At 45.2% G+C, this 121,896-nt stretch overlaps 1 protein-coding gene and 2 long non-coding RNA genes across 8 annotated transcripts; 2 read left to right on the top strand and 1 right to left on the bottom strand.

Annotated features, from left to right (window-relative positions):
- Window positions 1–2,317: 2,317 nt before the first annotated feature.
- Window positions 2,318–34,196, bottom strand: LOC132383230 (uncharacterized). 5 transcript variants are annotated; one of them, XR_009508573.1, is made up of 3 exons: window positions 5,723–7,458; window positions 5,287–5,502; window positions 2,318–3,336 (listed from the first exon to the last, which is right to left on the bottom strand). XR_009508573.1 is itself a non-coding variant. In XM_059954137.1 (3 exons), exons 1-3 carry the CDS (start codon window positions 33,874–33,876, stop codon window positions 2,879–2,881), a joined length of 1,020 nt encoding a protein of 339 aa, XP_059810120.1. In that variant the 5' UTR covers window positions 33,877–34,196; the 3' UTR covers window positions 2,318–2,878. The 5 variants fall into 5 exon arrangements, 4 of the variants coding, with proteins under 4 accessions (XP_059810120.1, XP_059810121.1, XP_059810122.1 ...); XM_059954137.1 differs by lacking the exon at window positions 5,723–7,458 and adding an exon at window positions 33,531–34,196; XM_059954138.1 differs by lacking the exon at window positions 5,723–7,458 and adding an exon at window positions 23,174–24,258.
- A 2,417-nt stretch (window positions 34,197–36,613) lies between these two features.
- On the top strand, window positions 36,614–62,175 carry LOC132383232 (uncharacterized). 2 transcript variants are annotated; one of them, XR_009508575.1, is made up of 4 exons: window positions 36,614–37,024; window positions 44,168–44,493; window positions 57,346–57,445; window positions 61,880–62,175. It is a non-coding gene; the product is annotated as an uncharacterized LOC132383232 (long non-coding RNA). The 2 variants fall into 2 exon arrangements; XR_009508576.1 differs by lacking the exon at window positions 57,346–57,445.
- Window positions 62,176–93,226: 31,051 nt separating this feature from the next.
- LOC132383231 (uncharacterized) lies at window positions 93,227–105,543 on the top strand. The gene is made up of 4 exons (XR_009508574.1): window positions 93,227–93,279; window positions 96,159–96,232; window positions 100,810–101,019; window positions 102,082–105,543. It is a non-coding gene; the product is annotated as an uncharacterized LOC132383231 (long non-coding RNA).
- Window positions 105,544–121,896: the final 16,353 nt, after the last annotated feature.

Genomic DNA, 121,896 nt, shown 5'->3' with positions numbered 1-121,896 from the left:
TCATCCGGTACACCAGCCGGACAATCTGCCTGCAGCCTCAGTTGACCTCACTTTGTAGATCCATGGAGATGGAAACCCTCGACCTCACCAAACTCCCATAGGAGTATCATGACTTAGCCAACTCTTTTAGTAAAAGAGAGGCCAGCTCTTAGACCACATGACTGCACAATCAACCTCCTCCTGGACATCAGCCCTCTCTGAGGTCATCTCTCCTCCCTCTCCCCCCAAGACCCAAGCCATGAATAACTACATCACCAAAGCGTTACTGTACGGTTTCATTCATCCATCCCAGTCTCCAGCCAATGCAGGATTCTTCTTTGTCAAAAAGAAAGATGGGGATCTTTGGCCCTGCATCAACTACTGTGGACTCAACAAAATCACTATTAAGAATCATTACCTTCTCCTTTTATGGAGAGCATGTTCAAAACACTCTGCAGGGCCCAGTCCTTCACCAAACTAGATCTAAGGAACGCATACAACATGATCCACATCTGCCAGGGGGATGAGTGGAAGATACAGTTCATAACTCCCTCTGGCGAATACAAATTCTTGGAGATGCTTTCCGGACTTTCCAACAATCCAACCACTTTCCAAGCCCTCATTTGTGAGATCCTCCAAAACATGGTGCCTAAGTATGTGTTTATCAACCTCAACAACATCTTCATCTTCTCTAGGGACCCCCAAGACCACATCTGTCACATCCGCTCAGTCCTGCAGCATCTGTTTGATAATCAACTATACTGCAAGTTAGAAAAATGCCAGTTCCACACCCCAGTCATTTCCCTCCTGGGTTATGGTCCATTCACTCCAAGGCATAACCATAGACCCAGAGAAAGTCATTGAATGGACCTGACCACACTCCCCCAAACAGCACTATTATGGACGAGGAGACAGGGAGCTACTCACCATTAAATGGGCCTTGAAGGAAAGGAGATATTGGCTGGTGGGGAACACTGAACCTTTCTGATCTGAACTGACCAGCAGACCTCATATCCATTCAGCAGAGCCGCCAACTCAATTCACACCAGGCTTGCTGAGCCCTCTTCTTCAAGACCACTAGGCCAGACACCCTGTCATGACAGTTCATCACCCCTGAAATGGAGGTCTTTCCCTCAGCCCATCACTACATCCTCAAAGATCCTGGCCCTGATTGTCTGTAGTCTTAAGAACCAGAACCAGAGCATGAGCTTGCTCTGTCCAACGCGCCTGATGACCACGCAGTGGTCATGACAACGCAGTGTGTTCCAAGGCAGTCCTGTAGGCCCACCCCTCACTTCTCTCCAGACATCCAGGTGCACAACAGACTCTAGATCTGGTGGCACACCATGGTCACAGGTATATGTCAGATTGCTGCTTTCAATGTGCCCAGCGCCAGTTCCTGTGGTCCTTACCAGTCTCTCAATGCCCCTGGTCCCACCACAAACTGGATTTCAACATGGCTTTCTCTCTTTCCATGAGGCCATGGTGATCATGATGCAGGTGGACCAGTTCTCCAAGGAAGCCCACCTCACTGCCCTCGCCGAACTTCCCCTGAGACATCAGATTCTCCAACACGTAATTCACGTCCACAGTTTTGAGCCGGACATAATTAGGACTAGGGCCCATAATTCATCTCTCGTTTCTGGAAAGCCTCCTGCTCCCTCTTCCCCACCAGAGTAAGTTTGTTCTCTGGCTATCATCGGATGACGTGGTCAGTCAGAAAAGCCAATCACAAATGGAGGATTTTCTGCGATGCTTCTAACCCTTCCACATGGAAGAAGTATCTCCTCTGTGCTGAACTGTCCTACAACATTCACACACCTCCTCATCCATGGGTATGTTACTCTTTAAAGTTTTCATTGCTGCCAGTCCCCATTATTTCCCACCGAGGAGCCAACAATGGAGGTCTTTCCTGCCAGGACCTTGGTTCACCACTGCCGGAATGCTTGAAAGAGGGCATCAAGTGTCATCCCATCTGCCAACTGCACCCGCCGCTGTCAGGCCATCTGTCACAGAGCCCAGCCAGACCTCCAACCTGGAGATTATGTCTGGCTCTCCACCCCAGATTTACCCCTGCCACCAGCTCCTAGAGAGACAAGGAGAGAGATGGAGTGAGAAACAGCAACAGAGAGACAGAGAGAGAGGGAAGGAAAGAGAGCCAAGCATCTATGGAAAGATAATAACAGGTAACTTTACACATAAATGGCCTGGAATCAGAACCAGCCAACACAAATTAGAAAGGCTAGTTTTCCAATGTTGTTGAATTCAAACTGGCCTGTTCAAATATAAAAAATAGATAAGTAAATAAATAATACTAAGAACATGAGTACAAGTCAAGTCAAGTCAAGTCACTTTTATTGTCATTTCAACCATAACCGCTGGTACAGTACATAATAAAAATGAGACAACGTTTTTCAGGACCATGGTGTTACATGACACAGTACAAAAACTAGACTGAACTATGTAAAAAAAAACACAAAGAAAGCTACACTAGACTACAGACCTACACAGGACTGCGTAAAGTGCACAAAACAGTGCAGGCATTACAATGAATAATAAACAGGACAATAGGGCAGTAAGGTGTCAGTCCAGGCTCTGGGTATTGAGGAGTCTGATAGCTTGGGGGAAGAAACTGTTACATAGTCTGGTCGTGAGAGGTTGAATGCTTCAGTGTCTTTTCCCAGATGGCAGGAGGGAGAAGAGATTGTATGAGGGGTGCATGGGGTCCTTCATAATGCTGTTTCCTTTGCGAATGCAGCGTGTAGTGTACATGTCCGTGATGGCGGGAAGAGAGACCCCGATGATCTTCTCAGCTGACCTCACTATCCGCTGCAGGGTCTTGCGATCCAAGATGGTGCAATTTCCGAACCAGACAGTGATGCAGCTGCTCAGGATGCTCTCAATACAACCCCTGTAGAATGTGGTGAGGATGGGGGCTGGGAGATGGACTTTCCTCAGCCTTCACAGAAAGTAGAGACGCTGCTGGGCTTTCTTTGCTATGGAGCTGGTGTTGAGGGACCAGGTGAGATTCTCTGCCAGGTGAACACCAAAAAATTTGGTGCTCTTTACGATCTCTACCGAGGTTCACCGGGGAGTGGTCACTGGGAGTAGGGACACCCGTTATTACAGCTTGAACTTTGAACTCTGGAGTTCGAAGTTCAATTTCAGCGGTGTCTGTAAAGAGTTTTAAGTTCTCATCACGTGTATCTGGGGAGGGGGGGGGGTTCCCTCCAGGTGCTCCAGTTTTCTTCCACAGTCCAAAGACGATTATTAGGTGAACACTGTAAATTGTCTTGCGTTTAGGTTGCTGGTTGGAGTGACTCGTTGGGCCAGAAGGGCCTATTCCATCCTGAATCTCTAAATAAAAAATAAATAAAGAAGACAATCTGTTCAGATATGAAAAAATAAAGTAGTAAGTAAATAATATGGAGAACATGAGTTGAAGAATTCTTCAAAGTCAGTCCATTGGTTGAGGAATCAATGCAGATCTTCAGTCAAGGGAAACCATATAACCATATAACAATCACAGCACGGAAACAGGCCATCTTGGCCCTCCTAGTCCGTGCCGAACCCTTAATCTCACCTACCCGCACTCAGCCCATAACCCTCCACTCCTTTCCTGTCCATATACCTATCCAATTTTACCTTAAATGACACAACTGAACTGGCCTCTACTACTTCTACAGGAAGCTCATTCCACACAGCTATCACTCTTTGAGTAAAGAAATACCCCCTCGTGTTTCCCTTAAACTTCTGCCCCCTAACTCTCAAATCATGTCCTCTCGTTTGAATCTCCCCTACTCTCAATGGAAACAGCCTATTCACGTCAACTCTATCTATCCCGCTCAAAATTTTAAATACCTCGATCAAATCCCTCCTCAACCTTCTACGCTCCAATGAATAGAGACCTAACTTGTTCAACCTTTCTCTGTAACTCAAATGATGAAACCCAGGTAACATCCTAGTAAATCGTCTCTGCACTCTCTCTAATTTATTGATATCTTTCCTATAATTCGGTGACCAGAACTGCACACAATATTCCAAATTTGGCCTTACCAATGCCTTGTACAACTTTAGCATTACATCCCAACTTCTGTACTCAATGCTTTGATTTATAAAGGCCAGTGTTCCAAAAGCACTCTTCACCACCCTATCTACATGAGACTCCACTTTCAGGGAACTATGCACAGTTATTCCTAGATCTCTCTGTTCCTCTGCATTCCTCAATGCCCTACCATTTACTCTGTATGTTCTATTTGGATTATTCCTGCCAAAATGTAGAACCTCACACTTCTCAGCGTTAAACTCCATCCGCCAACGTTCAGCCCATTCTTCTAACCAGCATAAATCTCCCTGCAAGCTTTGAAAATCCATCTCATTATCCACAACACCTCCTACCTGAGTATCATCGGCATACTTACTAATCCAATTTACCACCCCATCATCCAGATCATTTAGGTATATTACAAACAACATTGGGCCCAAAACAGATCCCTGAGGCACCCCGCTAGTCACCGGCCTCCATCCCGATAAACAATTATCCACCACTACTCTCTGGCATCTCCCATCTAGCTCCTCGTTGCATTTAATCTGTCAAACCTATGAAGATTTTTTGTAGATTTTAACAACATTTCCTGTTCCAGAAAATACTAATTCAGTTTACTCAATCTTTCCCTAAACAACTAACCCAACCTAGTGATCTTCTAACCTCTAATCTGAGAAGAGGATGTGGTAGTGTTATTATTGAAAACAGTCTTCGTCATCACTCCAGACTACGGAGAAGGGCAGGGGTGAGGAAGAGGCCACAGTGAAGAAGGGTTCAGATTGAGGAGGAAGGTGGAGTTAGTACATCAAATGACACATTTCACTCATGTTTTGATCTACAGGTAATCAATAAATCTGAATCTGAATAAACCTGAATGTGAGTCTGGGTAATGGAAAGTTTGCAGGTGAAATAGGGGTCTGACATGTGGAATGGTTCTTGTGAAAGGGCTGACTTTGTGAAAAGATTTGGGAGTAGGGGATTGAGAGAGTTGAGAGTACGGTCTGTTTGAGGTAAGATCGAGGTTGAGGAATGGGATGCAATTAAGTTTCAGGCAAAGAAGGAAGAAATCGGGTAAATTTACTGTCTACTTGTGCTGTGCTCTAGATGCATTTTGAATTATTTTTTATTAGCATATTTGTCATGATATTTTATTTTAAGTGCTGTGTGTGAGATATGTTTTCTGGGTACACCATGGTTTGGAAGGATATTGTTCCATTTGTTTGTAGATATGTACAGTCAGATGACAATAAACTTGAACTTACCTTGAAGGAAAGGACTGGGTCCAGGACTGGGGCAGAAATGGCTCTGGCTTGCACTCTGGGTGTGTAAAGCCCCAGTGCATCTCCTACAGGGCACAGGAAGTCCTGAATGAGCTTTGAACGACTGCCTGGCTCTGTTGTGAGGTTCCACGAGGGCTGTGTTGAGGGGGCCGAAACTAGCCTCTGCAAATAGGTTGATCCTTCCCTGCTGTTCTCTTCCTAATGCCGAAACAAACAAGTGACTTGTTTTAAAGTGCCAAGTGCTAATCCGCTTATAACTGCACTAAAGTTCTTTTGCAACTGGACAAAAGGGTGGTTATGTGGTGATCGGCATGCTCAATTACTCGTCAGCCCCAAAGTTTTTCCAGCCAGAGGTCCCGGTGATTAGCCAATGATTGCAATGTGTGAAGATGGTTGGCTTGTCAATGAGTGGACTAACCAGCCCAGAAGGGGACTTCTTGTTCTCTGATGGGAGCCAGGATCTGTAGCTCAAATCTCAAAGGGAGGGAAATCCCCTATTGGTGACCAGTATTGTTTGCAAGTTGTTATCTTCGGAACATCAGTGGCTGAGGAGAGACATGATAAAAGTTTATAAAATTATGCGAGAGATAACAGATGCAGCAGACTGTCAGCTCTGGAGCTGTACTCGCTGGAATTAAGAAGAATGAGGGGGGATCTCGTGTCGAAAGACCTCGATAGTGTGCTTGTGGAGAGGGTGCTTCCAGTCAAAGACTAAAGAACACAGCCTCAAAATAGAGGAATGCCCATTTAGAATGGAGATGCGGAGGAATTTCTTTAGCCAGACGGTGGTGAATCTGTGGAATTCAATGCCGCAGTCAGCTGTGGAGGCCAAGTCATTGGGTATATTTAAGGCAGAGATTGATAGATTCTTGATTAGTCAGGGCATGAGTGGATACAGGGTGAAGGCAGGAGATTGGGGCTGAGAGGGAAATGGATCAGTCATGGTGAAATGGCAGAACAGATTCGAAGAGACGAATGGCCTAATTCTGCTGCGATATCTGTTGGCCTAATGGTCTTGTAGAATCCTTATCCCAGGGTAGAAACGTCGTATGCTAGAGGGCATGTTTAAGGTGGGAGGAGGAATGCTTGAGCTTGTTGGCATAGGTTTTTTCACACAGTGAGTGTGGGGGTCTGGAACAAGATGTCAGGTGTAGTGGTGAAGTAGATGTGACAGTGGCATTGACAAGGCTTATAGAAGATGTGAATATACAGGCATATGGATCGTGTGCAGACAGAAGAGATTTAGTTGAGTTTGACATTGTGTTCAGTTCTATTCTATGTTGTATCTGACATTAGGTGGACTCAAATCCACAACAGAGATAACTCTTTTCTTACTGAACACAGAGATGAATTCCTCCACTGCACTTTGAGAGTGTTTAATAATTTCTTAGCTTCGATGGATGGGGTCACAGATTATCCATGTGAATGTTTATGGTCAGGCCAGCGTTTCTTAGTTGCCTTGGGAAGGTGATGGTGAACTGCCTTACCGAACTGCTGCTTTGTTCTCGGATTCCAAACCAAAGACTGCAAAGGTTTGTTATCAGCACACTGTGAGGTTTGAAGGTGCTGGTGTTCCCAAACCTCTGTTGCTCTGGCTATTCGTGCTGATCAACCTTAAAAGAGTTTTTGTCAAGGTGGTGGTCAGTTACAACAGAGCACTAGGGATCGGTACACTACCAGTGGAGGGCATGCACCTCAAGCTGAGAACGTTGGTGCCCACCTTTTTTATATACAGCGGGTTCCACTAAATTGGGCCATTGGTTAATTGGAGCAGCTGTTTACTTGGAACAACACTTAAAGAGCAAAAACTAATTAAGAAAATTACCAGGATTCCTTTCATTTATTTGGGAGATTATGCAGCTTAACTGGGGGCAGGAGACTTGCTGAACAAGTTCTAACTAGCATCATTCGCACGTACTGTGTGGCCATTGGATCTACACCCTGCTTCGAGTGAACAGATTGTGTCAATTGCGTGTGTTTGCATTCAAGAAACAGATTTTTCTTGCTGATAGTTGGTTCAGAAATGAGCAGTAAGACAATTCCAAACGGCTTTGTTTACTGCAGTTTCAAGCTTTCAGGCTTGGAGATGTCAGAAACAGCCCGGGGGTGAAAATGAAATGGTTTCACTACTTCAACAAATTAGGAACCACAATGAATTTGAAGGTATCAACGATCATTGTGAATGGTGCAATAAAAATTAAGATCTGGAGGACTCATTCATTGATAGCATTGTATGAAGACAGTCTATCATCTGTATGAGGTGTCTGTGATGATTTTCTTCATTCTGTACTCTGAATGAACTCCTCCATTAATACTATAAGAATTAATACACAGTTTTATAGTGCTCTAGAACTATTAGTAGTATTCTAATTTATTCTGTATTTTATTTACATACATAATTTGTTGTTCAGTTTCTGTTTAAACCATTTTCATGGAACTTCAGCTAATTGGAGCAGCCATTTAATTGGGCCAAAATGTACTGCTCCTGATGTGTCCCAATTAACCAGAATCCACCATATTTCTTATTGTAACTTTTAGCATTTTTTATGTATTGCACTTTGCTGCTGTCACAGATCAACAAATTTCATGATATATGTCAGTAATAAAAAACCTGATTACTGAGTGCTTCCAGGAGACTGGTAACTGTTCCAATTGCGTCCTGTTTGTAAATGATGGAAAGAGTTGAGAGATCAAAAGCTGGGCTACTGGATTCTACCTGCACTAATACCCCTTGATCTCGGCATCTACCATAATGTCCGCCATTGTCCTGGATAACTACGTCCTCCTTCAACTTGTGAGAAACATCAACAGCTTCAAGCATTAAACTCGTTACAGGAAGAACTCAATGGATCAAGCAACAACAGCAACAACACCAGGGAGCTGAATATTGGCTTCAGGAGAAGGAAACCAGGGGTCCATGAGGCAGTCCTCATCAGAGGATCAAAGGTGGAGAGAGTCAACAACTATAAATACTTCATTGTTATTATTTCAGAGGACATGTCCCAGGCCCAGCACACATGTGCAATTATGAAGAAAGCATGGCGGCACCTCTACTTCCCTAGGAAGCTGAGAAGATTCGGCATGGCATCTGAAACTTCAACAAATTCTATAAATGTGGAGTGGAGAATATATTGACTGGCTGTATCACAGACTGCTAGGGAAACATCAATGCCCTTGAAAGGAAAATCCTGCAAAAAAGTTGTGGATATGGCCCAATCCATCACAGGTAAAGCCCTCCCCACCTTTGAGCAGATTTAGAACAAAATTGTTACACAAAAGCAGCGTCCATCATCGGGGATCCTCACCATCCGGGTCATGCTCTCGTATTGTTGCTGCCATCAGGAAGAAGATACAGGAGCCTCAGGTCTCACACCACCAGGTTCAGGAATAGTTGTTACCCCTCAACAATCAGCGGCTTGAACCAAAAAGCATAACTTCACTCAACTTACTTTATCATTGATTATGGACTCAATTTCAAGGACTCTTCACCTAATTTTCACTTATTTATTACTTATTTATTTATTTTTCTCTTTGTGTCTTTTGCGCTCTGGTTGAACATCCAAGTTGGTGTGGTCTTTTATTGATTCTTTTATAGTTATTATTTTATTATGGATTTGTTGAGTATACCCACAAGAAAATGAATCTCAGAGTTGTATGTGGTGATATATAAGTTCTTTGAGAGTAAAATTGCTTTGAACTTTGAACATTGTACATCTGTGAAGGGAAATGTCTGCTCGAAACTGAAGTTTAAACATTGCAGGGTTGAAATCGGGGACAGGGGTGAAGAGCTGAAATAGTCAGTTCTGATTCAGGGAGAGTAAATTATCTGAAATTATTGAGTTTGGTATTGTCTCAAAGGCTGCTACATATCCAGGCAGAAGAAAAGTGCTGGCTGTCATTTTCAACAATGAGGCTTCTTTATTGGAGGACACAGACAAGTCCATCTGCTCCCTGTGCCTTTCAACCATGCTGGAGGACGCAGGTGTGACAAGTTAAAGGATAAGACACTAAAGATCTGTTAAGTTCAAAAATTGTTTTAAAACAGTGAAAACACATGTTAAAAAGGGCTAAAATACTAAAAGGTACTAAATTCATTTCATTGTTTCTTTCATTCTTTATTGTGTAAAGTTAAGCCCTAATAGTATTATCAGTGATCTACAGAGTAGCCTTGGTCTGCTAGCCAGAGGTCAATTGCTGCTGTCTCCACCCACATACCCTGGGGACATCGTGGTACTTGCTTCACTTGAGTAAATTCTCAAGGAGGAAACCACCTCACGTCCTTGTCGTGACTATTTCTCCCCATTTTTCAGGGGCGTAACACAGGCAGCTGATGTGGGAACGGGATGGTCACTTCAACTGTCCGTCCGAGTCCTGCCCTGTCGTGTCTGTCTGCGCTCTCTTACATGGTTCTAATCTTTCTGGGCTCATTGCAGTCCCCAATATCTAATGCAACAATCTGAAGGCCATGGATTTGTTCAATGGCTCATCATTATCATGTTGTGCCTTGTCAGATGACATGGGGCAATGACAGAAGTGCAAAGGCTGGCTCGCTGGCTAAGCAGGGGCAATTGATGTGGTGGGAAAGCACTGAGAGGAGGGAAATCATCTGGAAGGACATATAGGAGATAGAAGCAGACAGACTTAGCTTTCTCATCAGAGCTACGTATGACTTGTTTCCCTCACAAAAAAAAACCCACCACCAGTGGCTCGGTGAAGACACAACTTGTGCCCTGTGCCCGATTCCAACAACCCTCAGGCAAGCTGCAAAACCAGCTTCACACAAGGCAGATGCACGTGGTGCCACAACCAGGCCTTGAAGTGTTTGGCAGCGGCAATTGAGAACAACTCCTTGCCCCCTAGAACGACTAATGCTCTGACACCAACAGCATTAATCCAGGAAAGAGGGAAAAAACTAATTAATCCCCCTCCTAAACCAGAAACAGGACAAATAAACATGGCCCATGACTAGAAAAAGCTGGTAGTTGTCAATAATTAACTCACCTTTCCACCGAATTACTGCCACCAACCTTAGGGCAGACTTGGTTCTCTGGTCCAATTCACAACATGGCGTCTACGTGGTGGAACTCACAGTACAGTGGGAGGTTTCAGTGGCTGAAGCATATGAGCACAAGAGGCTACGCTTTGTAGATCTAGCAGCTGAAGCTCAATGATGGGGCTGGAAAACCAAAGTTTATCCTATGGAAGTGGGTTGTAGGGGATTTATAGCCACATCCACCATTGATTTGCTGAAGGAACCAGGGATCCAAAGTCAGACTGTACCTCAAACCATCAGAGCCACAGCAGCGACAGTGGAATAAACAGTCACTGTCTCGGGATCAAGCAAAAAGACCTCTTCTAGGCTCCAAGATTGCATCAAGATGTTGGAAAGACAGGACGGGGGGGGGGCAACTAGAGGGGATTGCTAGAGGGAATGTTGGCCTTCATGGCTAGAGGGATTGAGGGATTGCTAAAGGGAATGTTGGCCTTCATGGCTAGAGGGATTGCTAGAGGGAACGTTGGCTTTCATTGCTAGAGGGATTGAGGGATTGCTAGAGGAAATGTTGGCCTTCATGGCTAGAGGGATTGTTAGAGGGAACGTTGGCCTTCATTGCTAGAGGGATTGAGGGATTGCTAAAGGGAATATGTTGGCCTTCATGGCTAGAGCAGAGAGGTTATGGTGCAACTGTACAGGTACTGGTGAGACCAGTACTTGGGGAAGGATATACCAGAGGGGGTTCACCAGGTTGATTTCAGAGATGAGGGGGTTAGACTATGAGGAGACATTGAGTCACCTGGAACTGTGCTCACAGAAATTCAAAAGAATGAGAGGAGATCTTAGAGAAATATACAAAATTATAAAAAGGATAGATAAGATAGAGGCAGGAAAGTTGTTTCAACTTGTAGGTAGGACTAGAACTAGGGGGCATAACCTCAAGATTCGGGGGAGTAGATTTAGGACGGAGATGAGGAGGAACTGCTTTTCCCAGACAGTGGTGAATCTGTGGACTTCTCTGCCCAATGAGGCAGTGGTAGCTACTTCTGTAAATATATTTAAGACAAGGTTTTTGCATACAGTAGTAGGAGAAAAGGCAGGTAGGTGGAGGTGAGACCATGGCCAGATCAGCCATGATCTTATTGAATGCAGAGAAGGCTCGATGGGCCAGATGGCCTATTCCTGTCTTATTTCTTATGTTCTTATTGTCAAGACCTTCAGAGATGTAATGTGCTAATCAATGAATCATTTAGGAAGGAGGGTGCCCACTTGAAAACCCCTGCCTGTCAACCCTGTGCCATTCCCAACACCAAGGCAGTCTCGAACAAATGCTTTGGCATGAGGGATATTAACGTCTAATCCTGTGCTTTTTTAATTTTATTTTTCAGTCCTCATAGATGAATCAGAAGTGGAGAAAGTGAGCAATTTCAAGTTCCTGGGTGTCAGTATCTCTGAGAATCTAACCAGGTCCCAACATATTGATGCGCCTGTAAAGAAGGCAAGACAGCGGCTATATTTCACAAGGAGTTTGAAGAGATTTAGTTTGTCACACTCGAAAACACTCGAAAGCTTCTATAGACATACCATGGACCCCCATCGCCCAGAACATAGCCTCTTCTCATAGCTACCATCAGGAAGGAGGTGCAGAAGCCTGAAAGAACACACTCAGCAATTCAGGAACAGCTTCTTCTCCTCTGTCATGCAAATTCTGTATGGACATTGAACACTCCCTCACTACATTCATATTTCTATTTTTTCCACTATTTATTTAACTATTTAATAATATAGATATTTACTATAATTTACAGGGTTTTTTTCTCTCTATTGTTATGTATTTCATTGTCCTGCTCTGCAAAGTTAATGAATTACACAACATATGCCGGTGGTGTTAAACCCAATTCTGATTCGGATCCTGACTCTGAACGTGTTGAAAGCTAGGTCTTCCTTTCCTGTCTCTAAGTAACTTGTAAGATACGTGGGAGATTCTGGCTGGAGATTTAATCTGTATTTTGTGAGGTTTCAGCCTGCGTACTGTTTATGGGAATGTTGATTATTCTGAACCACTGGGAGAACTGCTGGTGCCAAGAGGGTCAAAGAGAATCCGTGGGTGGGGATTGGTGATGTCTCCTGGGAATCCTTAAATGTTTACATTAAAGGGGCCAGAACCAAACCAGGAACAGGAGTAGACCACTGGAAGGGGCACAGGATGTGTGGCCCATGATGTTACCGACTCCCTGGTGCCCATGGAACCATGCAGACGTAACCAGAGGAAGGAAGAGGCACAGCCCTTGGATGTTTGGAGATGTCAAGACAAAACCAGATTGCCCATCTGCTGATGTGCAACACAGGCAGAGGGAGACCGTCACTTTGGCCGTATGACATGACAGGAAAACAGTGTGGTGGAAAAATGAGTGGGATACAGTGAAGATACGTTCTTGTTTCCAAACTATGATCCCAGCCCACAAGCATGGGAAGTTAGTTCTCAGCCACAGAAGAGGCCTACCATATTGTTAGATCGGTAGGCTTGATGACATCTTGCATTACAGAAGTGGCCATGACCGAATGGTGGAGCAGACTGGACAGACCGAATTGCCTTATTAGACCATGAGACCATAAGACATAGGAGCAGAATTGGGCCTTCTGGCTCATCGAGTCTGTTCCGCCATTGAGTCATGGCTGATCCTTTTTTTCTCCTCCTCAACCCCAGTTCCCGGCCTTCTCCCCGTAACCTTTGATGCTGTGTCCAATCAAGAACCTGGCAATCTCTGCCCAGCCACCTGGCCTCCACAGCTGCATGTGGCAACAAATTCCACAAATTCACCACCCTTTGGCTAAAGAAATTTCTCTGCATCTCAGTTTTGAAAGGACGACCCTCTATCCTAATTCTGCTCCTGTGTCATACGGTCTTATGGCTCTCCGTTAACTCATCATCAAAATCAGCAAGAGTTTCATCAATATCACCCTAAGCTTCCTTATGATCTTTCAGCACCGTCTATAACGAGTTATGGCTTCATCATCACCATCATCTTCGATATCATCATCAGCCACATGAATATCATCAATATAATCAACATAATCATCAGTCCCCATTATTCATACTTGACAACGTTATCATCGCTATCATCATTAATTTTGTCAATATGATCATCAGTATCTCCCAGTGACCGCATGGGTCTCCTCCAGGTGCTCCACTTTAGGGTTAGTAAGACCCAAGCAGTATCTCCCCACCTCTAAAACTTTACAACAAATAATCAAAATGTTTTCAAAAGTAAATACAAAGGAAAGCGCTTCCATTGTTTTACTCATTCTGCATGGAATTGCTTGTGTCTATGTCCAATCTTTTGTCCCTGGTTCACCTGGTGAGTCAGCAACAGTGTAAGGTTTGTGTAGAAACAGGAGGAAAGGTAAGGAGAGGGGACGGTCTCCACTCTGGAAGTGACTGTACACTTTTCTATGAAATACTCTGGAGGAATCCACAGCCTGGGATTGTCAGTTCCTGATAAACAGCCCAGGACGCTCAATGGGACAACACACTTGTTCTAGTTCCCTTCCTGCATTCCCAGCTGTTGTTTTGTTAGGAGCTAAATCACAAACACAATCACAACAATGAACAAAACAACAACAACATCAAACAGGGAGATGTTTAAAGATTTGGGGTATTACGTCAGTGTGTAGCTTTGGCTGAGCCAATGGTAGCTAGCAATAAAATTACACACCATTGAAAAAGACCATTTGGCCCATTGTGTGTTTCCAGGCTCTTTCTGTGCAAGCTAATCAAGTGCATTATCCTTTAATGCATTAGGGGCTTTATGGACAGTCACATTTACTCCAACCTGGCAGTGACAAATTTATGCTCCAAATAACCTTTTCCCACCATCCCCATTTAATCCCATTGGCATGCTCTTCCATTCCTTTCTCCCACATATTTACCCAGCTTCCACTTAATAAACTAAAAGTCATTAAATGCCTTTGTTTGGAGAAACTTTACTGACACATTTATCATTCATGATCACATTCATAAAATACGGCCACGTAAGTGAATCGCACAGTGTCATTGCTTCACTCGCATGACGCAATTGATAATTAATGATTTCCATATAGGCCAACTCTCCAATCCCTCCCTGCCCATTTTATTGCTGGTTTGCTTTTATTACACTTCTTTAATAACTGATGCTTAGTGACACATTGAAGGAGTAGGCTACTGTCTTTCAAATAAGCCAACTAAACCATGAACCCATCTATTCTCTTAGCTTATTCTTATAACAATGCACAAAAAGGACAATCTGCCCATCAGGACTGTGCTGTCTCTTTGCAGAGCAATCACACCAGTTCCATTTCCCTGTGTCTCTGCAATTCATTCTCACACTCCCATCAGTTCCCATTGTATCTCTGCGCCATTAAGTAGAATCAACAGCTTATGTTGTGAAATCTGTTAACTTAGTGGCTGTGGTACAATGCAATACATGATGATATAGGGAAAAAGTAAGTAAATCAATTGTAGTAAGTACAATAATGTATATATTGAATAGTTAAATTAAAATTAGTACAGGAACAGAAGTAATAAAAAAGTGAGTTAGTGTTCATGGGTTCAACGTCCATTTAGAAATTAGATGGCGGAAGGGAAGAAGCTGTTTCTAAATCGCTGAGGGTGTTAAGACCATAAGACCACACGTGGGAGCAGGATTGGGCCATTCAGCCCATAGAGTCTGCTTTGCCACTTGATCATGGCTGACTTATTTTGGTCTCAACCCCATTCTTCTGCCTTCCCGTAACTTTTGACACCCTTATTAATCAAGACGCAGCAGGGTGGAGATGCGTCCCTACCAAAGGAGGTGTGAGGCTCTCCTGCCCTCCGCTAGCCTGCAGGTCACCCTTGGGCAAGGAGAAGCAGCTGCTTAGCCCCCCGATCGGGGTCACGGGAAGCCATGGGAGCAGGTGGTGGATGGTCGTATGAGCAGCCGGTGCAGATCACATGTCCTGGTTATGACGCCAGGCAGACAATCTCCAAAGAGTATTGATAATGGCTATGGTCACCCGTCTTATAAAGACACTGCTCAGAAAAAGACAATAGCAAACTACTTCTGTAGAAATATTTTCCAAAAACAATCATGACCACGAGTGTCCACATCATAGGATGCAGCACATAACAAACGATTAACCTACACTTTAAATATACCAAATGACTTGAACTCCACAGCCGTCTGAGGCAATGCATTCCATAGATTCACTGCCCTCTGGCTAAAGAAATTCATCCTCATCTCTGCCTCAAGGGACATCCTTACAGTCTGAGGCTGTGCCCTCTGGTCCTAGACTCACCCACCATGAAAAAATCCTCTCAACAATGACTGTCTCTAGGCTTTTCAATATTTGATAAGTTTCAATGTGCTCCTCCCTTACTCTTCGAAAGCCCAGAGCCACCAATCGGTCCTCGTACATTAACCCTTTCATTTCCAGAATCATTTTCGTAAACCTCCTCTGAACCCTCCCCAATGCTACCACATCATTTCTTAAATTGGGGCCCAAGACTGCCCACAAAGCTCCACATGTGCTCTGATTGATGTTTGCCTCAGCATTACATCCTTGCCTTTATATTCTAGTCCTCTCAAAACGAAGGCTAAGGTTAAGCTATGCCAATGGGTAATTAACCTCTCAGCTCATTCTTGGAACGTGTGAGCACCAAGAACATGCAGGGAAGCAGGTGCAGTCACAGGGAGAAAGTACAATCTCCACACAGGCAACAGGCCAAGTTGGGATTGAACCCAGGACGCCAGAGCTGTACGCACACCCTGGCACTCACCCTCTCATGTGGATGCAATGGAGCCCTTGGTACGGCTTCGAAGGACAGAGGAAACTCACTACAGAGAACGAGACCTACTTCAGAAGGGTACCGAAAGACTGGAAATCTGCAAATGCGGCTCTCATTCAGGGAGAGAGGAAGGCAGAAGGAGGGAACTATGCTTGACATTTCACAACAGCAAGGTGTTATAGTCAATAATCGAAGCAAAAATAACTAATCGTTCAGCTGTATGTACTCAGACCAAGTCAACAGCTTTTCTGAACGGTAATTGCGTTCAACAAATTTGTTTGAGTTCTTTCTGGATGTCATAATGAGTGTTGATAGAGGGGATCCTGTAGATGTAGTGTATTTAGATTTGTGAAAGGTACTTGACAAGGTGCGTCAGAGGTTGGGGGAAGTGTGTTAGCACAGAATAAAATCTGCCTGTCACATAGAAAACTGAAGCACAAGAAAGTCTGCAGATGCTGGAAATCCAAAGCAACACACACAAAATTCAGGAGGAACTCAGCAGGTCATCCAGCTTCTATGGAAAAGGGTAAACAGTCCTTGTTTTGGGCCGAGACTCTTCTTCAGGTCTGAGAAGGAAGGGGGAAGATGCCAGAATAAAAAGGTGTGTGGTGGGAGAGAGGCTGGCTGGAAAGTGATAGGTGAAGCCAGGTGGGTAGGAGAGATCAAGGCTGGAGAAGAAAGAATCTGATAGGAGAGGAGAAAGGGAAGGAGAAGTTACAGGCAGATGAGAAGAAGTAAAAGATCAGAGTGAGGAATAAAGGTGGGGGGAGATGAAATTTGCTTACTGGAAGGAGAAATCAATATTCGTGCCATCAGGTTGTAGGGTGCCCAGACGGAATATAAGGTGTTGCTCCTCCACCCTGAGGGTGGCCTCGTCTTGGTACAAGTGTAGGCCACGGACTGACATGTCGGAAGGGGAATGGGAATTGGAATTAAAACGTGGGGCCATCAGGAAGTCCGGCTTGTGGCAGATGGAGCAGAGGTGCTCAACAAAGTGTTCCTCCAATTTACGATGGTCTTACTAGTGTAGAGGAGGACACACATGGAGCACCGGACACAATAGACAACCCCAGCAGGTCTGCAGGTGAAGTGTTGCCTCACCTAGAAGGACAGTTTGGGGCCCTGAATAGAGGTGAGGGAGGAGGTGCAGGGGCAGCTGTAGCATTAGGCTGCTCACGGGGATAAGTGCCAGGAGGGAGATGAGTGGGGAGGGAGGAATGGACAAGGGAATCGCAGAGGAGGCGATCCCTGTGGAAAACGAAGAGAGGAGGAAGGTAACAGTTCGATTAGTGGTAGGGTCCCTTTGGAGATGGCAGAAGCTGCGAAGGATAACGTGTTGGATGCGCGAGTTATTGAGGTGGTAGGTAAAGAGAAGAGGAACTATATCAGTATTAGGGAGGTGGGAAGATGGGGCGAGTGCAGATGAGCAGAAAATGGAGGAGTTGCTGGTGAGGGCAGCATCAATATTGGAGGGAAGGAGGTCCTGTTATTTAAAGAGGAAGGACATCTCCAGTGCCCTGGAATGGAAGCTGTGCCCTGGGAACAAATGCAGCAGAGGTGCAGGAAATGAAAAAAATAAATAGCATTTTTACAGGAGACGGGAGGGGAAGAGGTAACTGCGGCAATCAGTGGGTTTATAAAAGACGTTTGTCTCCAGAGATGGATATAGAGAGAGCGAAAAAGGGGAGAGAGGTGTTAGAGATAACATTGACGAGCTCAGCATGGGTACATGAAGCAGCGCCAGTGCAGTTGTCAATGTAATGCAGGAAGAGTTGGTGAGTATAACCAGGGAAGGCTTGGGACATAGACTGCTCTACGTAACCAGTGAAGAGGCAGGCGTGGCTGGGGCCCATCGGTAACCTCTCGAGTTTGGAGAGAGTGGAAAGGGCCAAAGGAAAAACTGTTGAGGGTGAGGACCAGTTCTGCCAGATGGAGGAGGGTGGTGTGCCCGGGGATTGGTTGGTTATTTTATTTTAAGAACGATGCAAAGTGCTTTGAGGCCTTCTTGATGGGGGATAGTAACATAAAGGCACTGAACAAACACAGTTAGAATACGTGGGTCCTTTTCAGGCTTGTGAGATGAAGCTAATGGAGTACCGTAGAGACTGGTTCTTCGTCCTCACTTGTTTACTATTTACATTAACGATCTCCAAGAGAGAACAAACTGTAAGTTTTAAGTTTGCCAATGATATTGAAAAAGATGGACAGGCAGTTTATGAAGAGGATAGTGATTCTCCAATGGGATATAGATCAATTAAGTCATTGGGCAGAATTCCGGCAAATGGAGATTAACTTGGGGAAGTGTGAAAGGTGGATTATTATCTGAGAACATGCGGTGGCATGGTAACACCTAGCATTTTACTTTACAGCGCCAGCAATTGGGGTTTAATTCCCACCGCTGTCTGTAGGGAGTTGGTGTGACAGCATGGATTTCTTCCAGCTGCTCCAGTTTCTTCCCACATTCCAGAAACATACCAGTTAGTAAGGGTAAACTTTTGGACATGCTCGGTTGGCACTGGAAACATGGAAACACTTGTGGGCTGCCCTCAGCACATCCTCAGGCTGTGTTGGCCATTGACACAGATGATGCATTTCACTGTATGTTTCAACACATCTGTGACAGGTAAAAATCATCTTCAATCTTTAAATGGAGAGAGACTGCAAATGGGTGGTATAGACAGATCTGCGGGTATTCTGTACACAAGTCTTAAAAGGTTAGAAGAATCACAATCCTCATAAAGAGGTTAAGAAGGCAATGTCGAAGTTAAAGAGAGGAAGTTTTCTTCCAGATGTAGACTGCTGACGCTGGTACATCTGGAATACTGTGCACACTTTTGATCCCCTCACCTAAGCGAGACAGCAGCACTTGAGACATTGCAGAGGATATTCCTGGGATGAGAATGTTGCTCTGTCAAGAAAGGCTAGACAGTTTGGGTTTGTATTCTTTGGAGTTTAGCAGAATGAGGAATAACCTCATCCAAGCAAATAGATTCCAAAGGAGTTCAACTGAACTCGACAAGAGGGAGAGTCACAAACGAGGATAGAGGCACAGTGGAAGGGTCTAATAATTTAATATGCAGGTGAATAGAAGCTTCCTAGCTCAGTCAGTAGTGAATCTCATGAATTCTCTGCCCCTGAGAGTGATGGAGTCCAGATTATTTGAGATATTTAATTCAGAATGAGATAAGTATTTGAAAGATTGAGGAATTTTTAAGCCAGATTGGGAAATGGTGCGGAGACGAAGTTGAGGCTGTCATATTGAACGGTGGGGCTGACTTGAGGAGCCAGGAGGCCATCTTTGCTCCTGTTTCCTTGTTCTTGAAAGGCGCTATGATTGACTTTCTATTCTATACAGGTTCCATATCACTGTTTGATGTCAGTCAGAGTCCCTTTAAAGATTATCCTGAGGTCACAAAGCATTTTAGGATCAATCTCAAAGCTTTTTGGGCAGGTTCAACCTACAATTTTTTTCGTGAATGTGTACATTAGAGTAGTGGTTATGGTGCAGGGCCAGAGGCCAGTGGTTCAAATCCCTCTGTGCCAAGTTGTGCATGTGAACAGCAACTTGTGGTTGGTATGAGAAAAAAAATATTCAGGGAAGCTGCTGGAGTGTGAGAAAAACCAAACTAGTTTACTTACATCTTTCAGGGAAAGGAAACTACCCTGCGTATGATGTCCGATTCCACAGACACCAAGCACCCAAAAAATATTTGAGTGAATGTTTGGTTGTCAGGGCAATAACTATATCCAAAAAATTAAGTCCCTCAGACATTTGCCCCAGTTGTTTTGGGGGATTAGGACCTATGGCAATTATACTGCCCAGAATTACTGAGAATTGTGGATTGTATGCAGCCACCTCTCCATTCACTCTGTCTCCACTTCCTGCTGCCACAGGAAAGGAGCCGAGGTCATCAAGGGTCTCACACCCTGGTCGTTTGCCCCACCAGAAGGTGCTAAAGCTTGAGAAAAAGAATGAGCTAAAAAATGGCAGATGGGATTTAATGGGGACAAGTGTGCTTTGGGAGAACCATCTAGGGCAGGTCTGATACAGAGAGGAGTGTGGTAGAACAAAGGTATATGGGAATACCGGTCCATAATTCATTGAAAGTGGCATCACAGTAGATAGGGACGGAAAGAACGCTTTTGACACATTGCCCTTCATAGACCAAAGTACTGAGTACAGAAGATGGTATGTATAAGACATTTTGGTCCCCTGTCTACAGGAAAGATGTAATTAAGATTGAAAGAGTACAGAGAAAATTGACAAGGATGTTGCCGGGACTGGAGGACCTGAGTTATAAGATAAAATTGAATAGGTTAGTGCTTTATTTTCTAGAATATAGAAGATTTACGTGAGGTGTACTAAAATTATGAGGGGAATAGGTAGGGTAAATGCAAGCAAGCTTTTTCTATTGAGGTTCAAGGAGACTCCAAGTAGAGATCATAGATTAAGGGTGAAAGGTGAAAAGTTGAAGGAGAACATGAGGGTTCCTTCAGAGAGTAGTGAGAGTGTGGAATGAGCTGCCAGTGCAAGTGATGGATGCAATTTCAATTCCAACATTCTGAGTGGTCTGGACTGGTACATGGATGGCAGGGATATGGAGGGCAACGGCCTATGTGCAGGTCGATGGGACTAGGCAGCTTAAATGGCTTGGCATGGACCAGATGTGCCAACGAGCTTGTTTCTGCGCTGTAGTGTTCTGTGTCTCTATGACTCTAACATGTACTGCCACACTCTAGGACAGCTTCTGTCCCATTCTTTATCAGCCTCGGCATGGCTCTTACTGCTCTGGTCTTCCCCTGGGTTGTAATTACTTTTCCTTTTCTGCTACCTCAATGTGCTTACATTTGGAATGATCTGCCTGGATGGCAAGTGTTGTGTTCGATATGAGGAACAGTGCAGGCTGCCAGCCTCCAGGACCCTGCTTGTACAGAATGTGAACTCCTCCCATGTGGGCGTGACTAACTGAGAGGCACAGGAATAACACTATTAACTACCACTACAGCAAGCATGTATCTTGCTGTATGAATAACCAATTACAAATTACCCTGCCCCGATATCTACCCAGCTTCTCAATCACTATTTTTCAAGAAAGATTGCAGTTACTTCTTGGTGGCCTCCACCTGCGACTCCATTTCAAAGCCAAAAAGTTGTTTCACTGCAGAGACGTGAGCACAAGAATCCAGCAGAAGTCTGAACAGGACAGGCCATTCAACCCATCAGAAAGCATTCCTTCCTTGGGTCATTTGTCGTATATCCTTCATGCATAGAAGGATTCCCATAGGGAGCAGTTAATAGGTATTGGGAGCTTATCCCCATCACTTCCTCTTCTTCATTCTAAAGTGATGCCCCTCTACTCTGAGGCTGTGCCCTCTGGTCCAGTCTAACCTCATCATACGAACCATCCTCTCCACATCCACTCTATTGAGGCCTTTCAACATCTGACAGGTTTCAATGAGGTCACCCCTCATTCTTCTGAATTCCAGTGAGCAGAGACCCGGAGCCGTCAAACGCTCCTCATATGACAAGCCTTTCAATGCCAGAATAATTCCCGAGCCTCGTTTGAACTCTCTCCATCCTTCCTTAGATGAGGTCACGATACTTACCAGTGTTTTATAAAGCCTCAACATTACATCCTTGCCTTTATTTTCTAGTTCTCTTGAAATGAAGGCTAATTTCGTATTTGATTTCCTTCCCATCAACTCAAACTGCAAGTTAACCTTTGGGGAATCCAGCACGAGGACTCCCAAGTCCCTTTGCTCCTCTGATTTTTGAATTTTCTCTCTAATTAGAAAATAATCTGCCCTTTTATTTCTTCCACCTAAGTGCATGACCATATACTTCCTGACAATGTAATCCACCTGCTACTTTTTTTGCCCATTCTCCTAGTCTGTCTGAGACCTTCTATAACTTCTGTACATCCTCAAAACTACCTGCTCCTCCACCTAATTTTGTACTGTCCGCAAACTTGACCACAAAGTCGTCAATGCTATCGCTCAAATCAATGACATGCAGTCCCACACAGACTTCCGGAGAACACTACCAGTCACCAGCAGCCAACCAGAAAATCTCCCTTTATTCCCACTCTTTGCCTCCTGCCAATCAGCCAATGCTTTATCCCTGCTAATACCTTTCCTGTAATACCATGGGCTCTTAACAGCGTCATGTGTGGCACCTTGTCAAAAGCCTTCTGAAAATCCAAGTATACAAGATCCACTGATTCTCATTTGTCTATCCTGCTTGCTATTTCTCCAAAGAATTCGAACAGATTTGTAAGGGAAGATTTTCCCTTAAGGAAACCATGCTGACTACTGCCTTTTTTATCATGTGTATCCAAGCACCCTGAAACCACATCCTTAACAATCGACTGCAACAGCTTCCCAACTGCTGGTCAGACTAAATGGCCTATAATTTTCTTTCCTCTTCCTCTCTCACTCCTTGAAGTGTGGAGTGACATTCGCAATGTTCCATTCCTGCAGAAACATGCTGGAATCACGATCATTACTAATGCCTCCACGATCTCTTTAGCCACCTCTTTCAGAACCCTGGGGTCTATACTATCCAGTCCAGGTGACTTATCTATGTTCAGACATTTCAGTTTCCTAAGCAATGGCTAGGAAATCACTGACTTCTGTCCACTGACACTCTCAAATTTTCGGCATACTGCTAGTATCTTCCACAATAAATGACGATGATGATGACATCGGCTCAGGCCTGAGAGGCCAGCGCCGGGCATTTTCATGCCTTACAAGGTGCGGAACAAAAGACTGTGTGGCGCACCACTCCTCACACAGACATCTCGCAGTCCTTTTTCTTTATTTTACGAAGTCAAGTTGCAACTCAACACTCAACCCGGCACAGATGGAAAGTGTACTCTGGACTGGATTCGAACCCGGGAACCTCCGTCCACAATAAAGACTGATGCAAAATACTTAATCAGTTTGTCTGCATTTTCTTGTCCCCCATTACTACCTCTCCAAGCACTCCGATATCTACTCTCCCCTCTCTTTTATACTTCATGTATCTGAAGAAACTTTTGGTATCCTCTTTAATATCTTGGTCAGCTTACCTTCGTATTCCATCTTTTCCTTCTTTATGAGTTTTTTAGTTGCCTTCTGTTGGTTTATAAAAGCGTCCCAATTCTCCAACTGCTGGTTTTGACTTCTCGTGTTAGCCATGTTTGTGTTATCCTGTCTTTGAAATAATTCTGTCTCTATGGGATGTACGTATCCTGCTGAATTGCTCCCAGAAATCCCAGCCATTGCTACTCTGCCATCATCCCTGCCAGTGTTCTTTTCCAATCAATTCTGGCCAGCTCCATAATAAAAGTTCTGCATTTATCTAGTCCAAAGATCACGTTTGTATCATTAGAAAATAGTTCTACTATTTGAATCAATTGCTTTACCTTTACTGATGAAGGAGCACATAATTCAAATCATCCATGTATAGATTGGTCAACGTATAATTCGTTTGGGTGTCTCTGATTTGATCCCCTATTTTTGTCTGATTCAGTAAATTAGAGAGTGGTTTAAAGCTAGACAAAACCACAATGGGCTTAGAGAATCGCACTGGAAAATGCCTCGGTTTATTTTGATATCATAGTTGTTCTTTTTTGGTTGTTAATAGAGAGGGTGATTATAGTGCGCCAATGTTTCATCACCTTCAGACAAAAGGAGTAGCCACGGGTACTCGCATGGGTCACAGCTATGCCTGCTTTTTGTCAGCTACGTGAAACAGTCTATGTTCCAAGCCTAAACTGCTGTCACCCCCAACATTTCCAACCCCACATCAATAACGGCATTGGTGCTGCTTCCTGCACCCATGCTGAGCTCGTTGACTTCATCAACTTTGCCTCAAACTTCCACCCTGGTCCATTTCCAACACCTCCCTCCTCTTCCTTGATCTCACTGTCTCTTTCCCTGGAGACAGCTTATCCAAAGATGTCCATTATAAACCCACAGATTTTCACAGCTACCTGGACTACACCTCTTCCCACTTGGATACTTGTAAAAACACCATCCCCTTCTCTCAATTTCTCCGTCTCCACGGCATTGCTCTCAAATGAAGCTTTCCACAATGAAGAAGATGTCTTCCCTTCCTCCACCATCAATGCTGACCTTGGCCCCATCTCTTCCATTTCACACAGGTCTGCTCTTACCCCATCCTCCCACCACCCCACCAGGGATAGGATTCCTCTTGTCCTCACCTACCACCCCACCAGCCCCCACATTCTCAGTAACCTCCACCATCTCCAACAGAAACCCGCCACTGAGCACATCTTCCCCTTCCCACAGAGATTGCTCGCTACGTGATTCTCTTGTCCATTTGTCCCTCCCCACTGATCTTCCTCCTGCAAACAGAACAGGTGCTACACCTGCCCGTACACCTCCTCCCTCACTACCATTCAGAGCACCAAACAGTCCTTCCAGATGAGGCAACACTTCACCTGTGAGTCTGTTGGGGTCATCTATTGTGTCCTGTGCTCCCAGTGCCTCCTGCATATCGGTGAGATCTGACGTAGATTGGAAGACTGTTTTGCCAAGCACCTACACACCATCTGCCAGAAAAAGCAGGATCTCCTGGTGACCACCTATGTTAATTCCACTTCCCATTTCCATTCTGTCATATCAGTCCAGAGCCTCCTTTACTGTCCTGATGAAGTCAGGCTAAAGTTGGAGGAACAACATCTTAATTTCCGTCTGGGTAACCTCCAACCTGATGGCATGAACATCAAACTTCTGGTACTTGCCCTCCCCTCCCCGCTTCCCCTCACCATTCCCCATTCCCTTTTCCCTCTCTCTCTCCTTATCTCCTTACCTGCCAATCACCTCCCCCTGGTGCTCCTCCCCTTTTTTTTCCATGGCCTTCTGTCCTCTCCTATCAGATTCCCCCTTCTCCAGCCCAGTATCTCTTTCACCAATCAACTTCCCAGCTTTGTACTTCACACTGCAGCCCCCCCACCCCACCCAGGCTCACCTATCACCTGGTGTTTCTTCCTCCCCTCCCCCACCTTCTAACTCAGACTCCTCATCTTTTTGTCTCCAATTCGGATGAAGGCCTTTGGCCCAAAATGGCGACTGTACTCTTATCCACAGAAGCCGGCCAGCCAGCTGAGTTCCTCCAGCATTTCGTAAGTGTTGCTCAGATTTCCAGCATCTGCAGATCTTCTCTTGTCTTTCATCAAATGTTGTGGGAATTTCACAAGTATTGGGTGTGGTTTATGAATAATAAGAACTTCTATTAACTATGAGTGTGGGACAGAATCAAATTCTTTTTGGTAGTCAATATAACAATATGAAAGATTTCTGCTTCTCTGCCGGGCTTGATTTAGAATTACGGAATCTTTTATCAGTTGTGCTATACATCCTTTCATACCCTTACACATCCTTTCTGCTCTTCTGCAAGTATATTGTTGTTGTCTAAGTGAATGGTGATTACTTTTCTTATTTCCTCCTTCTCCACCACACCTGCTCTCAGGATGAGGCTTTTCGTTCTAAAGTGAAGGAGATGTCCTCCTTTTTCAAAGAAAGGGGCTTTCCTTCCTCCACCATCAATGCTGCCCTCAACCACACCTCTTCCATTTCACACACGTCTGCTCTTACCCCATCTTCCTGCCACCCTACCAGGGATAGGGTTCCTCTTGTCCACACCTACCACCCCACCAGCCTCTGCGTGCACCACATAATACTCAGTAACTTCCACCATTCCTAACGGGATCCCACCACTAAACACATTTTTCCCTCCACCCCCCCCCCCCCAGCCACCACACCTTCTGCTCCCTAGGTGACTCCCTCATCCATTCGTCCCTCCCCAGTGATCTCCCTCCTGACACTTATCCTTTCAAGTGGAACAATTGCTACACCTGCACCTATACCTCCTCCGTCACTACCATTCAGGGCTCTGAACAGTCCTTCCAGGTGAGACGACACTTCACCTGTGAGTCCGTTGGGGTCATCTGCTGTGTCCAGTGCTCCCGATGTGGCCTCCTGTATATCGGTGAGACCTGATGTAGACTGGGAGACCGCTTCACCGAGCACCTATCAGAAAAAGCGGGATCTCCCGGAGGCCACCCATTTTAATTCCACTACCCTTTCCTTCCAAAATGTCAGTCCATGGCCTCCTCTATTGTCGCAATGAGGCCACACTCAGGTTGGAGGAGAAACACCTTATATTTCGTCTGGGTAACCTCCAACCTGATGGCCTGAACATCGATTTCTCCATCTTCAGGCAATGGCTCCCCTCCCCAGTCCTTCACCATTCCTCACCCTCTTTTCCCACTCTCACCTCATCTCCTTGCCAGCCCATTGCCTCCCTCTGATACTCCTCTCCCCTTTTCTTTTTTTCATGGCCTTCTGTGTTCTCCTGTCAGATTCCCCCTTCTCCAGCCCTGTATCTCTTTCACCAATCAACTTTCCAGCTCTTTACTTCATCCCTCCCCTCCTGGTTTCACCGATCGCCTTGTGTTTCTCTCTCCCCTCCTCCACCTTTGAAATCTACTCCTCAGCTTTTTTTCTCCCGTCCTGCCAAAGGGTCTCAGCCCGAAACATCGACTGTACTCTTTTCCATAGATGCTGCCTGGCCTGCTGAGTTCCTCCAGCATTTTGTGTGAATAACCAAAGAGCTTCAGGAAGATGGTAGAACCATCCGGAAGGGGTGGTGAGAGACATGGTTAATACAGAATTCCGACAGTAGTTTGGAAGGAGTCTGGTCACCCAGGCTTTCAAGCTCCTGTATCACCTCCATGAAGGTAGAAGGAAGAAAAGGGAATGGCCAGAGTGGCAGGCATCCTCGATGATATCATCAGCCTTCCTGAAGCAACGCACCATGAAGGTGGACTGGATGGAAAGGTGTGACGAGCCTGTGATAGATGGACTGTCTTTACCACACTCTGTAAGTTCCCTCATCCAGAGCACATGTGAATTTGTGTGATTAAGGGGAGATCATATGATATTGAAATGTTTTAAGTGTATGAGAGATCACAATAAATGTGTAACCTAAACCATTACCAGAACACCATTACTAAACCATTACCAGACCACCATTATTAAACCATTACCAGAGCATCATTACCGGAACACCATTACTGACCATTAGCAGAACACCATTACCAGAACACCGTTACTGACAATTACCAGAACACTATTGCTAAACCATTACCAGAACACCATTACTGAACCATTACCAGACCACCATTATTAAACCATTACCAGAGCATCATTACCGGAACACCATTACTGACCATTAGCAGAACACCATTACTGACCATTAGCAGAAAACCATTACTGAACCATTAGCAGAACACCATTACTGACCATTAGCAGAACACCATTACTGAACCATTAGCAGAACACCATTACTGAACCATTACCAGAACACCATTACTGACCATTAGCAGAACACAATTACTAAACCATTACCAGAACACCATTACTGACCATTAGCAGAACACCATTACTAAACCATTACCAGAACACCATTACTGACCATTACCAGAACACTATTGCTAAACCATTAGCAGAACACCATTACTGAACCATTAGCAGAACACCATTACTGAACCATTAGCAGAACACCATTACTGACCATTAGCAGAACACCATTACTGAACCATTACCAGAACACCATTACTGACCATTAGCAGAACACCATTACTAAACCATTACCAGAACACCATTACTGACCATTAGCAGAACACCATTACTAAACCATTACCAGAACACCATTACTGACCATTACCAGAACACTATTGCTAAACCATTACCAGAACACCATTACTGAACCATTACCAGAACACTATTACTAAACCATTAGCGGAACACCATTACTGACCATTACCAGAGCACCATTACTGATCCATTGCCAGAACACCATTACTGACCATTAGCAGAACACCATTACTGAACCAGTGCCAGAACACCATTACTGAACCATTGCCAGAACACCATTACTGAACCATTACCAGAACACCATTACTGACCATTAGCAGAACACCATTACTGAACCATTGCCAGAACACCATTACTGAACCATTGCCAGAACACCATTACTGACCATTGGCAGAACACCATTACTGAACCATTAGCAGAACACCATTACTGACCATTAGCAGAACACCATTACTGAACCATTAGCAGAACACCATTACTGAACCATTAGCAGAACACCATTACTGACCATTAGCAGAACACCATTACTGAACCATTAGCAGAACACCATTACTGAACCATTGCCAGAACACCATTACTGACCATTAGCAGAACACCATTACTGAACCATTGCCAGAACACCATTACTGAACCATTGCCAGAACACCATTACCAGAATACCATTACTTACCATTAGCAGAACACCATTACTGAACCATTGCCAGAACACCATTACTGAACCATTAGCATAACACTATTACTAAACCATTACCAGAACACCATTACTGCACCATTAGCAGAACACCATTACTGAACCATTACCAGAACACCATTACTGACCATTTGCAGAACACCATTACTGAACCATTACCAGAATACCATTACTGACCATTAGCAGAACACCATTACTGAACCATTGCCAGAACACCATTACTGACCATTAGCAGAACACCATTACTGAACCATTGCCAGAACACCATTACTGAACCATTGCCAGAACACCATTACTGACCATTGGCAGAACACCATTATGAACCATTAGCAGAACACCATTACTGACCATTAGCAGAACACCATTACTGAACCATTGCCAGAACACCATTACTGAACCATTGCCAGAACACCATTACTGAACCATTACCAGAACACCATTACTGACCATTAGCAGAACACCATTACTGAACCATTGCCAGAACACCATTACTGAACCATTACCAGAACACCATTACTGACCATTAGCAGAACACCATTACTGAACCATTAGCAGAACACCATTACTGACCATTAGCAGAACACCATTACTGAACCATTAGCAGAACACCATTACTGAACCATTACCAGAACACCATTACTGACCATTACCAGATCACCATTATTGACCATTAGCAGAACACCATTACTGAACCATTAGCAGAACACCATTACTGACCATTAGCAGAACACCATTACTGAACCATTGCCAGAATACCATTACTGACCATTAGCAGAACACCATTACTGAACCATTGCCAGAACACCATTACTGAACCATTGCCAGAACACCATTACTGACCATTAGCAGAACACCATTACTGAACCATTAGCAGAACACCATTACTGAACCATTGCCAGAACACCATTACTGATCATTGGCAGAACACCATTACTGAACCATTAGCGGAACACCATTACTAACCATTAGCAGAACACCATTACTGAACCATTAGCAGAACACCATTACTGAACCATTTGCAGAACACCATTACTGACCATTAGCAGAACACTATTACTGAACCATTAGCAGAACACCATTACTGACCATTAGCAGAACACCATTACTGAACCATTGCCAGAACACCATTACTGAGCATTAGCAGAACACCATTACTGAACCATTGCCAGAACACCATTACTGAACCATTGCCAGAACACCATTACTGACCATTAGCAGAACACCATTACTGAACCATTAGCAGAACACCATTACTGAACCATTGCCAGAACACCATTACTGACCATTAGCAGAACACCATTACTGAACCATTGCCAGAACACCATTACTGAACCATTGCCAGAACACCATTACCAGAATACCATTACTTACCATTAGCAGAACACCATTACTGAACCATTGCCAGAACACCATTACTGCACCATTAGCAGAACACCATTACTGAACCATTACCAGAACACCATTACTGACCATTTGCAGAACACCATTACTGAACCATTACCAGAACACCATTACTGACCATTAGCAGAACACCATTACTGAACCATTACCAGAACACCATTACTGACCATTAGCAGAACACCATTACTGAACCATTGCCAGAACACCATTACTGACCATTAGCAGAACACCATTACTGAACCATTGCCAGAACACCATTACTGAACCATTGCCGGAACACCATTACTGACCATTGGCAGAACACCATTATGAACCATTAGCAGAACACCATTACTGAACCATTAGCAGAACACCATTACTGACCATTAGCAGAACACCATTACTGAACCATTAGCAGAACACCATTACTGAACCATTGCCAGAACACCATTACTGAACCATTACCAGAACACCATTACTGACCATTACCAGAACACCATTACTGAACCATTGCCAGAACACCATTACTGAACCATTAGCAGAACACCATTACTGAACCATTGCCAGAATACCATTACTGAACCATTGCCAGAACACCATTACTGACCATTGGCTGAACACCATTATGAACCATAAGCAGAACACCATTACTGAACCATTGCCAGAACACCATTACTGACCATTAGCAGAACACCATTACTGAACCATTGCCAGAACACCATTACTGAACCATTGCCAGAACACCATTACTGACCATTGGCAGAACACCATTATGAACCATTAGCAGAACACCATTACTGAACCATTGCCAGAACACCATTACTGACCATTAGCAGAACACCATTACTGAACCATTGCCAGAACACCATTACTGAACCATTGCCAGAACACCATTACTGAACCATTGCCAGAACACCATTACTGACCATTAGCAGAACACCATTACTGAACCATTGCCAGAACACCATTACTGAACCATTAGCAGAACACTATTACTAAACCATTACCAGAACACCATTACTGAACTATTAGCAGAACACCATTACTGAACCATTACCAGAACACCATTACTGACCATTAGCAGAACACCATTACTGAACCATTAGCAGAACACCATTACTGACCATTAGCAGAACACCATTACTGAACCATTAGCAGAACACCATTACTGACCATTAGCAGAACACCATTACTGAACCATTAGCAGAACACCATTACTGAACCATTACCAGAACACCATTACTGACCATTACCAGAACACCATTACTGACCTTTAGCAGAACACCATTACTGAACCATTACCAGAACACCATTACTGACCATTAGCAGAACACCATTACTGATCCATTACCAGAACACCATTACTGACCATTAGCAGAACACCATTACTGAACCATTGCCAGAACACCATTACTGAACCATTAGCAGAACACTATTACTAAACCATTACCAGAATACCATTACTGACCATTAGCAGAACACCATTACTGAACCATTGCCAGAACACCATTACTGAACCATTACCAGAACACCATTACTGACCATTAGCAGAACACCATTACTGAACCATTCGCAGAACACCATTACTGACCATTAGCAGAACACCATTACTGAACCATTAGCAGAATACCATTACTGAACCATTACCAGAACACCATTACCGACCATTAGCAGAACACCATTACTGAACCATTAGCAGAACACCATTACTGAACCATTACCAGAACACCATTACTGACCATTAGCAGAACACCATTACTGAACCATTAGCAGAACACCATTACTGATCATTAGCAGAACACCATTACTGAACCATTAGCGGAACACCATTACTGAACCATTACCAGAACACCATTACTGACCATTAGCAGAACACCATTACTGAACCATTAGCAGAACACCATTACTGAACCATTACCAGAACACCATTACTGACCATTAGCAGAACACCATTACTGAACCATTAGCAGAACACCATTACTGACCATTAGCAGAACACCATTACTGAACCATTGCCAGAACACCATTACTGACCATTGCCAGAACACCATTACTGACCATTGCCAGAACATCATTACTGACCATTAGCAGAACACTAGTGAAGAGTTTTTGGAGCCAGTATCTTTATGCCTCAGAGCTCAGCAATGCTGTGAGTCATCACTGCCTCGAGGTGAACTCATGACACTCTGCATGTTATTAAGGGTTAGAAACCCTCCCTGAATCTTGAAATACTTGAATGGACATGTGAAGATTGTTGGATTTCAGTTAATATGAGAATTCTCCTTATCACGCATTTGCCTTCTCGTCATCTGACATCCCACCTGTTCAGGGAAAGATTGGCTGAGACAATATGTGACCAGTGTAACGTTCCCACCAAGCTGAGCAGTCATAGCTAGAGGAAACTAATAAGTTAAGGACTTGGAGTTAAAAATTAAGGTTTTTTTTCAAAGATTAGCTTCATTTGTTACATGTACATTGAAGCATCAAAGCATATGTGTTGTTACTGTCAATGACCATGCTTCCAGAGCCAAAATAGCATGGTCACAATTTATTAACCCTTTCTAAACCATCTCATCTTTGGAATATGGGAGGAAATCAGAGCACTCAGAGGAAACCCACAGACACATTGAGAATGTACAAGTTCCTTGCAGACAGTGGCAGAACTGAAGCTGTAAAGTGTTACTCTAACCGCTACACCATCGTGCCACTTTCTCCAGACGTCGGTCATTTGAAAGATCTCGGCCTTAGATCCTGACTGTTCGCTTCTGTCCGTGAATGTTGCTTACCCTGCTGAGTTCCTCCAGCACGTTCTGTGTGCTGCTCCAGCTAAAAGAAATGTTCCCTCGGGAAACTGCTGAACTGCCTGAGTTTAATGATATTGATATAACTGCAGGTCACTTGGCCCCTGAAGAGATGACCTCTCTCAGAGGTCAGTGGTAAAGCAGGGAAAACGTTCTTTGCTTGTAAGGCTCATGGTGTATCAACAGAGCCAAGTGATCATGCATACAGTGACGTGATAAAAGAGTTTATTGAATGGTTCAAGCAGAAAGCTTCCTTACAATATTGCTTAATTTTTTTGTTGTCTTTCCCTCACTGTGTACTAATCTCCTTTCACCAGGAGCCCGTCAGACCTTGCTTCATCAATCCTCACCCGCCCCAAAGTGTTTTCACAGGAACTTCACTGTTTCTCAGGGGTAAAAAGTTTAATTGCAATTCTTAGGGGAGTGGAAAGTTCACTCTGTCTCCAGATCATGAGTCATAGGAGCAGCATGAGGCCATTCAGCCCATCAAGTCTGCTCCATTGTTCAATCATGGCTGATTTATTTTCCCTCTTAACCCCATAACTCCTCATAACTTTTGACACCTTTACTAATCAAGGGCCTGTTAACTTCCACTTTAAGTATACTCAATGACTTGGCCTCCACAGCCATCTGTAGCAATGAATCAGACTTTAATCGCCAAGTACCTGTGCACATACAAGGAATTTACTTCCGGCAGATGTTGTCTCTCTGCTCATAACAGATGATAAATATAAATGAAAATATAGATTATACATACAGGTAGTGCAATCCAAGTAATAGTTAGCCGACAGTTAACCAGCAGTTAACTGTTCAGCAAAGTGACCGCAGTAGGGAAAAAACTTCTCCAGTGCCTATTAGTCTTAGTCTGGAGGGATCTGAAGCGCCTACCAGACAGAAGCAGTTCAAACAGTCCGTGCGCAGGATGGGAGGAGTCCTTTATGACGTTCCCCACCCTCTTCTTCAACCTGGAAGAGTATAGGTCCACAATAGAGGGCAGGGAGGCTCCAATGATGCGCTCGGCAGTCCTCACTGTGCGCTGTAGTCTGGTTCTATCCTGCTTGGTGGCGGCTCCAAACCACACAGTGATGGAGGTGCACAAGACAGACTCAATGACTGCAGTGTAGAACTGCAGCAGCAATTCCTGAGGCAGACCATATTTCCTCAAGAGCCGCAGGAAGTACATCCGCGAATCCCACAGATTCACCACCCTCTGGCTAAAGAAATTCTTCCTCATCTCTGCTCTAAAGGGACATCCTTCTTGTTACAGGTATCAACCCTCAGCAATACTGATCAGTCAGGCACAGAGAGAATCTGCATTAACTGGCAAATATCTTCATTGGCTCAGTTCACAATGAATTTACCAAACCGATGCACCCCCACTCAGTTTCATGGACCCTCTCCGAACAGTCAAAGAATACGAAAGGAATCAGTGCTGGCTATGTGAGGAAACTTAAACACTCCCACTAACATCTTGACTACATTCTACAGAGGCGTGGTTGAGAGTGTGCTGACCTTTTGCATCATAACCTGGTGACAAGAAGGCCTTGCAGAGGGTGGTTAGGGGAGCAGAGAAGGCTATTGGGGTCTCCCTATCATCTGTCCAAGACTTTCAGAGTCGATGCCTCCAGAAGACACCGTACATCATTAAAGACCCCTCACACCCTCTCCATGAACTGTTTGTTCTTCTGCCATCAGGCAAACGTTACAGGAGCATCAAAACTAAAACCACAAGGCTACTAAACAGCTTCCTCCCACAGGCAGTCAGACTGCTAAATAGCTGCTCTACCTGACTCTGCTTTGGACACTTTTAACTTGCACTGGACACTTATAACTTGTTTTTAACTGACATGTGGCTGTTGTGTTTTACAATTTATTGTTGTGTTTACTATTTATTGTTGCATTAGTTATGTTATGATTGCACTTGTCCCTGGGAAACGCTGTCTCATTCTGCCCTGCAGAGCTGATGTACGGTTGGAATGACAATGGAGTTTTTAAATCTCTTGAATCTCTTCTTGATCGCAGTGTCATTTCCATGTTTCTGATGTGGGTTCATTTACTTCTGCAATGCTTGATCTCAGGAGAAGGTTGTGAGTTCAGTCGGAGACTTGAGCATACAAAGGTTGGCAAATCTTCCAGTCTTAACCCTAACCCACAAGAAAAGCAAGCCGGTGTCCTGTGCAGCAAGGCTTCAGAGGGCATTGGTCAGACTGCACTTGTACTGTGGTGACACACACAAAATGTCAGTGGAACGCAGCAGGCCAGGCAGCATCTATAGGGAGAAGCACTGTCGACGTTTCGGGCTGAGACCCTTCGTCAGGACAGACAACACACACAAAATGCTGGTGGAACACAGCAGGCCAGCCAGCATCTATAGGGAGAAGCACTGTCGACGTTTCGGGCTGAGACCCTTCGTCAGGACAGACAACACACACAAAATGCTGGTGGAACACAGCAGGCCAGGCAGCATCTATAGGGAGAAGCGCTGTCGACGTTTCGGGCCGAGACCCTTCTTGAATTTCCAGTATCTGCAGATTTCCTCGTGTTTGTAATATGGTGAGCAGTTTTGGGTCACTTATCTAAGAAAGGATATGCTGACGTTGGAGAGGATCTGGAGAAGATTCATGAGACTGATCACAGGAACTAAAGCATTAACATAGAGCATGAGCAGTGTTTGATGGCTCTGGGCCTATACTCACTGGAATTTAGAAGAACGAGGGGAGGAATCTAATGGAAACCTATCAAACATTGATAGGCCTAAACAGAGTAGATGTGGAGAGGACATTTCCACTAGTGGTCTCCCAGTCTAGGACTAGAGAGCACAGCCTGAGAATACTAGGACGTCCCTTTAGAACAGAGATGAGGCAGAATATCTTTGGCCAGACGGTGGTGAATCTACGGAATTCATTGCCACAGATGGCTGTGGAGGCCAAGACAATGGACATATTTAAAGCAGAGATTGGCAGATTCTTGATTTGTAACAACATTAGAGGGGATTTGTAACAACTACAGGGAGAGGGATAATAAATCAGCCATGAATGAATGGTAGTGCATAATCAATGGGCCAAATTGCCTAAGTCTGCTCTTACTTCAAATTGTCTTATTTCCAATGATCCAACAGGAACTGCACAGCACTACTTCAAGTCAAGTCAAGTCAAGTCACATTTACTGTCATTTCACCATAACTGCTGGTACAGTGCATAGTGAAAATGAGACAATGGTTTACATGACACAGTACAAAAACTAAACTGAACTACGTAATTAAAAAAAACACAGAGAAAGCTATACTAGACTACAGACCTACACAGGACTGCATAAAGTGCACAAAAAACAGTGCAGGCATCACAATAAATAATAAACAGGACAGTAGGGCAAATTAGCCGCTGTTTCTCCAAGATTATGAAGGTGGCCTCAATGCAGAAAGCATTCTGTTAGTTTGGGAGGTAACTTGGGGCGTCCAGAGCTTGTAAAGGGCTCTCGGAGTATCATGTGTAGTTCTGATCACCCCAGTACAGGGAAGTTGTGGAGACGTTGGAGTGTGTGCAGACCAGGCTGGCCAGGATGCGACCCAGATCAGAGGGTATGTGCAACAAGGGGAGGTCGGACAAACTTGGGTCGCTTGGATCAGAGGCTGAGGGGGGACCTAAGAGAGGTGTAGTTATGGCAGGCAGACAGAATCAGCTCCCAGGGCAGCAATGTAAAATCCCGGAGCGCGTGCATTTAGAGTGAGGGGGGGGGAGTTTAAAGGAGATTAGCAGGTTCTGGAAAAGGTTGCCAAAGATAGTGGAGAAAGCAGCTATACTGGCGGCATTTAAGAAGGCTTCAGACACATAAACACACGGAGAATGAAGGGATTTGGATTACGTGCAGTCAGAAAAGATTTAGTTTAATTTGGCATCATGTTCAGTATTAATACTGTGAGCCCAAGGACCTTTATCTGTGTTGTACTGTTCTATGTTCTAGTGATACAAATCTCTTGTACTTTCTACCAAAGTTTTAATCTACTGTCCAGCAACAGCGATTCAGCAGTCTGGATTACCTTCTCCCAAACCTGGAGGTACAAAGAGCCGAAATGCAGTGACCTGATGAAACCAGCTCACGCAAGACAGATTGCATTATGCAGCCCTGTGCTTTCTGGACCACAGTGACATCACTTCGATAGAGCGGGGAACAGTGGGAATGCGTGAGGATTCACAGTCTCAGGGTGGGATGCAGAAAGCAGTACTGGGAGTTTATACGAGGAAATCTGCAGATGCTGGAAATTCAAACAACAACACACACAAAATGCTGGTGGAACGCGGCAGGCCCGGCAGCACCTATAGGGAGAAGCGCTGTCGACGTTTCAGACCAAGACCCTTCGTCAGGACTAACCGAAAGGAAAGATAGTAAGAAATTTGAAAGTAGTGGGGGGAGGAGGAAATGCGAAATGATAGGAGAAGACCGGAGGGGGTGGGATGAAGCTAAGAGCTGGAAAGGTGATTGACGAAAGTGATACAGAGCTGGAGAAGGGAAAGGATCATGGGACGGGAGGCCTCAGGAGAAAGAAAGGAGGTGGGGGGCGAAACACCAGAGGGAGATGGAGAACAGGCAAACAACTAAATATGTCAGGGATGGGGTAAGAAGGGGAGGAGGGACATTAACGGAAGTTAGAGAAATCAATGTTCATGCCATCAGGTTGGAGGCTACCCAGCCAGTATATAAGGTGTTGTTCCTCCAACCTGAGTTTGGATTAATTTTGACAATAGAGGAGGCCGTGGATAGTTTATCTCTGCTTTATTCCGTTTAATTCCAGGGGCATGCTTGTTAGTGAACAGGCTGGTATTCTCTGGCTGAACTAGGAATTATGGGAAAGGCTGATCCCATGTTTGCCAATAATTTGACTCAGCAAGTACCTGAGTGTTCATTGAATCATGCCGATTAAGCCCTCAGCCCTCATTAATGTACTCCGGCATTCCAGGAGTGCGGTCGACAGCTCACCCCAGCATTCCTAGTGTCAGTGCAACTTACTGCTCTTGTTTTAAAATACCTCTGTGGTGTGTGTGTTTGGTAGAGTTATGATGAGATGTTCCAGTTCATTTGTTGTTACAACTTAGCTCAGGTTGTACAGTGGTTTGCCTGGGTGTTTGTGGGCCACCCTGTCTGAATGAACACCTCCCCCATCGGTCTGTGACTGAGGGGGTTCTCACCGAACGATGGCGCTGTCTGTTATTGTGCCTGCTGCAATAAAAACAGTAGTTGTGCTAAACGAGCTTCTTGCCTCTGTCATTATGGACCGAGTGCTCACCACATCGGTGTCAGGGGTGCGATTAGAAGTTGATGCTGAAAGTAAAGAACTATGACATCAGATAGAGTGCCTTAAAACCTGGGGGATAAGTCAAGGGTCTGAGTAGTCCATGAAACACCCTGGTTTCCTTGTCTGGGTAAGTCTAGGAAAGACACTCTCAAGTCCCGTCAGACTCGTGAGATTAAGGCGGCTCATCCCCGGTTTGTGTGGATGATGTGTGATATGCTAACCTGTTACAAATTAGTGACATGAATTAACAGACAGTACACTGCTTGCGATTAAAGGAATTATATTTATGAATCTTAACTAAAAGAGTTATTAAAGAATAGCAAAAAGAAAAGGGCCCATTCTATTGAAACAGTCAAATGTCCACAAGTTGGAGCTCATCTTGAACTTCCCTGTCACTCACTCACTGGGCCCTCAGTCAACATGAACACCTACACCACCTTCCTAACGTCACTCGAACCACGGGTCTCCCACCGGATCGTATGCTACAACCGGTTCTCCCCGGTGTCTCCTCTCTTCATCTCCCGACGAACAGAAAAAAAACCAAGACCAAGCTTATTGTCCCTCAGCAAGAAAACCTCCAGCTAACTGGACGTCACACACTCCACATCATCTCTCATCTTCAACAGGCCGAAAGCAGAACATTGCTGTTAAATGAAATACCTACAGCATAACAGTAGAGATGTGAACAAGCGCATTACATAGGCATCCGCCGTGCCCCAGGCCGGGCTCCTGATAAAGAGATGCCAACCTGGAGGAAGAATCTGGGAACTGAACATTGCGTCTTCACCAGGGAACCCCGATGGGGTGTGAACACCCGGGCTCCCCAGCCTAGGGCACCCGTCTCCATTGTGGACCACGCCAGGAACACAAGCTGCCACGGCCGTGGGAGGACAGACCGCGGCAGACACCACCAACACCGCTGGAGAAAGAGGAGAGCTGCTGGGACCCACAAGGTTCAGCCTGAAGTTCCCCAGATACAACTTACCTGGCACAAGTCAAGGTTGCTGTGTGGCACAATGGGTGGAGCCCGACCGAAATGCCAGTGCACCTTCCCCGGGTGCAGGAAGGAGGCCTAACGCCAGCTGAGCAGCGTGATTACAGGCCCTCGTAGCAGCTCTGGAGTGGCGTTTCGAGGAAGCAGAGGCCATTGGAGGAAGCAGCGAGGGGAGGACTGGACAACAGGTGGCGCCGTGCAGGAGGAAGCAGATTTCCACCATAGCGCTTGGCATGGCTAACCTGTCCCCTCCACACCCCCGTGGCCTAGGAAGAGTTTGCCCACCTTTGTGCAGGCACTGATGCCAGAGCACCTTCAGCAGCATGCTCGCCTGTCATCACCAGCATCGCTAGCTGAGGCGGAGAGGGCAGGGGGAACTTCAGCCTCCCGAGGTTCCAGCATGCTGTGAGCTTGGGCTTGTGGCACCGAGGTGGAGGAGCCCGTGAGACAGGTCCAGTCACTCCCATTCCGGCCTCACTGCGTGCCGTGGAGTGATCTCCGCTACCAGTGTGGTGAGGCAGGCCATGGGACCTGGGGCTGCCCCGCACCAGCACCACACCACAGCACGTCAAGCCATCGGGAAACACCGGGCAGGCAGCTCTGCCTGAGACCCTCGAAGAGCGGAGCCGGGGCAACTGGCAGTGGCGGCCCTTCAGGTGGCAGTCGGCAGTGAGGCGGACCTCCTGCTGGGCAGCAAGCAGGAAAGTGACACCCGGGGGAGGGGGCGGCTGAGCAGAGTTCCCTGCCCTATACAGGTTGGATGATTTGGCAGATAAATGCATGGCTGAGAAGCTGGTGCAGGGGGCAGGGCTTCAGGCTCTTGAATCATTGGGATCTTTTCTGGGGGAGGTATGACCTCTTCAAAAGTGATGTGCTGCACCTGGTCCCACTGGGGACCAATATTCTTGCGGGCAGGTTTGTTAGAGCTGTTGGGGAAGGGTTAAACTAGTTTGGCAGCAGGAAGTCAAAGCTAAAGTAAAAGCAAAAGAGAGGGCATACAACAAAGCAAAAAAAAATTATTAGGAGGGAAAAGATGAAATATGAAAGCAAGCTAGCAAATAACATCAAAGTGGATAGTAAAAGCTTTTTCAAATATGTAAAAAGTAAGAGAGAAGACAGTGGATATAGGACCGCTAGAAGATGAGGCCGGAGAAATAATAATGGGGGACAAGCAGACAGCAGATGAACTAAGTGAGTGATTTGCAACAGTCTTCACTGTGGAAGACACAAGCAATGTGCCAGATGTTGAGGGGTGTGAGGGAAGAGAATTAAGTGCAGTTACTATAACAAAGGAGAAAGGCCTAGACAGAGTAAATGTGGAAAGGATATTTCCCATGTTGGGGGAGTCTAGGACCAGAGGACACAGCCTCAGGATAGAGAGGCATCCATTGCGGAGAAATTTCTTCAGCCAGAGGGTGATGAATCTGTATTACCACAGGCAGCTGTGGAGGCCGGGTCATTGGGTGTATTTAAGGCTGAGATTGCCAGGTTCTAGAGTAGACACAATGTCAAAGGTTATGGGGTGAAGGCCAGGGAGTGGGCTGAGGAGGGGATAAAACCGATCAGCCATGATTGAATGGTGAGGCAGACTTGATGGGCCAAATGGCCCAATTCTGCTCTGTCTTATGGTCTTAGATGCAAGAACAAAAGCCTTTACTCTCAGTGAAGCAGGCTGGAGGTGAGTGACGGGTTGCTGTTCCAGCGATGGCGACAGACATCTCCAGCAGCTGGGGACCCCCGGGTACTCCATGCCATGATGGTGCACGGGCTGGGGGGGGGGGTAGGTTGGTCCATTCAGGGTTGAAAAGACGTTGGGCAAGCTGCACCAAGGTTTCTGTTGGTCTGGGTGCAGGCGGGACGTGGAACTGTCCGTGCGCTGTTGTGATTTTTACACGGGCCGCCAGTGCAGCAGTACCCGGTGGGGGCTCCAGCGGAGGTGGACATCCTGGGCCTCTTGCTGGGAACCGTTACACTCTCGTGACCGTGGTCTACTTCTCAGAGTGGCCAGACCAGAGCGCTCCCTCCACCGCTGAGAGAGTCGAGGAGTCCGTCTGCTGTTTCAGTGCCCCTGAGGAACTCTGCAGAGACCAGAGTGCAAGTCTGAGGCGCAGGTGTTTGGTGAGGTCTGCAGACGGCTGGGAATCACCAAAACACGACCCCCCCCCCCCCTCAGCCGCAAAGCGAAGGGCTGGCAGAGCGTTTTAACCCACAGCTCATCCTCGTCAGCCTGTACCAGTGTGATGGGGATCACCACCTACCTATACCTAGTATCGGGGCAGTTCAGGACAGCACCGGGGTATGCTCATGTTTGGGCAGGAACGCGCAGGCGGGGTGGGTCTGGTGTTCCCCCCGCCCCCACACCCTGAGCCAGAGCTGCCCGGGTAGGACGGGTTGGGGTACCTGCGGGCTGTTCATGATGAGGCTTGGCAGAAGCTAAGCACAACTGGCAGCTGCCAAAAATGCGCTCAGGATGCCCGCAGGATGTTACTGTGGGGTCTGAATGTGGGTGTACCGGCCCACCCAGATGAAGGGACTATCGCCTCAGCTTGGAAGCCGCTGGAAGGGGCCGGGGAGGTGCCCGGCCACATCTCTGCCGCGGGGTACCAGCAGCCGCTGCCTGAGGAGCGAAAGGCAGTCGTGCTGCTCCGGGACCTGCCGGCACCCTATCGGACCTTGGCCGAGGCTGAGGGAAGAAAGTAAACCTCCAGGTGCCCTGCCTCTCCTGGAGTGGCTACAGACACCCCTGCGTGCCCCGGGGGATGGCATCAACCTCCACTGGGACTGCTGGACTTTGTCGTGGACTCTGGGGTTGCCAGAGACCTCTGACCCCTCAGCATGGTGGACAGCTCGCCCCAGTATTCCCAGTGGCCAGCGCTACTTATTGTTCTTGTTGTAATAAGATGGTCAAGTTCATTTATTGCTACATTTTAGCTGGGTTATACAGCCTGAGTGTCTGTAGGCCATTCCGAGTGTAATTGAGGTGTGTAATAATTGCCCCCCCTGTGACTGAGTTTGTTTTCTCTGAGCTTCTGTGTTGTTGAGCTTGTTACAATAAAATGATCAGCTGAGATAAGTCTTTCTCGTCTATCATCATGGACCAAATGCTGGCCGCAATATCCTTCAGTGTATTACACTGATAAACACCCTGAGGTGTGAGATGTAGATTATTTCAGAGGGATAAATAGGATGGGGATTGAAAATCTGACTGAGTGGTGCCATAACCACAACCTCTTACCCAATGTCAGCTGATTATTGATTTCAGGAGGAAACCAGAGGTCCACGAGCCAGTCCTCATTGGATGATCGGATTTAAATTCCTTGGTGATATTATTTAGGGGACCTGTTCTGGGCCCAGTTATTTAGGGGACCTGTTCTGGGCCCAGTACATCAGTGCAATTACGAGGAAATCATGGCAGTGCCTCTACTTCCTTAGGAGTTTGTGAAGATTCTGTTTGACATCTAAACTGACAAACTTCTATAGACGTGGGGTGGAGAGTATATTGACTGGCTGCATCACAGCCTGGTATGGAAACACCAATGCCCTACAAAAAGTAGTGTGCACAGCCCAGTCCATCACAGGAAAAGCCCTCCCAACTACGGGGCACATCTACATGAAACTTTAGCACAAGAAAGCAGCATCCATCACCAGGGAACCCCTCCACCCAGGCCATGCTCTCTTCTCGTTGCTGGCATCAGGAAGCAGGTACAGGAGCCTCAGGACCCACACACCAGGTTCAGGAACCATTACTATTCCTCGACCATCAGGCTCCTGAACCAAAGAGGATAGCTTCACTCAACTTCACCTGCTCAATCATTGAAATGTTCCAACAACAAATGGACTCACTTTCAAGGACTCTTCATCTCATGTTCTCAATATTTATTCCTTATTTATGTATTATTACACTGGACAGAAAATTTTTCTGAAAGTCTTCACTCAGAGGGTTGTTAGAGTGTTGAGCGAGCTGCTGGCAGAAGTGGTGCATGCAGGTTCGATTTCAACATTTAAAAGAAGTTTGGATAGGTACATGGATGGGAGGGTGTATGGAGGGCTATATAGGTCGATGGAAGGTTAAATGGTTTGTCATAGACCAGATGGGCTGAATGGACTGATTCTGTGACTTTATATTGCTTCCTCAGAATTATTTTTGTTTATTCTAGACAGCTTGAAGCTGAACACAAATATATGTTCAGACTGCCTGTATCATGTAGGAATTTGGAGAAACAAGAAATTAAGCTTTATTGAATATAATGCACTTAATTATCGAATGGTGCTGATGTAGTTCTACAGAAAATGAATCTTTAGTGACATGCTGAACTTTATGGTTTTGTGTGCATGAAGCATGTTGTCAAACAGTTGCTGGCAGTTTGGTGCTTTGTACTTGCCAATAAAAATTTTCGGCAGTATACGTGAATGCCTTCCATGCAATTTTCTCCTGTCTCACTCGAAGTTCTTCATGTTGCCTGTCATTGATTTGCCTGTTTGATTTGAGAATTTTGGCATCAGTTATTCTGGGAAACATCTGTCTCAAATATCAAAATCCTTCATGGAAAACTGCGCCTGGTGACAGCAAATTCCATCCTTGCAGACTTGAACTCGATAGTTACACTTTTGCATTTGACAAACCCAAGTCTCTGACCAGGTCATTAAACTCAGATTGAGATATCAGATGAGGCTCACTCAACATAAAGCATTAAAAATCTGTGTTAGTATCAGTGTTGTTTTCTGTTCCTGATTCATGCATCATGGCGTCTTCCTCAGTCTCCTCCAGACTCCATGCCTCTGGTAGCTTCAGATAGAAGTAGCAACCTATCTCAAGTTCCTTCTGCTTCACCATATCATTGGGCCAGTGAACTACGTTAACTTCCGATTACCTCTGACCAAGCTCTAACATCGACAGTGCCTAGTGTGTGCAACAAGTGTGAGTAGTCCAGGCTCCGTCTTGGTCACCAGATTTATACCCAAAGTAGAGCTGATGGGTTTTGTTAATAAGAGGAGACAGGCTCTGTCTTTGAGATTTAAGTGTATACTCACCACAAATATAATAGAAAGTATTGTGGCTGTTGCAACATTAGCACGGCATCTTGCTCCTGCAAATACTCTGGAAAATACAATTACTTTATTCAAATAAATTCACACGAAGATCACAATAGGAGAACGATGGCACGTAATGGCGACTCCTGTGCTTGCTTCTTCGGAAACAGCTCTATTTCCATCTTTAATATCTCTATTTTTCCCTTTCAGGGTTCTTTTGAAGACCCTGACCTGGAGGCACACGCTGACTTCGGTTGTTTCTGAGAGTGGGATCCACTCTTGGGATCTCACAACTGGCCACTATTAGATACGACAAGGACGCGGCGTAGAAGACTAGCACGCCTTCAAGGTTCCAGGATTTCGTGGCTCCGGAGGTGGGCGGGCTGGAGGGTGGTGTCTCCGCAGGGAATCCGTGTGTTATGGGAGATGGAAGATCAGAAGCAGTGATCTGGCTGCTGGCCGTGTGCCCAGAGACCCGAGTTCTTCGAGCAGAGCTCGGAAGAAATGACGCAACAGACTTTTAACACCATCAATCAGTGAGTTGTTCTGTTATGTCACCCCTCTCGCTGTGAAACTCGGACACCTCTTTCTCCCTTGACCTGACTTGGTGAGGGATACATCAGTGTCACAATAAATGATGAGGGGTATATCAGGGTCACAGTGAATGGTGAGGGGTATATCAGGGTCACAGTGAATGGTGTGGGGTATATCAGGGTCTCAGTGAATGGTGAGGGGTATATCAGGGTCACAGTGAATGGTGAGGGGTATATCAGGGTCTCAGTGAATGGTGTGGGGTATATCAGGGTCACAGTGAATGGTGAGGGGTATATCAGTGTCACAATAAATGGTGAGGGGTATATCAGGGTCACAGTGAATGGTGAGGGGTATATCAGGGTCACAGTGAATGATGAGGGGTATATCAGGGTCACAGTGAATGGTGAGGGGTATATCAGGGTCACAGTGAATGGTGTGGGGTATATCAGGGTCTCAGTGAATGGTGAGGGGTATATCAGGGTCACAGTGAATGGTGAGGGGTATATCAGGGTCTCAGTGAATGGTGTGGGGTATATCAGGGTCACAGTGAATGGTGAGGGGTATATCAGTGTCACAATAAATGGTGAGGGGTATATCAGGGTCACAGTGAATGGTGAGGGGTATATCAGAGTCACAGTGAATGGTGAGGGGTATATCAGTGTCACAATAAATGGTGAGGGGTATATCAGGGTCACAGTGAATGGTGAGGGGTATATCAGGGTCACAGTGAATGGTGAGGGGTATATCAGTGTCACAATAAATGGAGAGGGGTATATCAGGGTCACAGTGAATGGTGAGGGGTATATCAGGGTCACAGTGAATGGTGAGGGGTATATCAGTGTCACAATAAATGGTGAGGGGTATATCAGGGTCACAGTGAATGGTGAGGGGTATATCAGGGTCACAGTGAATGGTGAGGGGTATATCAGTGTCACAATAAATGGAGAGGGGTATATCAGGGTCACAGTGAATGGTGAGGAGTATATCAGTGTCACAATAAATGGTGAGGGGTATATCAGGGTCACAGTGAATGGTGAGGGGTATATCAGGGTCACAGTGAATGGTGAGGGGTATATCAGGGTCACAGTGAATGGTGTGGGGTATATCAGGGTCACAGTGAATGGTGAGGGGTATATCAGGGTCACAGTGAATGGTGTGGGGTATATCAGGGTCACAGTGAATGGTGAGGGGTATATCAGGGTCACAGTGAATGGTGAGGGGTATATCAGGGTCACAGTGAATGGTGTGGGGTATATCAGGGTCACAGTGAATGGTGAGGGGTATATCAGGGTCACAGTGAATGGTGAGGGGTATATCAGGCTCACAGTGAATGGTGTGGGGTATATCAGGGTCACAGTGAATGGTGTGGGGTATATCAGGGTCACAGTGAATGGTGAGGGGTATATCAGGGTCACAGTGAATGGTGAGGGGTATATCAGGCTCACAGTGAATGGTGTGGGGTATATCAGGGTCACAGTGAATGGTGAGGGGTATATCAGGGTCACAGTGAATGGTGAGGGGTATATCAGGGTCACAGTGAATGGTGTGGGGTATATCAGGGTCACAGTGAATGGTGAGGGGTATATCAGGGTCACAGTGAATGGTGAGGGGTATATCAGGGTCACAGTGAATGGTTTGGTCAAGTCAAGTCAAGTCACTTTTTATTGTCATTTCGACCATAACTGCTGGTACAGTACACAGTGAAAACGAGACGTTTTTCAGGACCATGGTGCTACATGAACAATACAAAAACTACACTGAAGAGGAGACTACACTACACGAGAGGAGTAATAGATTAAAAGTATTATATATGAATGCACGAAGTATAAGAAATAAAGTGGATGAGCTTGAGGCTCAGTTAGAAAATGGCAAGTATGATGTTGTAGGAATAACAGATACATGGCTGCAAGAGGACCAGGGCTGGGAAACGAATATTCAAGGGTATATGTCCTATCGAAAGGACAGACAGGTGGGCAGAGGGGGTGTGGTGGCTCTGCTGGTGAGGAATGAAATTCAGTCCCTTGCGAGGGGTGACATAGAATCAGTATGGATAGAACTGAGAAATTGTAAGGGCAAAAAGACCCTAATGGGAGCTTTCTACTGGCCCCCAAATAGTAGCCAGGATATAGGGTGCAAGTTGAATCAAGAGCTAAAATTAGCATGTCGCAAAGGTAATACTACGGTTGTAATGGGGGATTTCAACATGCAGGTAGACTGGGAGAATCAGAATGGTACTGGACCCCAAGAAAGGGAGTTTGTGGAGTGCCTCCGAGATGGATTCTTAGAAGAGCTTGTACTGGAGCCTACCAGGGAGAAGGCAATTCTGGATCTCGTATTATGTAATGAACCGGAGGGGAACTCAAGGTAAAGGAGCCATTAGGAGGTAGTGACCATAATATGATAAGTTTTAATCTACAATTTGAGAAGGAGAAGGGAAAATCGGATGTGTGAGTATCACAGTTGGACATAGGGGACCATGGAGCCATGAGGGATGAACTAGCCAAAGTTGACTGGAAGGATACTCTCGCAGGGATGACAGTGGAACAACAATGGAAGGTATTTCTGGGAATAATACAGAAGGTGCAGGATCAGTTCATTCCAAAGAGGAAGAAAGATTCTGAGGGGAGTAAGGGGTGACCGTGACTGACAAGGGAAGTCAAGGACAGTATAAAAATAAAAGAGAAGAAGTATAACAGCAAAGATGAGCGGGAAGCCAGAGGATTGGGAAACTTTTAAAGAACAACAGAAGATTACTAAAAAGGCAATACAGGGAGAAAAGATGAGGTACGAAGGTAAGCTAGCCAAGAATATAAAGGAGGATAGTAAAAGCTTCTTTAGGTATGTGAAGAGGAAAAAATTAGTTAAGACCAAAGTTAGGCCCTTGAAGGCAGAAACAGGTGAATTTATTATGGGGAACAAGGAAATGGCAGAGGAGTTGAACAGGTACTTTGGATCTGTCTTCACTAGGGAGGACACAGACAATCTCCCAGATGTAATAGTGGCCAGAGGACCTAGGGTAATGGAGGAACTGAAGGAAATTCACATTAGGCAGAAAATGGTGTGGGGAAGACTGATGGGACTGAAGGCCAATAAATGCCCAGGGCCTGATGGTCTGCATCCCAGGGTACTTGAGGAGGTGGCTCTAGAAATCGTGGAAGAATTGGTAATCATTTTCCAGTGTTCTATAGATTCAGGATCAGTTCCTGAGGATTGGAGGGTAGCTAATGTTATCCTATTCTTTAAGAAAGGAGGGAGAGAGAAAATGGAATTATAGACCAGTTAGCTTGACATCAGTGGTGGGGAAGATGCTGGAGTCAATTATAAAAGATGAAATAACGGCACATTTGGATAACAGTAACAGGATCGGTCCAAGTCAGCATTCATTTACGAAGGGGAAATCATGATTGACCAATCTTCAGGAATTTTTTGAGGATGTAACCATGAAAATGGACAAGGGAGAGCCAGTGGATGTAATGTACCTGGACTTTCAGAATGCATTTGATAAGGTCCCACATAGGAGATTAGTGGGCAAAATTAGAGCACATGGTATTGGGAGTAGGGTACTCACATGGATAGAAAATTGGTTGGCAGACAGGAAACAAAGAGTAGGGATTAACGGGTCCTTTTCGGAATGGCAGGCAGTGATTTGTGGGGTACTGCAAGGCTCGGTGCTGGGACTGCAGCTATTTACAATATACATTAATGAATTAGATGAAGGGATTAAAAGTAACATTAGCAAATTTGCAGATGACACAAAGCTGGGTAGTAGTGTGAAATATGAGGAGGATGTTATGAGAATGCAGGTGACTTGGACAGGTTAGGTGAGTGGGCAAATACATGGCAGATGCAGTTTAATGTGGATGATTGTGAGGTTATCCACTTTGGTGGCAAGAACAGGAAGGCAGATTACTATCTGAATGGTGTCAAGTTAGGAAAAGGGGAAGTACAACGAGATCTAGGTGTCCTTGTTCATCAGTCACTGAAAGTAAGCATGCAGGTACAGCAGGCAGTGAAGAAAGCTAATGGCATGTTGGCCTTCATAACAAGGGGAGTTGAGTATAGGAGCAAAGAAGTCCTTCTGCAGCTGTACAGGGCCCTGGTGAAACCACACCTGTAGTATTGTGTTCAGTTTTGGTCTCCAAATTTGAGGAAGGCCATTCTTGCTATTGAGGGAGTGCAGTGTAGGTTCACAAGGTTAATTCCCAGGATGGCGGAACTGTCATATGTTCAAAGATTGGAGCAACTGGGCTTGTATACACTGGAATTTAGAAGGATCTGATCAGAGGGGATCTGATTGAGACGTATAAGATTATTAAGGGATTGGACACACTAGAGGCAGGAAAAATGTTCCCGATGTTGGGGGAGTCCAGAACCAAAGGCCACAGTTTAAGAATAAGGGGTAGGCCATTTAGAACAGAGTTGAGGAAAAACTTTTTCACCCAGAGAGTTGTGGATCTGTGGAATGCTCTGCCTCAGAAGGCAGTGGAGGCCAATTCTCTGGATGCTTTCAAGAAAGAGTTAGGTAGAGCTCTTAAAGATAGCGGAGTGAAGGGATATGGGGAGAAGGCAGGAAAGGGGTAATGATTGTGGATGATCAGCCATGATCACATTGAATGGCGGTGCTGGCTCGAAGGGCAGAATGGCCTACTCCTGCACCTATTGTCTATTGAACTGCATAAACCGACACAAAAACTACACTAGACTACAGACCTACCCAGAACTGCATAAAGTACACAAAACAGTGCAGGCATTGCAATAAATAATAAACAAGACAATAGGCACCACAGAGGTCAGTAGGTTGGTAGTCTGATGGCTTGGGGGAAAATCTGTTACATAAGTAAACAGCTGAATGGCGTCATCCAGGATTCCAACCATTTCTGTACTCCTGTCAAGTATTTCATGGTGCAATTTAATGTCCATCGGAGAGCAGAATGGACGGGAGAGCCGGCCAGCTAGGACTTGCCTTTTTCCTGGCACGGACTCCTGCCCGCTCGCCCGCGGACTCCTGCCGTTACAGTTACAGGGTGTTACAGTGAATGGTGAGGGGTATATCAGTGTTACAATGAATGGTGAGGGGTATATCAGGGTGGTACTGAATGGTGAGGGGTATATCAGTGTTACAATGAATGGTGAGGGGTATATCAGTGTTACAATGAATGGTGAGGGGTATATCAGGGTGGTACTGAATGGTGAGGGGTATATCTGGGTGTAAACAGTGAATGATGAGGGGTATATCAGGATGTTACAGTGAATGCTGAGGGGTATATCAGTGTAACAGTGAATGATGAGGGTATATCAGTGTTACAGTGATTTGTGATGGTATATCAGGGTGTTACAGTGAATGGTGAGGGGTATATCAGCGTTACAGTGAACGGTGAGGGGTATATCAGTGTTACAGTGAATTTTGAGGGGTATATCAGGTTGTTACAGTGAATGGTGAGGGGGATATCAGGGTGTAAACAGTGATCGGGTATATTTGGGTCATTGTGAATGGTGACGATTAGATTAGGATTGGTCAGAGTTATGGTACTTGCTGAGTCAAAGAATTGGCGAATAGTTTCGTAGTAAGAACATCCCAATACGATCAGCAGTTTCCAAGATTCCTGTGGCTCACCCTGAACACTGGCACTCTTCCACTTGCCTGCTCCTTCTCGGTTTATACTGCTCCAGAATGAATCAAGGTTCACCTGAGGTTCTTCAGCAATGTCGAGAGAAGCTCTGAACTTTGTCTGACTTTGGGTGCTTGATCTGTCCTGGGACCTGCACGTACCTGTCAGTGCCCCCACAACGAAGACACAACAGAGCCTCTGCTTTTAGAAGTTGGTTTCAATTCAGCATTGTGTGGGGAATCCTGACTGGCTGCATCATTCCCTTGCCGTGTCCAGAAACGGGAAAGCCTGCAGAAAGTGCTGGATGCAGCCAGTTCATCACAGGAAAAATCCTCCACGCTCTTCAGTACTGCCACAAGAAAACGGCATCAGTCATCACAGACCCTGTCCCAGCACCCAGGCCACGCTCTCCTCTCACTACTACTATCAAGCAGGAGACACTGAAGCCCTTTGTCTCCCTCCATTTGGGTCAGGAATAGATATTACCCTAAAACCATCGGGCTGCTGTAGATAACCTCACTCACCTCACCTTTGAACTGATTCTGCGACCTATGGACTCAATTTCAAGGACCCTTTGGGCTCGTGCTCCCAGTATATTTTTATTCATACAGCTTTTCTCCTTTTGCACTTTGGTCACTTTTGTCTTTGTCCATGTCCGATATTTTTCATAAATTATATTATATTTTTTCTGTAAATGCCTGCAAGAAAGTTAATCTCAGGATAGTATATGGTGATGTAAATTCACTTTGAACTTTGAACATTTAACGTGAAATAGCTGACCAGCAACTGGGCAGGAAAGCTTCGTTTCTGCTCCTATCTGTTTCATCCATGGCAGTTTTTAACTCCTCGAAGGGTGTCAGGACTATGCCTGCTTTGAGCGGGTTTCGCTCGCTGCCTTGAGAAAGCTTGGGGTTTGTGGGGAAGTTGGGGAGGAGTGGCAGGACAGGTGGGACGCAGCGATTTGAGGTATGGGGTTCTTGGAGTGTCTGACGCTGGTTTAGCAGGAGAGGAGTGCTGTGGGAAGGAGGGGGAGTGGGAGGAGTGAGTGTTCGTTATGACGTGCCACTGAGAAAGTTTTCTGGTGCATCACGAATACAGGTTTTTGTTTGAGTCAGGTCGCATTGGCAATACAGTGAGGTACAGGTACAACGAAAAGCTTGCTTTGCAGTAACATCACGGGCACGTAGATACAGATAGCATGCAGAGCGTAAATCATGCAGAGCAGTGAAGATAGAAGGCATTAGAGTGCATCAAAACAGATCGGGCAAAAACAAACCTATCAGAGACAACTCCATGGCGGTGCGATAGGTGGTCTGTAGTGTTCCGTTGCTGAGGCGGGGTTGTACAGGTCAGTTCAGGAACACGATGGTGGTAGGGCAGTTGCTGTTCCTGAACCTGAAGGTGAGGGATTTCAGGCTTCTGTCCCTCCTGCCCAAAGGCAGCAGCAAGAAGAGGGCATAATGGGGATGCTTGATGCTGCCTTCTTGATACAGCATTGTGTAGGTGTCCTGAATTCAGTGAGAGTGTCATGGAATCGGCTATAGATGCACACACTGATATATATACATACACACAGAGATATTTTATATACACTTTCAATGGCCATTTTATTCTGAACCTCCTGTACCTAATAAAGTTACTGTTACCATCCTGTTGGCTTGAACCAATCTGCCCATTCTCCTCTGACCTCTCTCATTAACAAGCCCTTTTCTCCCACAGAGCTGCCACCCATCGAATCATTAACCAGGACTTGATAGAGAGCTGAAGAAGAGCTAACAGCGTAACAGGCTCTTCGGCCCACTGAGTCCATACTGACCACCCGGCACCCATTAACACTAACCCTACCCTAACCTACTTTATTTACCTCACAGCTCATTAGCTAAGCCCGACCCCCAGATTCACCACCCCCACAGAGATGAGGTTTATTGGTGTTGGATTAATATTGTCACATGTACCAAGATACGGCTTGTATTGTATACTGTTTATGCGCAGAGCTTTGAGCTAGCTAGAATAAAGTGAAACAATAGCAATGGGTTTTCTCTGGGTGCTCCAGTTCCCTCCCACATTGTGTGTTAGTGGGTTAACTGGGCAGCACAGGCTCAATGGGTTCAAAAGCCCTGTTACCTAGCTCAATCTCTAAACAAAGCAAAAAGAAAATCAAACAGTAAAAGCTGGTGAGAAAGTGCGGTGCGGGTAAAAAACAAAGTTCAAAGGTTGAAACAAGGTAGATTATGAGACCAAAGTCCATCTCATCATCAGGACTAACGAGAGCAGGTAGAAGCTGTCCATCAGCCTGGCGGGGCATGATTTTGTATCTTCTGCCTGATGGAAGAGGGGAGAAGAAGGAACGTCCGGGGTGGGTGGGGTGAAATTTACACCTTGTACAGCACAGTCATTGCGGGCCGAAGGGCCCGTTCACGTGCTGTACTGTTCTATGCTCTAAAGCGGTCTAAGACGCAGAACCCAATTGTGTGATTGACAGGAGAAAAGCTAAATATTGCAGAAAGGTATGGATGGTCTGGTCAACTGAATGGAAAAGAGGCAAATGGAATTTGATGCAGAGAAGTGTTTAGAGACACGCCATCAGGGAAGGGAATACATACAGTGATTACATTGGTTAATGAGGGCAAATGTTTATTTCAGACAACTCTTAAAGAACAAAAACCAAATTGAGAAAATAGCCAGGATTCCCTTTGTTAATTTGGGACCCTCTGCCACCTAACTGGGGCAGGAGACTTGCATCAGTCGCGTGCACTTCCTTGGCCGTTAGACACTGCACCATGCTTAGAGGGATCCGTTTTCAAATAGCATCAGTTGTGCATGTTTGTGTTTAAAAAGCAGTGATTTTTGTCACTGATAGTTGGCAAGAAATAAGCAGTAAGACAATTCAGAACTGTTTTGCTCACCAGGGTTTCAAGCATTCAGGCTTGGAGATGCTGGAAACAGCCGGGAGTGAAAATTAGACAATTTCACTACTTCAACAAGTTAGGAGTTACGAAGCTTTTGACAGTCATCTTGAATGCTATAATGAAAATGAAGATTTGGAGGATGCAATCGTCTAAAGCATTGTATGAAGGCAGTCCATTATCTGGACTCGGTGTTTGCGCTGGTTTTGTTCATTTACTGTCAATCAAAAGAACACAGCAGATGAATTCCTCCGTCGTTAACTAGAATGCACAGTTTTATAGGACTGTAGAGGTATTGGTAATGTTCCAATTTATTGAAGTACCATTGAAACCATTGAAATACATGGTTTGTTATTCAGTTAAACATTAGTTTGTCTTTTTTACACCTTTTAACTGTTTCCATGAAACTTCATCTAATTGGAACAGCCACTTAATTGGGCCAAAATAGACTGGTCTTGAATTAACCAGAACCCACTCTATACAATAGCCAGCAGGATATTAAATGGTGTGGTGAAACGGAAGTATCTTTATTTAGTAGTCATTTTATGTCTTTGCACTAACCTGCTGCCACAAAACTGCAAATTTCACACCATAAAGACGGTGATAATACACATGGCTCAGATTTAATGTATCAATAAATTCCTTAAAGGGAACATGGGATGCTATCCTTTGTTATCCAAGAGACACAGAACATTTGAGCAGGGCAGTCAAATGGAAAGGTGGCTGATCTCTTAGTGACTGGTGACTGAGGAGACGAGGATGTCCCCAGGATGGGAGAATTGTAGCCCTGAGGAAAAATTAGACAGGCCTGAGTTATTTTCTTCGGAGCAGAAGAGAAACTTAATTCAGGTGTATAAAATTATGAGGGGCCTGAGACAGTGAATAGGTCGGGTCTTTTTCCCTTAACTGAGCAGCTCAAAAGTAAGTGGTAATGGATTAAAATTAAAGGGGAAGGGATTAGAGAAGAGAAAAAAGATCCACATGGAGGGTGCTGAGGTTCAGTACTCGCTGCCTGAACAGGTGGTGGAAATAGGAACCCTCAACAGTACTCCTTTAAAGATACGATTGAAGAATAGCTTAGATTGTTATATGTACATCAAGACATACAGTGAAGTGTGTTGTTTGCATCAACGACCAGCATGGGGCCCCAGGCTTCCAGTGACAACAGAACATGGCCACAACTCATTAACCTTAACTCGTATAGCTTTGGAATGTGGGAGGAAACCAGAGCACCCAGAGGAAACCCACATGGTCACGGGGAAAGTGCACACCCCTTGCAGACTGCAGCAGGAATTGAAACCCAGTGACTCTGGAAAGCATTACGCTAACTACCTCACCAAGTATACTTGAAGATCCATGACCTACAGGACTAAGAGCCCGGAGCTGGAAGGTGCAATTAGGCTGCTAAGTTCGTTCTCTACTGCTGGGATACACAGAATGCTCCTCTGTATGACTAATTTTCTACGATTCAGGTGCTCTGAACAAACATAAAAGAAAAAAAAATAAACGTGACGCCGAGGGGATTATTGTTTATTTTCCTCTCTTTCATGTTGTTCGAACATCCTCAAGATGTGGAAGTTATTTCTCGTTCCAGTGAGCTGAATTTCCACAGGCCCACAACTCACAAAGCCCACTGAACGCCAGCACGGGTAGTGAGAATCAGGAAAATAAATAAACGCACAGCATAGGATTACACATCATTAGCGGGAGTTCAAAGCCGTAACCCGACTTATGAGTTTCGGTCATTTTGCTGCAACTTGGATTTTGATATTTTTCTTGGCAACTCTCGAGGCTCCCTGTTACATCAGAGGTTCTGAGTCACCTTCTTCGTTGTTAGTCTGGAGTCACGTCCCTGTTGCCTTATAGCTACAGAAACATGATGTTTGGCCGCTTTCCAAATCTGGTGTCCCTGGCCACTCTTCATAGAGAGCGTGCCTGGATATCAAGTAAAACCTGATATAGTGGTGCCTTGGGTAACCTGCCTCGGCTGACCACCGGATGCAAACACAGGGGAGTTCCCCACTGCTGTTAACACCTTACAGAGATTCATAAAGTCATGAGGGGCATAATCAAGATGAATAGCCAAACTAGAGGGCAAGGGTTTAAGTGAGAGGAGCAAATTTAAAAGAGGCTGGAGGGGGAAGCTCTTTCACACAGAGGGTAGTGAGTATATGGGACGAGCTGCCAGAGGGAGTGGTGAAGGTGGGTATAATTATAACTTTTTAAAGGCATTTGGGCAGATACATGGTGAGAAAGTTTCAGAGTGATATGGCCAAATGCAAGAAAACAGGACTAGCTCAGTTCAGCAGCTAGGTCAGCACAGTCAAGTTGGGCTGAACGTCTGGTCGAAGCTGTAGGGCTCTTCGACTCTAATGACGTGCAGACAAATTGGCTCTTACAGCTCCACCCATTTGGTACAGAAGCGTCCCTCACTCCACAGATGTCGCAGTTATGTTTTTATACAGAGAGTGGTGGGCACGGAGCACCCTGGTGGTAGAGGCAGATACATTAGGGACATTTAAGAAACTCTTAGATAGGCACATGGATGATAGAAAGATACAGGGAAGCATTAGTGTATGTTAAAAAGCTGGCACAACATTGTGGTCCAAAGGGACTGTAGTGTTCTATGTTCTATATTCTTCTATTCCTATCCCTCCCTCTTGTATCATTTAGGTTTCTTTTTCACACATCAGTGGTTCCAGAAATAGTGAGATCCTTACATACTTCGTACCTCCAAATCCCACAATTTGTCCATCCCAGTTAGAATCTTATTCGTCCTTCCAAGGATATCCCAGCTCACCTGGGTCTGCATTTCCCACTTGAGCAGATTTATTAATGCCCCCAAACCTTCTTTTGCAGTCATCATCTGTATTAACTACAGTGCACCAATACCCCTACTTGATATCATCAACCTGGTGCCCAATTTTACTTCCAATTCCGAAGTCCATCTTTATTGCAAATAATGACAATGATCATTGCTCCCCATTCAATGAGGACCTGCTCTTTCCAAAAGGGGCCAATGTTTAACCCCCACCAGTGTTTGACTTTTTGTAGATATGTTGTTAACCATTCTGCAACTTACACACTGACTCTTCGTTATGAGTTTGCAAAATGCAGTTGAAGACACTTAAAAATGCTAATAACTACATCTACTAAACTGCCTTTCTCCTCTTATCAGAGTCACTGAAATGCTGTAAAATTTGTAGTTTTGCAGCATCAGTACTGTGCAGACATAGCAAGATGACTATAAGTTCCAAAATAAGAGAAAATAATTCAGCAAAGGTTTCTCAAATGTAACTTTCCCTTTCCCTACTCTCCTTCAAACCTGCAGAACCCAGATACTCTCCTATTACATAATCAAAATGTTACAGCTTAAATGAGACAAAACCATCTCATTCATCTTCAATGTAAAGTCAGTTTTCCTTGTCTTTCCCAAGAAGATTCAGTTTATCTTTTTATATGTAGGAACCACATTAACCCTCTGCATTTCATCTCATTCTCCACAGAATTTATTAGCATGCAGAGATCAGCTACCACCACTGTAACATTTTTTTTATATATCAGTGCATGTAATCGTCCAGGCCCTTGTTATCTTCCTCTGATTAATTGTTTTTAAATCATATCTCACTTTTCAGTCTTAAATGTCTTTATGTTCCTGATGTCATGTCCACTGTTACTTTGGGTGTATCAAACAAATGTAATTATTCATAACGTTTGCTATTCCACCATCATTATGGGATGTTATCCTTAAGCACCTCTTCTAGTTTTTACCTTTTAGATTCATCATGTTTAGTTTTGCATTTTCTGTTTGGCTTGCTATTAATTTCTTTTGGCTTTTTTCCTAATCCATCAGTTTTCCTAAAAGTCAGCCTCCTCCTTTGCTGACTCTTCACTCTGCATTCTGCCTTGTTTAAAATTTCACTCATCCATGTTGTATCCTTCCTTTTCAGTGGGAAGTATTTTCCCTGAACTCTGTGAATAAATGTTTCCCACTGTTAGCATTTCTCTTTGCCAGTGACATTTTCATATTTCACATCTTGGTTTTCCTATTAGCCTAAAATTACAACTAGCCGCATGTATCCAAACAACTCAGTTTGTTTTTTCAACCATCTAAACATCCTTTAATTACTAAACGTCATGCCATCTCTGGGGTTAAATTAGGTTAATACAAAAGGAGCATGAAAAGCTTTATTTGAGATGAATGTGATGACTTTGCTTCACATTGCTGCTGACACTGTCAAGCCGCTTTCAAGTAACAGCCTGAGCTTTGCAATAATTGCCTTTCCCCAAACAGTTCCTTATTCTGTAGTTTGTGAATTTCTTTTCTGCATGGTTTCAGCCTTATCAGACTGTGTCAAGAACAAGAAGTTTGACGAGCGGATCCCTCTTATCACACTGTAAATGAAAACCAACGAGATATCCGATGCTGAAAGTTTGAGGTAATAATTGAGAATGCTAAGAACAGTCAGCAGGTCAGGCAGAATCTGTGGAAAGAGACACAGAATCAATAGACCAAATCCAAAGACCCTTACTTTTCCACACAAAGATATAAATCAGAAACTCTGCTTCCACTGCCTTTTGGGGAAGAAATTTAAAAAAAAAACCATAGCCCTCTTAGATAAAATAAACATTTTGTCTTAAGTGAGTAGCCCTTTATTTTTAAACATTGATTTCTAGATCTAGATAGTCCCACATGAGGAAAAATCTTCACATCCTTCCTCAAGATTTTCTTATCTGTTTCAATCAAGTCCAGACAGGCAGTTCTAAGTCCCAGTGGATAAGTGCCTAGCTTGTCCAATCTTCCCCCATAAGGCACAAAACTATGTCCGTTAATGTTGAAATACAGAGCCAGATGGAGCAGGTTTCTAAGTCACTGCGTGTTGAGTTGTCTGTCTTCAGATGTGCGAGTACAAGTATTGCCTAGTGTTCTTAAACAAGCAAAGGTAGGGAGAAGGGCCATCCAAGCTTGCTTACCAGTCCCTGTATCAGGTGAGTACATGCTGAGACCTAACAGTGAACAACGGTGAATAGCCTTTGTAAAACCATTAGACCAGAAGCCCATAGGTGCAGAATTAGGCATTCGGCCCATTGAGTCTACTATACTATTCCATCATGCCTGAATTACAATCCCTCTCAGCCCCATCCTCCTGCCTTCTCCCATAACCTTGAAGCCCTTTCAAACTTCCAATCTCCACCTTAAATATGACCAATGGCCATGTGTGTGTACTAAGCTCCACAGGTTCACCACTCTCTGACTAAGGAAATCCCTCAATGGCATCCATGGATTCCAAGACTGTGCCCTCTGGTGCTGGACTCCCCCACTATGTAAACCATCCTCTCAGCATCCACTCTGTTTAAGCCTTCCAATATTCAGTAGTTTTCAAAGCGATCCCCCCATACCCCTCATTCTCCTAAGCTCCAGTGAGTAAAGGCCCAGGGCCGTCAACAATCCTTCACAGTATTGTGTAACTCTCTGGCACACACACACATATATATAGCTAAGGTGCCTAAGACCTCCCCACAGAGGTCCTGGAGCGGGCTAGCACCCACGGTGTCTACACCCTCCTACAGAAAGCCCAAGCCAGATGGTCTGGCCATATCGTCAGGATGTCTGACAGTCGACTACCAAAACAGCGGCTGTATGGAGAGCTGAGCCAGGGCAAGTGCTCAGTTGGAGGGCAGAAGAAACATTTCAAAGACTGCCTCAAAGTGTCCCTCAAAGACCTCAACATCAATCCCAGTAGCTGGGAATCGTTTGCTCTGGACCACCCAACCTGGTGGAGCAGGACCACTAAAGGAGCGTATGCAGCAGAAATCAGACGCACCGCAGAGGAAAAGCGTCTTGCGCAAGGCTCGAACTACCTCCACTTCCACTGCAGCACCTACCCTCATGTGTCCCACTTGTGGGCGAGCTTTCAGGTCCCGGATTGGCCTCACCAGTCACCTCCGGACCCACGGTCACAAACCCTCCACCCGACAGAAGTCGTGGTCATCTTCGACTCCGAAGGACGAACAACAGTAATTTTATGTATCGCACTGTACTGCTGCCACAAAAGAAAACAAATTTCACAACAGATGTGACTGACAATAAATATGGGACTCTATCGTGGACTGAGTTTGGGAAAGGGGCAGTGAGAAGGGAATCATGCTTGGGAAAAGGGGAAGGGAGCAGGAGGGACAAGAGAGACATTTTGTAATGATCAATAAACTAGTTGCTTGGAATCAAATGACTTGCCTGGTGTGTCAGGCTGGGTGTACCTGCCATCGCGCCACTCCACCTCTGCCACCTGTTCTACACCCTTCCCACGGCACTGCAGCCTCACCATTCCCAATATTCAATATAGGTTTCAAAGTACATTTAATGTCAGAGAAATGTATACATTATACATGCTGAAATTCTTTTTCTTCGCAAACATCAATGAAAACAGAGGAGTGCCCCAAAGAATGAATGACTGTTAAATGTTAGAACCCCAGCTCCTCCCACCCACACACAAGCAATGATAACCCCCCACCCCCACTAGCAAAAAAGCGTCAGCACCCCCCCCACCAAGCACTCAAGTTGCAGCAAAGCAACAATAAAGACACATATCTGCAGTAACCTAAAGGCTACTCATTCACACAGTAACTCAACATACCACAGGCTCCCTCTCCCCCTAAAAAAGGAAAAAGAGGTGTTCCTGTTTCACAGCGAGAGGGGAGACATAACAAAGCAGCTCGCTGATTTATGGTGTTAAAAGTCTGTTGCGTCACTTTTTCATGGCTTGCTCCTGCAAGACTTACAAACTCGCTCTCTGCTCCGCGTTGACAAATACAGTACTGTGCAGAAGTAGTGTGTCCCTAAGACTTTTGCACAGCGCTGTATGTTAATCCCTTCATTCCTGGGATTGTTCTCAGGAACTTACTCCAGACCCATCTTTTACGCCAGCACCTCCTTTCTAAGATGAGGGGCCCAAATCTGCTCACAACACTCAGGGTGAGGCCTCACCAGCACCTCAGCATCACATCCTTGCTCTTGTATTCGAGCCCTCTCAAAATGAATGCTAACATGGCATTTGTTCTTCCTCACCACAGACTCAAGCTGCAAGTTAATCTTGAGGGAATCCTACATGAGGAATTCCAAGTCCCCTCTACACCTCTGATTTCTGCTCATAAATGAAGGCAAAGCAGTTAAAACCTGAGACAAGACCATGAGGAAGATGCAGGAATGCGGAGCTGAGTTCAGGATCGAGGGTTAGGAGAGAATTGCCAATTCTGCTTTAATGTATTATGCATTTATCTAGTCAGTGACCACCTCCTGACTCATTGCCTCTGGATAATCCCTCCTGAAGATCAGCTTCAAAAGCGACAGCCCACCTTCTCGGGAAGGTATCCGTGGAAGGCACGGGACTCAGAGTTCTCTAGCAGTTTCTGATGCTGCGGGATGCAAGGTTGCGGCAAATTTTAAAAATAGACACTTTGTTCCAACTGGTCTGGGAAACTGCAAATTCTCAGAGTCAGGAGGTTACGTCGAAAGTGTCCAGAACCTTTGTACATGTCAGTTTCACACAGAGCTGAGATATATTCATCAGTGGCAGTCAACAGGGACTCATTAACCGGCAGAGCATTCAAATGGACAATGAAGATTCATTGTTTGCTGCAGTGTGCTATATTAAGAATTATTGAACTTTTATTAAACAATCAATGAATTATGTTATTAACCATGCTAATACAGAGTCGACTGCTCATTGTGCAAGTGCACAGAACCCTGCACAATAGCTGAAACGTGGAGATAGTTTGCCCACCAACTCTGGATAAGTGGGCAACACAGTCACCTCTACAGCCGAAGGTTTCTGGTTCAAGTCCTGGTTCAGCACTGGACCATAGGTTTGCAGACTACCTTCCAGTGCAATTGTGGGGGAGCACTGTGCCACGAACTACACTGGATCTTGCTGGGTAAAGATCCAGCAGGTTTTAGCGGTCAGTGAGGAAGACAACCAGAGCTTGCAGCGGGATCTGGACCGGCTTGAAGAGCGGGCTGAAAAATGGCAGATGGAATTGAATGCAGACAAGTGTGAGGTGTTACGCTTTGAGAAGACAGATCAGAATAGGACATGTACTGAGGAGAGCCCCACCACATAAGACCACATTCCAGCTACTTACAGGGACGGGATCTGGGAATACAGATCCATAATTACTTGAAAGTGATACATTATACATTGATGGGGTTGTTATCAAAAGAGTTTTTGGCACATTAGCCTTCAAAGATCAAAGTATGGAAAACAAGACTTGGATATGATGTTGAAGTTGTATAAGACATGGGTGAAGCCTAGTATGGAGTATTGTGGCCAGTTTTAGCCACATATTTATAGAAGAGATATCAAAAAGATTGAATGAATGCAGAGAAAATTTACAAGTATGTTGCTGGGACTTGAGGACCTGAGTTATAGAGAAAGGTTGAATAGGTTAGGACTTTATTCCTGGAGTATAGGAGATTGAGGGGAGAGTTGAGAGAGGGGTATAAAATTATGAAGGGTATGGATAGGGTAAATGCAAGCAGGATTTTTCCACTGAAGTTTGGTGAGACTAGAACAAGAGGTCATAGCTTAAGAGTGAAAGGTGAAATTTTAAGGGGAACTTGAGGGGAAACTTCTTCACTCAGAGGGGTGAGAGAATGTGGAACAAGCAGCCAGTGGAAATGGTGGACGCACGTTTGATTTCAGCGTTTGAGAGAAATTTGGATACATACGTGGAAGGAAGGGGTGTGGCGGGCTGTGGTCTGGGTATAGGTCGATGGGACTAAACAGATTAATGGTTCAGCATGGACTGGATGGGCCGAAGGGTATGCTTCTGTGCTGTAGATCAATGACTCTGGCTCTATCCCTCTGCCCTCCCAGATACCACGCATCAAACCGCGGACGTTCTAGCTCAGGTTCCAGTTTACAGCCCAGGATCAAGTGGTGATGGTGACCTACACTGTGAGCTGACCAAAGAAGCTGCCCACACCCTGGCATCAGACAATGGTGCTGTTGGGACACACCCTGGACTCGGGTGTTGAGGGTGCCTGTATCCTGGACTGAGGCAGTGCAGGTGCCCTGTGCCAGGATGAGATGGTGCCCTGTAATGGAGGCTTTGTTGGTGATGGTGCACCCTGGGCTCCTGTGATGATGGCGCCCTGTTTTGTGGACTTCATTTTTTTAACCAAAATAAACTTTAATCATCATTTTAAAAATTACAAGAGTAAACTATACAATGTGTTTTCATTCTTACATTTGTAGGCAATGTGTTCGATAGTGTTTGATTATATTTCCATAAAACCAATAGCACTTTGGCCCCCTCATGTAGTCCCTGGGCTGATTCACTACTACAATAATTGAGGGGCTTCCTCAGCTGGCCTGCCCCCACCCTCTCCAGTAGCAGCAAAACCCTATACTGTGCTCCTTCCCCATCAAGCCCTTGTGGGGGCCGCACTGATCTCCTGCTTACCCCTCAGAACGTACTCCTGCACGCTGGGCTGTGACAGCGGGCAGCATTCCCCCTCGATTTGCTGGCAGATCAGCAAGTATATCTTTCCCTTGGTGTCTGTTTCTCTGTGTGCCACTGGGAGCAACCCGGAGATGCTGCTCAGACCCCGGGGCTCACGTGATGATTATGCCACGTGTCCCGGCCATGAATCCTGGGCTCCCCTCTTTGCCAAGGCTGAAACCTTTGACTGTGGGAAAAGGACATTTTCTGTGGTGGGAACATTGGATCTTTCAGTATCTGTAACAATCCTGATTGCTTGTTTCACCAGGCATGTACATATCCCCCAGAATGCCCTACCTCATCTGATCAATTTCACAATGACTGGACTACAGGATGAATGAGTTAACGTTTGGAAGTCAGGGACACAGTCCTGCTAATGGTATTTATAACCACACATCATGGCAATGAGTCTGCAAGGTCGGTATACTGTTGACGGAAACAAGGCTATTCTTTCAAGAAGTGGGGAAACAATGTCAAAGAAAGAAATACTATTCTTAGCTTTTGTTTTCCTCCTACACGTTGGAAGGAAAACAGAAGCAAAGAATTCCACATCACTTCCAGGATTGGCCCTGTGGAATAATGATAAGGAAAACCTCGGCATCAAGATACAATCCTGGAAACTCCAGCTGGGATGCATACCAATGACATTCGTCTACCTGGCTGCTTTAACAGTGACTTGTCAGATCGCCTATTGTGTGTGTGTAGCAAGTACGTGAATGTGTTCATGCTTGGCTTGCTCTTTGATCCTGTCCAGGCCCAGGTGGAGATGCAGTATTTATATTCTTTTCAAAAGATATCAATCTCTTTCCTAATATAAAGCATCTTTATCGAGTGAGAGACTTCCCCCTTTCCAAACCCTTGCTGTAAAGGTTTGTATTTAGAACTCAAGTGAACGCGTTCAGGCCATGCTCCCTTCCCACTGCGGCCAGGAGCCTCAGGACTCACTCCACCAGGTTCACGAACAGTTACTACCCCTCAACCAACAGGCTCTTGAGTCAGAGGAGGTAACTTCACTTGCCCCATTGCTGAACTGTTCCCACAACCTGTGGACTTAAAGGACTCTTCATCTCATGATCTCAATATTTATTCCTTATTTATTTTTTTTCTTTTATATTTGCACAGATTGTTGAATTTGTACAGTGGTTGTCTGCCCTGTTGGTGCAGTATTTCATAGATTCTGTTAATGTTATTGGATTTACTGAGTGTGTCCGCAAGAAAATGAAGCTCAGGGTATATACGGTGACATCCGCGTACTTTAATAATAAATTTACTTTGAACTATAAAATGGATGAATTGATATATTCCACTTCTGTCAAATCAGCATACCATCTTGTGGAGAGAAGACACCAATTTGTTTGGGGGCCCCTGTTAGAGTCAGTCCTGGTAAAGGAAAGGGTTAAAGATGGAGCCGACGGCCGACAGCGGCATAACAAAACAACTAGGGGCTCTTCTTCTGTTGTATGTCCAGCACCTCTTCTGAACGGTGATCGAGTGCAGCCTGTAATCTCCCTTTTACGTATTGAGCCGACTAAACGATCTGGGTTTCCTGGGGGAGCTGGCGTGGATGAGGGCAGAGAGCACATGCAGCCACTGCTGTATCGACTCCTGATGGCAGAGCACAAACCTGTGCTTGCCTCCATTACCCCATGCCATTTAAAGATCGTGCAAGATGAAATTCGTTGGGGACGAGAGCGGAGTGACACCCGCCTGTGTCCCACCACTCTGCCCTGCCATCAGGCAGGAGTCTCGAGTCCTGGGCCACCAGGTTTCGGGACCAGCCCCTGGTGCTGAGCACACCCCACAGCTATGGACTCACTATGCAGTTCATGTTCCATGTCTTTTTGTTTACTATTTGCACACTTTAATCAAGGTGCTTCGGCACTGAACCGGCTCTGTGACAGTGCCCTGCAGCCACCGGGCCCGGGACCGGCTGTAGACTCGATATCGGGAACTCTGCGATTTATATTCTGTGTGTTATTAGTTTACTTCTTTATTGTTTGCACAATTTGTTCTTTTTTCAAACATTGGGTGTTCGATGGCCTTTGCCCTGTGGGGTTTTAAAATATATAGACTTCTGCACAGAACCATATTCATCAACATGGAGCGGAGGGTGAGTTTGTAAACCTAGCAAGAACAAAGGATGTTGGGAATGGCGAGAGTGGAGCACCATGGGAGGGGTGTGGGACAGGTGGCAGAGAAGGAGTGCCAGGGGCAGGTGCTGACACACCCAATCCTGAGACACCAGGCAAGGCCATTTGATTCCAAACAATTGATTTATTGATCTCTCTGGTGCTTCCCACTCCCTCCCCTCTCCCTTCCCCTTTTCCCAACCATGATTCCCCTCTCCCTGTCCCCTTCCCACTCTCAGTCCACAATAGAGACCTGTATCAGAATCAGATTTATGTCATACAGCAGCAATGTAGTGCAATACATAACATTGCGATACATAAAACATGATCGGCAGAACAAAACAGGACACAACAGGCAACAAAACAACAGCAGCAAAATAGTTAATTTATTGTCAATGTATGTACAGTACTGTGCAAAAGCCTTACGCACATATATATATCTAGGGTGCCTAAGGCTTGCACAGTACTGTACATACATTGATAATAAATTAACTATTTTGCTGCTGTTGTTTTGTTGCCTGTTGTGTCCTGTTTTGTTCTGCCGACCATGTTGGCAGTGTGTGGTGATACTTGTGGACTGCCCCCGGCACATCCTTGGGTGTGGTGGTTGTTAATGAAAATGACACATTTCACTGTATGCTTTGAAACGCATGTGATAGATAAATTTGCATCTGAATCGGAATCAAATCCTCTATATAATTTCTGCAGCCTTTCTGTTATGTTGAGACATGTGAGCATGGTGCTGGAGCAGTAACCGAGAGGACTTGAGTAAACTGCCACTTTTGAATTCTATTCATTTTGAAATGTAATCTTTAGCTGGTTTTATGTCTAAACTCTTCCTCCTATTACTCCAAGCCTCCCCAAATTTCACTCCTACAGAAAACGAGCTCATTTTTTTCTCTCACTTTCTGCGCTCTGACAGATTCCTGTAAGCTATTTCTCTCTTTACAGACGCTGACTGGTCAGGTGAGCGTTTCTGGAATTTACTGTTTTTGTTTCTGGCCACTCTCCCTCCTTGCTACTTAACTCTGCCAATACTCCGCAACTTGTTTCTGATTGTGGGTTTTTTTTGGCTCTGATCTCTTTTTCTTCACTATCCTGTATAACTGATTTAGAATTCAGGTTTAATTTATATCTTGTGTGTCACCCATGTACCTGGGGACAAGTTTGTCATTGTAATCGTATCTCACCCAACTTACGCACATTTCTTTATTTTCCTGTAAATGCTCGCAAGAAAATGAATCTCAGAGTAGTATGTGGTAACAGATACACTCCGTACCTAATCAAGAGGCCGCTGAGTGTGTGCTTGTGGTCTTCTGTTGCTGCAGCACAACCACATCAAGGCTCAGCGTGTTGTGCATTCAGGAATGCTGTCTTGCACACCACAGTTGTAATGGTGGTTACTTGAGTTACTATCGCCTCACTGTCAGCTTGAACCAGTCTGGCCATTCTCCTCTGACCTCTCTCACTAACAAGGAGTTTTCACCCATGGAACTCCCACTCACTGGTTGCTTTTTGTTTTTGTTTTGCACAGTTCTCTGGAAACTCTAGAGAGTGCTGTGCATAAAAGTTCCAGGACTTCAGCACTTTCTGTGATACTCAAACCACCCCATCTGGCACTAATGATCTAATGATTGGTCTGAAACATAACTGAACCTCTAGACCATGTCTGCATGCTTTTAAATGTTGAGTGGCTGCCATTTGATTGGCTGATAAGGTATTTGCATTAACGAGCAGGTGTGTCTAATAAAATGGATGTACTTTGATAATAAATTTACTTTGACTTTAATGACAGTAAACTCAACTTGAGTCAGCTCCAACCACTTCATGCTTTGCCTGTAAGTAGAGCACTACGACAGAGAATAGTATAAATCTGTATACTTGCAATCTAATTTTACAGAGGGCTTCTTCCGGAGGTGATAATGGTCCCACACTCAGAATCAGGCACTTGAGGAGTATGAATTTGGGCAACTAGGCCAGAAGAACAAGCGAACATCAAAATCCTTGGAAAGTAAATAGCATGCATCCCATTTGTGTCCTGTTGGGAAAGTTAGAAGCTTAACTCCCTTTGGAACATTGTGGATAATTCTGGTCATGTACTTCTCAAAATCTCTGAACTGTGATAGCACAGAAACAGGCCATTCAGCCCATTGAGTCTATACCAACTCGTCATAACCATCAGTCCCATTTGTCTGCTCTTTCCGCCATACTCTTCTCTCTCCTGCTTACAAGATACCCCCTTTGAAGGTCCTGACTGACTCTATTTTCAACACCATAGGCACAATGAGTTCTACATCAGAACCATTCAATAAAAATATTCTTCCTCATACAAATTTTTAAAAACTGTGTCCTTGAACAACCTATGAATGGGAATGACTTCCCTATATTGGTCTTAACTCAGGCATGCACAATCTTGAACACTTTGACCATATCTCAATCTCTGTCCAGTCTTCTCCAGTCTAACCTTTGAGTTGAAATCCCTCACTCGTCAAATTATCCAGTAAATCTTTCTTTTCAGCACCCCCGCAAGTATGGAATATTCTAGGCATGTCCTGAAGTGTTGGCGAGGTTATGCTCGTAGACCAGAAGACGTAAGAGTAGAATTGGGCCTTTCTACCTGATCTGGAGTAGAGAAGCAAGAATGTCCAGGGCGGAAGGGGCCTTTGATTATGTTGTCTGCTTTACAGGCAGCGAGGAGTGTTCACAGATTGATGCCAGGAAGGCTGGTTTTCACATTGCTTTTCGTGGTTTTGGTGACTCCAACCTGAAGTAGCATCGACACAGGAGATTCTGCAGTTGCAGGAATTCTTGGGCAACACACAGGAACTCAGCAGGTCAGGCAGGATCCATCGGGGGAAGTGAACAGTGATATTTTGCCCTAGGATCCTTCATAAGGAATGGAAAGATGAAAAATTATGTGAGGAGCTGGGAGTTGATAGGTAGATGACTGAAAAAAGACGGAGTACACCCTTCTTCTTAGACACACCACTCTAGTCTTCTGCCTGCACTGGAACTTTACATCTTCAAATGCTGACAGGGTATCAACCATCCCAGCCACCATTCTCTCACCTATTCCGACCTTATGCACTCTGAACTACTCTCCACTCCCTCCACCCTAATCCCAACCTCACCATCAAATCCATGGGTAAGGATTGTGCTGTTGTAATCCAGTGGGCTGACCTCGACCTTGACAGACAGCCACCCTTGGACACCACTTATTTACCCCTTAACCCGGATCCCACTGAAATCATCAGGCCATCTCCCCATCATCGTCTCCAGCGGTCTCCCCTTTGCAGCTCCCAACCTCATTGTTTCCCAAACATACGTTGCCTGTCTGTGCCCAAGATCCATAAACCTGTCTGCCCTAGTAGACCCATTGTCTCTGCCTGCTCCTGCCTGAGATCCATAAACCTGTCTGCCCTAGTAGACCCATTGTCTCTGCCTTCTCCTGCCTGAGATCCATAAACCTGTCTGCCCTAGTAGACCCATTGTCTCTGCCTTCTCCTGACCAAGATCCATAAACCTGTCTGCCCTAGTAGACCCATTGTCTCTGCCTTCTCCTGACCAAGATCCATAAACCCGTCTGCCCTAGTAGACCCATTGTCTCTGCCTTCTCCTGACCAAGATCCATAAACCTGTCTGCCCTAGTAGACCCATTGTCTCTGCCTTCTCCTGCCTGAGATCCATAAACCTGTCTGCCCTAGTAGACCCATTGTCTCTGCCTGCTCCTGCCTGAGATCCATAAACCTGTCTGCCCTAGTAGACCCATTGTCTCTGCCTGCTCCTGCCTGAGATCCATAAACCTGTCTGCCCTAGTAGACCCATTGTCTCTGCCTTCTCCTGACCAAGATCCATAAACCCGTCTGCCCTAGTAGACCCATTGTCTCTGCCTTCTCCTGACCAAGATCCATAAACCTGTCTGCCCTAGTAGACCCATTGTCTCTGCCTGCTCCTGCCTGAGATCCATAAACCTGTCTGCCCTAGTAGACCCATTGCCTCTGCCTGCTCCTGCCTGAGATCCATAAACCTGTCTGCCCTAGTAGACCCATTGTCTCTGCCTTCTCCTGACCAAGATCCATAAACCTGTCTGCCCTAGTAGACCCATTGTCTCTGCCTTCTCCTGACCAAGATCCATAAACCCGTCTGCCCTAGTAGACCCATTGTCTCTGCCTTCTCCTGACCAAGATCCATAAACCTGTTTGCCCTAGTAGACCCATTATCTCTGCCTGCTCCTGCCCGAGATCCAAAAATCTAGCTACATTGATAGGTCCAGTGTCTCCACCTACTCCTGCCCCACTCAACTTGTATCTCAGCTCCATTTTGGCCCCCTTGGTGTGGTGTCTTCCCAGCTACATCTGTGACACTTCACCCACTCTCCACCATGACAACATTCAGTTCCCCACTGCATGGATAGCATTGTACTGAACTGAATTGAATTAAATTGACCTTATTACTTCAATCCTTCATATACATAAGGAGTAACTTACTTCTTCATCTAAATGTGCAATGTGCAACTTATATTAAATATTATATACAACAGGACAGTCAATATAAAATAGAAATACAGTTGAGTCAGCATGAATTAATCAGTCTGATGGCCTGGTGGAAGAAGCTGTCCTGGAACCTGTGATCCTGGCTTTTATGCTGCAGAACCATTTCCTTGATGGTAGCAGCTGGAACAGTTTGTGTTTGGGGTGACTCAAGTCCCCAATGATCCTTCGGGCCCTTTTTACACACCTGTCTTTGTAAACGTCCTGAATAGTGGGAAGTTCACATCTACAGATGCGCTGGGCTGTCCGCACCACTCTCTGCAGAGTCCTGTTGTACGGTTCCCATACCAGGCTGTGATGCAGCCAGTCAGGATGCTCTCAATTGTGCCCCTGTAGAAATTTCTTAGGATTTGGGGGCCCATGCCAAACTACTTCAACCGTCTGAGGTGAAAGAGACGCTGTTGTGCCTTTTTCACCTCACAGCTGGTGTGTACTGACCACATGAGATCCTCAGTGATGTTTATGCTGAGGAACTTAAATTTGTTTACCCTCTTAACCCAGATCCATTGATATCAATACGGGTTAGCCTGTCTCCATTCCTCCTCCTGTAATCTGTAATCTAATCTCCTTCATTTTTGTGATGCTGAGGGAGAGATTGTTTTCTTGACACCGTGATGTAAGGGCGATGACTTCTTCTCTGTAGGCTGCCTCACCGAAGTGAACAGGAATGGCTGATAGACTACAGCAAGTGAAACAGATACACATCATTGCAAGGCACCAGTGATCAGAAGATCTATTCCCACCACCATCTGTACCATTTGTACCGCGTGGGTTTCCTCCAGGAGCTCTGGTTTCCTCCCACATTTAAAAGATATACGGATTAGGGTTACTAAGTTGACACTAAGTTGCATGCTATGTTGACACTGAAAACATAGCTACGCTCCCAGTACTTCTTCAGACTGTGTTGATCGTTGATGTATTTTGCTGTATCGATGTAAATGTAAAAAGTAATCTTTTGTTTCCTAGTACAAGAAGATGGGAAACTGCACACTCAATACATACCAGTGGTGAAGCTGCAGTAATCAATACTCTGTTTCTGTTTTTCAGGTAGTAATGGAACTACTGACCGTTTTCGGTACTGGCCCTGGTACGTTACTTCAGAAGTTTGATTGAACAGGTAATCTCTGTGGGAAAGGGTGAGGGAACAAGGCAGGAAAGTTACCTATTATTCTACAAAAATCACAGTACGATGCTACTCAAAACAGGACGTATGCCTCCACTTCCTCTGTCTCATCCTTAATCCTGCTGGCTCAAACCATGGCCAAGTCTATTCCTAACTGAGTGACTGGACTGTGGTGGACCGGCCATGGGCTACAGCCAGTGCTTCCTCCATTTAAGGCTTCCACTGTGGGCCCATTCAAATCTGGGATCTGGCAGACAAGCCAGCTTCAAATAGTGGCATAGATAGCAGCGACGTGGGCCAATGCAGCAACACTCTTGTGATGAATGCCTGAGAACATCTCTCGACATCGACATGTTGCAGCATATCAGCTATTCTACAGCATCCTCACATCCATCATTGCTGGCAAATACTGAAGTAAAGTATTCATTAAGAACGTCCTCTGACACCAGCAACGTACGTTCAGTGGCCACTTTATTAGGTGGATGCTGGGTGTATGTCGTCGGCTGCTGTAGCCCATCCACGGGTTGAGCATTCAGAGATGCTCTCCTGCACACTGCTGTTGTAACGTGTGGCTATTTGAGTTACTGTCACCTTCCTGTCAGCTTGAACCAGTCTGGCCATTCTCCCCTGACCTCTTTCATTATCGAGGCATTTTCACCCACAGAACTGCTGCTCACGGGATTTTTTTTTTAAATTTGCTCCACTCTCTGTGAACTCCAGAGACTGTTGTGTGTGAAAATCCCGGTTTCTGAGATACTCAAATCACCCTGACAGGCACCAATAATCAGTCACTAAGGTCATATTTTTTCCTCGGTCCAGGCAAGTGGACTTCTTGAAAATCTCTGTATATTTTTATAGAAACATAGAAAATAGGTGCAGGAGTAGGCCATTCAGCCCTTCCAGCCTGCACCGCCATTCAGTATGATCATGGCTGATCATCCAACTCAGAACCCTGTACCTGCTTTCTCTCCATACCCCCGATCCCTTTAATCACAAGGGCCATATCTAACTTCCTCTTAAATACAGCCAATGAACCGGCCTCAACTGTTTCCTGTGGCAGAGAATTCCGCAGATTCACCACTCTCTGTGTGAAGAAGTTTTTCCTCATCTCGGTCCTAAAGGGCTTCCCCTTTATCCTTATACTGTGACCCCTCGTTCTGGACTTCCCCAACATTGGAAACAATCTTCCTGTATCTAGCCTGTCCAATCCCTTTAGAATTTTATGCGTTTCAATAAGATCCCCCCTCAATCTTCTAAATTCCAGTGAGTATAAGCCTAGTCGATCCAGTCTTTCTTCATATGAAAGCCCTGCCATCCCAGGAATCAATCTGGTGAACCTTCTCTGTATTCCCTCTATGGCCAGAATGTCTTTCCTCAGATTAGGGGACCAAAACTACACACAATATTCTAGGTGCAGTCTCACCAAGGCCTTGTACAACTGCAGTAGCACCTCCCTGCTTCTGTACTCAAATCCCTTCGCTATGAATGCCAACATACCATTTGCCTTTTTCACCACCTGCTGTACCTGCATGCCCACCTTCAATGACTGGTGTACAATGACACCCAGGTCTCGTTGCATCTCCCCTTTTCCTAATCGGCCACCATTCAGATAATAATCTGTTTTCCTGTTCTTGCAACCAAAGTGGATAACCTCACATTTATCCACATTAAATTGCATCTGCCATGAATTTGCCCACTCACCTAACCTATCCAAGTCACCATGCATCCTCTTAGCATCCTCCTCACAGCTAACACCACTGCCCAGCTTCATGTCATCCACAAACTTGGAGATGCTGCATTTAATTCCCTTGTCTAAATCATTAATATATATTGTTAACAACTGGGGTCCCAGCAATGAGCCTTGTGGTACCCCACTAGTCACTGCCTGCCATTCTGAAAAGGTCCCGTTTACTCCCACTCTTTGCTTCCTGTCTGCTAACCAATTCTCTATCCACATCAATACCATACCCCCAATACCATGTGCTTTAAGTTTGCACACTAATCTCCTGTGTGGAACCTTGTCAAAAGCCTTTTGAAAATCTAAATATACCACATCCATGGCTCTCCCCTATCCTCTCTACTAGTTACATCTTCATTGAGTATACATTGAGTTACTACCAATGAGTGTATTTCCTCTTTTATCCTCGATTGGTCCTACCTTCACTCTAGTCATCAAAGTTCAAAGTTAATTTATTATCAAAGTACATATACAGCTTATTTATTTTCTTGTGGATGCACTCAGTAAATCCAAGAACCACAATAGAGTCAACGCAGCCAACAGGATGGACAAACAACCAATGTACAAAAGACAATAAATTGTGCAAATACAAAAGAAAAAGGAAATAATAATAATAATAATTAATAAGCAATAAATCTCAAGAACATGAGACCTGAGACCTTGAAAGTGAGTCAATAGACTGTGGGAGCAGTGAAGTAAAGGTGAGTGAAGTTATCCCCACTAGTTCAAGAGCCTGATAGTTCAGGGGTAATAACTATTCCTGAATGCGGTAGTGTGGGTCCTGAGGCTCCTGCACCTTCTTCCTGATGGCAGCATCGAGAAGACAGTATGACCTGGGTGGTGGGGGTCCCTGATGGTGGATGCTGCTTTCCTACAACATCACTCCATGTAGATGTGCTCATTGGCAGAGAGGACGTTACCTGTGATAGACTGGCCTGTATCCATTATGTTCTACAGGATTTTGCATTCAAGTGCATTGGTGTTCCCATACCAGACAGTGAATATATCCCCCACCAAACATCTATGGAAGTGTCATGCTGTATCTTCACAAAATTCTAAATAAGTAGAGGCGCTGCCGTGCTTTCTTCATAATTGTACGAATGTGCAGGACCCAGGACAGGTCCGCTGAAATGATAACACCGATGAATTCGAAGTTGGTGATCCTCTCCACTTCTGATCCCCCGATGAGGGCTGGCTCACGGACCACCAGTTTACTCCTCCTGAAGTCAATAATCAGCTCCTTGGTCTTGCTGACATTGACTGTGACTCAGCCAGATTTTCAATCTCCTTCCTATATGCTGATTCATCACCATATTTGATTTGGCCAACGACAATGATGCCGACAGCAAACTTAAATATAGCATGGGAGCTGTGCTTAGTCACAGTCATAAGTGTAAAATGAGTAGAGCGGGGGCTAAATCCGCAGCCCTGCGGTGCTCCTGTCCTAATGGATATCGTGGAGAAGATGTTGTTGCCAGTCTGAAATGACAGGTCTGCAAGTGAGGAAATCAAGGTTACATGTGCACAAGGAAGTGCTGAGGCCAAAGTCTTGAAGCTTATTGATTGGTTTTGAGGGGATGATAGTATTGAATGCTGAGCTGTAATCATAGAAACATAGAAACCTACAACACAATACAGGCCCTTCGGCCCACAAAGTTATGCCGAACATGTCCCTACCTTAGAAATTACTAGGCTTACCCACAACCCTCGATTTTTCTAAGCTCCATGTACCTGTCTAATAGTGTCTTAAAAGACCCTACCCTACCCACCTCCACCACTGTCTCTGGCAGCTCATTCCACGCACTCTCCACTCTCTGAGTAAAAAAACTTACCCCAGACATCTCCTCTGTACCTACACCCCAGCACCTTAAACCTGTGTCCTTTTGTGGCAACCATTTCAGCCCTGGGAAAAAGCCTCTGACTCTCCACATGATCAATTCCTCTCATCATCTTGTACACACACCTCTATCAGGTCACCTCTCATCCTCTGTCACTCAACCTATTCTCATAAGGCATGCTCCCCAATCCAGGCAACATCTTTGTAAATCTCCTCTGCACCTTTCTACTGCTTCCACATCCTTCCTGTAGTGAGGTGACCAGGACTGAGCACAGTACTCCAAGTGGGGTCTGGCTGGGGTCCTACATAGCTGCAACATCACCTCTCAGCTCCTAAATTCAATCCCACGATTGATGAAGGCCAATACACCATACAAGTTCTTAACCACAGAGTCAACCTGCACAGCTGCTTTGAGCATCCTATGGACTCAGACCCCAAGATCCCTCTGATCCTCCACACTGCCAAGAACCTTACCATTAATACTATATTCTGCCATCATATTTGACCCACCAAAATGAACCACTTCACACTTATCTGAGTTGAACTCCATCTGCCACTTCTCAGCCCAGTTTTGCATCCTATCAATGTCCTGCTGTAACCTCTGACAGCCCTCCACACTATCCACAACACCCCCAACCTTTGTGTAATCAGCAAACATACTAACCCATCCCTCCACTTTCTCATCCAGGTCATTTATAAAAATCACGAAGAGTAGGGGTCCCAGAACAGATCCCTGAGGCACACCACTGGTCACTGACCTCCATGAAGAATATGACCTGTCTACAATCACTCTTTGCCTTCTGTGGGCAAGACAGTTCTGGATCCACAAAGCAATGTTCCCTTGGATCCCATGCCTCCTTACTTTCTCAATAAGCCTTGCATGGGGTACCTTATCGAATGCCTTGCTGAAATTCATATACACTACATCTACTGCTCTTTCATCATCAATGTGTTTAGTCACATCCCCAAAAAATTCAATCAGGCTCGTAAGGCACAACTTGCCCTTGACAAAGCCATGCTGACTACTCCTAATCATATTATACCTCTCCAAATGTTCATAAATTCTGCCTCTCAGGATCTTCTCCATCAACTTACCAACCACTGAGGTAAGACTCACTGGTCTATAATTTCCTGGGCTATCTCTCCTCCCTTTCTTGAATAAAGGAACACCATCCACAACCCTCAAACTTCTGGATCCTCTCCCATCCCAATTGACGATGCAAAGATCATCGCCAGAGGCTCAGCAATCTCCTCCCTCACCTCCCACAGTAGCCTGGGATATATCCCATCCGGTCCTGGTGACTTATCCAACTTGATGCTTTCCAAAAGCTCCAGCACATCCTCTTTCTTAATATCTACATGCTCAAGCTTTTCAGTCTGCTGCAAGTCATCACTACAATCACCAAGATCCTTTTCCACAGTGAATACTGAAGTAAAGTATTTATTAAGTACCTCTGCTATTTCCTCCGGTTTCATACACAATTTCCCACTGACACACTTGATAGGTCCTATTCTTTCATGTCTTATCCTCTTGCTCTTCACATACTTGTAGAATGCCTTGGGGTTTTCCTTAATTCTGCTCGCCAAGGCCTTCTCATGGCCCCTTCTGGCTCTCTTAATTTCCTTATTAAGCTCCTTCTTAGTAGTCTTATAGTCTTCCAGATCTCTAACATTATCTAGCTCTCTGACCCTTTTGTAAGCTTTTCTTTTCTTCTTGACTAGATTTACAACAGCCTTCGTACACCATGGTTCCTGTACCCTACCATAATTTCCCTGTCTCATTGAAATGTACCTGTGCAGAACTCCACACAAATATCCCCTGAACATTTGCCACACTTCTTCTGTACTTTTCCCTGAGAACATCTGTTTCCAATTTAAGCTTCCAATTTCCTGCCTGATAGCCTCATAATTCCCCTTACTCCAATTAAAGGCTTTTCTAACTTGTCTGTTCTTATCCCTCTCCAATGCTATTGTAAAGGAGATAGAATTATGATCACTATCTCCAAAATGCTCTCCCACTGAGAGATTTGACCCACCGGGTTCATTTCCCAATACCAAATCAAGTACAGCCTCTCCTCTTGTAGACTTATCTACATACTGTGTCAAGAAACCTTCCTGAACACACCTAACAAACTCCACCCCATCTAAACCCCTTGCTCTAGGGAGATGCCAATCGATATTTGGGAAATTAAAATCTCCCATCACAACAACTCTGTTATTATTAAACGTTTCCAGGATCTGTTTCCCTATCTGCTCCTCGATATCCTTGTTACTATTGGGTGGCCTATAAAAAACACCCAGTAGAGTTATTGACCCCTTCCTGTTCCTGACCTCCACCCACAGAGACTCCTTCGGCAATCCCTCCATGGTGTCCACCTTTTCTGCAGCCATGACACAATCTCTGATCGACACTGCCATGCCCCCACCTCTTTTGCTCCCTCCCTGTACTTTCTGAAACATCTAAAACCCAGCACTTGAAGTAACCATTCCTGTCCCTGAGCCATCCAAGTCTCTGTAATGGCCACCACATCATATCTCCAAATACTGATCCACGCTCTAAGCTCATCTTCTTTGTTCACAATACTCCTTGCGTTAAAACAGACAAATCTCAAACCTTGGGTCTGAGCGCGTCCTTTCTCTATCACCTGCCTATCCTCCCTCTCGCATTGTCTACAAGCTTTCTCTATTTGTAAGCCAACCCCAGTCTCTTCAGTTCAGTTCCCACCCCCCAACAATTCTAGTTTAAACTCTCCCCAGCAGCCTTAGCAAACCTCCCCACCAGGATATTTGTCCCCCTGGGATTCAAGTGCAACCCGTCCTTTTTGTACAGGTTACTCCTGCCCCAAAAGAGGTCCCAGTGATCCAGAAATCTGAATCCCTGCCCCCTGCTCCAATCCCTCAGCCACACATTTATCCTCCACCTCACTCTATTCCTATACTCACTGTCACGTGGCACAGGCAGTAATCCCGAGATTGCTACCTCTGCAGTCCTGCTTCTCAACTTCCTTCCTAACTCCCTCTAGTCTTTTTTCAGGACCTCTTCCCTTTTCTTACCTATGTCATTGGTACCAATATGTACCACAACCACTGGCTGTTCTCCCTCCCACTGCAGGATATCTTGGACGCGATCTAGAACATCCCGGACCCTGGCACCTGGGAGGCAAACTACCACCCGAGTTTCTTTCCTGCGTCCACAGAATCGCCTGTTTGACCCTCTAACTACAGAGTTCCCTATCACTACTGCCTTCCTCTTTCTTTCCCTACCCTTCTGAGCCACAGGGCCAGACTCTGTGCCAGAGGCACGGCCACTGTCGCTTCCCCCAGGTAGGCTGTCCCCCCCCCCCACCCAACAGTACTCAAACAAGAGCACTTATTGTCAAGGGGTACAGTCACAGGGGAACTCTCTGGTACCTGACTCTTCCCCATCCCCCTCCTGAATGTGACCCACTTGTCTGTCTCCCATGGTCCTGGTGTGACCACCTGCCTGTAACTCCTCTCTATCACCTCCTCGCTCTCCCTGACCAGGCGAAGGTCATCAAGCTGTATCTCCAGTTCCCTAATTCAGTCCCTCAGGAGCTGCAGCTCAACACACCGGGTGCAGATATGGCCATCCGGGAGGCTGGGAGACTCCAGGACCTCCCACATCTAACACCAAGAACAGAAAACTGGCCTCACACACTTCCTTTCTGCAATTAACACAGGTAAACCTACCTTACCGCCGAAGCCCGTGGAGCCAAAGCCCGATCACTCTGCTGCCTCTCACTCCGCTGCCCGCTGGATATGGCTCTCTTCTTTTTAAATTCTTCCCACTCTACTGGCTGACGTCACACGCCTGCGCAGTCTTGCCTCTCTTTTATCCTGAGTAGTTCAACCGTCTTCACTCTGGAAATCCTTAGCCATTCACCCACAGCCTTCTTGCTCCGAATCCTAACAAAGGGCATCGTGATGTATGGATCTTTGCTGGGCAGATGTTCCAGGTTGGCTGAAGATCCAGTGAGGTGGCATCTGCTGTGGACCTATTGCTCCAGTTGGCGATGTCGCTCCTCAGGCGCGGGTTGAAATGTTTCACCACGAACCTCTCAAAACATTTCATCAGAGTGCTACTGGCTCATTCAGGCTGATTACCAAGTTCTTCTTAGGCACCGGGTTAACTGAAGCCTGCTTCAAGCAGCTGGACACCTCAGATTTCCAAACAGAGATGTTAAAGATCTCAGTGAACAGTCCAATCAGTCTTTAGTACCTGGCCAGCTACCCCACTGGGCCGAATGCATTCGATGGGTTCACCCCCCTGAAGGATGCTCTCACGTCAGCCTCAGAAACTGAAAGCATAGGGGCATTGGGGACTGTGGGAGTTTGTGAAGTTTTCTTCATGTTTTGACAGTCAAAGCAAGCATAGAAGGCGTTGAGCTCATCTGGGAGTGAAGCCTTGTTGTTATCTATGTCTCTTGCACTCAGTAAGAGGTAATAGAATTCAAGCCCTGCTGCATCTGTCAAACATCCTTCCGTGATTCCAGCTTGGAGAGAGTTGCCACTTGGCACGTGGGATGGCTTTCTGGAGATCGTACCTGCACCTCTTGGTCACCAGACTTGGAGGCCACCGACCTGGCCCTCATCAGATCGAGGATCTCGTGGTTCACCCTGGGCTTCTGATTGGTGAAGACTCCAAATGATTTTGTGGGGACACACTCATCTACAACTATTTTTATAAAGTCTGTGACAACTGTGGGGTATTCAGTCAGATCCCTGGATCAGTCCTTGAACAAGGCCCAGTCCACTGACTCAAAACAATCCCATAGCCACTCTTCTACCTTCCGCGACCACCTCTTTGTCGTCTTTATCTCTGGAGCCTTGCTCTTTACCCTCTGCCGAGTGATCAGATTTCCTGAACTGGGATCTGGGCCTGGAATGGTAGGCATCCCTTATTGTATCATAGCAGTGGTCTAGTGACTTGGGACCTCAGGTTACTGTAGCAACACTGCTGATGGTAACTGGGCAAAGATTGCTTCAAAAAATCCTGACTGAAGTCTCTGACTGTTTCTTGTTTGGTGATGGCAGCATGCAACATCGCCAATGCCTGATTGCAGTTGGCAAATGGAGGTCAGGATCACAAAGGAGAACATACAGAAGGGAGACAATGGCATTGTTGTGGACTGGAGTCACAGACAGGAGAGACTATGGCTGTGGACTGAAGTCACAGACGGGAGACAATGGCGTTGCTGTGAACTGGAGTCACAGACAGGAGAGACTATGGCTGTGGACTGGAGTCACAGACGGGAGACAATGGCGTTGTTGTGGACTGAAGTCACATACAGGGGAGACTATGGCTGTGAATTGGAGTCACATACAGGGGAGACTATGGCGTTGCTGTGAACTGGAGTCACAGACAGGAGACAATGGCATTGTTGTGGACTGGAGTCACAGATGGGAGACAATGGCATTGTTGTGGACTGGAGTCACAGACGGGAGACAATGGCGTTGTTGTGGACTGGAGTCACATACAGGAGAGACTATGGCTGTGGACTGGAGTCACAGACGGGAGAGACAATGGCGTTGTTGTGGACTGGAGTCACATACAGGGGAGACAATGGCTGTGAATTGGAGTCACAGACAGGAGAGACAATGGCGTTGTTGTGGACTGGAGTCACATACAGGGGAGACAATGGCTGTGAATTGGAGTCACAGACAGGAGAGACAATGGCGTTGTTGTGGACTGGAGTCACAGATGGGAGACAATGGTGTTGTTGTGGACTGGAGTCACATACAGGGGAGACAATGGCATTGTTGTGGACTGGAGTCACAGACAGGAGAGACAATGGTGTTGTTGTGGACTGGAGTCACATACAGGAGAGACTATGGCTGTGGACTGGAGTCACAGATGGGAGAGACAATGGCGTTGTTGTGGACTGGAGTCACAGATGGGAGAGACAATGGCGTTGCTGTGGACTGGAGTCACATACAGAGGAGACAATGGCTGTGAATTGGAGTCACAGACAGGAGAGACAATGGCATTGTTGTGGACTGGAGTCACAGACGGGAGACAATGGCATTGTTGTGGACTGGAGTCACAGACGGGAGAGACAATGGCGTTGTTGTGGACTGGAGTCACATACAGGGGAGACAATGGCTGTGAATTGGAGTCACAGACAGGAGAGACAATGGCGTTGTTGTGGACTGGAGTCACATACAGGGGAGACAATGGCTGTGAATTGGAGTCACAGACAGGAGAGACAATGGCGTTGTTGTGGACTGGAGTCACAGATGGGAGACAATGGTGTTGTTGTGGACTGGAGTCACATACAGGGGAGACAATGGCATTGTTGTGGACTGGAGTCACAGACAGGAGAGACAATGGTGTTGTTGTGGACTGGAGTCACATACAGGAGAGACTATGGCTGTGGACTGGAGTCACAGATGGGAGAGACAATGGCGTTGTTGTGGACTGGAGTCACAGATGGGAGAGACAATGGCGTTGCTGTGGACTGGAGTCACAGACAGGGGAGACAATGGCGTTGTTGTGGACTGGACCAATCCAGTGAGGACACAGCAGACAGAGAGTTGGGTCTCCTCACTGAAGGATGTCATTGAATAAGGCTGCTTACAGCAATCCAATGTCATTGTCACAGAAGTGAACTTTAATGATTTCAATCCCATATTTCTGTAACCGGGACTGGGATTGGTCGATACAGCCGCCGGGAGTCCAGTGGTCAATGTCATATTGACCAAGGCCACAGAGCAAAGCTCTGCCCTGAGGCAGAGGGAACCCTGATCACTGCAGGTCCTGGTTGAGCCTGTGGGCCTGCTGCATAGGGCTGGAGGGCTGGAGGCTCTTGGGAATCACACTGAGAAACATTGGCATACTCATGTGCACAAATGCACAGTTATGCAAACACATACTGATGCACCATCAATAACTCACTCTGAGATGTAAAGGCGAGATATCGGCTTTTATTGACTGGAAGAAGGAACAAGCAGTGAGTGACCACCATACTACATCCTGGAGACTGAGAGGCCGAGCTCAGGCCTTGATCGCCTTTATACAGGGGTCTGTGGGAGGAGCCACAAGAGCAGTCAGTGGGGGTCCGTGTCCAGACAGGTATATGTAGTTCACCACCACACATACTCTTGCACACATGGGCTCACTTATGTTCTCACATGTGCACTCTCTCTCTCTCTCTCTCTCTCTCTCTCTCTCTCTCAGAGACAAGTGCACACAGTGCTGAACACTCCAACACAAACAGTGATTAAGAACCTTGGCACACATGCATATCATGCGTAAGCATACACAAATGTTCTCTCTCCCTCACACTTGCAAACACATTCACATAAACACTCACAAATGATACACATGCATCCATTCTCTTACACCAAATCACGCATCACTCTCTCTCTTGCACTCACTGTCACGCATATCCCAATCTCTCTTTCTCTCAGTCTCCCAATCTCAGGTGGTGACGAGAGGGCATACAGGGGTGAGATATGCCAACTAGTGGGCTGGTGTCACAGCAACAACCTGGCACTCAACGTCAGTAAGACGGAAGTGCTGATTGTGGACTTCGGGAAGGCTAAGACGAAGGAACACATACCAATCCTCATAGAGGGATCAGAAGTGGAGAGTGTGAGCAGTTTCAAGTTCCTGGGTGTCAAGATCTCTGAGGATCTAACCTGGTCCCAACATATTGATGTTGTTATAAAGAAGGCAAGACAGCAGCTATACTTCATTAGGAGTTTGAAGAGATTTGGCATGTCAACAAATACACTCAAAAACTTCTATTGTTGTATCGTAGAGAGCATTCTGACAGGCTGCATCACTGTTTGGTATGGAGGGGCTACTGCACAGGACTGAAAGAAGCTGCAGAGGGTTGTAAATCTAGTCAGCTCCATCTAGGGTACTAGCCTACAAAATACCCAGGACATCTTCAGGGAGCGGTGTCTCAGAAAGGCAGTGTCCGTTATTAAGGACCCAGGGCATGCCCTTTTCTCACTGTTACCAGGAGGTACAGAAGCCTGAAGACACACACTCAGCGATTCAGGAACAGCTTCTTCCCCTCTGCCATCCGATTCCTAAATGGTCATTGAACCCATGGAAACTACCTCACTTTTTTTAATATACAGTATTTCTGATTTTTGCACATTTTTAATCTTTTCAATATATGTATATAGTACTGTGATTGATTTACTTATTTATATATTATTATTTAATTTTTTTCTATATTATGTATTGCATTGAAATGCTGCTGCTAACAAATTTCATATCACATGCCAGTGATAATAAACTTGATTCTGATTCTGATTCTCACACACACACACTAACTTTCACACACATCCCAATCTCTCTCTCACACTCTCTCTCACACACATCCCAATCTCTCTCTCACACTCTCTCTCACACACATCCCAATCTCTCTCTCACACTCTCCCTCACACACATCCCAATCTCTCTCTCACACTCTCCCTCACACACATCCCAATCTCTCTCTCACACTCTCCCTCACACACATCCCAATCTCTCTCTCACACTCTCCCTCACACACATCCCAATCTCTCTCTCACACACATCCCAACCTCCCTCTCACACTCTCCCTCACACACATCCCAATCTCTCTCTCACACTCTCTCTCACACACATCCCAATCTCTCTCTCACACACATCCCAATCTCTCTCTCACACACATCCCAACCTCCCTCTCACACTCTCTCTCACACACATCCCAACCTCCCTCTCACACTCTCCCTCACACACATCCCAATCTCTCTCTCACACTCTCTCTCACACACATCCCAATCTCTCTCTCACACACATCCCAACCTCCCTCTCACACTCTCCCTCACACACATCCCAATCTCTCTCTCACACACATCCCAATCTCTCTCTCACACACATCCCAATCTCTCTCTCACACACATCCCAATCTCTCTCTCACACACATCCCAACCTCCCTCTCACACTCTCCCTCACACACATCCCAATCTCTCTCTCACACACATCCCAATCTCTCTCTCACACACATCCCAATCTCTCTCTCACACACATCCCAATCTCTCTCTCACACACATCCCAACCTCCCTCTCACACTCTCCCTCACACACATCCCAATCTCTCTCTCACACTCTCTCTCACACACATCCCAATCTCTCTCTCACACACATCCCAACCTCCCTCTCACACTCTCCCTCACACACATCCCAATCTCTCTCTCACACACATCCCAACCTCCCTCTCACACTCTCCCTCACACACATCCCAATCTCTTTCTCACACACATCCCAATCTCTCCCTCACACACATCCCAATCTCTCTCTCACACTCTCTCTCACACACATCCCAATCTCTTTCTCACACACATCCCAATCTCTCTCTCACACACATCCCAATCTCTCTCTCACACTCTCTCTCACACACATCCCAATCTCTCTCTCACACTCTCCCTCACACACATCCCAATCTCTCTCTCACACTCTCTCTCACACACATCCCAATCTCTCTCTCACATTCTCTCTCACACACATCCCAATCTCTCTCTCACACACATCCCAATCTCTCTCTCACACTCTCTCTCACACACATCCCAATCTCTCTCTCACATTCTCTCTCACACACATCCCAATCTCTCTCTCACACACATCCCAATCCCTCTCTCACACTCACTCACTCACACACATCCCAACATCACTCTCTTACACTCACTCTCTCACAACATCCCAATCTCTCTCACACACACACACACACACACACACACACACACACACACACACACACACACACACACACACACACACACACACACACATAATCACACACAGATGCTTCTCACAGGACTAAACAAAGTAAACAGAGAGTTGATAATTTCCCTGACTGGGGTATCTAAAGCAGGGATCATGGCCTCAAAATAAAAGGTTAGTTGGAGATAGGAAGAACTGTCTTTACCCAGAGGGTGGAATCTTTGGAATCCCCTACTCAAGACTGTTATTTAAAGCAGACATTGAAAAGTGTTTAGACACTATGGAAGCTGAGGGATACTGGGATATGCAGGGGAATGCCACTGAAAGAAAAAAATAAGCCATAGGTCAAGCTCGAAGGGCAGAATGGCCAGCTCCTTGTGTCCTTCTGTTTCCCATTGGATCCATGATTGGTCCCCATGGATGTCCGTATTCAAAACTGAAAGCTGAGTGTACGTTCCTCTTCAGCAGAGCTCTGACCTTGGGAAATATATTCCTGGATCCTTGCAAGGACTTGGCTCGGACAAGCAGGAAATACCTGTGGTTATTTAGGCTGAGTGAGCTACCGAAGTATTTCCACTAATGCAAAGCGTATGGACATCATCTGCCTAGGCTACTGTCTGTCTGCGAACACGTCAGCTGTCAGACCCACTACCATAACATTTTACAAATAATCAAACAGTAACTATACCACTTCTTTAGACAGCTGTGTTAAATGCCATTGAGAATGATAGATTTTCGTTATCCAAATGGATTTGTAGATACGAATTGAGCAGGGTCCCCGGTGGGTCATGAGATTATGAAATTATGGAAAAGAATTGAAGGGCTGATTTGTCTCCCATGTCTACCTCTGTGTGGAAAGTCAGACTGCTCTGTGATGGCGGTGGCTGAAAAGAGAACAAGCTGCTGATATTGAGCACTGGACATTTCTGACAGTGTGCAGTGCCTGAGATGAATAACACAGTGTGAGTGTTCACTGACTGGGCCATATTGCAATCGGAACCATTGCAAGAATGGGGCAAGTGTGCATGCAGCCAGTTGATCATGCAGTGAACTACATATACCTGTCTGGACACGCCCCCCCCCCCCCCCCCGCTGACTGCTCCTGTGGCTCCTCCCACTGACCCTGGTATGAAGGTGATTGGGGCCTGAGCCCTGCCCTCAGTCTCCAGGATGTAGCATGGTGGTCAATTGCTGCTTGTTCTTTCTTCCAGTCAATAAAAGCCGATATCTCTCCTCATGTTGCAGAGAGTTATTGATGGTGCATCAATGGGTCTCTCTTTTGGAGCGTGCTTTCCCCTCAGCGGGCCCAGTTTGTAGTTCCCATACTGTGCTTATCCCACTGCTCGGTTGTCATTCTTGCTCCACATGTACATAACACTTTCACGACCTGAGGACACGCCAAGATGCCCTCCAGCCAATGTAGTATCACTGAAGTGTTGTCACTAAGCTGTGCACAGAAAAATAGCTCGATAAACTATTTCAATGATGTTAATAGGAGGGGAACTCCTTCAGAACAGTTGTGACAATCTTCTCCCTCCACGGGACAGAGAAGAGAGGGCCTCAGTTTGATCAATTAGCTGAGAAGTCTGCCCTCAGGAGGACCACAGGTGACGATTCCAGAACTGTTGTTGTAGTAGGCTGGTGGACTGACCTCTACCTTGCTGAGGCCCAACACCAACTGTGAGACACCTCCTCTTACTTACACTCGAACCGGACCCCCTAAAGAGCACTGAGACATTGCCTCCCACACCGTCCACCAACCTTATCAGCTCTGAGGATCTCCCATCCACTGCCACCAACCTCATAGTTCCCACACCCCCCACTTCCTGTTTCTACCTCCTACCCAAGATCCACAAACCTGCTTGTCCAGGTAGACCCTTTTTTTTTCAGCTTGTTCCTGCCCAACTGAACTCACATCTGCATACCTCGACTCAGTTTTATCCGCCCTAGTTCCATCCCTTCCCACCTACATCTGTGACACTTCACATGCTCTGGATCTTTTCAATGATTTCAGGTTCCCTGGCTCCCATCATCTCATTTTTACCTGCATGTCCAGGATCCTGCTGAAGTCGAAACGTCGACTGTACTCGCTTCCATGGATGCTGCCTGGCCTGCTGAGTTCCTCCGCACGTTTTGTGTGTTAATGAAATTTTCTGTACGGATGGCTTGCGAAATGAGCTTTTTCAGTGTAGATGGGACAATGATAAAGCAATTTACTAAGGCCCTGATTAATTACAATAAGCAACCTCTAGCGCTCAAGTGCTCCTACAATAAAAGCCAATGTACTTTAGGCCTGCCAAGCAAAATCCCCGTTGATTTCCTCAATAGGTGCACCAATCGCGTAGCAGATAGTGTGAGGTTCTGGAGTTCGGAGTTCAATTCCGGCGCCGTCTGTAACCAGTCTGTATGTCCTCACCATGGAATGCTTGGGTTTCCCCCGGTGATCCAGTCTCCTCCCAGAGTCCAAAGATGTACTGGGCTGGTTCATTAGTCATTGTAAATTGCCCCGTGATTGGGTTAGGGTTAAATGGCTTTGTCAGGGGTTGCTGAGGTGACATGGCTTGAAGGGGTGGAAAGCGTGCTGTACCGCTAAATAGGTAAATAAATAGATTAGAAGTAAATGATGCATTTTAGCGAAAGTTTCAATGTACATATGATAAACCTTTATCTTTACTGTGTCATTTGCCACGCTGATTGCTTGCTATGATAGCAGAAAACTTGGGCTGGATAATGTTAGCATTTAGCTGATTGACCTCCAGCAGTGAGGGTCAAGTTTGGTCCCGAAGTACACAGGGTCAGGACTTTATTAGCACCTCAGGTGCCCACAAGGTGCCCACGTCACAAGCCATGAAGTAATGTTAAAGTGTGGTTGTGGCTGTTGAGTAGCAAACAGGTCTACTACTTGTGCACAACAAGATCCCACAAACAGCAAGCACTAGCTGGCCTGCTCTTTATTTAAAAAGGCATTGATAGGTGGGGAATATTGTCAGGGACAGCAGGTCAGTGGTTCTGTTCTGATTTAACATCAAGTCACAGGGGCCTCAGTGGAACATTTCATTCAAAAGACAACTTAGCAGACAAAAATACATCAAAATAATAAAACTTCAGAGACACCAGAGACTACAGATGCTGGGATCTGAAACTGCTGGAGGAACTCAGTGTGTTAGGCAACATCTGTTGAGTGAAATGGACAGTTGATAATTCAGGTCAAGATGCTTCATCTGGAGCTGAGTAAAGGGTCTTGACCCAAAATATTGACAGTCTATTTCCCTTCATAGTTGCTGCCTAACCCGCTGAGTTCCTCCAGCAATTTGTTTTTCATCACTAAAACTTCACCACGTATCCCATGTACCTTAAGTTGACACAATAGATGACACAATTGATTCAGAAATAAAACTAAAGCTACATTGCTTGTGTAACACTTGCCCAACAGGCTGGTATATGTCTAGGGGAAAAGGAGATCCAGCCACACACCAACCCCACCTCCCGTACACGCAGGTGCTGTGAGAATCGAGTTTATGCCTCGCGCCCGCCCACAGTATCAAACCCACAACAAATACCATTATGAAATACACTTTAAAGAGTTTACCAAAATTAACAGAATATTAGGCAATACAATATACATGCAAGGGAAAAAAACAAAAAGGCGCCAACTTATCAAAGTTCAGTCAGTTAAGTGCACATCGTTGGAGCTCAACCATCAATCATCCGACCCCTCGTCGCTTGCCTCCGACCTCCACGTCTTCGCACCTAGGACCATGCCCGGGAGTCTTCCGAGCAGTGCAGCACACATCCACCTTCCTCGACGTCTTCCTCCCGCTCTCCACCAAAAGCCCGCGAAAAACCCCTCCCCCAAGTTCCCAGCCTCACAAGACAAAATAACATTCCCCATTGGTTAACAAATTAATACAATTACCATATCAACCAGTATAAAGCAAAACAACTGCAAGAGAAACACTTATCAGACAAAGAAGCATTCCTACTCTTAACAAACCAAAAAAACCCATTTTGAGTCACATACACAGGACATTGTACACTTGCCTTGCAACTGACAATGTAGAAGGAGAACATTTGGTCCATCAAGTCTTTGCACATCTCATTAATCCCATTTACCCACTTTATTTCCTTAGAAACATAGAAACTTCTTCCCCCTCACATTCCCACCAGCTCCCTATGATTATCCTACCCACCCACACACCTTTGGGATGTAAACTAGACCACCCAAAGAAAATCCACACAGTCACACCCAAAGTCCATACGGGTGGCAATGAACCAAATCCCAGGAGGCCCCAGAATCAGCTGGTGGAGTGGTGTCGCAGCAACAACCTGGCACTCAACATCAGTAATTGATTGTGGATTTCAGGAAGGGTAAATTGAAGGAACACACACCAGTCAGAAGTGGAAAGAGTGAGCAATTCCTGGGTGTCAACGTCCCCGAGGAACTATCCTGGCCCAACAATTAGTGGCCATACTTCATTAGGAGTTTGAGGACACTCACAATAGAGAGCATTCTAACTGGTTACATCATCGGTTGGCGTGGAGGAGCCACTGCATAGGATTAGAAAAATTTGCAGAATGTTGTAAACTCAACCAGCCTCCCCAGCGTCCGGGACACCTTCAAGGAGTGATGCATCTGAAAGGACGCCCATCGCCCAGAACACGTCCTCTTCCCATTGCTACCCTCAAGGAGGAGGTGCAGGAACCTAAAGACACACTCTCAACATTTTAGAAACGGTTTCTTCCCTACCGCAATCAGATTGCTGAATGGAAAATGAACCCATGAACAATTCCGAACTTCTCTTAAACATTGAAGTCCAGCTCACATACACCATTTGTGCTGGCAGCTTGTTCCACACTCTCCAACCCTCTGAGTGAAGAAGTTTCCCCTTAAACTTTTTACCTTTCACCCTTAACCCATGATCTCAGGTTGTAGTCCCACCTAACCTCAGTGGAAAAAGCCTGCTTGCATTTACTCTATCTATATTCCTCATAATTTTGTATACCCCTATCAAATCTCCCCTCAATCTTCTATCTTACAAGGAATCAAGTCCTAACCTATTCAAACTTTCTTTATAAATCAGATCTGCCAGAACTAACTACATCCTTGTAAATTTTCTCTGTACCTGTTTAACCTTATTCACATCCTTCCTGTCGGTAGGTGACGAAAACTGCACACAATACTCCAAATTAGGCCTCACCAATGTCTTATACAACTTCATAACATCCCATCTCATTTTCTCAGTACTATGATCTATGAAAGCCAATGAGCCAAAAGCTTTTTTATGACCCTAATTGCATATGACACCACTTTCAGTAAATTATGTATCTGTACTCCCAGATCCCTTTGTTCTACCACACTCCTCAGTGCCCTACTGTTCACTGTGCAAAACTTACCCTGGTTGGTCATTCCAAGGTGCAACACCTCGTACTCGTCTACATTAAGTTCCATCTGCCATTACTCAGCCCATTTCCCCAGCTAATCCAAATTCCTTTGCAAGCCATGATAGCCTTCTTTGCTATCCACCACACTCCCAAAATCGGTGTCATCCACCAACTTGCAGATCTAGTTAACTATATCATCATCCAGATTATTGATATAGATGACAAGCAACAATGGACCCAGCATGGATCCCTGCAGCACACCACTAGTCACAGGCCTCCAGTCAGAGAGGCAACCATCGACTACCACTCTCTGGCTTCTTCCACAAAGCCAATGTCTGATCCAATTTACTACCTCATCTTGAAAGCTGAGCAACTGAAGCTCTTGACTAATGTCCCATGAGGGACCTTGTCAAATGCCTTGCTAAAGTCCATGTAGACAATATCCACTGCCTTGCCTTCATCTATTTTCTTCGTAACTTCTTCAAAAACTCTTTAAATTTGGTAGACATGACCTACCACGCACAAAGCCATGCTAGCTATGCCAAATCAATCTCTGTCTATCCAAATACTTATATATCTGGTTCCTTAGAAAATCTTCCAATAGACCCACCCACCTTTAATTTCCTATTTCATATTTAGAGACTTTCTTAAACAGTGGAAAAACACTGGCTATCCTCAAATCCTCCAGTACCTCTCCTGTCACTAAGGATGATTTAAATATCTCTGCTAGGGGCCCAGCAATTTCTGCATGCCTCCCGTAGGGTATGAGGGAACTTCTTGTCAGGCCCAAAGGATTTATCTAACCTGATTTGCCTCAGGACAGCAAACACCTCCTCCTCTGTCATCTCTACAGGATCAATGAAGTTGATGCTTCTTTGCCTCACTTCTATAGACTCTGTACCCGCCTCCTCTTTAAATACAGATGCAAAAAAATTACTTACGATTCCCCACCCACCATCTGTTTTGCCTCCATACATAGATTACCATTCTGATCTTCCAGAGGACCAGTTTTGTCTCTTGCAATCCTTTTGTTCTGTAGAATCCCTCAGGATTCTCCTTCACGCTGTCTGCTTGGGAATCTCATACCTTCTTTAAGTCCTCCCAATTTATTTATTAAGAGTTAACTTGCAATTCTTATACTCCGGCTGTCTATAACTGCTATGCATTTTTTTCTAAACCAAGGCCTCAATATCTCTTGAAAATCAAGGTTCCCTGCACTTGTTATCTTTACCTTTTATTCTATACTGTTAACATTTCACCTTTGAAGGCCTCCCACTTACTAAGTACACCTTTGCCAGAAAGTAGCTTGTCCCAATCCACACTTGCCAGATCATTTCTGCTACCATCAAAACTGGCCTTTCTCCAGTTTAGAATCTCAAACCACCCATCATTTTGCATATTTACTTTGAAATTAGCAGCATTGTGATCACTAGATACAAAGAGTTTCCCTGCACAAACATTCTGTCACCTGCCCTGGCCAATTCCCCTAGCTCAGATCACACAGTCCTTCATTTGGACTTCTAGGTACTGATGAAGGAAACTTTCCTGAACTAACTTGACAAACTCTATGCCCTCTAGTCCTTTTACAGTATGGGAGTCCCGGTCAATACACATAAAGTTAAAATCACTCACTATAACAACCTTGTGCTTCTTGCAACAGTCTGCAATATCTCTACAAATCTGTTCCCCTAGATCCCTCAAACTGTTGGTGGTCTGTAGTATAACCCTTTTTTCATGGTCATACCTTTCTTATTTCTCAGTTCTACCCACAATGCCTCACTAGATGAGTTCTCCAGTCTGTCCTGACTGAGCTCTGCCCTGACATTTTCCCTGCTGGTAATGTCACCCCTCCCCTTTAACCCCTCTCGCTCTATTGTGTCTGAACAACAGAACCCCAGAATGTCAGTCTGGCCTCTCCTGCAACCAGGTCTCACTAATGGCTACAATATCATAATTCCAGATGTTGATCCATGCCCTGAGTCATTGGCTTGTCCTACTTGCCCAGGTCATTAGCCGCACCATGCTCAACCTTTTGTCTGAAGTCTTAACGACATCTGCCTCCACAACCTCTGCACTAACCGTTCTAGCACTCTGGTTCCCATCCCATTGCAAATCTGGTTTAAACTCTATGCAGCACTAGCAAATCTTCCCAATAGGATATTAGTCCCCTTCCAGTTCAGGTGCAAACTGTCTCTTCTGTACAGGGCCCACCTTCCCTGGAAGAGAATCCAATGATCAAGATATCTGAAGCCCTCCCTCTTACACCAACTCCTTAGCCACGTGTTAAGCTGTATGATCTTCCTAGTTCTGGCCTCACTAGTATGTGGCTCAGGTAGCAATCCTGAGATCATGACCCTGGAGGTCCTGCCCTTTAACTGAGCACCTAACTCCCTGAACTTCCTTTGAAGAACCTCATCACTCTTCCTATGTATCACTGGTGCCCACATGGACCACGACCTCCGGTTGCTCACCCTTCCACTCAAGAATGCTGAGAATCCGGGCACCCCGGAGGCAACATACCATCCGGGAATCTCATTCTCGTTCACAGAACCTCCTTTCTGTTCCTCTAAATAATGAATCCCCTATCACCGCATCTCGCCTCTTCTTCCCTCCTTCCCTTCTGAGACACAGAGTCAGACCCAGTGCCAGAGACCCGACAACTGTGACTTTCCTCTGCTAGGCCACCTCCTCCAACAGTATCCAAAGTGATATCCCTGCTGTTGAGAGGGAAGACCACAGAGGTCTCTCACTGGCTGCTTTAACCCTTTCCCCTTCCTGACTGTCACCCAGCTTCCGGTTACCTGCACCTCTCTATGTCACCCCTTCAGCGTCCCGAATGATCCAGCTCCAGCTCTTTACTTGAAGCTGCAGCGGGATGCACTGGAGGTCTCCCTGTCTCCCCACATCCCACAAAAGGAGCATTCCACTATCCTGCCTGGCATCTCTCAGACAGAAGTGACTATCTGAGCAAATGTAAAGGGGGAGGGGGAGGTCGGGGTGCTGCTCTCTCTCGAAGCCTCTGTCAATCAGGATCAACCATGGATGTTGCATCCTACCTGTGTAGATACACAAACAAGGGCAGTACTTATAGTATTTATTAGTATTAATGACAATGTTCTGCTGCCACGAAACAACAAGTGTCACGGCATATGCCAGTGATACTAAATCAGATTCTGCAGTTTTATGAGCTGCACCACCGTGTGGTCCAGAAGTGGCTCAGACAGGTGACCCTGAGTGCTTATGCTGTAAGGACATAAAACTTTTATGAGCCAATGAAAAGCCAGGCTGCACAAGAAGTGACTGATCAGTTCGTTGTGTGACCCACAGGCTAGCCCCGTCGTTCAGGAAGTGTCAAAGGTTCATTTGATTAGGCTGGTGCGCATACCCACCATTCTGCGTAAAAAAATTCCTACCTTTCTCCAATCAGCTTAAAATTATACCCCCTCATTTCCACCCTGGGAGAAGGGTGCTGGCTGTCCAGTCTATCTGTGCCTCTGATCATCTTGTGTGTCTCTATAAAGTCACCTTTCAAGCTGCTTCAGAGAGAAAGGCCCTAGCTCTGCCAGTGCTGCTGCCTCTGAGTTTCGGCGACCTGGGTTCGATCCCCACCTCCGGCCTTGTCAGTGTCAGCAACAATTTCCTCCCATGTCGGAAATCTGTGCAGGATGGTGAGCCCTGAAACCAGCCACTCAAGGTGGATGATAGAATCAGGGTAGCGTAGCATTTGTGGAAATGGGCGCTTGATGGTCAGCACAGACGCAGTAGACCCAAGGGACTGTCTCTGATCCATATGACTTGGTCAGGGTTTAATCCTGACCTGGCTGCTCTTGTTCTTCCTGAAACCACAGTGTTTCTCCTGGGTACTCTGCTTTCCTCCCACATCCCAAAAACAAGCTTATTAAATGAATCAGCTGCTGTAAAATACCAATGGTATAAGTGTGTGGTTAAGGAGTTAAATTAATGTACGAAAGAAAGGGAGCCATCACCGGGACATAAGTGGGTGAATGACATTAACTCTTCGAGCTAGCATATGCCAAAATGCCCGCTATGTGCACAGAATGAAAATGTAAAACTAGAAACAGAACACAAATATGACAGGTTCAAGCCCACTCTCACCTTAAAGCACATTCCTTCCAGCTGACACATCGATTTTCGAGATTAATCACTCATCCAGTCTGCCTCTAACTGGTTTCTGAATTACTAGTTAAGGGAATGTCAATAAGCATTTATAACTGGCAACGCTCACACAACGCTGGAGGAACCCGGTAAGCCAGGCAGCACCTACGGAAGAGAGTAAGCAGTTGACGTTTTGGGTGACAGAGAGCTGTACGGGCTGGAGTCAGGGCTCTTTGCTTTGTTACCCACGGCAAACAGGTCAAAGAGTTGAGGCCAGAGTGAGAGTGGTCCACTGGGCCTCTACAACACTGACAGGTCAAACAAAAATGTTAGGAAGACAGCAATGAAAAATCCTTCTACATCTGAATGCAATGGTATTCCTGAATCTCCACCGGGACCTGCATGACTGACGGTAGTGTAAACCGAGAGGAAACTACTGACATGATGAAGGAAGGCCCGAGCACTGCCAGATCTTCATTCCTGCCCTAAACACCAGCAGTGTAACGGGCTGTAAGTTAAGACTCTTCATCAGGAACCTTCATCAAGAATTCCATGATCTTCTTTCAAATGATTTTAAAGATGAGATCTATTTGTCACAGGTACATCGAAACATTGACACATACAGTGAAATGCATCATTGTGCTGTGCCACCACTTCGGAAAGTGGGAGGAAACTGCAGCACCACGGGGTCACGAGGAGATTGTACAAACTTCCTACAGACCGTGGCAGGAATAGAACCGCAGTTTGTGAGAGCCGGTGCTGTTCTAACCACTAGGCTACTGAGCTGCCAGTAAGAGATCTGCAGAATCTCTTGTGTTTATAGTTACCAGAAAGGTCATTAAATACCTATGCAATATGCATCCTGCAATAACGTGGACTGCGTGTTTAAAAATAGTCACTTTAGTTAGACGGGCCAATGTTTCATCCAGTTAGGGTTCTCTTTTAAATGAATACATGAAACCTTTACTGATGAACTGTTGCTTTGTCAGGGTGGTGCCTTTCAAATGAGACAAAACAAAGCTTTTTCTGTCTTTTTGAATAATGAGAAGCAGAGATGTTTTAGAAAGGTAGGGATTAGGAGCCGGGTTAGGCCTCAAGATTGTTTTTCTTCTTATTAAGATCATGTCTGATATTCTACACTATGTCCTCCTGCATTATCCCCCACATCCTTAATATCCAGAGATCTGTGCATCTTCGAATTGAATAAACATCTGCAGTGAATTGCCAATGACTCAGATAGAGAACATTTCTCTTCATCTCAGTCCTAAATGGCTGACCTCTTTTCCTGAGTCTGTGACCCTTGGTTCTAGTACATCACAGTCTGTTTTGGAAACACTGAAGCCTAAGAGCAGAAAGGCCTATGGATATGGTCCAGGCCATCACTGGCAAAGCCTTCCCCACCATTGAGCACGTCTACAAAGAGCGCTGTCACCAGAAAGCATCATCGGGGGCACCCAACACCCAGGCCATGCTCCTTTCTGCCTGCTGCCATTGGGCAAGAAGTACAGAAAGCCTTAGGTCCCACACTACCAGGCTCAGGAACAATTATTACCCTGAACCTGAACCAGCATGGAAAACTTCACTCACCTTAACTCTGGACTGATTCCATAACCTATAGAAACTTAGAAAACCTACAGCACAACACAGGCCCTTTGGCCCACAAAGTTGTGCCGAACATGTCCCTACCTGAGAAATTACTAGTCTTACCTACTTTTCTAAGCTCCATGTACCTGTCCAAAAGTCTCTTAAAAGACCCTATCATAACCTATGGACTCACTTTCAACGACTCTACAACTCATCTCCTCAGAATTATTTATTGATTGATGAATTGATTTAGCAATCTTTTTTAGTATTTGAACAAATTGTCATCTTGTACACATTGATTGTCATTCTGTGTGTGTGTGTGTGTGTGTGAGTGTGTGTGTGTGTGTGTGTGTGTGTGTGTGTGTGTGTGTGTGTGTGTGTGTGTGTGTGTAGTTTTCACTGACTCTGTTGTATTTCTCTGTTTTATTGTGATGGCCTGCAGGGAAATGGATCTCAAGGTGCTATGCACTTTGATAATGCATTTACTGAGAGCTTTGAGAATCCTCGGCCAGAGGAAGCCTCCCTGAACTCACACTGTAAGAATGTTGTTACTTTCAGCGAGACCTCTTCTCAACTCTAATGAAATCTTTGATGTCTGGACCCAAGACATCACATTGAAAAAAATGGAAGCACGTGAGATGAGCTTTATTTGTCACGTGTACATCAAAACATGCAGTGAAATGGATCATTTTTGCATGAACAACCAACACAGTCCGAGATACCCATCTCACTTTCGGCACCAACGTAGTGTGCCTCCAACTCACTAACCCCGACTCTGGAATGCGGGGGGAAACCCACATGGTCACTGGAAAGACGTACAAGCTCCTTACAAACAGCAGTGGGAATTAAACTCTGATAGCTGCAGTGATTTAGAAACATCCTGTTAAGAAAAGGTATCATACACACTTGTAGTCACGGAGGGAACCAGTCTCAGAGTTTGCTGGAAGTCTATTATGTAATTTCACTTTGACCCTGAGTAAAATTATTGTTCTTCTATGTTCCTCTTAGATTACAAATACCCTTTTAAGATATTCAGCTAAGAATTTTACTAATCCTACACCGGGAACAGAGCAGTCATGTAAGAGGAAATATTTAGTAAATGCAGCCAAGTAAGTTATACATGTGTCTGAAAGATAATTCCCTCCATCTGTAGTGGGCCTGCTCATACCTCTGAATCAGATCACTGTGGCTTCAAGTCCCATGACATATGCATGAGTCCCCAGCCGTGGGCAATCCCCAGGCAGTACTGAGGGAAAGCTGTACCATCATCAGCCTTATCTTCTTGGGTGAGACGTTAAATCAAAGCTTCAGAAATAGAAAGAATTCCAGTATGTAGCAGACCTTGTGCTCCAAGGTACATCCCAATAATTAATGATGTATGACTAAACTCTGAAGTACAAATTAAAACTCTGCTTGATACCAAATGAAGGGTTTCTTCCCCCAAAATATTATCTCAGTTTCTCTCTCCACAGATGCTGCCTGACCTGCTGAGTGTTTCCAACTATTTACGTTACTCTCTGATGTGCATTCATCCACCCACAATGAGGTAATAATTGGCTTTAATGAGATTTATTGAGACATCAGTATTGACTATGATTCTCTCTTCTCTTTTCTGAAGTAATCTTTATGTCGGAGCTTGTTAATAGCCCATTTGAAGGACGGCATCTCCAATTGTGCTGCACTCTTTAGCAAATTCATTGACAAGAGGCTGCTACTGTAGGTTGTGGAGAATTATGTCTATCAAAACAGATAAATACTCATCTACCAACTCTTCACTGCGGCATTTTGACATTAAAGAGCAAGCTGCAGTGTTCCTTTGCAAAAGGTTTCTGATTAAATTTTTTTGAAAATGATCTGTCGACCGTGAAGATCTTCTATATGCCGATGTTCACTCAGCCAATAAGGGGCTTTCGTTCTGTTACAATGCATTTTGCAGACAAAACAACTCCCTAATTTGCAGCGAAAGAGAGTTCACTGTAGGAGTAGCCACTGGTAAAGATGCCAGAGTTCTTAAAATCCTAACTAGAACATTCCATCCAAGCCATGCCAAAAAACAAGCCTTAAAAAAATTAAAAGCAGTAGGAAATGTAACATTTGCCAGACTCTGTGCAAGAGCCTCAATGGATGTCTTACTTGAGTTAGTATTTTTTTTATTATTATTCTGATCCTTAGGTCTTGCTGCTCCCACGCCACACACCCTCCATCCCTCCTCTGGGAAGTAACTGGTTCTCAGGCTGCTCTGCGGATGCTTAAGGGCACATGCAAGAGGCTGGGCTGTCAGTGAGTGCTGCTGCCCCCTTCAGCTGGGAGGGGAAAAATAAAACCCAGCATGAGGCATGTCCAAGGTCTGAATGGAGCCCAATGTTAGGGATCACTGGGGTTATGAAATTAGGGATTAAGGATTAAGTAAAATGAGAACTAGTCTTCAGGAAATAAAACCTGTGCACAATTTTACTTCCAACTGACACCCTGATGAAGAATCTCATCCTGAAACAGTCGATTGTTTATTCCCCTCAATAGATGCTGCCTGACCTGCTGAGTTCATCCAGCGTTCATCCAGTGTAGGCATGTTATTCGGCATTTGCAGAGTTTCTTGTCTTTACAATAGATGAAGAATTCCTGCTATTATCACTTTACTAAAGGTATATTCCTGCTGCTTAAGGCACAGTTCATGCCATATCTGTTCTGTCTCTAAATGGTTTGTTGTATATTTGTGGAACTGTCCTTCAACACTGGGGTATATTTTAGGTCTCCGGGTTTTGGAACAGACACTAGCATTGAATGCTCAAAGGGGTTCTGTGAGTAGGGATGCGCTACCATTATAAATATGTGATTCTGTAAATTTATCTATATTACTAATGTTAAGTAGGTGATCATAGCAATTGAAACCCTAGTTAATCAGTTCTTGTTACTGGGTGTTGAAGTAATATAAAATTATGTCAAGAGAGTGAGATTCCTTTGGATTTTCCTGGACTCTCTCTCCTGGAAGTTTGCTACAGTGTGTGAATAAATACTTCTGTATTTCCCAGTTACTGTTACCCCGTGGCTCAGCTTTAGTCAGTCACAACACTCAGAAGAGCTATGAATGAACTGGGGGGGGGGGGGATTAGAAAAAAGGATTTAGCATAGGGACATTGGATTAGGGTGAGAGGGGAAAAATTTAATAGGAGCTTGAGAACTTGAGGAGCAATATTTTAAGAAGAGCTCAGTACTCACATAGAAGTGGCTGAGGCAGGTACAATAACAACTTATAAAAGGCATTCAGACAGGTGCATGGATAAGAATATTTTAGAAGGTTTTGGGCCAAATGTGGACAGATGAGACAAGCATTTTGTTTGGCATGGACCATCTTCTGTGCTATATGACTCTGTAAGTCCCTAAATGCAGCAAACTGTCTCCTGATCGATGAAGGGTCTGATCAAAACCAAATCGACGCTTCAAGGGAGGCCAACTCCCTGTGTATGAAGACTGATCATAGACTTAAACATACAAAACAGGAGCAGGAAAAGTAAGATATTCAACTCTTTGAGTCAGTTTCACCACTCCACATGAACCTGGCTTTTCTCTCATATCCCTCGATCCCTCCAGCCTTAAGAACAATATCCAATCCTTGAATATATTTCATGATTTGGCTTTAACTGCTTTTTAACATGATGAATTCCACAGGTTCACCACTCGTGGGGGGGAATATTTCCCCTCATCTCAGTTTTAAATGCCTTACCTTTTCTCCATAGACTATTGCTGCAGGTTCTGGACTTCTTGAACTTTGGTCCATCCTCTTGCTCCAACCTGATCACCATATCCCTTAAATTCTTCAACATAAAGTTTATTGACATTCAACCATGCACATATATACATCTAAACAAAATGCTATATTGCACCCCTGGGGCCAAGGTGCAAAACATAGCGCAAATACTCACACACAACACTTATAGCTTCTTATTTCTCTTCTAAGAATTGTATATTTGTATCTGATCACTTGTAGTGTTACTGTGACGCTGTAAATTCCTTTGAGATCAATAAAGTCTCTATCTATCCAGTTACGATCCAGGGCACATATGGTTATGATCTGTAGTTACAGAGCACAGACTGTATAGATAGCATCTGAACGAGGTCCAAGGGAATTGAAAAGCTACGGACATCTCCCAAACACGCGACCTCCACCACCAAGAAGGATAGGACAGTAACCACAAGGACCCCTGTAAGCCACAAACTATCCTGACCTGAAAATTTTTCACTGTTCCTTTATTGAAACTGAATCTAAATCCTTATAACATCACAGAAGGAGGATATGCCGGTTGCTAGGGAGGAATCCCATTGGTCCCACTCCCCTTTTCCCCTGCCCCTGTAACATCACTCTTTTGACCCTCCTTCAATTCCTTTTGCCAATAATATTCTCCAAGCTGTAACTTACAGCAATCAATTACCCTACAAATCTGCACGCCTTAAGGTGCGAGAGGAAAGCCAGGTAGTCACAGGGAGAGCGTGCAGACTCCACATGGTCAGCAGGATTGAATCCGAGTTACTGGAGTGGAGGGACAGGAGCACAACCTGCTACAATTCTGTGCTGTCCCTGGAAGTCACTTCCCAGTAGCACTTGTGGAGGCACCTTCACTTTGCGTGGGCGTAGCAGCAAACATAACACTTTATAATGCCAGATACAGATACAGGTTCACTTCCCACCACTGTCTGTGAGGTGAGTGTGCATTCTCCCCATGACCACGTGGTACTCCTCTTTACTTGCACAGTTCAAAAGCCGAGTGGGTTAGGATTAGTAAAATGGAGGCACGCTACATTGGTGCCGAATCTTGCAGACTGCCCCCAGCTCATCTTTGGACTGTTTGGTCATATACGCAAATGACACATTTCGCTGTATGTATCAAAGCTTTGGTGTGCATGTGACTAGTCTTTAAAACCAGAAGAATTGCAGCCGTTCATGTGGGTTGCTCAGGAGGATTAACGACGCAAATGTCACCAGCAACGTCCATATTTGGATAAATAAATGTCATGCAAAGCTCTGAAACAAGGACAACTCATTCTGATTCAGAGTTGTCATTGGACTGGAAACTCAGGGTTAGAAAGCAAACGTGCTGTTCCAAACGTTCACGTTTCTCCCTGCCAGTCGAGACTCTCGCTGGGGCCTTTGTGTTTCCAGGTGCGAGGAACCAGGTCTGTGGGAAGGGATGAGGTCCTGTGGTGCAGTGGTTGAAAGACACTGTGACTCAGATGAATCCAGGAGATTAGCCAGCACCAAGAAGCAGGATATGGACAGGACGTGTGAAAAGTCTGGAATGTCTCGGGGAGAGCAGATGATGGCGGGGGGGAGCTGCAACTTTGAAAAACATCTCCCCCTCCCCCACTCATACCATTCCTCAGTAGAATAAACAAGAGGAGGCTGGTTTGGGCCATACACAGCGGTCCTGTGGAGTTCCTGGAAGTGACGCAGCCCATTGTATTGTTCTCCACACACCTGTGGGCTGTGTATAGGGGAGGAAGAAACAGCTCTGGGAAGAAGCAAGCTGCCTAATGTGAGAACATCACCCCACCACCCCCACAACACCCTCTACAGCCACGTTCAGCACAGCGGCTCACCATGAGGGGGTGGGTAGACCCTGTTAAAATTTTCATGAATCATTTAAAATAGGTTAATTGAAGTTTTCAAGGCACCCCCTAGGGCAAGCCTAGAGTAAATATTTCTATTTTAAACATTGAAGCCAAGGTTTCAGACACAGGGATGACCAAGAGGCAGAAAGGTATCAAGGGGCTATAGGGTTGTAGAGTTTGCAGACACAGGGAGGGGTTAAATCATGAAAGGATTTCAAAACAAGACAAAACTTTACAAGAGAAAGAAGTATTGCTAACCAGGAGGTAATGTAGTTCAAGGGCAGCAGCTGACAAGGACTAGAGCAGGGACACAGGCAACAGAGATTCCTAACTCTGGAACAGGGGAAGTCAGCCTGGAGTGTGTTGGAAAAGTCAAGTTTAGACATAAGAAAGCCCCTCAATAGTGGCTTGCATTTACGGTGTGAAAATGAATTCCCAATTTAATTGAATTGTAGCTGATTGGGTTTTCCTCAGCGACAAATGTCAATCAGCCAATAATTCCTGTTGTACTTTCTCTAGTCCTTTGTGAAGATCGTCATCTTGTCGTGATGAAGAGCATACGAGTTCCTGAAGACCGGTGCCATCTGGAGTCGAACCACCTGTCGCTTAGTTCCTGGCAGGGTCACTCAAGGTGGTACCGTCAAGGGGGAGGTTCCAGACAAGGGGCAGAACAATCAAGACATCAGTGGAGGAGTTGGCAGAAGATGATGACGCACAGTGAAGTCAGAGGTCAGCATGAAATAGATCTTCTTTGGTCTGAGTTTAACAGAAGGCAAATTTTGAAAGGAACCTAAACATTATTTGGTTACCTCTTAAACTAATTTGCTCTAAGTCTGACTTCTGACTTTTGACCTCAGGTTTCCTGCACTACTAATACCACGAGATGGGATTTCTCATCCACTTCCTCCATGATGAGCTGTATCTTCCCTGAAGCCAGAGCTCATCTGAACCTGTTCTCCCAAACCCATACCTAGCCCCATTCACCCTGTACTTGCCAACCCGTTGCCAACATACCAATTTCATTTCCTCTTCCTGGTCTCAGACCCCAATCCTCAAACCTTACAACCACTGGCAAATTCAGACATGTATCATTCTGCTGCTGAGATTGTGCCTTCATCCATCTTCTAGTGCTGGAATTTCCTCCTTAACCCTCTCAGACCCCTCCACCTTTTCCTCCTCAAAGCCTACTCCATGACCAAGCTCTTTATCACCTATCCTATCTGGAACTTCTTGATGGATTGTCCTGTGAACCTTTGCTATCTCAAAAGCATCTGTTTAAAAACAAGTATTTTTTTAAATGTTCACTATCTATTTTTAGCTACTTAGAGATACAACACAGTAATAAGTCCTTCTGGCCCAATGAACTCGCACCACTCAATCGTAGCCATGTGATCAACTAACCTACTGACCTTTGGACCTTTGGACATCATTGGACCGTGTGAGGAAACCAGGGCACCCACGCTGTCACAGAGAGAACTCCTTAGAGACAGTGACAGAATTGAATCCTGGTCACTATCTCTGTAAAAACGTTATTCTAACCGCTTTGGTTTTGTATCGCCGTTGTAATGTAATGGGATCAATGTCACATTGATAGTGCTGCCTTTGGAACAGAACTTGCTGGAAATATGCAGCAGTTCAGTTAGCATCTGTAGAACTAGGAATAGAGTTGTGATGCAGTAAAATGACCATCACAATCCAAGGCTGTGTTAGGGAGACTCTGAAAGTGTTGCCATGTTTCAGGGGCCAACATAGCAAACACAACTTACCAACTCTTAATCTTTACATCTTTAGAAAGTGGAAGAAAACTGGAGAACCTGGGGAAACTCACGTGGTCATGTGCTCCCTTTATTCCCACCCTTTGCCTCCTGCCAGTCAGCCACTGCTCCATCCATGCTGGAATCTTTCCTGGGCTTGTAGCTTGTTAAGCAGGCACATGTGTGGCACCTTGTCAAAGACCTTTTGAAAATCTAAATATATCAACTGATTCCCTTTTATCTATTCTGCTTGTTATTTCTTCAAAGAATTCCACCAGATGTGTCAGGCAAGATTTTCCCTTGAGGAAACCTGCTGACTACAGCCTATTTTATCATGTACCTCCAATTAGCCCAAAAGCATGTCCTTAACATTCAATTGTAACATCTTCCCAACCACTGAGCTTGGAATAACTGACCAAAAATTTCCTTTCTTTTGAAGAGAGGAGTGACATTTACAATGTTCCATTCCTCCAGAACCATGTCAGAATCAATTGATTCTTGAAAAGTCATTACTAATGTCTCCACAATCTCTTCAGCCACCTCTTTCAGAACCCTGGGGTGTAGACCACCTGGTCCAGGCGACTTATCTTCCTTCAGATCTTTCAGTTTCCCAAGAACTTTCTCCCAAATAATATCAACTTCACGCACTTCTGCCCCCAACACTCTCGAACTTCCAGCATACTGGCAGCATCCTCCACATTGAAGGTTGATGCAAAATATTCGGTTCAACTGCCTGTCCCCTATTATTCTCTCTCCAGCAGTCTAATATCCACTCCCATCTCTCTTTTACAGTTTAGGTTTCTGAAGAAACTTTTGGTATCGTCTTTAATATTACTGGTTAGCATACCTTCGTATTCCATCTTTTCCTTCTTAATGACTCTTTTAGTTGCCTTCTGTTCGCTTTTAAAAGCTTCCCAATCCCCTAACATCCCATTAATGTTAGCTCTATTATCTGCCCTCACTTTGGCTTTTATGTAGGCTTGATTTTCTCTTTTTAGCCACAGTTGTGTCATCTTGCCTTTAGAATGCTTCTTCCTCTTTGGAATGTATATATTCTTCGCTTTCCTAATTCCAGAAATTCCAGCCATAGCTGCTCTACCATCATCCCTGGCAGCGTTCTTTTCCAGTCAACTTTGGCCAATTCCTCTCTCATGTCTCTGTAGTTCCCTTTACTCCACTGTAATACTCATATATCTGACTTTAGCTTCTCTTTCATATCATATTATGATCACTGTCCCTAAGGGTGTTTTTACCTTAAACTCCCTAATGAATTCCAGTTCATTGCACAACACTCTACCCTAAATAGCTGATCCCCTAGTGGGCTCCACCATGAGCTACACCAGAAGTCCATCTCATAGGCATTGCAGAAATTCCCACTCTTGAGATCCAGCACCAAGCTGTTGATTCCAATTTACCTGCATATTGAAATCCCCCTTGACAACTGTAACATTGTCCTTTTGGCATCCATTTTCTATTTTCCATTGTAGTTTGTAGACCACATTCTTACTATTATTTGGGAGTCTATATATATCTCCGATCAGGGTCTTTTTACCCTTCCGACCCTCTGTCACCTCCTATTAATGAATCGATTTCATTTTTTACCAACAGAGCCGTGCCACTCCCTCTGTCCACCTACCTGTCACTTCAATACGATGTGTATCCTTGGACACTAAGCTCCCAGCTATAATCTTCTTTCAGTCATGATTCAGCGATGCCCACAACATCGTACATGCCAATCTGTAACTGTTACAAATTCACCTGCCTTGTTCCATATACTGTATGCATTCAAATGCAACACCTTCACTCCTGTATTCATCACCCTTTTCGATTTTATCTGCCTTTTACATTGCATTTCATTCTGTTGGCTGTAATATTGCCCTATCATCAGCCTCTCCTTGCTAGCAGTCTCACAACACACTGCCTCTGTAAACCAACTACCTCATCTACCTCAGCACAATCACTCCGGTTCCCATCTCCCTGCCAAATTAGTTTAAACCCAGCAAACCTGCCCGCAAGCATATTAGTCCTCCTTGGGTTCCGGAGTCTCCCTTTGCTTTCCTGCACGTGGTACCGTCCCCAGAAGAGATCCTAATAATCCATAAGTCTGCCAGATCATCCTGTTCTTAACTTCACAGGCAGCAAGCCGGAGGTTTACCCTGGAGGTCCCGTCTCTCAGCTTTCTACCTAGCTTCCTAAAATTATTCTTCAGGACCTCCTCACCATGTCACTGGTGCCAAGATGTACCAAGGCTTCTGGCTGCTCTCCCTCCCCTTTTAGAATGCCATGGACCTGATCCAAGACGTCTGTGACCCTGGCACCTGGGTGTCTCCATCGTGCCCGCGGAATGTCATCTCTGTTCCTCTGACTATGGAACGTTGTAATCCTCTTCACCTCGCTGCTCTTCCGAGCTGCAGCGCCAGACTCAGCTCCACCTGGTAGGTTGTCCCCCTCAGTAGTCTCCAGAGTGGCATACTTATTATTGAGGGAATAGCCACAGGCTGCCTCCTGCAACCTTTGGATGACTACCTCCCTGCAGCTTCTACCTATCATCTCCCCATGCTCCCATATGAGCTGAATGTCATCGAGCTGCAGATCCTTCTCTGAGGAGCAGCAGCTACGTGCACCTGGTGCAGATGTGGTTACCCTGGAGGCTGGAGGTCTCCCAGAATTCCCACATCTCACGTACAGAGTACAACATGGCCCCTGGAGCCGTTCTCACTACATTAACTGTGCCCTAACAGACAAGGAATGAACAATTAAGAAGAAAAAGAAAAAGTTACCAGATACTTACCTTGCCCAAGCCTCATGAGCCAAAGCCACTCCACCTGTACCTGTCTTATTTTTATTCACCCTTTCTAATGAATCCCACTCAGTCCCAATCTGAAAAATTGCTGAGATGATCACTCATCCACTGGAATTTAGTTGATCAGATAATCTGATTATCCGTTTTAGTTAACCATCCACACACCCTCTATCTATTACCCTTCCCCCATCACTGCACTGTAAACACTTTAAACCACTGTTTATAATTTATAACCACTGTTTATAACCACAGTTTACATTGTAAATGCATGATAATATTTGTACTTATGCACATTCCATTCAATATCCATACTTTAACCTCTATCCTTATTTTTATATAATTATTTATTGTTATAATTGTTGATATTGTGCATTTTGTTTCATGTTGCACCCTGAACCAACACACCAAGCAAATTCCTAATACATGTAAATGAAGTTGATCCTTGATTCCTTAGCCATTGGAATTCTGTAGAAATGAAGTCAAGAACAGTCTAACCCTTTGGAATTGTTGTTTAGACCTGGCCTGATTGGGAATGCTTCAATCAATTGGAATTATGTGGCTCTAGAGTGAATGAAAATCTAATCCACTGGAATTTTATAGATATGGATTAATTGAGAATAGGTTTTCATCTTTTGGAATTCTGGAGTGAATGGGATAATAACAATTCATTAGAATAGACATAGAAAGAATTTTACAAAGAAAGCTTACAAGAGTGTTGTCAGGACTTGAATTACAGGCAATAGGTTAGGACTTTATCCACTGGAGTGTAAGAGAATAAAGGAAGATTTGATAGTATACAAATCATAAGGGTTACAATCATGATTTGTGCAAGCAGATATGCTGCTGGTGAGACTAGAACTAAAGGTCATAGGTTAAGGGTGAAAAGGGAAATATTTAAGGGAAACCTGAGGAGGGAACATCAATCAGAGTGTATTTTTCACTTCTGGTCAAGATGGCGCCTGCATACAATGCTCCTTTGGTCAATGTCTTCTGGATAGATCATGAAACCATACATTTTACTTCGCTTATGCCTTTTACATTTGTTTCTCACCTGGAATGTGACTCTGGAACTATTGGAGCCTGTGGTTTGTAGTTCAGAGATCCAGAGCTCTGTAGTCTCCGAGAGGATTCCGGGAGGCAGAGGCAGCATGCACAAGTCCCGTGGTGAGCTGATGCTTGACTCCATTTCGCTGATTAAAGCTTCCGTTGTTTGACAATTAAAGTGATGAGGGAGATTGGAACATCGAGGCAAATGAGGAAGTGAGTGCCAGGCTGCCTGCCTTTTGATCACTGGTGGGATTGCTGTGCTACGGAGAGGAAAAGGCTGTGCCCAGAGAATGTTTCCCAGGTTTTCCACATTTTGCACAGGGACTTGGACCACAGTCTTCTTTTTCAGACTTGTTATAGTTTTTAATAGCCTGCATTTTTCGCCCGATCTTTCTCGGTTTTTTGTGTGCGGGGGAGGGAGATTGTGGGGGGCCGATCAGCTATTCTGTCTTGTTTTTTTTTGCAGGGAAGGAGGATTTGGGGATTGATGATCATGCTGCCGTAATTTTCTTTCTTGGTTTCGTGGTTATCTGCAGAAGAATTTTTTCAGAATTGTACACTTTGATAATAAATCTGTTTTTGACTGTGTAAAATGAGCTGCCAGTGGAAGCGGCAGTAACAGGTTCAAATGCTTCATTTAAGGGAAGTTTGGATAAGTACATGGAGAGCTATGGTCATGGGATGAGCTGGACTAATGGTTTGGCACAGACTAGATGGGCTGAGTGGCCTATTTCTCTGCTGTAGTCCTCTATGGCCAAATTGGTTTAGTCTGTTAGAATTCATAGTAGATAGGGAATCACTGCAAGCAAATCTACTTGAAATGAAGAATAAAATGCTGGAAATGCTATTTATATTTCAGATTTCCAGGCTCTGTAATGTTTCAATGTTGCCAGCTGTACCTAAACTTCTTCATTGTGATCTAACAATACTTCCACAGGGTGCCAAATTTTGCTTCACTATTAGCTTTGGAAGTCAGTGTAAGTGTTTCATGCTGGAAACTACCTGCTGATTCAGCCTCATTTTCACCGAGTTTAAAAACTCGAAAGATGCGTTTTCAGAAATCAAGTTCCACGAATTTTGTTTATTTTAGTATACAACTGATACTTCCTAGTTTTTGTTTCCCATCAACATACATATCAACAAAATTCCCATCAAGTACCTCTTGAGATTGTTGTGAAATGACTGTCACTGATCCAATTTCAGGTTCAATTTCACATTTAAGTTTATTGATGGCATTGGTGTGCATATCCACAGAAGATAAATGTCATGAAAATTAGCTTTTTGCAACAGCAGTACAGTACATTACAAAAAACGCGTTAGCATGAACTTATATTAACATGATTTATATGTAGTTTACACATGTGCTAAATACTTTATTGATTAAAGTATGATTGTCTGTCTAAATAAGCAACATAGTAAACACTAGTAAAGTTGAGAGAGAGAAGGAGAGTATAGTCAGATAGAGTGTTCAGGTTTTCAGGTAGGTTCTAGATCCTGATGGCCATGTTGAAGTTTGAGGTGTGGGTCTTTGGGCTCCTGGTGGCCATGGGAAAGACTCTGTTGAACTTTGAGGTGTGGGTCTTTGGGCTCCTGGTGGCCATGGGAAAGACTCTGTCGAACTTTGAGGTGTGGGTCTTCGGGCTCCTGGTGGCCATGGGAAAGACTCTGTTGAACTTTGAGGTGTGGGTCTTTGGGCTCCTGGTGGCCATGGGAAAGACTCTGTCGAACTTTGAGGTGTGGGTCTTCAGGCTCCTGGTGGCCATGGGAAAGACTCTGTTGAACTTTGAGGTGTGGGTCTTCGGGCTCCTGGTGGCCATGGGAAAGACTGTCGAACTTTGAGGTGTGGGTCTTCGGGCTCCTGGTGGCCATGGGAAAGACTCTGTTGAACTTTGAGGTGTGGGTCTTCGGGCTCCTGGTGGCCATGGGAAAGACTGTTGAACTTTGAGGTGTGGGTCTTCGGGCTTCTGGTGGCCATGGGAAAGACTCTGTTGAACTTTGAGGTGTGGGTCTTCGGGCTCCTGGTGGCCATGGGAAAGACTCTGTCGCACTTTGAGGTGTGGGTCTTCAGGCTCCTGGTGGCCATGGGAAAGACTCTGTTGAACTTTGAGGTGTGGGTCTTTGGGCTCCTGGTGGCCATGGGAAAGACTCTGTCGCACTTTGAGGTGTGGGTCTTCAGGCTCCTGGTGGCCATGGGAAAGACTGTCGAACTTTGAGGTGTGGGTCTTCGGGCTCCTGGTGGCCATGGGAAAGACTGTTGAACTTTGAGGTGTGGGTCTTCGGGCTTCTGGTGGCCATGGGAAAGACTGTTGAACTTTGAGGTGTGGGTCTTCGGGCTCCTGGTGGCCATGGGAAAGACTGTTGAACTTTGAGGTGTGGGTCTTCGGGCTCCTGGTGGCCATGGGAAAGACTCTGTCGCACTTTGAGGTGTGGGTCTTCAGGCTCCTGGTGGCCATGGGAAAGACTGTCGAACTTTGAGGTGTGGGTCTTCGGGCTCCTGGTGGCCATGGGAAAGACTGTTGAACTTTGAGGTGTGGGTCTTCGGGCTTCTGGTGGCCATGGGAAAGACTGTTGAACTTTGAGGTGTGGGTCTTCGGGCTCCTGGTGGCCATGGGAAAGACTGTTGAACTTTGAGGTGTGGGTCTTCGGGCTCCTGGTGGCCATGGGAAAGACTCTGTTGAACTTTGAGGTGTGGGTCTTCAGGCTCCTGGTGGCCATGGGAAAGACTGTCGAACTTTGAGGTGTGGGTCTTCGGGCTCCTGGTGGCCATGGGAAAGACTCTGTTGAACTTTGAAGTGTGGGCCTTCGGGCTCCTGGTGGCCATGGGAAAGACTCTGTTGAACTTTGAGGTGTGGGCCTTCGGGCTCCTGGTGGCAGCATTGAGAAGAGGCCATATCCCAGATAATGGATATTACCGACCAAAAACGCTGCCTCTTGTAAATGTCCTCAATGGTAGGGAGAGCTGTAACCATAATAGAGCTGGCTGAGTCCACCATTCTCTGGAGTCCTTTGTGTCCCTGTGCATTGGAGTTTCCGTACCAGGCTGTGATGCAGCCAGTCAGAATACTTCCCGTAGAATATCTGTAAGTTTTTCAGTCTCTGACGACTTACCAAAAGACTGAAGTAAAGATACTGGCATACACCCTTCTAATTCCACCAAGGCCAGTAACCCCGGGCTATAAAAACCCAGAAACAGAAGCTCCAAAGACCTCATCTCTGGAAGAGGAAGGATCTTTGATGGCTTAGAACAGAATAATGGGGCGTCCATTTAGAACAGAGATGAGGAGGAATTTCTTTAGACCATAAGACCATCAGATATAGGAGCAGAATCAGTCCATCCGGCCCATCAAGTCTATTCTATCTATTTGATCACGGCTGATCAAATTTTCTTATCAACCCAAATCTCCTGCTTTTCTCCCCGTTTTTCTTCATGCCCTGAGCAATCAAGAATCTTTCAGCCTCTGCCTTAAATATACACAAACACTTGGCTTCCACAGCGTTTCAATTCCTGCCATTGACTGTAAGGATTACCTGCATGTTCTCCCCATGACCAAGTGTGTTTCCTCCAGGCGCACTGGTTTCCTCCCACTGTCCAAGGATGTACCGGTTAATTGGTCTTTGTAAATTATCCCGTAATTAGGCTACGGTTAAATCAGGAGTTGCTGGGCGGCACAGCTCGAATGGGTGGAAGGGCCTACTCCGTACTATATCTCAATAAATTAAAACTTCCACAGATTCACCACTCTCTGGCTAAAGAAATTCCTCCTCATCTCCATTCTAAAAGGATGTCCCTCTATTCTGACATTGTGACCTCTGGTCCTAGACTCTTCCACCATAGGAAACATCCTCTCCACATTCACTCTATCAGTTGATAAATTTCAATACAAAATTTCTCATTCTTCTGTATCCTCGTGAGTACAGTCCCAGAGCCATTAGACACTTTTCATATGACAAGCCACTCAATCCTGGAATTATTTTTGTAAACCTCCTTTGAATCCTCTCCAGTTTCAGCACAAGATAAGGGGCCCAAAACTACTCACAATACTCTAGTGAGCCCTCATTAGTGCATTATGAAGTCTCAACAACACATCCTTGCTTTTATCTTCTAGTCCTCTTGAAATGAATGCTAACATCACATTTGCCTTCCTCAACACAGACTCAATCTGCAATTTAACCTTTAGGGAATCCTGCACAAGGACTCCCAAACCCCTTTGCACCACAGTTTTTGTATTTTATCTCCATTTAGAAAATAATCAGCCCTTTCATTTCTTCTACCAAAGTGCATGACCATACATTTCCCGACACTGTATTCCATCTACCACTTCTTTGCCCATTCTCCTAATCTGTCTAAGTCCTTCTGTAGCCTCTCTACTTCCTCAAAACTACCTGTCCCTCCACTTATCTTTATATTGTTTGCAACCTTTGCAACAAAGCCATCAATTCCATCACCCAAATCATTGACATATAACATAAAAAGAATCGGTCCCAGCATACACTCCTGTGGAACACCACTAGTCACCAGAAGTCAACCAGAAAAAGCTCCCTTTATTCCCAACCTATGCCTCCTTCCAATCTGCCACTGCTTTACCCATGCTAGCTCCTTTCCTGTAATACCATGGACTCGTAGTTTATTAAGTAGCCTCATGTGTGGTACCTTGTCAAAGGCCTTCTGAAAATCCAAGAATACCCCTCTTGAAGAATGGACTGGTATTTACAATCTTCCAGGCTTCTGGAACCATTCTAGAATCTAGTGATTCTTGAAAGATCATTACTAATGCCTCCACTAATGTCTCTTTAACAACTTCTTTCAGAACGCTGGGGTGTAGACAATCTGGTCCAGGTGACTTATCTACCTTCAGACCTTCAGTTTCCCAAGAACCTTCTCTCTGGTTATGGTAACTTCACTCACTTCACGACCACTGACACCTGGAACTTCCACCATACTGCTGGTGTCTTCCACAGTGAAGACTGATGCAAAATACTTATTCAGTTCATCCGTCATTTTGTTTCCCCCAGTACTACTGCTCCAACATCACTTTCCAGTCGTCCAATATCTACTCTCGCCACTTTATGTATCTTAAGAAATTTTTGGTATCTTCTTTAATATTATTAGCTAGCTTACTTTCATATTCCAGCTTTACCTTCTTAATGACATTTTTAGTTGGTTTTAGCCAGAGGCTGGTGAACCTGAGGAATTTGTTACCACGGGCAGTGGTCATTGGGTGTACTTAAGGCAGAGACTGATGGGTTTTTGATCAGTCAAGCGTGAAACTTGATGTGGAGTTGTGAAAATGGGTTTGAGATGGAAATGATGAAATGGTGGAGTAGGCTCGATGGCCCAAATAACCTAACTCTGATACTGCGTCTTATGGTCTTATGGAAATATGTGCTCAGGGTGCATGCCGTTATTTGTTGTAGAAGACATACAGGAATTGATTTATACAGAGATAAATTATACTTTACAATGTAAACATGTCTAGAGTTCACAGCAATGGGTTTCAAAAGTTAAATGTTTCTTAGTCTAATGATTCAGGTGATGAGTAAACAGGGCACAATTCACTGTCCGTGACAGTTGTGTATCGGGGAGCAATGGTGGGATTCCTCTATTTGCTGGGGGCAGCCGGCAGTGTCACCACACTGTCCAATGCCAACATAGCTTGCCCACAGAGTCCCAAGCAACAACAAGCCGCTTTACTCCCACTCACACACACACACGCGCGCGCGGTCCTTAACTCCAGAACAGGCCGTCTCAGGGCCAACGATCCCTCTAACCAACCACTGCTCCGAGCAGGACACTTTCACCTGGCCTGAAAACAGTGCGGCACTCAATGTGAAGAAATGTGAAGGAAAGCCCAGCTGCGTGGCAACGAAGGCTAAGAATGTGTGTGGAAGCCTTTCAGTTACGGCGAGGCAGTGCACCCACACAACTTAGAGGGAGCAGTCCTCTGGGCTTCCAGCCTCCACTTACTCTAACAGAAAGCACTCGGACTAGAGAAATGTCTATCCCCATTCTCTTGATTATATTTTTCCTGAATCAACTCCAATATATCTGAAGTACAAATTGAGTGAAAAATAACCATTTACTCCATGTCTGAGTGCACCCTGGTGTCAATCCTATGCCTATTGGTGTCTGCATTGGATAACAGGGAATAATTCCTCTTGTCTAAGGAGCTGGTGGTGGACCTGAGGAGGGCTAAGGCACCGGTGACCCCTGTTTCCATCCAAGGGGTCAGTGTGGACATGGTGGAGGATTACAAATACCTGGGGATACCAATTGACAATAAACTGGACTGTTCAAAGAACACTGAGGCTGTCTATAAGAAGGGTCAGAGCCGTCTCTATTTCCTGAGGAGACTATGGTCCTTTAACATCTGCCGGATGATGCTGAGGATGTTCTACAAGTCTGTGGTGGCCTGTGCTATCATGTTTGCTGTTGTGTGCTGGGGCAGCAGGCTGAGGGTAGCAGACACCAACAGAATCAACAAACTCATAAGGCCAGTGATGTTGTGGGGGTGTAACTGGACTCTCTGACGGTGGTGTCTGAAAAGAGGATGCTGTCCAAGTTGCATGCCATCTTGGACAATGACTCCCATCCACTCCATAATGTACTGGTTAGGCACAGGAGTACATTCAGCCAGAGACTCATTCCACCGAGATGCAACACTGAGCGTCATAGGAAGTCATTCCTGCCTGTGGCCATCAAACTTTACAACTCCTCCCTCGGAGTGTCAGACCCCCTGAGCCAGTAGGCTGGCCCTGGACTTATTTCCACTTGGCATAATTTACCCATTATTATTTAATTATTTATGGTTTTATATTGCTATATTTCTACACTATTCTTGGTTGGTGCGGCTGTAACATAACCCAGTTTCCCTCAGGATCAGTAAAGTATGTCTGTCTGTCTGTCTCATATCTTATGGACTGTCTATGCCCCAGTATCAGCCCCAATGCACAAATCAGAGATGCCAGTTATCAGAGGAAGTTTCAGCCCCACTGGATACAGTAGAATGGCTTCTCTGTGTCTCAGCATTGTTTACTATTCATACACTGTGGAGACTGGTTGATAGTGGCAAGGCACAGTCTCTGCGTAACAGCCCCTAGGCGCGTTAGTGCATCGAGCTCTCTGTTATTTCATGAATTTGTGTTTACTTGGGAAAACATTCCTTGGAGACTATTCCGCACACTAAGGGGTCAGGGATCTGTTAAGCTTCTCTGTAGATTCAGGGCACCCAAACTGACAGCAAGAGCAGTGGCCACGTTCCCTTAGCTTTGCCAAATGTGAATCAGACAGGAAATGCTATTTATATTAAAAAAGAAGAAAAACGTTGAGCAACAGAGCAGTTCCATCGTGATGTGAAAGAAAAGCAAAGCCCCGAGACCTTTCAACAAAACGTTGTGGCCAGTGCTTCGGCACAGTACGATCCCACATGGAACAGAACAGAAGACTCGAGTCAGGCAGCATCTGCAGAACAAGAAGCATTTGATGTTTCAGGCCTGGAACATTTTGCCAGTGTACCAGGCTGCGTCTCTTTCCACAGCTGCCTCTGAGTGTTTCCTGCACTTTTTGTTTCGTATTTATGTCTAACACTTGTAGTTTTTCTTTTGTTTTCCCTCCATCCAGCCACACCCTCTTCTCACGACTACCTTTGGGAGGGAGGTACAAGAGCCTTAGGTCCCACACACTACCAGGTCCAGCTATTACCCTTCAACTATCAGGCTCCTGGATAACTTCACTCACCTCACCTCTGAACTGATTCCACAACTTACAGACTCATGTTCTCAGTATTATTATTTTATTTGTTGTTTGCACAGTTCATCTTTCTTTGCACATTGGTCGTTTGATTAAGTGTGGTCTTTCGTAAATACTGTTGTATTTCTTTATTTTTCCTGTGAATGCCTGCAAGGAGATGAATCTGAAGGTAATATGTGGTAACATGCACGTCTTTGATAATAAAGTTACTTTGAACTTTGAACTCAAGGCACAGCTCTTCTTCTGCGATTGAGGCTGGGGAGGAGTGATGTTACCTCCATAGGTGTGAGACAGGCAGATCTTTCACTCCATGTCTAGTTGTGTATTTCCATCCAGGTTGACAACTCTGAAACGTCTTCTTCAAACCACCAACACTCTCCAGAAAACCAAGCTATTTCACCCAGTCTTGGCCTGTTACCTCTTTGTGCATCAGTACCAGTTTTGAGTCACTTCTGCTTTGGGGAGTATTGCTCCAATTTAAAAAGGACTGACTGTTGTTGAGTAGTCAGCATAATGCTGGGAGAACAGAGCTGATGAACTGTTTCAAACATGCTGTGTTTCCATGTATTTTCTGTAAAGGCAGAGGACTGGACTTCCCCGGGATTTGTTGGTGTTTCTGGCTTGTAGTTTAAGCAGAGAAACTCTGTAGGATTATGGCTACACCCACACCTCAAGGGCCGCAGTGATTCAGATTCGTATCACACGCACATCGAAACTAGCAGTAACATGTGCCATTAGTGTTAGCAACCAACACAGTCCGAGGATGTGCTGGGGGGCAGCCCACAAGTGTCACCACACAGCCTGGTGCCAACTTGGAATGCCCACCACGCTCAGCAGAGAGACACAGAACACCCCAAGCAACAGAGCAACAGGAATGAAACAAAGCCCCATTCCTCCCTGTGCCCAACCACACACATGGACATTACTCACAAGGTCGGACCTTCGGGCCCCCGGACCTCCAGTCTCCTAGCTCTGCCAGCAGACTTTGACTCCCAGACCTCTGATCGCACTTCGACCTTCAATCTTCAGTGTCGATCCCCAGGTTACCAGGTAACAGGACCCCAAACTCCTTGTTTGAAGCCTCACCACCACCATCTTCTCAAAGGCAAAAAGGGGCAGTCAATAAAATTCCAGCAAAGACCTCCACCCTTGAATGAAAAAAAATATATATATATATAATAAACTTCCTTCTCACGCTCACTGATGCCCAAACCCCAAAGCATACAAGGCAGGAGTTGCTAAGGAGATGGGTTTCCTCCTGCTTGGCTGAGCTATGATTAGGATTCAGTCTAGACTTGGTTTTAATATATTCAAAACAAAACGAAGGCCAAGAAGCAGACAAACAGATTATTTGGATTTTCTCTTGTCCCTACGGTTGTTTATTTCTGTTTGCCTTGCGTGCGGTTTAGTTTGCTTTGCACAAATGTATTGAGCCAAAGGTATTCTACACAAGACTATTAATTATAAAGATTTAATGGTAACAGAGCCTCACTGTTTCCTCTCCCTTGGTCTCCTCCAGTTGAAGCAAAAGAGGAAAATTTGGGGCCTGCTGAGGTTTGCTGATAATACAATAAAGAAAGACTATTGGTCCTGAATTGGGCTAGACAAATGTAATTGTGAATATCACATGTGAGGTATTGCATATTCTGCAAGAAGCGCAGGTAATGGATGGGATGGGATTAACACAAAAAGGTTATGATTACCCAGGAACAAACACAGACTTCCCATGTAGAGAAAAAAGTTCAAAGTTCAAAGTAAAATTTATTACCAGAGTACGTACATATCACCACATACAACCGTGAAATTCTTTTTCCTGTGGGCATACTTAGCAAATTTTTAGAACAGTAACTGTAAACAGGATCAATGAACAACAAACTGTGTAAATGCAAATATAAATAAATAGCTGTAAATAATGAATATGAAAGAGCATGAAATAACAATATAAACAGTCCTTAAAGTGAGACCATTGGTTGTGGCAACACCAGTAATAGAATGAGTTTTGTTCAAAAGCCTGATGGTTGAGGGGTAGGAACTGTTCTTGAAACTGGTGGTGCGAGTCCTGAGGCTTTTGTACCTTCTACAAGATGGCAGCAGTGAGGAAAGAGCATGGCCTGGGTGGTGAGGATCTTTGATGATCTTTCTTATGGCAAAGTTTCATATAAATGTGCTGGAAGTGATTTACCTCTGATGTACCGGGCCAAATCCATTACCTTTTGTAGGGTTTCCCACTGAAGAGCTTGGTGTTCCCATACCAGACTGTGATGTAGACTTTCCACCACACATCTATGGAAGCTTTGCCAAGGGTTTTGATGACACACCAAATCTCCACAGACTCCCGAGGAAGCAGAGGGGCTGATGTCCTTTCATTACAATTATATTTATATGATCAGTCCAGGACAGGTCCTCTGAGATAGTGACACCAGGAACTTAAAGTTACTGACTCTCTCCACCTCTGATCTTTTACTCATGGACCTCTGGTTTCCCTCTCCTGAAGTCTACAATCAGTTCCTTGGTCGTATTAATATTGAGTGGTTGTTATTGCACTACTCAGTCAAATTTTCAATCTCCCTCCTGTATGCTGATTCATCACCACCTTAAATACAGCCCACAACAGCCAACTTGTATATGGTGTTGGAGCTGTACTTAGCCATATAGTCATAGAAACATAGAAAACCTACAGCACAATACAAAGGGATGCCCAACATGTCCTTACCTTAGAAATTACCTAGGGTTACCCATAGTCCTCTATTTTTCTAAACTCTATCTATCTATCCAGGAGTCTCTTAAAAGACCCTATTGTATCCACCTCCACCACCATCACTAGCAGCCCATTCCATACACTCACCACTCTCTGCGTAAAAACCTTACCCCTGACATCCCCTCTGTACCTGCTTCCAAGCACCCTAAAACTGTGCCCTCTCATGCTAGCCATTTCAGCCCTGGGAAAATGCCTCTGACTATCCACATGATTAATGCCTCTCATCATCTTGTACACCTGTAATCAGGTCACCTCTCATCCTCCGTCGCTCCAAGGAGAAAAGGCCGAGTTCACTCAACCTATTCTCATGAGCATGCTCCCCAATCCAGACAACATCCTTGTAAATCTCCTCTACACCCTTTCTATCGTTTCCACATCCTAGATGTAAAGTGTGTAGAGCAGGGGACGAACACCACATCCCAGTGGTTAAATGATATGGCTAAATGACTGAAAAGACAAAATAAAAAGATACGGGACAATACACAAAATGCTGAAGAAATTCAGCAGGTCAGGCACAATCTATGGAGGAGTATTCTGTTTATTAACAGTCAATATTTCGGGCCAAGACCTATCATTGAGATTGGAAAAGAAGGGGCAAAAAGCTGGAATAGGTGTCTTCTCCAGCATTTTGTGCTCAGGATTTCCAACATCAGCAGAATCTCTTGCATTTAGAAAGAAATGGGGCTTAATATTTTATAGCATGGCCTTGAACCCTGACCCTAGGGGTGATTTCCACAGCCCCAATTTTCTGTATTTGTTTACGTAATAGTATTGCAAGCTTTTGCCGCTGGGAAATTACTTTGCAAATATTACTACCTTCCATTATCAACAGGGGTCATTAAACATTCATGTACATTGAGCAATGAAAGGCGATGAAATGTCTTATTGATCACAATAAGTCTCACAGTTTACATTTACAAAATTTTAACATACCACAGCATCACGAAGTCCAGAAAGAAACAATCACCAAACAAAATGTGGAACCAATCCACATGAGGAGTAGGAAGGTTTTATAAAATGTTTGAAGGGGAGACAGGGAGTCTCAACGGGGAGTGGGATTAGTAAAGGATTGGTGTCAAATGATGTACTCAGACAGCATGAAATCCATGAGTCCAAAGGGCTTATTCACATGCTCTATTAAACTAGGTGAGGGAGTCCAAAGAGAGAGAGAGAGGGAAGGGGGTAATGAAAGAATTCCAGGGGAGAGACAGCAGTTTAGTGAAGCATCCTTGTATACTCCCTGTATACCCATGACTGTATCGCCACCCACAGCTCCAATCTGCTAATTAAATTTGCCGACAACACTATATTGATTGGCCTTATATCAAACAATAATGAGGTGGCCTACAGGGAAGAAGCAATTTTTCTGACACAGTTGTGTCAAGAAAACAACCTCTCCCTCAATGTCACAAAAACTAAGGAGCTGGTTGTGGATTACAAGAGGAATGGAGACAGGCTAACCCCTATTGACATCAATGGATCTGGGGTTGAGAGGGTGAACAGCTTCAGGTTCCTCGGCATCCACATCACCGAGGATCTCACGTGGTCTGTACACACCAGCTGTGTGGTGAAAAAGGCACAACAGCGCCTCTTTCACCTCAGATGGTTGTGGAAGTTTGGTATGGGTCCCCAGATCCTAAGAACTTTCTACAGGGGCACAACTGAGAGCATCCTGACTGGCTGCATCACTGCCTGGTATGGGAACTGTACTTCCCTCAAACGCAGGACTCTACAGAGAGTGGTGTGGACAGCCCAGCGCATCTATAGTTGTGAACTTCCCATGATTCAGGACTTTTACAAGGACAGGTGTGTAAAGGATTATTGAAGACCCAAGTCAGGACCAACAGGCTCCAGGACAGCTTCTTCCACCAGGCCATCAGACTGATGAACTCATGCTGATTTGAGTGTACTCTGCATTACATTGACTGTTCTATTTATTATAAATTACTATGAAGGCACATAGCACATCTAGATGGAGACGTAACATACAGACTTTTACTCCTTATGCATGTGAAAGATGTAAGAAATAAAGTCAATTCAGTTCAATCTGCATTGGGAGAAATGGGCACTGAGTGAGACAGGGGTAATGAGGGCGTCCAGAGTTCCAGAGGGGGAGATAGGGAGTTTGTGAAGGAACTCCAGAGGGAGAGACAGAGAGTAAAGAGAGAGCTCTAAAGATGGCACCAGTGAACCATGGTGACGTGTTGCCAGCAGCTTACGAAACTTCTAAATATACCTCTTCTGAATTACACTCACCTCAATCTACAACCTGTAATTCCCCTTTAAGCAATGTAGTTTTGAACTAGTAATTCTGAAGGACAGCGGCCTTAACGCTCACGCGTGCAGCTTCGGCATCTGTAAGTGGACAAAGGTACATCACCAGGCCTGGAAGAGAGGGAGGAGGTGGACTCCAAGCCAGAAATGAAAGCTCTTCTGCCCAGCATCTTGATTACAAATGAACAATCATCAGAGAGCAAGACTGAGTTCCTAAGGGCAAGACTGCAGTATTGGGGGTAAATGAGGAATTGCTGTGTTGTGTGTTTCACAGAGACATCCCTCACTCCGAACACGTTGGATACATTGGTAAGACTGGAAAGCTTCTTGATAAACAGGATGGACTAGACTGTCAATTCGGAGAAGGCAAAGAGTGGGGGGGGGGGGGTCTGTGTTTCATGATAAACTCATTGTGGTCCTCAGACATGACAATCTTGTCACACTCATGTTCCCCCGACCCGGAACATCTAACAATTAAGTGCCGAATGTTCTACTTACCAAGAGAGTTCAACTTCTTGATACTAATTGCTGTTTACTTACCACCAAATGTCAACATTAATCAGGCACTTGAGATATTGAATGCTGTCTTCACCAAACAAGAAACAGCCGATCCCAACACATTTCAGGTCATAGTCCAGGACTTTAAAAGGCTTTTTTTTAGGAAATCTCTGCCCGATTACCATCAGCAAATAACCAGCAGAACCAGGGGTCTCAACACACTGAACTACTGCTGCACTACGATTAGGAATGCTTACCATTCCATGACTAGACAGAGCTTTGGGAAATCAGATCACTAGGCTGTCCTTCTCCTAGCTGCATACGGCCAAAAAGCAAGAGTCCAGAGATAAGAACAACAAAGAGGTGGTTGTGTGAGACACAGGAGCAGCTATGGAATTGCTTCTAGCCGGTTGTCTGGGCTGTGTTCAAGGACTCATCAAAGGATCTGAGTGAATACACTGGGTAGTAACGGCCTTTGACTGTATCCCACAAAGCCATTCAGAGCCTTCCCCAACCGGAAGGCCTCCCCCTGGATGAAACAATGCGATCCACAATCCGCTGACGGCCAGATCAGAGGCACTCAAGTCAACAGACAACCAAGGAAGGTACAGGAGGTCCAAGTACCATCTCCAGAAAGATAACTCACATGCGAAGTGACTGTTCTGAACCAGACTTGAATCACTGGAGGGTGCTCAACAGCTGTGACAGGGCTCGAATGATATTACCTCTTACAAAGTGAAACCAAGGTGACAACAAGGAGTCACTCCCAGACGGGCTCACTGCTTTCTACTCTCACTTTGACTGTCGAAACATGGAGGGACAGTCATGAACTGCCACAGCCTCCTGATGACCCTGTGATTTCATACTCTGAGGCCGATGTGAGAGCACCCTTTAGGAGAGTGACCCAGCCCAGATGTGGCACCTGGCCATGGACCAGGAACCTGAATTGACCAACTGGCTGGAGTGTTCACCGAGACTTTTAACTTCTCACCGGAAGTCTGAAGTACCCACATGCTTTAAGCAGCCTTCAATTATACAGGTGCCTAAGAAAAACGTCATTCTGAATAGCTACCATTCAGTAGCACTTACCTACCACTGTGATGAAGTGCTTTGAGAGGCTGGTGATGAAACATATCAACTCCTGCCTGAGAAGTGACTTGGGTCCATTCCTATTTGCCTACCAGTACAACAGATCAACAGCAAATGCTATTTCATTGGATCTTCACCCAACCCTGGAACATCTAGACAGCAACAATGCATACATCAGGATGCTGGTCATCAACTACATCTCGTCATTCAACACCATTATCACCTCAAACCTAATCAATAAGCTCCAAGACCTTGGCCTCAAAAACTCTTTGTGCAACCAGACCCCTGATTTCCTCACTTGCAGATCCCAGTCAGTTTGGTTTGACAACAACAACTCCTCCACAATCTCCATCAGCTCAGGTGCACCACAAGGCTGCACACTTACCTCCCTGCTCTGCCCACTTTACACTTATGACTATGAGGCTAAGCACAGCTCCAATGTCGTATTTAAGTTTGCTGATGACACTACTGTTGTTGGCCAAATCAAAGACAAATCAGCATGTAGAAGCGATATTGAAAATATGGCTGAGTGGTGCCACAACTACAATCTTGTACTCAATGTCCAAGGAGCTGATTATTGACTTCAAGAGAAGTCCATAAGCCAGTCCTCATCGGAACATTAGAGGCACAGAGGGTCAGCAACTTCAAATTCCACCATGTTATCATTTCAGAGGATCTGTGCTGGGCTCAGCACGTAAGTGGCATTACAAGGAAAGCAGGGCAGTGTCTCTACTTCCTTGGAAGTTTGCGAAGGTTCAGCATGACATATAAACCTTAGACAAACTTCTAAAGATGTGTGGTGGAGAGTATATTGACTGGTTGCACCATGGCCTGGTATGGAAACTCCAATGTTCTTGAACAGAAAGTCTTACAAAAAATAGTGGATTCGGCCCATTCCTCACAGGAAAAGCCCTCGCCCCCCCATTGAGCACATCTACACGGAGCACTAATACAGGAAAGCAGCGTCCATCATCAGGAACCCCCACCACCTGGTTCAGAAACAGTTATTAGCCCTCGGCCATCAGCCTCTTCAACCACTGGGGAGATCTTCACTCACCCTATCACCGAACTGTTCCCACACCAATGGATTCACTTTCAAAAACTCTTTATCTCACATTCTAGATACTTTTTTTTGTACTTGCACATTGGTTGCATGTCCATCCTGGTGGGCACAGTCTCTTATTGATTCAATTATGATTATCGGATTTACTGTGGGTGCCCACAAGAAAATGAGTCTCAGAGTTTACATGGTGACATATATGTACTTTGATAATAAATTTACTTTGAACGTTAGAGGGGGTGACAGGGAGTGAGAGAGTTCCAGATGGAGCAGATACGAACATAGTTGCCCTTACTGGAAGCAATAAGAATCCAGGTTGTGTATAAAATCATGAAAGGCTCAACACACACAGTCCTTGTCCCAGGGCTGGGGAACCAGAAATAGATGGCATAGGTTTAAGGAGAGAGGGGTGAGATTTAATAAGAACCGGTGTGTGAAATGTACTCCCAGTGGCTGATATATATATTAACATGGGTTCTGGTTACTCTATTATTTGCTGTTTTTGGGCAGTTTGATCCCGACAATCAATGCAGATTGGGGTGCAGGCATGGAGCGGGCTAGCGACATGGGGCTGAA

Source organism: Hypanus sabinus, chromosome 29 (genome assembly GCF_030144855.1).
Source record: "Hypanus sabinus isolate sHypSab1 chromosome 29, sHypSab1.hap1, whole genome shotgun sequence".
NCBI lineage: Eukaryota > Metazoa > Chordata > Chondrichthyes > Myliobatiformes > Dasyatidae > Hypanus > Hypanus sabinus.
The sequence above is the reverse complement of the archived record's forward strand: the minus strand, read 5'-3'. Positions and strand labels throughout refer to the sequence as shown.

What these genes read in the sequence shown, in the direction of transcription:
- LOC132383230 (XM_059954137.1), bottom strand. Translation starts at nt 33,876, where the DNA reads ATGAGGAAGAATTTCTTTAGCCAGAGGGTGGTGAATCTGTGGGATTCG. An exon ending in GTTTGAACTGCTTCTGTCTG is followed by an intron (nt 5,503 to 33,530) that starts GTAGGCGCTTCA and finishes TTTCGGCATTAG; the next exon opens with GAAGAGAACAGCAGGGAAGG. An exon ending in ACCCAGTCCTTTCCTTCAAG is followed by an intron (nt 3,337 to 5,286) that starts GTAAGTTCAAGT and finishes TTTTTTATTTAG; the next exon opens with AGATTCAGGATGGAATAGGC.